This window comes from Leguminivora glycinivorella, chromosome 4, assembly GCF_023078275.1.
Source record: "Leguminivora glycinivorella isolate SPB_JAAS2020 chromosome 4, LegGlyc_1.1, whole genome shotgun sequence".
In the NCBI taxonomy this organism is placed as follows: Eukaryota; Metazoa; Arthropoda; class Insecta; order Lepidoptera; family Tortricidae; genus Leguminivora; species Leguminivora glycinivorella.
The window spans coordinates 8,252,251-8,374,146 of NC_062974.1; the positions used below are offsets into that span (position 1 = coordinate 8,252,251).

A 121,896-nucleotide genomic window follows, 5' to 3' on the forward strand; every position below is an offset into this window, starting at 1 on the left:
ATGAATCGATCTAGACTACATCATAACTGGAGCAGGTCTTATAAATTACTACTAGCTCCATTAGGGCCACTTGCACCAACGAAAATGGAGGGTTAACCCACCATTTTATATAAAATTTGACAGATGACAGCCCATTAACCCTGAGTTATTGTTCCTAAGTAAGTGGTTGGTGCAAGTGGGCCTTACTGACACAAATATAAATATCGATGTGCTACCCACTGCTCAGTCGGCCTAGCCAAAATGACAATCGTTAACGCGAAATGGCGATCGAAAGTCAGTGTGCGTAGCCGAATGTACAAACGCTCACGAAACTCTCACGATAATATCTCTTTCGTAGCTAGAGATCTATTGCGTATTAGCGCGATAGAGCCAGACTATATTTCTGCAGCGTTTCGGTGGCGTTTTGCGTCGCAGAAATTCCATTCGACTACAGGCCTGGCTCTGCCGCGCTACTACAGAGAAACGATACGGAAAGCTAGCATAAACTAAACATAAACTAACTCTTCATAAACGATTGTGTCGTTAGATTTCTGATAAGCATATCATACTCAAAAAAATTTGAAGTGTTCCATGAAGTAGCTGAGTGGTAGCACAATTTTTTTACCATTTATTGGTGCCGAAATTCTTTAAGGCATACCTACCGCACCCTAAACGTTTTACTCTACTTTAAAAAAATTACCGACGTCTACGTCTTTTATATTTTTTACAAAAGCCTGTTCTCAGAATCGCCTATAAATGATTACGTCTAGAATCTACAATGAACGGCGTCGCAATTAAGTGTCTTCATAGAAATTCATTTCGCTTTAATTTGTGTCTTTTCATTCATCTGTCTCAGACAGACCGCGGGCAATCTTGTGTCGCCGGCAGCTAGCCGCGGTTACACTCGCAGCACGTTTTGTATCTCTAGTGTGCATTTCGTGCTAAAACGTGTGTAAATGTTTTGAGAACATCATTTTGAATGGTATTTTAAAACAACGCACCAAGCGGAATGTCGTAGAAACACGTATTATTAAATTTTGTAGGAAGTGATTTAAAAACTGAAACCCAAATAAGTTAACACTTTGTGACAAAGACCATGCAATGCCAGACAAACATAAAATTCTGATTTCACAATGATGTTACTTACAACATATATCTGGAAAGGCTGATTTTTATTGTATTTTAACTAAATAAAATACTTGGATAAATACTGGTAGTATGGGAGGATAATAATACTTATCTAACGGTTCTTGTTCTGGTAAACTCAAAACACTGAGAAACTATGATTTTACTACTCAGATAGTCCAAAAACAATTCTTTACCGTAATATGCCGAAGTTGAATACAAGTACGTACATTTGGGAGGGAAAGCAGATTTTATCCCAAACCTTATACGAAACATATCCTTATTAGCCCGTGACAAACCTGCAAAAACAAGTTCTATTCAAAAATAGAAGCGCCTACGTGAATCTAATTAAGTGCGAGAATAAGGGCACCACGGAAGCAAGTTCATTAGAGAAGTGATGGCTCGACAAAACGCTTCGATGCAAGCGCATCCTGAGACAGTACCATGAATTTTCGACGTGTTACTTAGCATAAACGTCACAAAAAAAGTTTTGGTTCTAGATGTAAAGACAGTTTGGAAAGAAGAGATGTACAATGTATGGGGATCTTTCCGCGCAAACTATTTTTATTTATTATGAACTGATCGGCGATTGACCCTATAAAGTGATGAATGATGACAGAGTCTAAGATGCCGCTAACCGGTTCTGTAATAGGCTATTATTCACTTTTGTTTTAATGAGGCTGAGGTTGTATTTTTCAGGAATACTGCGCCTCTAGCACAACTTGCCTGGTCGCGCGCGAGTCCATACTTGAAGTCGCGCTTGATGTATGGAGTCGCGCGCGACAAGGCAAGTTGTGCTAAAGGGTCTGATGGGTAAAGACAGTGAATAATCGTTTGGGGACGCTGTTCGGTTACTCCGCTTACATTATCGAGTAACGTTTTGAAAGCTCATCGTAGCCATACTGCAGCAGCGATTAATTAGGACGGAAGATCGCCGACGGCGCACAAACAACGTGAAAGATATTGAGTCCTGTGCAATTCACAATGTTTACGCCATACTGTATAGTGTATAGGTGAAATCTAGAAGATAAAATTATTGGATTAGGTGGATACGAAACAGCGTTAAATACTTGTGTCCTTATTGTCAAAAATGTCAGACGGCCGGCGGGCCTCGAGGAGGCAAGACCTATGTCAAATCGCGCAGCGTTTTTGACAATTTATAATTACGAAAATTTGGACGTAGTTTAGCGAAAAGGATTTATCTCCATAAAATTGCCATTGAAATGAATGACTATTGTTATTGTCAGAAAGTTTAAATTCTATTGGCAATGTTTGTGGGTTAGATCCTTTTCCATAAACTACGTTCATTTTGTATATTTATTATATATACGCATGTGTGCGTATTGCCAAAGCTATGTCAAACTCTATACTATTTGAGTTACAAGATGCTATGAAATTTCGACACGAACGATAATGTGTCCGTGGCCCTGTGGTACCAGCCATCAGCTAAATATGCTAACTTATAGGTGATTTTTTTCCATTTTATTTCGAAATTTCTACTTTTTGTTTTTTTTTCTTTCTTATTATACCAAATAAATTATAAAATAAAGAAATTAATATTAATTCATCTTCAAAAGAAGAAAACCTTTTCTGAGGGAGCTAACCTAATGTATACAATGTTTTGTGTGTTGTACATAATTTACACAATTATAAGTGAAATAAAATAAAACAAAAATAAAAAAATACATTCATTGAAAAATAAGAATAGATATTGCAATAAAAAAAAATTACAATGTTTAAGTTGGTTGGCCACGCAACGGGATTTGAACCCACAACTCTGGAGTGAAATCCTTGTACATATTGGATTGGACTGGCCCTGCCGGCCTGCTAAAGCTGATGTCCCTTGTTCGAATCCCGCCAAGGGTATTTATTAGTGTGAGGAGTACTTACAGATATTTATTTGGCTCATTTTCTCATTTCATCATCTCCAAGGCCATTTACATAAACGACTCATGGTTTTATAGGTACTGATAAGTTGTATGTGTTTCAGTACAATTTTAAAATGTTAAATCTGCCGTTTCGGCTTGGCTATTAAAACATAAGTAATTATGTCGTTCTCTGCTATAATGGGGGATGTCTGAAAATTTTAAAATCGCCTGATATTTTTTCTGGTGATAGGAATAAGCATTTCTATTTACAGAAAAAAGTTACAGATTTTTTGGTAGCACCATACATTTTATAAAAATAAAAACGTGTTGCTCGACTGCGCGTACGACTCACTTCGGCAGTTATGAGATTTGTCTTAGTCTTTAAAAAAAATCCATTTTGAATCTGTGCTGGCCACAGACACTGACAGTTGATTGTCAGCTTGACATTTTTCTCGGAGAATTCGTAACCATATCTGGTGAACTATTTATTACTGTTTTCGACTCATTTTCTCTCCCTGGCCTCTGATTTTGCCTCCTTCTACGACTACCTTCGCTCTCGAACCCCGGACCGTGATTTTACTGGCTTAAAACGACGACCTTTGATTTTAAACCCTGGACCTGATTCTACTTGCATTAACGAAGACGTGTGCTTGCCCTGCTTGCTGCCGACGGCCTTTGCGTTGAACCCCGGACCTGATTACAATTTTTAAGCCCATTGAATTGGGAAAACGTGGATAGGTACTAGCGATTTTGTAAGAGCTAGTTCATCTAATTTGCCAAAATGTGGAACAGCGACAAACACAATGCCTGTGAAGAAGAAATTGATGAAAGATGCAGAGATATTTTGGACAGAGAATGTGTATCCCATTAATTTTGAAAAGTGCAACTACATGTAATAACATGAACTCTAATAAGAGTGTAATAAACATAAATTTGTCTTGATCTATATTAACATTATTACTCATTTTAGCACCCATAAGTACGTTTTCACATTATTCGATCTAATACCAGATGTTGGACCGATATCCCATACATTACAGGCGTCGTCTTGGATTTTTTCCATTGAAATCCTTCCGACATCCGATATTGGATCGGGTAATGTGAAAACAGGCTAACTCCTAGTAGTGATTCATAAGCGCACCTGCCTACAGATGAGAACTAGAGAAGGACCTGTGCCCTAAACAAATAACTTTAGATTGTTGGTTTATTGTCTGCTTTAAGTAGTTAGTGCTCAAAAAGGAAATGAGTTTGCGATGTGACGCCTAATACTGCTTTTCACATCACCCATTCAGAAAGGGTACTTTTCGGCCCTGTTAGGAGGGAATTAAGTGACACTTTTTTGTTCAATAACTTTGTCTGGCCTGTATAAAATATTAACGCCACGGAAAGTGTTTGCACATAAGTAATAATCAGTAATCAGTAATTCTTTATTGCTATCATTGGTACATTTCAGTAGGTATAGCACAGCTATGAACCCTGTAAGGGCACTGCAAATATAGTTCTCAATAACTAAAAATCTTAATACTTATAATCTTATAAATCTTAATACCTATATTGCTATGAGAACATTTTTATGTTGTAACATATTTTAATATTATGTATAAAAAAATAGTGTCGATTAAGTGCATAATATCGTCCTATTACTGCAAATACCTCCTATCTGCAAAAAAGTCGTTTTGAGATATTCGCATTTTAAAGTTTGGATGTATTTTTTTATGTTTAAACAAGGAAAAATTATGGTTTATATTGTTATATTCGATAGTTTGCCTTATTTTGATTATTACTTAATCAAGAAAAGTTCCTAAGTTTTGATGTATAGGGGTAAAAATACAATATAAATAAAAATGTGGTGCACTTAATAGGTTTTGGCTGTAGAAACATTTTTTCGCCATTTTTACTCAGGAACAGCATATAAGACAGAATTTCTATTAGATTAAGCTCAATTTTACGTAAACTATTGTAATAAGATACAAAATATGAAAAAAGGCATTCATTTTGAATTTATTGTCAAATTCAGTGGAAATTGCCAATGACATACAAGGTTTTACCTGTAGGAAATATTGCAGTATGAAATTTAAGGCTCCTTATCTTCACTAGAGGTAACTTAAGATGCATTTTTTTGGTAAATAAGGTGCTTTTGTAAGTTTATTATTTATTTAATATGTCAGGTAAATGTACTATTGTTTGAAGTGTGTCAAATTATATACAAAGCCCAAGAGAATGAAAAATGAATTTATTAAGAAAAAACCGGCCAAGAGCGTGTCGGGCCACGCTCAGTGTAGGGTTCCGTAGTTTTCCGTATTTTTCTCAAAAACTACTGAACTTATCAAGTTCAAAACAATTTTCCTAGAAAGTCTTTATAAAGTTCTACTTTTGTAATTTTTTTCATATTTTTTAAACATACGGTTCAAAAGTTAGAGGGGGGGGCCGCACTTTTTTTTTCCTTTAGGAGCGATTATTTCCGAAAATACTAATATTATCAAAAAACCATCTTAGTAAACCCTTATTCATTTTTAAATACCTATCTAACAATATATCACACGTTGGGGCTGGAATGAAAAAAAATATCAGCCCCCACTTTACATGTAGGGGGGGTACCCTAATAAAACATTTTTTTCCAGTTTTTATTTTTGCACTTTGTCGGCGTGATTGAAATACATATTGGTACCAAATTTCAGCTTTCTAGTGCTAACGGTTACTGAGATTATCCGCGGACGGACGGACGGACGGACGGACAGACAGACATGGCGAAACTATAAGGGTTCCTAGTTGACTACGGAACCCTAAAAAGCATAATGAACATTAATCATCCTCTTCTTCACTACTGGATTCGCTCGCTGCAACATCCGGTACACGGTCTATTATGGTAGTATCACATTTAAGTGACCAAAACCATCCATGGTACTCCTCAGGAATGACCCCTTAGTCGCAAAGTCCAACTAAATCATTCTTCTTGGCTGATGAGATTGCCAATGGCTTGTTGTACAATTGGCGCAATTGCAGGCATGGTAATGTATTTTCAGGGGTCGGTGGCGGCTCTACTGAATTGGGGTTGTTAAATATACTTCCTTCTGGCCCAACTCATCATTTTCCAAATTGCACCCCTTCTCTCTTGGATCTCACTCTCACGTCTTCACTTTCTCATGTCGCCAAATTGTGCCAGTGTTCGGCTGATGCTTTCTCATACACTGAGAGAAAATACAACCAGTTTTCATGTTCGTTCAACAAGTTTTTTGGTTAAAATAGCGCCTACGTGCTCTTTGGTTCAAACAACAAGCTACTTGTCATTTGAATCGGCAACGTATTTGAATCAACAAGTCGATTTTATAAAAACAACCTGACACATATTGTTTTAAACATACGTTTGGCTGATTCAAACGGATAAACCGCAACAAGTCGAACTTGTTAAATTCACAATGCAAATTTCTCTCAGTGTACCATGACTTTCTTTACTTGTCTTATAAAGTCAGGCCTCCTAAATTTAAAAGTAAGATACTTCGTCAGCGTAATTTTGGTAGGATGGATATCAGTAAACTTCGAGACGATGCATCGAAAATTGACTGGTGTGCTGTCTCTAGAGCTGCAACTGTAGATGACCAGGTCTCACTTTTTAATTCATTTTTGACTCAACTCTACGACGTACACGCTCCAGTCCTTTCGATCAAAGTCAAGCACCGTCCTGCTCACTGGCTTACTCCGGGCATCAAGGCATTATTAGACAAAAAGAACTTTACCAAAGCCAGATACAAATCCAACCCCACGGAAGCGAATAAATTTCGCTACCACGCCTTACGCAACCGCTGCAGCACCATCCATCGCGATGCTCAACGACGCCATATTCACCAATCCGTCGAAAATGGTGACCCGGCGAAAGCGTGGAAGTTTCTTCGGTCACTAGGAATCGGAAAGTCTGAGCAGAACTGTCCCAAAAACCCAAGCCATTCTTATTGGGAGCCCAAAACTACTTTCCCGATTAGACTTTGCCAATGTTCCCCCTATTTATTTTGATGCCGTTCTGATTCCATATTCGCAACAAGTAAAGATCCTTGGCATCATCATTGACAGTACGTTATCCTGGGGACCTCAGGTGAGCGAAGTCAGCAGGAAGATATTTGCGGCAATTGGTTCTCTTAGGAGACTACGTAACTTCCTCCCAATTCCTACCAAAATTGCCCTCGCACAAACACTTCTCCTTCCCATTTTGGATTACGCTGATTTTGCCTATCTCGATCTCACTGAGGATCAACTTAGTAAGCTTGAGAATATCCAAAACGTCTGCATTCAGTTTATATTTTGGTTACGCAAATATGACCTTGACCATGTATCTCACTTCCGTTTGCAGCTCAAGTGGCTCCCTATCCGTCTTCGTCGTACCTTTCACATTTTGTCTCTTCTGTATTCTATCCTTTTTTACCCTGCTACTCTCCGCTATCTTAAAAATCGCTTTAGTTATCTCTGTTCCACTAGGTGCGCCCAGAATTTAATTCTTTCTGTCCCCTTCTCTACTTCAAAATTCTATAATCATTCTTTTAATTTTCAAGCTGTGTGACTTTGGAATTGCCTACCTCATGACATAAGACGTGCTCAGTCTCCTGTATCTTTCAAGAGACTTTCTACTATATACTGTTATATGTGTATTTATTTATATATTTATGCATATAGTTATTTATCTTTATGTATGTAAGTTTATGTATTTTATATTTTTTAGTCTATATTGTGCGATAAGTTTATTTCTTCAAATTTGTTGACACCTACTGACATAATGTAAATTTATCAATTTCCGCTACCTTAAGGTTGTTTGGAAGAAATCGCTCTTTAGCGATAAGACCGCCTGTTGTTTACCTTTGTTCGTGTTGCTTCCTTGTTTTGTATTGTTGTATTTTATCAAAGTGTGCAATAAAGAGTATTTGTATTGTATTGTTACTTTAACGAAATCTTACCCGCCTAGCAACCGGCCGGTGTGCGGGACACCTTGAGTAATACTGACTACAGATATTATTCCATCCAAAATATTACACTAACACTCTCTAAATGCACTTCAAATAATGTTAGTATTATCTTTATGTTCAATGGTTATTAGTATGTATCCAAATGTGGCATAATAATGCCCTGAACATTTCAATAATATTAACCTCAAACTTAAGTTACCTATAAACAAAACTATATTTATTACTTACGGTCTGAATCCTTATTTCCTGTTGCCAGTCTAACGAGCCTCCTGCTTCTTGAATTCATTTTTATCATAAACAGACAATAAAATAGGCTTTTAAACTGTTTATCGAACAACAAAACATAATAACAACAAATTGTCTTATCGGCGCGTGAGCAGCAACTGAGTGAAGTTAGCTACGGCGCGAAGCTCGCGAGCACGCTTAGTTGGTTCTTCCTGTAGAGTTTTGAGTTGTCGGATCAAACCTATACAGGTAAAACCTATTAGGGCGCGGTATAATGTTGTGGCAGTAAGATATTGTTGTTAATGAATTCAAAGAAGTTCTGGAAAAATATGCTAAAAACGTTTGGCATATTTTACCGGGCGTAAAAAAACATAACTTAATAGAAATTCTACAGCAAGAAAACAATATGTGTATGTAGAATGTTTTCTCTGAAAATAAATTAGTTAATATTTCATAAAATTGTGATGCAAAAAAACGCTATGTGCCAGTTGAACTTTTTACCTGGAGGCGAAAACATTAATTAACGTATTAACATACACATATCGGATTTTGCCTGTTTAGAATGCCAAGAAACTACCAATATGTTACGTTATGGTTTAGCTATCTTTTGAATGCGAGGTCATATCAAAACATGTGTCAGATCAGTTTGTAGATATTGAAAAAACATTTCTAATGGTATAAAAAAAGGCATTTTGACAAAAAGTCACATAGGAGGTATTTGCAGTAATAGGACGATATTTTTACAACAGACCTGATTCATATTTTAGTATTTTGCTTATATGTTGTTGTTGTATGTCCTAAGGCACTCCATAGGTGCATAGGGCCTCCACAAGATCCTTCCACGCCTTTCTATCTTGAGCCACCGCCTTGGCCTCGTTCCAGCTCAGTCCATATTCCCTCAGCTCGTTCTCAACGCTCCGCCTCCAGGTGTGTACGGGGCGTTTGCGGGCCCTCTTTCCTCCTTGAGGCCGCCACTCAAACGCGATACTGGCGCTGTTGGTAGCTCCTCTTCGAAGGGTATGACCGATCCATCTCCATTTCCGCTGAGCCACTTCCTGGGCGATCGGAGGTTGTCGGCACATACTCCACAGATTCTCATTCCTTATAGTTTTCGGCCAGAAGATACGGAGGATCGACCGGAGGGACTTATTGACAAACACTTGAAGTTTGTGCGTTGTGGTGTGTGTTTGTTTTGCTTATATGATATGAAAAAAAGTGTCAAATGGTAGCAATAGTAGATTGTGCAACAAGGGAGAAAAATGAGATATATATCTTGAGTGTAGCAAGGTATTCTTAAATTTAATCCTGAGCGTAGTGAGGGATTCAAGTGTTAAGACACAAGGTGGAATTAAATTTGCCACACATATTAACATCAACTTTTAGGAAATTTATATATAATGATATGTTATATGAACATAAAAAATGGTATGTTATGTAACCATGTAAAAAAAATGTGTCCTTGAAGGGAAAAGTATCACTTTGGTCCCTAATAGCAAAGAGGAAAAGTGCCTCTTTGCACCCTCCTCACAGTGCAGGGAAGAAAATAACCCTTTCTTTTCGAATCCCAGTCACTACACTCAGTATTCAATTACATATAGAATACTTCACTTTGTTCACAATTCAATTTATATCCTCGCTATAAATATGCAATTTTGCTCCCTCGTAACACAATCTACTATAGTGCTGTTAATCATGCTTTAACAGTATGGAGGGCCATAGAAGAATATGGAAAGCCATAGCCGACTGAATTTGATAGTAACTTGACAGTAACTCGACACACATGACACACACCTATGTAACTCAGAAGTAAAATAAAACAACACAATAAATCAATTATATTTTATTATAGGACATTGCAAATTATAAAAAAAAATGTATTTTACCATATTTTTCCTATTGGTCTATCCAAAAAATACACATTTTATAAAATGCCACCGTGTCAGATATTTCTGGCTTTCTTTTCTATGATATTATTGCCAGCGTGTAACTGCATTTTAAGGTTGGTAAACAAGACACGGTATCTTACACTCAGGTGGTCTTCACAGCAAAATCGCACTCTGGTTGGGCAGTTCCTGCCAACCTATTGACACCAACTTTCCTTCAGCTCCTTTCTTAATATGAACAATTTTAAATCTGGATTTTTCTGGTTGGTTTTAGAACAAGTTGGTATAAAGCATGTTTTGGGATCCTTATATCGTGTTTATGTACTTGTATTAATTATAACAAATAGTGTCCGGAACTTAAAAGCGATGATCGTCAGGGAAAATCAGAAGTCAGGGAGGCACAACGGATCGTAAACAGTTCAGCAGGATCAGGTCCAGTGTTTAAAAGCAAACGTCTTCGTTAATGCAAGCAGAATCAGGTCCAGAGGTTAATATCAAAGGTCGTCGTTTTAACCCAGTAAAATCAACGTCCGGGGTTCGAGAGCGAAGGTAGTCGTAGAAGGAGGCAAAATCAGAGGCCAGGGAGAGAAAATGAGTCAAAAACAGTAATAAATAGTTCACCAGATATGGTTATGAATTCTCCGAGAAAAATGTCAAGCTGACAATCAACTGTCAGTGTCTGTGGCCAGCACAGATTCAAAATGGAATTTTTTTAAAGACTAAGACAAATCTCATAACTGCCGAAGTGGGTCGTACGCGCAGTCGAGCAACACGTTTTTATTTTTATAAAATGTATGGTGCTACCAAAAAATCTGTAACTTTTTTCTGTAAATAGAAATGCTTATTCCTATCACCAGAAAAAATATCAGGCGATTTTAAAATTTTCAGACATCCCCCATTCTTTGATATTTTCTACTTAGTACGTACACCGCTGTCAAACAACCTGTATGGTCTGTGCAGTGATCTTTCTGTTCTGCGGTTGTCTGTGATTAAAACTCGTTGACGTTAGTATGTCAAAATATTTTCTGTAGCTTATGCTAAAAATACAAAAGATACAAAAACAATGGTATAAGAAAGGGAAAAGACAGACTCCAGGTACATGGTTATTTTTTAAATACATCCAGCAGCGGGGCAGGCAGGGTCTAGCGGCCTAGCGAGAGTCGCTCACTTTTACCTATGAGATCGTTCGCCGAAACGACAATCGGGACAATGATCGTCGAATCAACCAAGTATCTCGACCATTTTCGAGAACTGGCGCAGGTAAGTACCTACTTATAGTACGGTACTTCGCGGTCCACAAGATTGTATGGAAAATACAAACTGCTGGTGAATTATCCTAGTTATGAGGTCATGTCTGTGCAATGTGCCCGAGTGACTCACCGGGATAGTGACCGACAAATGTTATTATTATTGTTTATAATATATATAGCTAAACTCAAGCTTAATCCAGAACTGTAAAATAAACCTAAGAATTGGCTTTCTCTTTTTTAGGGTTTCATACCAAACATAGGCACAAAAGGAACCTTTCTGGTGCGGCTCGGCCCGTCTATTTTCTGCGTGTTCGGCAAAATACTCTATGACTCTATGTCTCTTACATAGTTGTTCTTAGTGCGTTTTCACATCATCCGTTCCGATATCGGATGTCGGACCCATGTCCCGTATATTTACGCCACCATCTTTGATTTTTTTATTTTGAAATCTTTCCTACATCCGATATCGGATCGGATAATGTGAAAACACACTTACACACTACTTTACTTTTTAAGTAAGTAAATAAGTTAATCTTCTTTATTGCCCCACAAAGATAACAGGTTTACAAATTTAATAACAGAATTACATTGAAAATAAAGGCAGCAACAGGCGGTCTTATCGATGTATGCGATCACTACCATTCCTTATTAGGGTAGCACGAAATAAAGCATAGTTTTGGTATTTCCGATGAACTACAGTATGGATTCTTCAAAAAATGAGTGTACTGAGTTTCTAATGGGTCGGCAACGCGCATGTGACACCCCTTGAGTTGCAGATGTCCATAGTTTCCGGTGACCTCTTTTCCTCTTACCTGCCGCCGACGTGGTATAAAAAAAATTGTAAAAGGTAATTTAAATAATATAAGGTACCTAGTTTTAATTATCAATTTTAAAAACTTGCGTTTTTAACCAACTTCCAAATTTCGAGGAGGTTATGATTTATCAATTCGTCTGTAATGTTTGATGTTTGTTACTAACTAGACAGGTTTCGATTTTTTTTTAGTGTATGTACATATTATTGAAAGCCAGTTCTGATAATTGGATTCTGGAGAAATCGAGAAAACTCCTAAAGGCTGAAAGGCGCATAATATATAGTGATTTTTGTGTTTTATTAGAACATCATGCATTTCCATTCAAAACAGTCACATATGGTGAAGTGGAACAGTTTATGATGATCAGAGCGGAACTCTTCAACGACGAATTTAACGAGTTAAGTTTTTTAAGCACTTTGAGGTTTCTAGTCAGATTTCGATCATGCTGGAGTTTTGGTGATCTCTTTTGGAAACCAATCCATGAAAGATCAAGGGAACTTCTCAAATTTGAACGGCGCACTTGTAGTGGCTTTTGTATTATCACCAAAGTCTCTCTAATGTTTTGGATTATGAATAAGGACAAGGACTTACATTTGACGAAGTGGAACTGATGATGATCAGAACGGAACTCCTCAAAAACGCATAGCTCGTGTTAAGAGATTGATGAAAGAACTGCTGATGATGATCCGATTAGGAGCCCTTCAGTGACACATAGCTCATGTTAGGGGATTTGCTCATTTATGCGTTTGTGTGTATGTAAATAAATAAATAAATAATAAATATTGGGGATACCTTACACAGATCAACCTGGCCCCAAACTAAGCAAAGCTTGTACTATGGGTGCTAGGCGACGACGATATACTTAATTATATAAATATATACTTATATACATAGAAAACATCTATGACTCAGGAACAAATATCTGTGTTCATCACACAAATAAATGCCCTTACCGGGATTCGAACCCGGGACCGCGGCGTAGCAGGCAGGGTCAATACGCGCTAGGCCAGACCGGTCGTCATCATTTCATCATTTCATGTGTCTCTAAACATTAAAGTTTATTATTTCTTCAGTATCGATCGCAGTCGCATGTGCGTTTCGTGTATGAGGTGCCTGGCTCGCTTTTATGTAGTGTTATATAAATCTAGATTTCTGGCTCGGTCCGTGTTATCAAGGTCCGGGTACCCAAGTTCAATATGTCCGGATTCACGGATTCTAAGTACAGTCCAGTTTGCTTTCTACGTACAGTAGAATGGATGCGTTTTTAATTTTATAACAGTGAGGAATGTAAATCATTCTGTAAAGGACGGGTTCGGTACCTCGGCAACTTAGCACTGCCGGGACTACACGAATACACAAGCAGACATTTAGAACGGGTACCTTTGTCTTTTGACAGAGAACAGGTCTTGGTAATCATAACTATCTAGGAGAAAAACGTTAATTAGTTTTCTTACTTTCATTTGATAATCCGGTAAATTTTTTTTGCAAAGTTCAGGTGTTCCGAAATAGAATATTCATTTATTTTCGAACAATACTATAAGGCCCAGAAACTTCAAGGTACTACGTCGTTTAATATACACATAGTTTTAAGTAGAGGAGTTGAGTAGTTTTATGTGCTCTGCCTACCCCTTCATGGGATACAGGCGTGATTGTATGTATGTTGTATGTATGTATGTATAGTTTTAAGTTTATAGTTTTAAGCACAATGTTAAAAGCATGGAGTAGAAGAAGCTCATCTGTTAAAGAATGGTACTTATGTGGTAGCTTTTACATGTGATTAGAAGACTGTAATCAGGTCCGACTAAACAGGTTCGTCCTTGCCACTAAAAAGCGCCTTGATGTAATCGGATAGTGACGGATGAGAGAGTGTTTAGAGAAATGCAATAAAAAGTGTAGAGACTTGAATATCGACCTGTGGGTATACTGACGTATGTGATATCTGCTGGTTCCCGAACCGTTACCACTTTTTATTTATTTGTTAGGTAGATAAGCGACCAATTATATATACCTACTCCATTTTTTTCTATATAGAGGTATATAGAAATAGGAATCGAAGATGGTATGGAAAATATCCTTGTACTGCATTAACCATCATCTTCATACCTAAAACATAAATCATGTCTGTAAAAGTAAGTACAAGGAATATCTGGGCAACTTGCCCGGTGAAAAACCAAAAAGCTATTTATTCTATAGTGCGTTTTTAAATAGTTAAGAGACAAATATTTACATGTTAATAAATATTTTTAAGAAAATTCACAAACAACGAATGGGTCTGTTGCTACATGACGACGTGTAACCATCATCATTTCTTAGCATAAGGAGTATACGATAAGGCATAACATCGCTTCTGGTATTTGATAGGTACTAGTACTACTTAGAAGGATTGATCATTACTAATATGTAGTAGACTGGACTGGTATGGCGAAGTTAGAGAGTTACTTCAGATAATATAATAAAGAAGGTCCTCTTCGATAGTACTAGGAAACCCTAGGCTTGGTCCATTCCTTGGCCAAAGAATTTAGCGAGTAATATTGATGTAATAGGCATAGTTGACTAATTACTCGTACTTCCCGTGGGAATTCATTTTGGTGGATTATTTGGTTATTTTTAAGTTAGTCTATATTTATTGTGTACCTAAGTTTTTATTTCAGATACCAGTTAAAGGATTTCATACAAATAATGCATAATATTTATTAGTTCATTATATTATTATCCAGTACACGACATGCTAAACGAGCATAAGGTACAAAGTAAGCGTAGGTATATACCTAAGTCTGTATTATGATAAACTCTTATTTCATATATTAATTTCCACTAATTTTAAGCCACTACTTATAAAACTGAACAGTGTAGTTCCTCTAGGTTATGATACACATCTCACAATATAAAAAAAACTAATCAAAATTTGTACCTTGGTTATCAATTTAACTAAATAATTTAGGTTTTTTTTTATTTATTTTTTTATACTATGTCGGTGGCAAACAAGCATACGGTCCGCCTGGTGGAAAGCGGTTACCGTAACCTATGGACGCCTGCAACTCAAAGAGTGTCACATGCGCGTTGTCACCCCATTACAAACTTGTACACTCCCCTAAATTATACTATACTAAAGATTAAAAAATAACTTTGCTAAAAAAACCTTAGTTAACGTTCTATATTTCAAAAACTTTAATTTTGTTTTATATTACATCAGTTTTATTCTAAATATGATGGTTTTGTTAGGTTGTTTTTAAAGCTTCAGGTTTTTTACTGATCTATCACATAAAACTTGTCAGTAAGTAAGTTCGAATTTGGTACTTTTTTAATGAATTGTGCAATAAAGTTTACATAAAATAATATTTACAAATATACATACAATCAGCCTGTATCCCATAAAGAGGTAGGCAGAGCGCATGAAACTACTCATGTTTCTATGCCAGACTTGGCAAATAAGGGGTTGAAAGGAAACGAAACTCTGACAAAATGTAAAATAAAATAATCATCAGTTGATTTACCTTGTACGTTAGTTTGAGCTAGCCAGTGCGTTTATGTTTAATTTACAGTTTTAAATTAGTCTTGACTAAACTGAGCTTGGCATAAAATAAAAATAAAATTAATACCTTTCTGATGGATTGGACTTTGACTAAGGGGATTCTAATGTCAGCAGAGATAGGTACTCTATACGTACTAGATAGGTACTACCTAGCTGTGAAAATTTATGGAGATAATATGTTAATGACTAAGGATCTGTCTACAGCTTCAACTACGGACAGTTTTTGAGTAAAAGGGTTCCTAATACCTAGATTTTTTACTATGTTTATGGGACAACATACGTATTGTCTGAAACCAGTTCTGGTAACAATTAGCATTCATAAGTCATAACTACTTATTAATTTGGGCCTCAATCCTCTGTTCTTGAAATTATCGTCCAGTCGTATCGAATTCCTCAATAATTTCACACCCTATTTTTGTTGTTACAAAGCCTCTCTCTCTTTCAGTCCGATTAAAGAGATTTTTTATGTTCAGCTGTTTACCTGATTTGACATCTTTGTTTTAAAAACGTGATTTTACTACCTACTAAATTTCTTTAAACTTTCAGTTAAATGTTAACAATCAGGACAAGGTTTCGCTTTCATCTTGGCTGCAGAAAGAGGAACCGCCGGACTACCCGAGACGTGTTGAAGATCCACCTTCTGAGTGAGAACAACTGAGAGAGATACAGATTATCTCAAGACATATGAATATTCTACACGGTGTTTTCTTAATTACGTTAATTTTAAGGATGCATTCCTATTATTCCTAATCTTATAATATCATTTACTTGGCACCCGAGCTTGCCTACGATTTTAATTGGATTCCAGACCATTGAGGTCAAATGGATTATTGCAATTAAAAATCATCAAAAAAGAAATTTGCACATAGCATACCTGTATTCTTCATCTCCTTGAATACATATAAAATAAAACAACATAACTACCAAATTGTTTATTTCAATCACTTATTTTCAGAATTACATCCTTATTTGGTTATGCTTGGCATAGTTTGTATTATACACAGTAGTATATTTTATCTTCTACTGTACCTCCAACGACTGAGACCATACCACCATTTAATAGTTATTCATTATTTAAAATGTATATTGATTCACGGTGTCCTCATAAGTGTACACAATCAAGATACTTAGCCCCATTGAGTGAGTGTTTTTTGTTGAGTCCAATGTTTGTAGTTCTTTAAATATATCTATGGTTTATTTGACTAAAGGTAACAATATTTGAGTAAAAAAAATGTGTGACCTTCGGTTTTTGGAATGATTGCTGGTACCATATGAGACCGCTAGCCTCACACAGAGGTAAAAGTAAGAAAATACTATAAAAATCTGTTATAATTAAGACCTTTTCAACATAATAATATGTAATAGGTAGACATGTTAGACTACATTTAATAAAAAAGTAGGTTAGGGGAGACCGGGGATAGTTGACTAACTTTTGGCTTCAGCTCATATATCTTTGATGTTTGAATCAATTTAATGAAAATAATTGTTGTTACAGATAGAAGAACTATTCGGGTCTCTAAACCCTTTATTTTTGACGCAAGTATTTATTTGCAATTATAACACGTATCTATTTGATTTTCTAAACTCCAGATTCTTAGTTAACCTAACCCATCTTCGGGGTAAGTTGGCTAGGCGATAATTAATGTAAATAAAGAAATTATAAATTTAAATAAAATTTAAATATAGCCGGGGGCGCCACCCGGGGGCGGGCGGGTGGTCTAGTGGTAAGGACGTTAGCCGCGTAAGCTGAAGACCCGGCTTCGATTCCCGGCTCAGCCACCACTGCCACCAGTGGCCCCTGGTGGGCCCTGTCGTTTTTTCGTTCGTGTATGATATCTATTTAAATTTATAATTTATATATAGTAGTGCGCAGAGATGTACAAAATGGTTTTAAAAAAGCATTCAAATACAAAATGTAAAATACTTTTCAGATTTACTATTTCAAATGCAAAATACCAAATAGTTTTGAGTTTTGTACTTCAAGTGCTAAATGCAAAATAGGTATTTTCAAAATACTTTTTGAAAATAAAATACCTTTTGACCAAATCTCAGATATTTTTATTTATTTTCTGTATTAATAATCATGAGAAATAGAGTCACAATGCCGAACAAAAACGTCTAATAACATGGCACCTAATGAAAGTAATGAATGACATTTTGGTCATATTTATCAGTAGGCAATCAATAAATTATGTTATGTTATTTTATTTATTAATAACATAACAGAATTTATTGATCGCCTACTATTTTTAGGTATTATTATACCTATTATACCTACTCACTTAATTAATGTAAAAAACTAGACTAACGAAAAGAGAGCCATGTCTCCATTTTGTTGATTGTGCATCTAGTTCTTATATTTCATACCTACATCACCTAAATGCTCTTTATTTATTTTCATTCTATAGCTTAGGATTTTTACAATAGGAATAATAACACAACACTTAAAAGTAGGTAGGTAATTAAATCAAAATCAGTCATTAGCACTCAGCACCAGCAGTCCAGCAAACAATAAATCCGTTAAATCGTCGGCGTCAGTAGCGTCGGGCGTCGCTTTCCATAGATAATATTCGTTTTCGTTTAACATTGACAGTGTCAAATTGACACTAGTCAGTCAGGCGCGCATGGCTAGCAGGCGCCTCTATCGGTCAAATTCGGCAATACAAGCGTCACTTGTTCACATTTTGTTTGACTGGTAATGTTGGCTAAACTTAATTTAATCATAAAGTATTTTGCATTTTGATATGCATATTAAAAATGCAAAATACATCTCAAAAAGTATTTCAAGTAAAATACAAAATGTTTTTTACTAAAAGGTATTTAAATGCAAAATACAAAATAGGTATTTTGCATTTTGTATTTGCATTTTAAATAGAATGGGGGATGTCTGAAAATTTTAAAATCGCCTGATATTTTTTCTGGTGATAGGAATAAGCATTTCTATTTACAGAAAAAAGTTACAGATTTTTTGGAAGCACCATACATTTTATAAAAATAAAAACGTGTTGCTCGACTGCGCGTACGACCCACTTCGGCAGTTATGAGATTTGTCTTAGTCTTTAAAAAAATTCCATTTTGAATCTGTGCTGGCCATAGACACTGACAGTTTGTCAGCTTGACATTTTTCTCGGAGAATTTATAACCATATCTGGTGAACTATTTATTACTGTTTTCGAATCATTTTCTCTCCCTGGCCTCTGATTTTGCCTCCTTCTACGACTACCTTCGCTCTCGAACCCCGGACGTTGATTTTACTGGCTTAAAACGACGACCTTTGATATTAACCTCTGGACCTGATTCTGCTTGCATTAACGAAGACGTTTGCTTTTAAACACTGGACCTGATCCTGCTGAACTGTTTACGATCCGTTTTGCCTCCCTGACTTCTGATTTTGCTTGATATAAGGACGATCATCGCTTTTAAGTTCCGGACACTATTTGTTATAATGAATACAAGTACATAAACACGATATAAGGATCCCAAAACATGCTTTATACCAACTTGTTCTAAAACCGACCAGAAAAACCCAGATTTAAAATTGTTCATATTAAGAAAGGAGCTGAAGGAAAGTTGGTGTCAATAGGTTGGCAGGAACTGCCCAACCAGAGTGCGATTTTGCTGTGAAGACCACCTGAGTGTAAGATACCGTGTCTTGTTTACCAACCTTAAAATGCAGTTACACGCTGGCAATAATATCATAAAAAAGAAAGCCTTAAATATCTGACACGGTGGCATTTTATAAAATGTGTATTTTTTGGATAGACCAATAGGAAAAATATGGTAAAATACATTTTTTTTTTATAATTTGCAATGTCCTATAATAAAATATAATTGATTTATTTTATTGTGTTGTTTTATTTTACTTGTGTGTGTCATGTGTGTCGAGTTACTGTCAAGTTACTATCAAATTCAGTCGGCTATGGCTTTCCATATTCTTCTATGGCCCTCCATACTGTTAAAGCATGATTAACAGCACTATAGTAGATTGTGTTACGAGGGAGCAAAATTGCATATTTATAGCGAGGATATAAATTGAATTGTGAACAAAGTGAAGTATTCTATATGTAATTGAATACTGAGTGTAGTGACTGGGATTCGAAAAGAAAGGGTTATTTTCTTCCCTGCACTGCGAGGAGGGTGCAAAGAGGCACTTTTCCTCTTTGCTATTAGGGACCAAAGTGATACTTTTCCCTTCAAGGACACATTTTTTACATGGTTACATAACATACCATTTTTTATGTTCATATAACATATCATTATATATAAATTTCCTAAAAGTTGATGTTAATATGTGTAGCAAATTTAATTCCACCTTGTGTCTTAACACTTGAATCCCTCACTACGCTCAGGATTAAATTTAAGAATACCTTGCTACACTCAAGATATATATCTCATTTTTCTCCCTTGTTGCACAATCTACTATTGCTACCATTTGACACTTTTTTTTTCATATCATATAAGCAAAATACTAAAATATGAATCAGGTCTGTTGTAAAAATATTATGCACTTAATCAACACAATTTTTTTATACATAATATTAAAATATGTTACAACATAAAAATGTTCTCATAGCAATATTATATAGGTATTAAGATTTATAAGATTGTAAGTATTAAGATTTTTAGTTATTAAGAACTATATTTGCAGTGCCCTTACAGGGTTCTTAGCTGTGCTATACCTACTGACATGTACCAACTTATGTACCTATGATAGCAATAAAGAATTACTGATTACTGATTATTACTTATGTGCAAACACTTTCCGTGGCGTTAATATTTTATACAGGCCAGACAAAGTTATTGAACAGAAAAGTGTCACTTAATTCCCTCCTAACAGGGCCGAAAAGTACCCTTTCTGAATGGGTGATGTGAAAAGCAGTAGGCGTCACACCGCAAACTCATTTCCTTTTTGAGCACTAACTACTTAAAGCAGACAATAAACCAACAATCTAAAGTTATTTGTTTAGGGCACAGGTCCTTCTCTAGTTCTCATCTGTAGGCAGGTGCGCTTATGAATCACTACTAGGAGTTAGCCTGTTTTCACATTACCCGATCCAATATTGGATGTCGGAAGGATTTCAATGGAAAAAATCCAAGACGACGCCTGTAATGTATGGGATATCGGTCCAACATCTGGTATTAGATCGAATAATGTGAAAACGTACTTATGGGTGCTAAAATGAGTAATAATGTTAATATAGATCAAGACAAATTTATGTTTATTACACTCTAATAACATGTAGTTGCACTTTTCAAAATTAATGGGATACACATTCTCTGTCCAAAATATCTCTGCATCTTTCATCAATTTCTTCTTCACAGGCATTGTGTTTGTCGCTGTTCCACATTTTGGCAAATTAGATGAACTAGCTCTTACAAAATCGCTAGTACCTATCCACGTTTTCCCAATTCAATGGGCTTAAAAATTGTAATCAGGTCCGGGGTTCAACGCAAAGGCCGTCGGCAGCAAGCAGGGCAAGCACACGTCTTCGTTAATGCAAGTAGAATCAGGTCCAGGGTTTAAAATCAAAGGTCGTCGTTTTAAGCCAGTAAAATCACGGTCCGGGGTTCGAGAGCGAAGGTAGTCGTAGAAGGAGGCAAAATCAGAGGCCAGGGAGAGAAAATGAGTCGAAAACAGTAATAAATAGTTCACCAGATATGGTTATGAATTCTCCGAGAAAAATGTCAAGCTGACAATCAACTGTCAGTGTCTGTGGCCAGCACAGATTCAAAATGGAATTTTTTTAAAGACTAAGACAAATCTCATAACTGCCGAAGTGGGTCGTACGCGCAGTCGAGCAACACGTTTTTATTTTTATAAAATGTATGGTGCCACCAAAAAATCTGTAACTTTTTTCTGTAAATAGAAATGCTTATTCCTATCACCAGAAAAAATATCAGGCGATTTTAAAATTTTCAGACATCCCCCATTATTTCAAATAAATCGCATCTCTGGTAGTGTGACTACTTGAAAAAAAAATCGAAAAATATTCAATAAAATAATTTGATTTGTTCCCTAATTGTAATGTAAATACAGAAAATTAATAATTTACAATATAAGGTCAGTGTGGGGAAGACCGTCTACCCGGAAAGACCGTCTATTGACTATAACTTTTGTGTTTATATATCTACGCCTCTCACACCTCCGAAGGTATATCAGTTTTTCATCCTTAAGCCATTGGTCTTCAATACATATCCCTAGGACGAACACTAGTTAACAATAAACTTGATTCGTGTTTCGAACTCGAGCATCGAGTTCAACATGGTTCCGCAAAAAATTAAAATAAAATAGAAGCAGTCGGAATATTTGTATATCATATATGTAACGTAGTCATTTAATAACCGTTCTTTCTGACTAGTACTATTAATCTACTCAAAACGCGTTCAATTTCTTGTTTTATGTTCTGAAATATGTAACTTAGAAATTGGGCCTACTCAGAAAGTCCGGCATAAAAGAGAAAGGCAAGACCGGCATACGATAAACAAGGAGTTGCCAACCTTTTTTAGGCTTTATTGGAAATAAGTCGAGTGTAAACAATATCAATATATAAGTACGTTTTTGGCTTATGATAATTGTACCGTTTTTGATTTTAACTTCGAAATACAGTTTTGGTAATGATTCGTATGGTGTTACTAATATCATTCGAAAGTATTAAATAAAAATAACATAGTTGTGAAGAATTATAAGTGGTGAACAGAACTAAGCCTACTTGCGATTAAATAACGACTTTAAAACGCCCTTGTAAAAAAAATAACTTGGTATTAACAATGCCAATTTGACGTATTTTAACAAAGGCTGTAATGGATAAATAGTGGGTAGTATTTTTTTATTTAGCATTTAATAGTACATTGTGCATCAAGAGAAGGAACTTGAATATTACTAACGAGAGTAAGTTAAATCGCGACGGCATGCCAGAGCGATTTAAAGACTCGAGTTTGTAATATTCATACTCCCCGAGTTACACACAATGTTTTTCATCACACTTGCAATATAAAATTATGTAAAAAGATAAAAAAAATTGAATACGGTACTAGAAATTTCATAACTCCCTTGGGAGAGCGATTTTTCTATAACTCACGCTCCGCCTGCGTGCAAAATCACATTTAGTGTGCGAGTATGATAAAAAAAAATAACGCGAACATTCATACTGTAGTGACTATAGCAAAACCAAGCATTGCTAAGAAATGTTACCCAACTAATTCACGTATCTTAATATCCTATTACGTTTTCTTAATAACATAGTTTCAAAAACAGATAAGTAGTTGGATTTATATGAGCCTGTAATATCGTGACTAAATTGTATTCGCAGGTGTTCGTTGGAAAAACAGTATAATGCAATATCTGGACCTGAAAAGAAAAGGTTATGAACCCCATCTACGGGACATATGCCGGTCTTGCCTTATAAATAGAAAAATGCTTATATGTTCAAAATTTCAACGTTATTTTAATAATTATCTAGCACATTCTGCCCCGTTATTACGTAAAATAACAATGATCATGATTTTGGAACCTAGTCTCATATGAAATTACGCGACAACAAGCACTAGACGGTCTTTCCGTGCTCATCGCGGGAGAACGGTCAACCCGCCGAGCCTTAAAAAATGTGATTTTTATCACTTAAAAGTACCTTATTTCACCAAAATACTGTAAAAGCTTTGTAAAATATAATATTTGCTATCCCATAGGACCATGCGCATTACGCCAGACTGCATTAATTATAGAGTTTTATCCACTCAAACTTTATTTCAAATAAACTATGCCGGTCTTGCCCGCACTGACCTTAAGGCAAAAACAACATCAGCCATATCAAAGACTATATTCTCTTTGGCCATATTAATCTATAGAATATCTATGACATGACGTCAGTCTATTTAGAAAAAATATTTCACATTGTCACACCCGTCAACGACTATGAATTTTAATACAATAGAGGTTGCTTCTAAGGAGATCAGATTACTACCTCTAATTTCCATAGTTGATCTGAATTATGTGACGTCACTCCATCGGCCAACACCGTTTTCGGAGTCCATAATTAAAAAAAAATATACACACATGTTTAATTAAAAATACGCAGTCATCACGCACTTTTAATGCCCGCAAGCTATAAATATTGATTTCTTAAGTCAAATACTACAGAAAACAATAACTTGATGTGCTAAATTCGATACGAGTCTAGTAGCCTATTATAATCTAATGTAAGTCTATGTTGATTGGTCTTCGCGTAGTATCTGAGGTGCCAGTGAGTTGAGGTGGTGTCCAGCCAGAAGTTGAATTTCTGAAATGTTGCATTTGCAAAAAAAAAAGTATTTGCAGCATGTTGTGTTAAAATGACGAATTTGCATACCTAAACATGAATTTTCTTAAATTTCAATTGGCATGAATTGGAATTTGCAGCTTGTTGAATTTGCAAAAAAAAAAACTGATTTGCGGGATTTTGAGTCCGAAATTTAATTTTTCCCACTTCGTTACCATTTTTCAAACACTTTGTGCTGCGGTTACAAAGTGAAAAGTATGCGAAATAATAGAAAATTTCGGGACCATTTTTTTATCTCTTGTTTTTTGCCCCAGATCGAAAGGGCTCGTGATTCTGAGTAGGAAAACCATAAATTTTACCTACCTTAGAAAAAATATTTTTGGTGATTATTCTCGCGAAAATGCCAAATGTTAATAATGTACCTACTATTTCAGTTCTTACATGTATGGTGTTTTTCAGAACAAGTTCGCATACCAGGCTATTTCTGTCAGGTCGCAATTTCAAAGGGTCATATGTAGGTAGGCACTGAAAAACATCGTACGATACACGTGCGAAGAGGAAATCCTAAACAAGCTGTCAAAAAATCGACACGAGTTTCTGCACTTGTATCGTAATGTAGGTACTATATACTATTCAGAAATAAAACATAAGGGACAACTGTTCGAGAAACATGAACAGTAACTGTAACTACTGTTTTTGAATTAAAATTTTATTAAGTCTGATAGAAATATGTAAAGTAAATAAATGAGTTGGCCGTGGCGTCAGTAGCTACTCAGTTGCTTTTGGCAACTCTAGTTACTAGCTGTCACCTTTAATTTGACAATAGAGTCCATTGATCATTTTAGAACAATTGAGTGAGACTCAATTTCATATTAATTCCGTATCAGCAAAAAGTTCAGAAAATTCATTTTTTTTTTTTTAATACTACGTCGGTGGCAAACAAGTATACGGCCCGCCTGATGTAAAGCGGTCACCGTAACCTATGGACGCCTGCAACTCAAACAGTGTCACATGCGCGTTGCCACCCCATTAGAAACTTGTACATTCCCTTTTGCTGTGTTAAGTACACAGCAAAAAGGAGTGTACAAGTTCCAAGGAGGGTTCGGGTTGCCGACGACTCAAAGGACAATAAACGGAACAAGTTAGTTCCGTAAGTCCTCCCGTCATCAGCACACCGCACCCTCGTTGAGCTCTGGCAACCTTACTCACCGACAGGAACACAACACTATGAGTAGGGTCTAGTGCTATTTGGCTGCGGTCTTCTGTAAGGCGGAGGTACTACCCCAGTTGGGCTCTGCTCTAGATTCGAACGAGACGACATCATTTTGACAGTTATTAAAATGAAGTGTTTTTTTCTTGCAAAATCTGTGAATTACGCCAATTTTCATTAATTTCAAATCTAGAGGTTTCCTTAGACCGTTTCCGTATAGCACCACCTGTATTCGCATAGTGGCATAGCAAGATCTGGTAGCTGCTGCGCCACGGGTGTGAAAAATAGAACTAAAAAATGGTGAAGAGGCCGGCTGTGCAATTCCCATTAAGTTTGTACACTTGGATCACGTCTCCGATTTGGATAAAAATTGGTAGGCTGATAGAGTCCATGATGCTGTTGCTGAGCAAGAACCTTCCTTTGTTGTTACCAGATTTCTATGCATTTTCGGTAACAAAAAAGGAAAGTTTCATACAATCAATCTAGGACATTTTGGGAAACCTAGTGAATCTCGCTCAGCATCATGGACTATCAGCCTACCAATTTTTATCCAAATCAGACGCGTGATCCAAATGTACAAACTAAACGGGAATTGCGGGCCTAGTGACTCGCTGTAGGTACGTAGTGCGTTTTCACATTATCCAATCTGACATCGGATATAGGAAAGAAGTACAAAATTTTAAGATGACGGCGTAAATATATGGGATATCGGTCCTACATGTGATATCGGATAAGATAATGTGAAAACGCACTTACCTACATCACGGGGCTAGCAGTGTTGCAGAACGTATGGTATAATCCAAAGGGTAAGTAAAGTAAGTATTGCAAAACAATAAAAAAATACAACGCGATTTATAGATACCTAGGTAGCAAGGAAATGTTATTGTAAGAGGGGTTAAATAAACTACTTAAACCTATACCCAAGAATAATTCGTTAATATAGATATTATAGCTGTCTCTATAAATCTCCTAAGGCGCATAATATGGAGTGTAGAAGAAACTCCATAAGCTATAGTAACGTATAGTAGCTTTGATAGAAACATTAAGAACTATTCGTTTTATTTCATATTTGACATTGGGCGTATGAATTTAATACAATATTAGTTACAACGCCATCTGTGAAGCGTGAAATTGTCAATGTCATTTTGCCGAAATATTTTTCTTTGGCTGACTGCCGATAGTTGTAGTTTACATTTATGAAGCTAGATGGAGCTTTAGCTGGGCTATTGCTCCGCGGAACGCATTTCGGCGCTTCTATGTGTGCGTGCTTGCGGGGGCTGAGGTAATTGACAAGCGTGGCCTATAAGCTGTCAGTCGCTCCTTTAGTAGCCCCTTAAAGATAAATGAATTGTGGATAATGAAAGGAGATAGCTATGTGAAACATGTGATTTAAAGCAGTAGCCAATAATTTATCTTTTTTGGTATATTTACGCGAGGCAAACATTTTATGTATTTATTGACGTGTGGAAAGCGTGATTGCAAATACATGAATGATTACTTCTTGGTATTTTGACTATATTGGATACAGTTATTTTTAAAGAGAACCTCATTTCCAATCGAATTGGATATCATAATAATTCAGTTTATATACTCAGATTTACACGCAAATAAACAAGAAATTTATTTTGAATCAACGCCTCAAGTAAAAATACATTTTTTAAAATTATGATATACTTAAGTAGCGGATCATGGTTTTGTCATTATTTTCAATCCCAAACATAATGGTTAACCAATAAATATGAGTCTTATAAAGAATAGATTATAAACACTGACTAGTGTTTGAGCAACATCTGGAACTCATGAGACAACATTTTTCGTGAACCTCTCTGTGTAACTCATGACCTGGACTTTATATCACAGCAGATCCACTCTTAGACTGGCCGATTTTTTCCCTAATCTGCGATTAAGGGTGTATAATAGACGAACTGCGCATCCCAACTATTTATAGCTAACACTGTTTTATTCAGCTACGAGATCCCATTGTATTTATTAATATACGTACATGTATTGAAATGTTTTCATTCTTTTTTTATTGCGTTCTTAAAATTATCACCACATCCGTTGTGCAGGTTTTTTTTAATTATCTACATCATTCCCAAAATGCTTAAAGAATATTTTTCAATGACCCATTTTAACGCAATGAAGTATCTAACCGATTATTGCGACGTTATTCATAAATTATAAACAGAAACTAAATGAAATGAAATTGAATGAAAGCATTCATTATAAACGCAGAACTCTTTTTTCAGCGCACTGGACGGCGGCGTCATATCATCTCGGTGCAGTTTCATTTTCTTTTCATCTACGTCTTCGCCCCCTTCACCCCTGGGATTCACGACGCTCTCGTCTCAATAAGCAAGCGTTTCAAGTACCAGGGTTGCATTATGTAGTGTTTAAAGTATCCTTGCGAGTTCTATTTGTGTAGGTACCTTTCCATCTCTGCAAGAAAAACAACTAATATGAAATTGAAATACTCGAGTTGAGACTGTTATTATTTCTTGACCTGTTCTAAATAAATATTACTAATTGACATGAAGCAATTTATATATACCTACAATTATACATGGAATTTTGACCTTTTGGTGACGGGTTGTGATTTGTGAATTTCACCACCCCCTTTCTTCCCGTGGGTGTCGTAGAAGTCGATTGTGGGTTATGAGTTAAATTGTGGCGTAGGCGAGAGGCTGGCAACCTGTCACTCCAATGTCACAATTTCGTTTTCTTTCAACTCCTTTTTGCCAAGAGTGGCACTGAAACTTGAGTAGTTCATGTGCTCTGCCTACCCCTTTATGGGATATAGGCATGATTGTACGTATGCATGTATGTATGGAATTATAAGAAACTGTTAAAAGATAAGTTCGATACAGTCGTGTTGTGAAATTGTAAGCACAATTTGATGGACTGTTGATGAAAATAGAGGTATGAAGTGAACCGATCTTCTTGGAACTTATTCGACAGACCAGCCAAATTAAAATTTTGCCCAATATTAATTTTACTGACTTCTCAGATATGTTTGTGTACGTTATTATAAATCCATGTTCAAACATTCATCCAGTTTTTAGGAAAATGGTTTATTATATATCTGCACTTCATTGAAACTATCCAAATAAAATGGGATTGTCCAAAATAAAATACCGTATTAAAGCTTTCCCGTTCTTTGTCTGTCTTCTGAAAATTGATATATCAAAAACACTCTCAGCTAAAAGAATACCAGCTTCAAGGTAAGGTATATCCGTAAATTAAATTTTAAGCGAGTTTCTTCAAAGTGGAAATCCCGTCTCGCACCGTGTTATGCTGTCAGGGAAAAAGCGGACGAGTAAGTGAATTGAAATTGAATGTGTTTACTGCCGCGGTGAACGAAACAGTGGATAGAGTTACGACGTCGGTTATTGCGGAATTACGGCGTCGTCTAAGCTTTAGTAGGAGTGAGCCACGTGGCTTTCATTTGTTAAACGAATTCAAAAATTATGTGTGTATTTTGTTGTCAGACGCGGCCGTCCCAAAACTATTCTCAAAGGGGCCTATTACAACTCAACTCTCTTTCTTATAAAATGAATTTCGCTTGTAATATGAGTTGTAAATTGTTATGCAATAGGCCCCTGGTTGTGTTCGATCGAGTAAGGCCAGAAACAAACAGTCTTAAAATTTATAATCTGAAAAAATCGTAATATTATATCGAGTGAACGAAGTACCATACAATTTCGCAACTGTCCACACACACTCTTATTTTTAAGGTTATGACTTTTAAGAATGTTTGTTGCCGCGCGGCCTAAGTGTTCTAATGTATTTGTACTTAGCTTATTTACACAGCTTTTTAATTCGATATGTTATATTATACCTATTTCCCTCCCCGTACTATATCATTTATAGCTATTTCATGACACATATTTGTTTAGGAGTCAAGACATCATACTGAATGCAGTGATATCAAATTTAACTATGTATATCAGGGAGATATTGCAATATCAATTTCTAGACGACCGAACGCCCGTCGATGATACAATAGTACCTAAATATAGAAACGGGAAGGATTCCTACTCGCACATGTGTCGTATAACGTTTTACTGTGTATGTATAACGGCAAAATATAGCTACGTAACGTGCTAATTATTGTACTTGTGCGGTAAAGTAGCAACATACGTATAATGAAGAGATACATTATTACGATTTACGACCATAAATAGGTGGTTTCAACTATACACAACTATAAAGGTTACATACAATTCTGCACACTATTGAAATAACAACAATATAGGTAACGAAACTTCATACGAGATCTTCACTAAGAGAAATTTGCATTGTGAATTTAACAAGTTCGACTTGTTGCGGGCCGTTTGAAACAAAAGTATTTTATTAAACGGAATAAATCACAATATTGATGATACTACAAGTCGAATTTGTCCGAACAACGAGGTCAAACTTGTTAAAAGATATTTGATTGCATCAGCCAAACATATGTTTAAAACAATATGTGTCATGTTGATTTTATAAAATCGACTTGTTGATTCAAATATATTGTTGATTCAAATGACGAGTAACTTGTAGAATGAACTAGTTATATGTACATAACTAAATCTAAGTTGTTGTTTGAACCAAAGAAACCAAAAAACTTGTTGAACGAACGTGAAAACTGGTTGTTTTTGCTCTCAGTGTTGTATCGTGTAAACAAGGTCTAATTTTTCACTGTTCATGGTAGTATGTAGCAAGCCGCGAACATGTCGACTGTCGACGACAGTCGCATGTCATCTGTCGCCACGACGCGACTGGTCTGTCTCGCAGAGCGCTTTAATTACCGCCTCGAGGTGAAATCGAGATTCACCTCTTGTTGATTCATTACGTTTGTTTTTCGTAACTATATGAAGTTATTGTTTATCTTATATACCTAAAATACTCCTTTTTATCATATAACTAGATATATTTATCGCTGTTGGTGGTAGCGAGCCGCCGAACAGACAACCGCTGTCACCACAACACGACTGTCTCGAACTAGAGCGCTTTCATTACCACCTCGAGGTAATATCGAGATTCACGTCTTGTTGATTCATACCCTTTGTTTCTCGCTTATGATTTTCTACGAGATAATACCTACTTTTATGAATCATTTACTATACAACGAGAATAGCATGCATTTATTGAAACTTACATCACATGACAATTATATTATAATAAAATAAAAATAAAAATTAAATTAAACTAAATAAATCTAAAATTAAACTAAAGTAAATCTAAAAACGGCCCCTGTGGCATAGTACCGAAGACGCTGGCAGCATTTCCTCGCTGGATTGTCAAGCTAATACGCTGAGCGAGGAAGCTGCCAGCTCTTCGGTGTGGCGTCTCTTAGTCTCTTCGATAAGTCCTTGAAGAGACTCAGAGCGCCAGGGCCCCACGGACCAAGGGTCTCGACGCCGAATGGAATAAAAATATATTCGGCGCCGAGACCGCTGTATTTTCCTACCTTTATTTTCTCGGCCGCCTCTGCTGCTGCCGCTGCCCTCACAGAGGTTCGGTGGAGATGAGACGGGGCCAGTGTGTCAACGCAAATTGCGTCCCAAACCAGCACCCGTCCCATATTCCACGGAACCAACGACATCCCATCCGGTCTCTTACCGTCCGTCCTAGATATGCCGGTCGGCTCTAAAAGGGCCGGCACATTGACTGACGCAAGAGACCGGCGGATCACGTCGTTGAGGGCAGCATGCCTCGAGAAGCGGCCAGCGCTTCGTTGGCAGGAAAGGCCGTGGTGCCCAAGTCGGTCAACCTCATGGCCACAGGGGCAGCGATGGGGGGCGCAGACCGGGACCCCAAGACGAAGAGAAACTAAAATACGGAGAGTATCGGGGGTTAAAAATGTGCCCAAATTTGGGGAAGGGTGTGCATGGAGCCAGAACCCTGCTTCGCTGGTTCCAGCTGCTAGGAGTCTGGCTCGTCCCTCAGTGTCGGATTGGGCTAGGAGGGAACTAACGGTCAATTTGCATATAATGTCGTCCCAGCAGCTCCTTTGAGAATTTGGATATTCGGGAAAGTTTTGACCGGGGCAAGCAATTGACCAAGCATTTTTGGCGTCAGCCAAGCCCGCAGCCTCACAGTTTGTTCGTAGGATTTTTCCTATGAGACTGGACGAGCTATGAGCTGACGACAAAAAAGCTGGTAATGCCACACTGGAAATTTTGCGGATCCCTAACCCACCGTGCCGGATGGGAAGGGATCCCTGGGTCCAAGACTGCTCGCTGAGTTTTATATTTAGGACGGATTCTAGGTTAATTTTAATTATAATATCTATTTGTGAAAGAAGATTTTGATTTTTCCAAAGAGTGCAGCAGCGAAGCACATAAGTTAATTTCGGGACGAATAGGCAAAACTTTATAACAGTCAAAGCGTAGTGAGGGCTAATTTGGAGCAAACGATGAGAGTGTTCTTCGAATTTGGAAACGCAATTTTGAACATAACTAGGAAAATTTTCTTCGAAGATGGGGGATCCTAGGAGGCAAAGGTTACTCTTGTCGAGTAACTTTATATTAGGCGCGAGAGAGTTGAATTTTTGAACAACGTCATCTTTGTTAATACAGGAATTTTGAATGAATAATTCACACTTATCAAAATTTAGTTGTAGGCCAATGGAGTTAAATCTTTGGATGATCACTGTAAGATCGGCTAGTACAGTGTCGGCGTCGCCTCCTAGGGTCCCGTCATCCAAGTACCAAACATTAAATTTAGATTTCAAATTTTGGATGATAGGATTTATTGCCAAACTAAAAATTGCTGGCCCCAGGGGATCTCCTTGTTGGCAGCCTACTTCTGACGATAATTCGTTTTTTCGGTACATTAATTTCGTTGGATCTGCGTAACAGTGGAGAAGATAGTTATAAATTTCGGGAATGTTAGATTTTGCTTCTGCCAACAAGGTATCTCTGTCCAAAGAATGGAATGCGTTTTTGACATCAAATTTGAGCAAAACTTCGCATTGGTCGTCGCTAAGGAATGTGCGGAGGGCGTGCACGGCGGCTTCGCAACCTCCTTTGATTCCAAAGCCTAATTGAGTCGGTTCGAAAGACTTTTGCAATTTTGGAAAGATATGTCTAACGGCAATTTTGGATGCTAAACGGCGAAGTGTTGCACCAACAGCAATTGGCCTCACCCTCCATCCTTTTTAGTTAAAGCTATTAAATTTGCTCCATATAAAATGGGTACAATTTCCGAGTTAATATTTCCTGTGAACATTTTGTTTATTAATTTCGTGATGTTATTGGTTAATTGTTCGCCGACGTCCCCTAAGGACGGGCATGTCAAATCCTTTAGATGTTGTGGGCTGAGGCCATCGAGTCCTGCCGCAGACCCGGTTTTAAAAGAGCAAATGGCATTGAATACTTCAATGTTTTTCGTCTGCAAGCAGGACTCCGTTGCTGTTGGAGGGTCGAAAAAGTAGGGGGTCGCGGGAGCTGGGGGATGTTTAGTTTGTAGGGCCAAAAAGGTATCTGGGTTATCTGGAGACAGCACGTCGCTAGAAAAAAGAAGGCGAGCGGCGCCTTTCAGGTCTCCCTCTGTGATTTTATTTTCAATGGATTTGATTTCGTTGTAGTTTTTAGGAAGATGTCCAGGTGTGGTTGAGGTTGAAGGAAGTAAAAAGTTATTGCAATTATTTTTAATCTTTTGAGTTAGAGATATGTTTTCGTTGTTTATTTTTGCATGTAATATTACGTAAGGAAACAGAAGGAGATTGTGCCAATCCTCAGTAGTGTTAGCATCACAACACTTTTTTATGAGGTGGCTAAGATGGGTTGCTACCGAGATTCGGGCACCGCGCGGGATACGTTTTACTACTGGGACGTTTTGTTTAAGATTACTGAGGCGGATATGGAACGGATGATGATGAACAGGTGGTGTATTGGCTAGGATAAGCGGAGAATCATTCTGGCTGAGAGCATTACGATGGATTTTGGTTTTATGGATATTTAAGCCACGGCTAGTTTCGAAGGTTTTTGAACACAACGGACAAGGATGGATAGTGGAAGACGTGCTATCACCAGATTGGGTCGCGGCCTGCATGAGAATTTAAAAACTAAGTACATTAGAAATACAACTATGTAAAAATATAACTATGACTAAAAATAAATACCTATTAACACTGAAAAAACCACAAAACACAATATTATATATAAAAAACAAACGTCTGTCACTATTTTGGTAGGCACAGCTGTAGGACTGCGGTGCGCCGTCGCAGGCCGCGGCGGATGCTAGGCCTTTGGCCGCCCGCGGTTCAGTGCTGGTCGGGGCCAGTCGGGGCAGTCTACATTTTTAAGGAGATCATAATTATTTTACTTGAAATGCAGAAACATCAGTGATTTGACAGCGGAATATGTCAATCTCAAGAAAACTGAGGAATTGGTAGGTATATCTTGTTTGCGACGGCAGAAAATTCTGCGATCATATATTATCGTGAAAAACGTGCTGATTTGTTAAAAATTGGTTACTTTTTCGCCATGTTGGTCAAAAATATGTATTTTTATAAATTAAATAAAATCAGCGACATTCGTTGTTGTTTCCGGTAACACTCAAAACCTCAGACACCCCAACTGATTTTTATTTTTTTAAACTCATCTAGAGTATTCATCTTTTAATCTGATGGTTACTTTTTTTAATTGAATTTTTAATTTTCTGTACAGCTCTACTTGACTTTTAGCTCTACACTCAATAAAATAATTGCTAACTTCCACCATAAACCATAAAACTATTTATTTGTGTACGTTACTGCAACGACATAAGGTTTACCAATAGACAGCTAAGATGTCACTGTAAAACACTTTAAAGCTTTGTCACAGTAAACTTCAAATTGGACAGGTAATCGCAGTAAGCCAATTTAAACCCAATATTCAAAATGACAAGGTTGTTATTAGGTACAAGTTCAATTTGTTATGACTTATGATAAACATTAAGATTAAACTGACAAACAACGTCAAACTCGTAGCTGAAAAAATAATCGTCCAAGTAACCAGCCAGTATTAATAACCCTAAATACTGAAAAAGGTAAACAACCTCTAGCAATGCAATATACACAATGTTGTATTATGAGTACAATAGAATAGGCAAGTAAAAAATAACTAATAATACTAATTTAAATAAAAATATTACCCCCATCAAAATATAGCTCAATCGACTCTACTCTCGATTCTGAACAAACTGTTTTCAGGTTTTTAGTGTTAAGTGAAACACGGTGTATAATTGAAACCTTTTTTCTCCGAGCTCATTATTTTCCCAGTTGAATAATTTATAAGTGTACGCATACATATAACATTAGTGAAGAGGTTTTTTTTAATAAATGATTATTATTTTTCCGTATTGCTTTATTGGGCCCATTTACATTCCATTTATTACCTTTGAACGTTTTTGACGTTGTGGAATTGGGACCGTGCGCGACGACACGCCACGTGACAGGTGACCATTATGGACAATATTGTCGCCGCTGTTAAGCGAGAAGTAAGTAAAAATTGTGAAAAAATTAATGAAATCTTGTGTTATTTTACTATATTAGACAATTTTGGACGACGGTGGTTACAACATTATCGCCAATAACATTAAAATTGTTGTTTTCAGTGAGAAATTAACAAACTGGTGACTAAAACGGGGTTTCGTGCCATCGCTCACGAAATCATTTTCCAACCCAAGACGATGAATAAAGACAAGAAATTGGTGCTAGCTGGGCATTTTCTAGAGATTGAAGACTTTTTTACACCATTTGTACCTATGTGCAATAAAGTATAAATAAATCATTGGCTTTTGAAATAGTTGATCAGTTCACTGCTATCCTGTCATTTTCATAGGCTAACTATAGGTATTATATAAGTATCATTGCAGGGTACAGGGTTTATTGTAAAATAAAAACAAACTAGCTATAATAACGTTTAATTATAATATACATTACATAAACTTGTTTCATTTACTTGAAAATATTGGAGGTTTACCAGATATCACATCAAATACAATCATGAATGCGATGAAAGAAGTTCTCAGGAATTTTATTTAAAATGTGATAAGCCTTCAGTGGATGGACTGCTTCTGCTTCTATTGTTCTCGTGCTCCTTCTTCCCATTGAAACCTCGATATTTACGCATTTTCGTCAATCCGTTTCGATTTGTAAACAGGAGCACAGATGAGGAAACAAATAAAATTATTTCCGAACATAACTGGGATTGGCTTCCACGTCGGCTTTTCTACCTCCAATAAAATTTGCACTATAAATTCACCGTAAATTCAATTCAATACTTGTATCAAATGATTACGCACTTTAAGTAAAACTTTAGAGATTGGACGACACTTTTCTTCTTACGGCAACTATTCACTTAAACGGTGGTTTCGTTTCCACCACGGTCTTGGAAATAGCTAGAATTTAGTCGCTACTTTTCTTGGAGTTATTACAATTCGCCATAACAAATTTTACTGGGCCCGTATTAAATTTATCTCAAAAACGACATGAAAATGTTTACTGCAATATGGATTTGACAGCGCAAGTCAGCGACTAAGATGTCAATTTTGGCCGTAGTGAGCGCTGTGATCGTTTTAGCTACCCCCTCCACCCGCTTTGCACCCTGCCAATACAACACTGGAGCGTAAATGTCACGAGATATTACAATAACAAATAACCTAACCACAAAATTAAAATTTTGAAAAGACCCCCAACCGCGATATGTGGTCCGATTTTCATGAAACGTGGCTAAGAACACTCCCGACTAACTCAGCTTTCAAACAAATAAAAAACTAAATCCTAATCGGTTCATCCATTCGGGAGCAACGATGCCACAGACAGACACACACACTGACAGATAGCCAAACAGACATACAGACAGACACACACACATAGACAGACACGTCAAACTTATAACCGTCGTTAAAAACGGGGGTTTAAAATTGAATCCTGAGTGGTTGCTTACTTTTATTAAGTAAATGTATTCTGAGCTGTCACTCTTGCTGAACGCTTTTAATGATCCATACCGTTTGTTTGTCGCTTATTACATTTTTGGAGATATCAGCCTTTATGAGTCATTAGCGAAATTAAAACGTATTTTACTTCAAAATCATCCCTTTTGATGAGATTTTATCCTTTTTCGCTGATTACGTAACAATCTACGAAGTTATCCTTTGATCATCAAATATTTCAGTTCAAACTTAATTATTAATTAATTTAATTATAAAGTATAATGTATGTATATTAGAGACGCATTCTTTGGTAAATATCAGATTAATTACTGTGTAAAGGAGGAGCGTTGATGGAAACAACTTGTTGGTTGAATGTATGATATATTACTGAAATATGAACCTTAAGCTACGGAATATATAGAGAGATTACGTGAAGGTGTGTGTAACGTACAGTGCACACTACACCTCCCCCCTTTAAAAAAGAAAAAAAATAGTTTACATATTTTTTTTTACTGTAATACATTTTTTGAAAACATATTTGACATACAGAATATTTTTTTTTACATTAAATTTCCCAATTTATAGTTTTCATTTCTAAACAACAATATATTTATCAAAATAGTAAGCCGGAATAAGGTACACCATTTTTTTTAAATATTAATTCAGCATTATTTTTGCGATAGTCACATAATTATATTTGTTATCAATTAATTACTTTCACTCATCTTTCACAAAATAAAACATTGTTACATGTAAAACTTGTCATAGAAAGGTATATCCAATAGTCACAATGTGTGTACAAGTCAATTTTACATAATATCAATTATTATTTTTATTTAGGCATATTTCATAGTGAATAACAAATTTATGCACGCAATGATGACATAAAATTAAGACAAAAATACAATTGTAAATAAAAAGAACAAGCATTTCTTTTTCATTACAAAAAAAATAAGCATTAAAACACAAATAAAACATTAAAACTACTCAAGATACATTGAATTAAATTTAAAAAAACAATAATAAGTACTTATTACTTTTTTTTCATATTCGTAGTGTACTCGTCAATACACTACGGTTTATTCGTCCTTTTAATCCGTCCGTCACTGTATTTTCATTAGTCATTATCATTAGGTACCTGTCATTTATCATTTGCATTATACATTATTAATTAGGCACTTGCAAGCTTTTTTTTTCAATTATTTAAGTACATAGTACATTTATTTCATTATGACGTCATTCCTTATTATTTATTTATTTATATCTTTCACAAACATATAGACTGTATATTTATATACGATCAAGGTAAGACCAAGGGTACGCAACGCTTTTACACACGTGGTCGGCCGACCTTACAATATTTCTTTTTTATTTGCTCAGGGTACAAGGATTTTTTTTTAAGCGCGCACACATACAATATTATATATTTCTCATACAGGCAGTTCTTTTAACACTTCCTTACACAATAACCTTCCATGTGTCCAAGGAGTCTTCACGATTGGTACTCGACCGAATCATGATCAGATCTCCAAGGATTCCCTACCTGTCTTGTACCCTGGCGTACCCTTGCTAATCGCTGCCTCTTGGGCCAACGATTTGCGATAGTCACATAATTATATTTGTTATCAATTAATTACTTTCACTCATCTTTCACAAAATAAAACAACACTCAAAAATGCCATCACTAATCTCACACTCCATGAAAACTTTAACATGTAGGAAATCCGGCAACCCTCAGTTGATCAGGCCAAGAGTCCTTCGAAAAACTTACGTGTTTAAATTTTCCCATAAATCAATTTTGTCTACAATCATTTCACTTCTTTCACATTCATTGCCTCACTGAACTTTTCCACAAGCATTCGATGACCAATCATTTTACGAAACCTACATTCCTTTAAATCAAACTATAAAACTTTACAAAAACAAACCTTGCCTTCAAAACTATTATCATTTACAATAAATTTAAAAAGTCATATCCGTTATTACAATACTTGTCAATCCTTTGTTTATTAAATAAGTCAGATCCATGAATTAATTAGAAAGTCTCGTCCGACACAATTGTACTTCGTCATCATTAAAAATAAAACATAATATCTAATAAAAAGTAACGGTACAAATCTAGAAATCTAATTAAGTTACATTAAACACACATATATGGCTAAAATTCGGTAATTTTTTGATGTAATTTTAATGTTTTAAAGTAAAAACCGTAATAAGTATTTAAAGTGTTAACAGTTATTGAAATTTAATTTCATCATTATAATATTCAACTGATCTAATGAATGCACGAACTGTGAAATTGGAGATGAAATAACAGACGACACATGCCAATCCGTATAAGGAGTACACGCGCCGTCGTCATGTGCCATATTTAATAGGTATAAAAGTATGATGAGTAACTATTATATGAAATGTAGTACTTAATATGAAATTATCAAATGTATGTTAGAAAACAATAAGAAATGAATAAAAGAAATCCGCGTTTTTATGCAATAAAATTAACAGGCCCCGTAGCCGAATGGCATTTCTCCGACGCCAAACGAAAGCGATACGCCGCTGGCTCTGTCGCGCCAATACGCAAGCGCGATAGAGATAGATATCTACTAGCGCTTCGTTTCGTGAGCGTTTCGTGAGCGATTGTGCCATTCGGCTAGCCACCCAGGTGTAGTCAATAATATTTCTTTTTCTCGTAACAGATTAAAGATCAACTTTTTAACCATATAAGTTTTTTTTTTCATGCAGCGGCAGTTATAACATTGTAGAAGTAAAATAACTTTAATACTAAACTTTATAAACTAAAAGAAAAATAAAGGAAACTGCTTCACTAAGAATGAAAAAAAAAAAGTTTGTCCTACAGTAATTCGTGTACACTTTTGCAAACCTCACATTTCACTTTTGTTTTATCACAACCACAACCTTCACTTTCTTCTGCTGCTATCCTTGGACCTCCAGACGCCATGCTCGACCAAGGACACCAACAACTCCCTGCTGCTCCATATTCTTAAAAACTTTGCTCTCGGCAGTTGGTATTTAAATTTTAATTCAAGATGAAAATGATGAAATTTAGTCCATTTTAAAATCACTTTTTATATACGTGTCCGTTGTTGTAAAATTTATGACCTAAACTGTTATTTCACGTTCCAAGTCCTGACAAAACTGTTTATTTGTTATTTTTCCGCTCCACACAGTGTCACTTACGCGCAAATTTATTAATGTCCGAAATGTTTTATTTAATTTTACTTATATTTATTTCACTTCACAACCTTGACTGGCAAGCGCAGCGCGCTGCCAGTGCAGCACAAGGCCGCACTGGCAGGGTCGCCATGTAAAGGAGGAGCGTTGATGGAAACAACTTGTTGGTTGAATGTATGATATATTACTGAAATATGAACCTTAAGCTACGGAATATATAGAGAGATTACGTGAAGGTGTGTGTAACGTACAGTGCACACTACAACTGATCCTGAGGCATGGCTTATTAATTCCAGAATATTTATTTATACTTACTTTGTATAATATTCATCAATGTCCATACGAGGCTTGCATGAGTTGCACCGCTTCCGTAGAAATCACCCATCGCTACCCTACACGCAACTAGATGGTGCTAAAAGTGCAACAACCTTTTTTTTTTCGTTAAAAAAAAAAGTGCTACAACCTGGCAACCGTATTGTACCTGATTTCCGACCTCAAGATTTTAAGTACATGCCATAGGACAAATAAACTAGTTGCTCTGTGAACTGCAAACCTCGCGATATGCTTAAAAAACGCAGAAGTGGAAAATACTTAGTTCTTGATGTCATTATCACAGTGGAAAATGTCTGCCTTGGGTGGGCATCGATTGCAGACGTTTCTGCTAATCAGAAGTTAAAGTCATTATCACAGTCAGTCATGGTCTTACGTGCCAGATACGATATTTGCTCTTAAGTGTTTTCTGGTAACTTCCGCACTTATAATATTTTCCAAAAGTGGACAACTAATTTTCACTTAATCATAGAATCAGAGATCTGGGTGGCTAGCCGAATGGCACAATCGCTCACGAAACGCTCACGAAACGAAGCGCTAGTAGATATCTATCTCTATCGCGCTTGCATATTGGCGCGACAGAGCCAGCGGCGTATCGCTTTCGTTTGGCGTCGGAGAAATGCCATTCGGCTACGGGGCCTGGCCTGGCGATAGAGATAGATATCTACTAGCGCTTCGTTTCGTGAGCATTTCGTGAGCGATTGTGCCATTCGGCTAGCCACCCTGGTCACAAAATTTCATAGAATCGGCATACATTATGACAGACTACAAAAATAAAATCGATATAAACAGTAGATATTCGCTGTCGCTCCTTTCAATGACTCTTCCCATAGCCATAGAATAGATAGACGCAATGAAAACGTTACGGAAAAAAGTTTAGAAATGAAATTTAACTAATGTTTTTGCTCACAAAGCTTCCCTTTCGTAAAGCCAGTGGTGCCGCTGTCATGACCATTCCAACTTTTCCCAAACCGTTTGCAATTAGTTTCAACTTTCCAAGTTTTAGCGCAAATACCCCAATCTGAATTGAAATGTATATTTTACCTACCTCTGAAATTTTGAAAATAGATTTTTCATTTATCGTTAGATTATTTTTAATCAATGCAAATAAGAATACAATAATTTTAACGTGTTTTTTTTAACGAAGGCAAATGCACTATATTTCTATCTGTAACAATGTGGCGTCGGGTAAGAATTTTAACACCACACCTGTGGGTGTAGTAAAAATCGACGGTGGGATATGGGTTCAACTGTGGTGTGCGTGACGGGCTGACAACCTGTCACCGTAATATGACAATTTTGTTTTATTTTAACCCCTTAATTGCTAAAAGTGGCACTGACACTTAAGAAGTTTCATGTGATATGCTTACCCCTTTTGGGTATTAAGGTGCGAGTTTATGTATGTACATGTAGCTAACATTTTTTTTAAATAATTTAATATACTATTGGTACATTTCCTTCCACTCTGATAGTACTATTTGCCAACTCCTCTACTTCACTTATCGTACGATAATTTCCCATCGGAATTGCAACGTCAGAACAAACGATGGCAAACTACACTTCTAACCGTAGATGCTGATAATCTGCAATATTCTGTCGATTCGCTGCGGAAAGATCAACAAAGGGATGCTATTCCAAACAGACCAGCCGGGTAATCCAGTATCCATACTTAATATTTTAAATGGGAAAGTGTGTGTGTCTGTTTGTTTATCCGTCTTTCACGGAAAAACGGAGCAACTAGTTTACGTGATTTTTTAAGTGGAGATAGTTGGAAGGATGGAAACTGACAAAGGCTACATTTCTCTATTTTTGATCTCTCACTTCGCTAAAATAGGCGGTGGAGCATTGTTTGGAGCATTTCGCAATTTAACGAGCGTAGCCGCGGGAAAAAGCTAGTAAGTAATATAAGTATTTGGTCCTTTCTGCTGCTGTTCGCGATTTGGTCTGCGTGCAATTAGTATTTTGGTTAGCGTCTGATAAACAATTACGATAAATATAGCAAATATATATCACGAGATGCCCTATCACGAGATGATTTCCGGGAGATAAACAACCTGTCCTTCCTGGGACCTAATCTATTTCTATTGTATAAAAGCAAGTTGCGTAAGCACTTATTTGCAAACATTCGAGATTAAAAGTCTACTTGATGTCTCGCACTAGGTACATTTATTTATTTATGTATATGTGTATTTTATTCATATATATGTATTATACTAATATATATGTAGGTTTACTTATTGTATTTGTGTATGTTTATTTTATAATAGTAGGTATCGACTTGTATTTAATCGTTAAAATCTCATACTGGCTTTATAATCGTGTGCACCAAACTAACTATCTCTGTTTTGCCCAATGGTTGACTGGTAGAGAATGCCTTAAGGCGTTAAGTCCGCCATTTGTACTTTTTATTGATAATTTGTGCAATAAAGTTTAAATAAATAAATAAAATGGAATACGGAATTTAGTAATTAGTCTATACTTACTAAATTCCATATTATATCGGTTCAAGCAGTTTAATCGTGATGGGATGATTAATGATACACAGACAGACACATTTCATCGCATTTATCATATTATAGTAAAAAGTAAGAACTGTACTGATCCTGAGGTCCCAGTTAGATCGGCCATGATTGTTCAACACCAGTAACCAATAGGAATACACGACTGGCGCACCAATCAGCACTGAATCGGACTTGGACAAAGGTTTTAATCAAAGACGAGTTAAGCGCAAGATTCTTCGCAAGTGTACCCATGCCCAGCACTAATATAGATTGGATGAGAAGGCGTTGAATTTCTGAGATGTGTGAGTTACTAACTACGAATTCACATTGGTTTAAGCAAATGAGTGGCGTAGAATTCACTAAAGTGATTAACTGAAAACTAATGAAATAAAACTATGGAAACGGATTAAATCGCGTATAATGAATTTACAATTCATCCCGACGTTTCGAACACTTTACAGCATTCGTGGTCAACGGGTGACTGAGGAAAAATTACAATGTGCAAAAGCTACCCACATACAAGAAATATTAACGAATCATAACCACAAATAATATAGATTTTTAAGGCAGGTTCACACACTATTAATAAAGCTAGTTATACAATATTCAAAAAATTACCATTACTATGTTAAAAAACAATTACTCAATTAATCTACACAAAATTGACAACTAATTGAAAACTTATCAAGTTTTTATACGTAATACTTTTCAATAGGCAACTAATACTCATCGAGATATTTCTATCGGTCCCAAATACCTACATGAAATTTGCGTTGCAACATTTTCAGCACAATCGGAAATCTCAGGACGTGGGTCCAAATTGAGCGTCCAAGATTTGGTCCAGAGTAACCCACCTAAATATTAGTATACATTGTGTGAAGGCAAGTTACTTAAATAAAAACTTACAGTTAAAATTAAATGGATGTCCATTTTAAAACCGTTTATATGCAATTTTAAAAGTTGGCATTCTACCGCAGGAAAACCCTGTCAATTTATGAAACTGCAATAATCCAGACTGACAAAAAGCTCTATTTTTATATCCAGCCAAACGTGACCGCCAACTTTATGTTAAAAACTATGCTGTAACTCTAATGTCAAATAGAAACTAATGATAAAGATTATTTATTTATTTATTAGTGCACAACAGTGTCCCACTGCTGGGCAAAGACCTCCCTCTCTTTCTTCCACGTGTCTCGGTTTAAGGCAATGTTTGGCAAATCTTTTAGAAAAACGTCAGGATCGTGTCGCCATCTCCGTCGCGGTCTGCCGTCACGACGCACTGTGTTTGATGTCCATTCGGTTCTTTTCTTGACCCACAGGTCGTTTGGCATGCGGCAGATGTGGCTAGCTCAGTCCCATTTAAGTCCCGTCAGGGCTACGTCGGCTACTGATACAATACGGCTTATGATAAAAAAAAAAAAAAATTGGGGACACCTTACACAGATCAACTTAGCCCCAAACTAAGCAAAGCTTGTACTATGGGGTGCTAAGCGATGATATACATACTTAAATAGATAAATACATACTTATATACATAGAAAACATCCATGACTCAGGAACAAATATCTGTGCTCATCACACAAATAAATGCCCTTACCGGGATTCGAACCCAGGACCGCGGCTCAGCAGGCAGGGTCACTACCGACTGAGCCAGACCAGTCGTGAATAATGTATAAAATGCTACCACATTCTGCTGACTAGTGTACCTATCTACAAAATTTTCTGAAAATATCGCATTAAGTTTTCGTATTCACTACTTACTATCACGCTGGCAGTCGATTTTGAGACCGCGCAGTGTTCAAGCAAAAGATTTAAGTTCTTACTAAGACTCTAGGAGTTTGTTATTTTCTTAAGCTTTAGTTTTCCAATTCTTGTTAATTTTACGCCACTGGTAGGTAGGTATATAGTTTTATATCACCGCAACTCAAGCAAAAGAGTAACATCCTAAGACTGCATGAGATTCATAACAAGAGTCCTAGTTTGAACAGAGTGGTGCCCCGGTCCGTGTATATTTTTCTAAAAAAGTTTTCCAATTTCTTTTTTAAACAAGCATGTGGTGTTTACTCTTCATCACCTCAGCAGAAGCAGAAGATTAACGTCCTAAGACAATAAGATATTCATAATGCACAAGGGTCCTCGTTAGCACAGGCTGGCCGATGCATACCGTAGGTGAAAACTACTATTACCTAGCTACTACTGTGTTCTCAAATGACCTTACAGAGTTTTCATTCTCGGTTCTATAAAGCCAGTGGTGTATAGTTTTCGTCACCGCAACACAAGCAGAAGAGTCCTAAGACAATAAGAGATTCATAACGCAAAAGGGTCCTGCACAAGCTTCCCGATTCGTCCCGCAGGTGTCATTCGGCGCCAGGCGGCGCGCGCGGCCGGTCTCGCCACAACCCGTCGCGATGAGGCCCTCGGTGCGGCCGTTCTTACTTATTACGTAGTTGTGTGATGGTTGTGCTTTCGGACTTTCTATATGGGATTTGTATCGGTTAATGTAAGTAACTTTAAATATTTAAAACTTAATTTATTAAGTTGAACAACACTTTCAATTTGAACTTACTGAAAGTTTCATAATTTACTTTTGAACGATGTTTGATGAAATTAATTAAATTTGGTTTTGTCCGCGTGGCAGTTAGAAATTACATTTGTTTGACGGAAATGTCAAAAATCAATGGCTTTATAATATCATGTCACTTGGTCATGAAACTTTTTCGCGTTTTACAGTAGGTAAATATTCACATTTTTTTAAGATAATGCTTAACAATAAGCCCCATTTTACTAAAAAAAAATTCTAACCGATTATCTTATTATTAATTATTGTTAATGGTTGTTTTAAAATAATGGTGCACGTGCTATTACTTCCGAGCGTAGCCTTCATCATCCTCCTTGCGTTATCCCGGGATTTGCCACGGCTCATGGAAGCCTGGGGTCCTTTTGACTAATCCCAAGATTTGGCGTAGGCACTAGTTTTTACGAAAGCGACTGCCATCTAACCTTCCAACCCGAAGGGTAACTAGGCCTTATTGGGATTAATCCGGTTTCCTCACGATGTTTTCCTTCACCGAAAAGCAACTGGCAGATATCAAATGACATTTCACACATAAGTTCCGAAAAATTTATTGGTACGAGCCGGGGATCAAACCCGCGAGCTTCGGATTGAAAGTCGCACGCCCTTACCGCTAGGCCACCAGCGCTTCAAGTTCCGAGCGTAGCCGATTACATGAAAAAATGCATAGTTGTGTAATGTGTAACGAAGAGCGCCTACGAACAGAGAATAGGTCACTCGCACAGAATGTTTTAACTTTTAATATTTAGACACATAGGTAGACATTTGTGTCTGAAGCGCTGGTGGCCTAGCGGTAAGAGCGTGCGACTTTCGATCCGGAGGTCGCGGGTTCGAACCCCGGCTCGAACCAATGAGTTTCTCGGAACTTATGTGCGAAATGTCATTTGATATTTGCCAGTCGCTTTCCGGTGAAGGAAAACATCGTGAGGAAACCGGACTAATTCCAATAAGGCCTAGTTACCCTTCGGGTTGGAAGGTCAGATGGCAGTCGCTTTCGTAAAACTACAGCCTACGCCAAATCTTGGGATTAGTTGTCAAAGCGGACCCCAGGCTCCCATGAGCCGTGGCAAATGCCGGGATAATGCAAGGAGGAAAAAAAAAACTTACCAATGATGGGAAATCATTTCCTGTTGGCAATTAACATACTTTACCGTTTCAAATACACTCCTTCCATCACTAAATACCTACGTTGAAAAATAAATGGACTTTTTATATGTACTTTTCCTCCCATTGTATGATATAATGCCACGTGAGACGATTCTGTATTAGTTACGCGCAACAACGAGATTTAGTCAACAATACATAATTCAAAATAATTTTAGAACTCAAAGGCAATTTAATGATTACCCTTAGGATAAATTTGTACACCGTGTACGATATTTTTATTTCATACGGTAACTTTTGAAATCATTCACTATGCTAGATTACTTTCCCGCATAGACGCTGCGCGCTGTGCTACAAAAAAGTTACCATGCAAATTTTATTTTCACTGCGATATTCGACAAAATTTCTTACACTATTGGCAACGTTCGTGATGCATGAAAGTTTGTTGTTCAAACACATGAAAAATTGTTTTCACCACACCACCTTGGCTTACTTTGCTATTCGAAAACAGATAGCAAAATTACATTTTATCCACAAGAGTGCAAAGTAATTTCATACAAATTTTAACTTGATGTCTTAAGCTAGCTGGTAGAATTTACCTATAAATGATGATTTTGAATCATCGGTAAATATTGAATAAATTGATGTATTTCATTTAGATTAATGTTTTACAGTCAATGTTGGAATCTTTCGCTTGCTCGGGTATCAATATTGGCACATGCGGTTAAACAACAATTTTGCCCCCTTGTAAAACAAATGACTAGCAATGCGCTGTTGGTCACGACGACAGATCTGCCCTGGTGGGCAGTGACCCTGCCTGGCTCAGCTTAGCCGATAGTCCTGATTTTTGTTCCTAAGTCATGTATGTCTTCTATGTGTTTATCTATACTAGTAACAACTAGTATGTCTCCCCCTAATAGTACCCATAGTAAAAGATATGCTTATTTTTGGACTAGGTTGAAAAATAAAACAATAGATATGTCAACCATTAAAAAAGTAAAGGCAGCGCCACTCGTGCACAAAGCATAAAAGGATAAATATACACCGTGTAAGTCTAGACCAACATTACCGGAGCGATATCAAGACTTCAATAAAACAGGCTGATAGATTTTTTTTTATATGCTATACATATTTATTGCGCATAGGCACGACAAAATAATATCCCTTACGAGAGTAGAAATTTCCAGTGTCGATATGTATTATAAAACGTCGTCGTACGATACACGTTCAAAGAAGTAATACAGTACAGTCAACCAATTGGAACCCTAGACCTCTCTACAACCATGTCAAAATGACAAGCAGTAAGATATTTCTTACAATCTGATTTATAACGTCACTATGCTATAGTTCTACAGTGGCCTAGGGTTCCAATTGGTTCACTGTACAATTGTACATACCTATGGCCATTAAGATTTTTGACATTCGTTGCGTAATGAGACTAATTAGCTACCTTAAATACTAGTACAATAATATTGCGCCATAACAAATGTACTGTAAACTGTAAATTATATCACCTGGGGCCCATTTCTCAAAACTGAAAGTTACAAGTTACAAGCGGAAGTCTCTTTCCAACATGTCATATTACACATTGACAACCACTTGTAAATTTATAAAAGATAATATTTATTTACAAAAAGATAGTTACAAATATTACAAATACGTATCAAAGCATCAACAAAACAGGGAAATTTATGAAGTGGAGGAAGGATTGGGTAGGGCTGCGCCATCATTTTAAGCCAAAGAAGTTTTTGAACGTGTTAAATTTGTATCGCGTATGGTTCGGATACATATGCTTGTAGCACGGATTTTGAAATTGTAATTTTTGATCTTAGCCAACCCATAACCACGCTGAGGGATCTGTCCCATCGTTCGGCGATTGCTTCACCCAGATGTTTCACAAAGGCAGACATTTGAGGTGCGAAGATACCATCAACGGATGTTACGAGGGGGGTAAATGTTGCATGTTGTTTTTGTAAATTGTAAATTGTAACTTTTAGCTTCGAGAAATGGGCCCCTGTTAGTACAATATCTAATACGGTCCCAGCTATTCTATACAAAGTTAATTACTTTCCTAACGACGGTATATAAGATCGTTTCTCAGCTCTGAGCTGCAAAGTTGGCTCCTTATTAACAACATTTCCAACTTTTCCTGTCAGCGCTCCGTTGCGAACAATAAACCTTTGATTATCTTCATGGGAAGTTAATGTACTTTCAAATTGGATATTTTAAAACTATTATAAAGAATCTTGTTTTATATGGTTCGATAGATTATGTTTTTTTGAATGATTATTGATTAACAAGTAAATAAGTACAAACGCAGGCGACCATGTAAATTACCTTAAATATTAAGACTAACATTTAATTTATATTATATTTAACGTATACACCCTGTTTTTATTGAATTCCGTTAACTTTCAGGGAAGGTTCTTGAGATCAAATACAATTAATTTCTCTAAGAAACTAGTGTCTTAACTCTTACGGTTATCGAGTTATTAAAATAATAAAGATACTTACTGAACACGTGTGTGACAGCCTTTACCAATTCCTAATGTTATTTGTTTTGACATGTGCCGTCAATCACTTGACACTAACTTGAATGTTATTCTTAAGGGTCTCTCACACTAATAAATTCATTTGTTATGTATGAAAATGATGAATTTATTTTTTTGAGAATTTAACTAAAAGTGTTATAGAGGGTGGTTCCTGATAATGAACCTAGCTAAGTGTCAAATTTACGGAATACAAAAAAACACGGTGTATATAGCAGAATATACACGGTGTAACACCAGGAAACCGAATGATTTTAACATCGTATTCCTCGTCATATTAGAAGAGAAAAATGTCATATAAAGTTTTCTGGATTTTGCCTACTTTCATCATTAAAAAAAATAACAATTACCAGGCATCGGACAAAAAGTGCCTATGACGTCAAACCACTTATAGGATGATTTTAAATACTATCTATGATTTTCATAAACAATTATCACTTATCTGTTTATCAACCTCGTTATTAAACGATATCGCCACTTGAAATGAGTAAGTACGTACGTTACGTTTTTTACTAATCTTACCTACTGTTCCCACCTTTGAGTTTTAAACCTATTTATCTGAGGTTCCCACAGATTTATTCAGTCCTAATTGAAAGGATGTTTATAAAAACAACATAACTGACTACACTGGTTGACACCTGTCACGATCAAAAATGTTGTTCTAAAAGTGTCAACCGCTCTAAGCAGTTATGTTGTTTTTGTAAATATCCCTTCAATTAATTTCAAATAATCGTACTTTATGTTAACAAATCTCGTGAATACATATTTTATTCACTAACATCATCCTACCTGTATTATGAATTCCATAGATTTATTTACGATTATTTTGTTACTTCATTAATACTACTTTGTTACTACATGTCACACGGAAGTTTAAATACCAACATCCTGTGTAGAAGATTACCTACGTCATTTTTACGTCATCTGCACTTTTTGTCCGATGCCTGACAATTACAATACAATACAAATATTCTTTCTTGGTCACTAATATAACAAGATGACATTGAAAAATTAAGCACGGTCTTATCGCTGAAGAGCGATCTCTTCCAGACACCTTTGGGTAGTGGAGACAAGACACAAAAAGCAGGTGTTTGAGTAGGTGATGCAGTGAGTGATAGAAAACGTCAAATAATCTTAATACTATCTCTTTTGACGGCGATGATGCTGTTATCGGATATAATCTAACTATCCTCGTTGATAGATATCAAACAGTAACTTGTGAGTGACTCATTGCAAATAAGTTTTTTTTTACAAAAAAATGGATTTTTATTTTATTTTAAGTGCCAGTTATAGGAATAACATTTGATTTTTATGTAAAAATACATCCAAAAAAAACCACATTTTTTTTTATGCGTCACAATTTTTTTTTCAGTCTACCAATACAAAAACTACTCGACAAGGGCATTAGTATGAGGGATATGAAGGCGATATTTGCTTATGTATTATTGAAATATATAGTAGTGGATCTAATTTACCGCGAGCGAGGTACCCTCGTCGCGTGAGCGTGACAGGCGGAAATTGCGCGGAACGCGGGAGACACCACTACAAGCTCATAATTGTTCTCACACTAGTTTGTTCTCAATATGTCCGAGTGTTGGCGGGATTGCCAAATTAATAACTTAACCACAAAATTAAAATTCCACGACATAGTGGACCGATTTCTTTCAAACACGGCTAAGTACAAAAATAAATTACTTACTTACTTACTTACTTACACTCCCGACTAATTCTGCTTTCAATCCAAAAAAAAAAAAATCTAAATCGGTGCATCCGTTCGGGAGCTACGATGCCACAGACAGACAGATACGTCAAAATTATAACCCGTCGTTTTTTTCATCGCGGGATTTATACATTACAGCAAAATGTTACCAAAATTTAATCAAATTGAACATTTTTAAAAAGAAATAGTAATTTGCAGTAATCGTGTGAAGGCAGGGGCGGCTCACTCCGCGATTCTATCGCCGCGCTACAAGTACATGTCAGCGGCCGCGAGTTCGCGGCCCATTCATTGGCGACGACCTTCGCGCGGCGCAATAAAATTCAATGTTGGCTGCTCGCGTGCGGTCCGTTTGTTAATAAATAAATAAATAAATATTATAGGACATTCTTCCACAGATTGACTGAGGCCCACGGTAAGCTCAAGAAGGCTTGTGTTGTGGGTACTCAGACAACGATATATATAATATAATATATAAGTACTTATATACATAGAAAACATCCATGACTCAGGAACAAATATTTGTGCTCATCACACAAATAATTGCCCTTACCGGGATTCGAACCCGGGACCGCGGCGGAGCAGGCAGGGTCACTACTGACTGCGCCAGACCGGTCGTCGTTAATGTAGGTAAGAATTTAGAATAGCGGCATTTTGTAAACATCAAAGGAGTGAGCCTTCTGTACTTGTACTATTATATATTCTGTGGTGAAGGACACATTTTATGTAATATGACTTTTCTCAATCTATGACATTTTAACCAACTCACTAGAGTTGTAAACCAGCAATAATTATAGTGAGTGCTTACGGCACAGCAAAGCTTGAACTTAGATTAATATTAGAAAATGGATTACTCTTAATTAAAAAAAAATCAAATGCAAGATTATGTGATGAATGGCAAAATGTGTTTTTTTTTTTAATTTTGTTTTTAAATATAACTTTTACATTAAATGATCAGTATCATAATATATCAGTGACATAATATTCATATCTAATGAAGCATTGTTAGAATACGGCATTTAAATTTTATTTAGATTTTATTCTGATTATGATAATCATTATCATCACATTCGCAAGTCTCGTAACTTTAGCTGTAATTTTAATATTGCTGTTTTCATAAATCCAGATTGAAAACGATTTCAGATATTGGAAATATCTTTATTTGCTACGAACAGAACAAAGGAACTCGAACCGCACTAGTGCTACGAATTGCTACGAAACTCGTAGCTTTGTAGCGCTAGTTCTAATGTTGCTATACGCTGTAGAAACTGTAATCCTGTAGGTAAGGTAGGAAAAGTACGATGTGATTTTTAAAATAATTATATTTAAAACTCGTAATATAAATCTCGTCTTTACCTACCTATATTAAATAATAAAGGCAAGGTTTTCAATTGAATGTAGGCCTTATTCTATACCAAATTACAAAAATACAACGCATTTTCTTGAAATCACAAAATGTATTCAGCTAATAATCATTTGAATACAATTTTGACACTGGATAGTACCCCAAGTACTAACAAGATGTTGTATTTAGTTATTTAAAAAAAAACCGACCGACCGGCCTGGCTCAGTCGGTAGTGACCCTGCAGGCAGCGGTCCTGGGTTCGAATCCCGGTAAGGGCATTTATTTGTGTGATGAGCACAGATATTTGTTCCTGAGTCATGGATGTTTTCTATGTATATAAGTATGTATTTATCTATTTAAGTATGTATATCGCCGCTTAGCACCCATAGTACAAGCTATGCTTAGTTTGGGGCTAAGTTGATCTGTGTAAGGTGTCCCTAATAAATAAAAATAAATAAAATAGCTTATTGATAATGCCTTCTATGACATTAGTGAATTCTTTGAAATGTAATATTTAGCGCGATAATTTATTTAAATTAGTTATTGAAATTATATAGAACACATTTATAAATATTATGAGTTAATTCTTAGAGTAATATGAATTACTTACTTTAATGACTGTTTATGTTTTTGACGTGTATTATAATGTGCAATATAAATAAATATGAATATGAATATAAAACCACATAGTACACCATTTTCCTGAGACTGCACGAATTTTTGATATGTGTAGGTATTTTTACAAATCAAAAACTTTGATCTCAAATATACGGGTTATATTACATTCAAACAATATCATTTTAACATGTCAAATACACAGTACGCACAGTCTTGTACAGATTTTGTTGATTTTCTCCTTTGATGTTTATTGTTCAATATACAGAGTGGGGCCTGTAACAAAGGCGAAGAATTGAACTCTAGGCTATTCTCCTTATACTGATCAACATTTGTTCGGCGACTTTTAAAAATAACTTGTATTTTGATTTTTATCACCCTTGAAAGTTTTTTCTAAGAGGTAATGTATTGCGAATTCTGTTAAGTCTAAAGTGTGACAGACAACGTCAATGACAACAATAATGGCGTACATTGAAGCTAATATTTATTTTGTATGAAAAATTAAAAATTTAAAGACTGAACAAATGTTAATCAGTATAAGGAGAATAGCATACAGTTCAATTCTTCGCCTTTGTTACAGGCCACACTCTGTAGATGTGTAAGTTTATAGAGATTTTCACGTACACACAAACACACACGCGCACAACTGTACATTATAAGAGAACCGGTAGTGCAACCTCTGTAGTCCGTGAAAATAAGATAGATACGTCCTAGCCGTTGAACTATGTGTATGCTACTTTGCGCACTACATCCGATCTCCGTTATCCGATTTTTTCCGTCATTCTTCGGAATCTTCGGATCTAGTGCGTACCTAAACTACCATAAAAATCATAGAAGAATAAATAAGGAAAGAGTTGTTACTCCATACATCATCACGCGTCGAATAGCGTAAATTATCAGTACTGCTACTTGTCAATAGATGTCGCTTCGAACGAAAAGTCTAATGCTCAGGCGGCTATGACGGATTTTATTTTAACGGATTTGAATTGGATTCGGATCTGACGAAGTGCATAACCGCTCTAAAGGTAGCTTTGTTTTCGGATACATTTTAGTCTAAATGTTTAGTCGTTACTACATTTTCTCGTCTTTATAGCTTTCGAATGCGGTATATGCCACAAATGCACCGCACCCAACGGAAAACATTTACTAACAGAGAAATCTCATTTGAAACTCGCGGTGGTTACCAATGTGTATCCTGTCTGTTTTGAGTTACGGAAATGCAAAATAGAAGTTCTATACTGTTACTTTGTTGACGGTTTGTTTGTTCTGTACTTTGTAAACAGTGTTGTCAATCACGCTACGTAGAATCAAACCAAGTTCCTTTCTATGAAACAGCCAATTTTTTTTTCGTGATTTTCAGCATCGGTAAAAGTTGGTTATTATGACCTCAAAAATCACTATGCAAAATTTGAAAGGTCCTTTTAATTTCAGACTGTGCTATTATGTAATCACAGAACAATGGTCTTCCGGACCTTTGGGTGGCGTGCGTGGAGCCAAAGCCAGTGACACTTTAGGACGATACAGGAGCGAAAATGCTAAAATGGAAAGGAGTCCCTCTCAAATTGGGAATTTTAGTTAAGTATACTAATGTTATTAACTAGATTTATCGAAAAAAAATTGTCCATTAAGAACAACTCAGTTAAAAGAAATTGCGAAAAAATCTTTAAAATCGAGGCTCCGCTCTCGACTGTTTCCTCCTTCAAAACTTATTTAAAGTGAACGAAATTTGAGAATCTGAATAACAATGAAATAATCTGTGTCGGACCGTTTAGTTTTTTAGGCTAATTGATCTTGAGTATCACACCTTTTTTGCGCCATAATGAAAAAGGCCGTTTTCGGAAATTTTTGACTGGCTCTAGCATATTTAAAAATAAAATCAAAAGGGTCCGACACAGATACAAATAATAATCTGTGTTGAAAAAACATTTCTCTATCTTTTAAAACCAGACAGGAAAAACTCGAGAGCGTTTGTATGGAGAATTGACCCCTCCTGTATCGTCTTAATGGAATGTAAGGGTTACATCGAGCTAATACTGCCCTTGCCCGCTAGGTACTCGTGTCATGTCATGGGACGCACGTAGTAAATAGCATCCGTCAGGATGTGAACTATTTTAAATGTGATATAAAATGTGATGTTTTTTTCATATTATAGATTAAAATTAGTTCCAATAACTGCCTTCGATGTTTGGTAGGTATTCTATAAGAATAAAAGTAGGCACGGTGCATTAGGGTAATTTCGAATGACAGAAAAGCTCTGGTTATTACGAAAGAGGAATCTTGATGTGATGGAAATAATGGTGATTTTTATGCGACTTTCGTAATTAGACGACTTTCGGAATTACCCTAATGTACCTTACTTATGTTATTTATTTTGTGACAATAATCAGCTTCACTCTCCCACGGACTAAGTTAATACATACATACATACGAGTATTATTTGAGATTTCTCACTCAATAACATTCTATTAAAATTAAAGCGGATATTATAAAAGTCGTAAACAAATAATAAAAAAAGTAAACAGAAACAGTAAATTGTTTGTAGCGATGTAATTTAGGAAACTAGTAAACTAGTGCAAGCCGCAACGTTTGCGGCGGAGGATTCCTAGACAGCGGCACGGTCGTAAATTGCCCGGGACTGGAACTCAGACACGTGAATACCCGGACCCGGGACGCGAGCGAAATGTAGCAACGATGGCGAATAAGTTCGTCTAGACCGCCTAGATCTATTTAATAGTACACATTTAAGTAATAAAAACAACTACAAATTGAGCTTCACTCTTACATACACTGAGAGAAATTTGCCTTGTGAATTTAACAAGTTCGACTTGTTGCGTGTTTATCCGTTTGAAACAAAAGTATTTTAGTAGACGGAATAAATCACAATATTGATGATACAAGTCAAATTTGTACGAACAACAAGATCAAACTTGTTAAAAGATATTTAATTGAATCAGACAAACATAATACTTATGTTTAAAACAATATGTGATATGTTACTTTTATAAAATCGACTTGCTGATTAAAATAAAACATTGATTCAAATAAAATAAAAGTTGTAGAATGTACATACTATAGTTACACTAAACAAAATAAACTTGTAGTTTGAAGCAAAGAGCACGTAGCCGCTATTTTAAACAAAAAAAACCGGCCAAGAGCGTGTCGGGCCACGCTCAGTGTAGGGTTCCGTAGTTTTCCGTATTTTTCTCAAAAACTACTGAACCTATCAAGTTCAAAACAATTTTCGTAGAAAGTTTTTATAAAGATCTACTATTGTGATTTTTTTCATATTTTTTGAACATAGGGTTCAAAAGTTAGAGTGGGGGGGACGCACTTTTTTTTCCTTTAGAAGCGATTATTTCCGAAAATATTAACATTATCAAAAAACGATCTTAGTAAACCCTTCTTCATTTTTAAATACCTATCCAACAATATATCACACGTTGGGGTTGGAATGAAAAAAATATCCGCCCCCACTTTACATGTAGGGGGGGTACCCTAATAAAACATTTTTTTCCATTTTTTATTTTTGCACTTTGTTGGCGTGATTGATATACATATTGGTACCAAATTTCAGCTTTCTAGTGCTTACGGTTACTGAGATTATCCGCGGACGGACGGACGGACAGACAGACATGGCGAAACTATAAGGGTTCCTAGTTGACTACGGAACCCTAAAAAATTGTTGAACAAACATGAAATCTAGTTGTTTTTTCTCTCAGTATACTCATTTTAAGGTTAATGTTATTCATAGAACGCGAACCAAATTATCTCCTCTTAATATAGTTATAGTTCTTAGGTACATGTACAGGATCAAGTAATTCTAATTAGTATTCTGCCCCGATAAAGCAATTAGCGGTATCTCAAAATCAAATGCATTTGAAAATGGAACTGTCAAGTATATGTTTGCATTAAAAATTTGGGATAGAATAATTCTGTGATAAAGATCTTGAATATCCTGATACTTACTGTCACAAGTTAATTACAATGGAAGTGTCAACCGAACAGTGCTGAATACGAGATCAAAGAGATATTTGAATTATTACGAGACGAGCGTGTAACCGCTTACAATCCATCTCTTCGGATTACATTTGATTACAGAATCGCACCCAGTAACTAGCTTCCAGGCATAAACTCTCAACTAAGCGACGACGGAGCCAATCAACTGGCGTACATCGTTTCTTACATAGGTAACTATATGATAATGGTATCGAAGTTAGACAGTAACATATGTAACACACCCTTTGGGGCCGGCTGATGACGATAGGATCGCTAAGAGGTTCTCTCAAGTGTAATAACGCCCCGGCTCGGGCTCTATGGCACAATTAAGACCCGACCTTTGTCCATTCTGCAATTAAAAACGCATCTAGAACTACAGAATTTCTCAATGGTCTTAATTAATGAAATCACAAAGAAAATTTAAATGCGTAAAGAAACTACAGCAGTTTTTATGGGGCGCATCGTTACGGCGCGTTTTAATTAAACGCTTTGTGCCTGGCGAGTAACCGGGTTTAATATGAGCCAGCGAGCCGTATTAGCGGTGTAATAACGAGAAGTCTATCCCGGTGGGTTGGCTCATGTGCTATTTGCCGTTGAACAATGGAAAGTTGCAGAGTAACGCGTCGGCGACACAAAACGTGCGCTCGACATCGAACTCTGCGCTTTGACCTATCAACTTTTAGTTTTCTCGTATACGAGCTGTCCGAACTGAAATTATTTGACCCGTGAAGAGTAATAGCCGCAGCTATTAATATTTCGAGTAAAACGTCAACGGGAAGCTAAGTTGACGTGACGTTCGCGCCCATTACCCTCGTGACAAATTTAATTTACGCTCGACATTCGCAGCAGGGATTACTCTCAGCAATTTCGTTAAATAAAGTGTACAAAACAAATACAGTGTACCGTTATCTTTGAAAGTGTTTAGAGGTTCTTGAGTAGAGTGAGGTGTCGTATGGCGTGGAGTGCCGGTGTGAAACTTGTGTAAGACGAAGCCTAGAGCCACTCGACGCGCTCACTTACTGTTGTTTGTGATTTATGAGATGGGAAGACTAGCTAGAATAAAATAATAAAAGCCATTATGTAAACATCTTACTGCTTGTTTATTTATCAACGTTATAAAAATGAATCCTTAGGTACCGTCAACACTTGTCTTTACCTACTTACAAACATTCAATTGAACCTTAAAAATAACAATACTGTGAAATAAATTCCACATTTCGAAAACATATAAGTACAGACTACAAAAAATAGTTCTGCCTAGAAATTAGTTTATTTAAGATTCAATAACACACACAGTATAAAAAGTAAGACACAATACACATCAATTATTAAAAATGAATTAAAAACTAAAAATCTAAATCTAATGAGGGCCCCTGAGACATAGTGCCTAAGATGCTGGCAGCATTTCCTCGCTGAATCGCAATGCTTATCCGTTCTGCCTACGTTGCGCTGGAGCACATATAACGGAGACAATAAATCTAAAATACCTATTTATTAAAATGATTTTTAAATGCAAGGTAATGTAAAAACGGGCACCGACATTACGTATTTCCCGCTGTTCGCACACATTAAAGTAACAATTAACTCTAATTGTGAATGTCTCAAGTTGTACCTACTTTAAAGTGATTAGGGAACTCAGGGGCGTGTAAACAAGCCGAGGGTGCGCGGCCGATAAAGGTGTTTGTGCGCACCTGGACCATATTTCCTTCGTTGGCGGATTGATTCATGCCACTTGTTTCTCGATTGGTTTATTGCATTTGGTGATTGTACCTGAAAGGGATTAGTTACAATAAATTGTTGGTGTAATTTGGATGTTAGGTATCTATTTGAACGCGCCAGATACCTATACTGCATACATTGGGAATTACTTGATACGTTTAAAAGTATGTAAATATTAAGGGCCGGTTGCAGCAAACCGTATGTCACCGTTAAAGCGTTCGTTAAATTTTATTGTATGTGAAGTTCCATAGACGACTGCTGCGTGACGATGATGTCTGTGGTTGATGCAACTGGCCCTAAGTCTGAGAAGCTATGAAATATTTTGCACGCATAGTGACGACAAGTGACGATCGATTTAGATACGTATCAATCGAAACGCAAATAAAAATCGCCGTCTCGCTAATATGGAAGAATTACCTGAACAAGAGGTTTCGTTGTCGAAGCCATAGAGATTGTGATTTCGGCTAGGCAGAAAGTAGGCTTCGCTGGCTCAGTAAGCAGGATAAATTGGACCGGCATCGGCATTCAGATCGTTGGTATGTTCGTATTGCGGAGGCTGTAGTATTTTTTTTCTTTTTTTTTAGTTTAAAAATGAAGGTCTAAATTTAGAAGTCATTTTATTTCATAATGTTCAAGTAGGTATGTTTTTGTTGCATCGCTGAAAACGTATGTATGGCGTATTTAAATTAAATTTCTAGCTATTAATGCAAGCGGTTTTGTTTGTCCACAGATGACTCTGATGCGGCGCGATGCGGGTGCAGCGTTGCAGCTGCTATTTGTAGTCCTTTTGTTCACTTCATACCGTAAGTATCAAAACAATTGTAGTCGCTTCAAAGTCACTTACCATCTGATTTCATTCAGCCAGTTGTGTGACAGGGGACGTCGTTTTATAGACGGTAATAATGGTTATGCAGCAACCTAAAGCCTATGCTGTTAGTTCACCACCACCACCATAGTTACTGTGCAATTATGTTTTTCCTAAAAAAATATTTGTATTGGAACAAGACGACACATACGATGTGTTAATTTCTATTGAAAGTGTCACGAGATTCCCGGTTTATCACGTCTAAAGACACTTCTAAATAATGCACCTTGCTTGATTGATTGAGTTATTTTTGAATCCGGTACTTTTGATTAAATAATGATATTATTTAGATAAAATAAAATGTTTCAAAAGCATTACTTATTCTTACATACATAGTATTCAATATTGGCCCGTTTCTCAAAAGGTATACAAGCCTTGTATTACAAGTGTATTTCCATGACAACCCATACGATTTGACAGTATGCGCACTTGTAATACAAGGCTTGTACCTTTCGAGAAACGGGCCCCTGCCTTTGTATCAATATTACAATATTTGTATCCAAGTCTGACAAAGCTTGGCGCATGTACGCTTCCACTCCGATGATTTCATTTAGCACGGATGTAATATCACTCTGTTAACATGTGATGTTGATGTGACACGAGAACAATACGTCCGCGGCTGCCCACAGCCTCCCAACCTTCATTAAGATAACGCGAGATAAAGCTTCCTCCCCACACTTTTCTTTATTTCAATGTCGACGTTTCCCCTCATTTTGTTACAAGTACGAAGATTGTTACCTTTATTTTTCATGTTCCTGTTTTTATTTGGAACCTCGTCCTGACTTTGATTAAAGTACGTTGGAGTGGAAAGAAAAAAACATATAAAATTGATTCGTTGCGTCTCGAGAGCGGAGATAAATAACAATGTCGTGGGTGGGGGAAGTACCTGATTATTTGTGCAGAACGTATTTACTTTCTAAGCGCCATGCTGAGGGATTAATTTAACCAAGACGTAGGAAAGAATTATTTATATGAGCTTGAAGACGACTCCCTGTTTTCTGTAAACACATGTAGATACTCATATTATTTATATTCGCACTCATGCAGATTTATTGTCCTTTTTCATAACGCTGGTTTAATAAACCATTGAACCTAAGTATAGCTCAAGGAAGATAGGTATAGTTGTCTGCAAAAGTGCCCTATATATTTATCATAACACACACTAGTGTGCTTAAAAATAAAGATGTGTTCCGGTATAGTTGTAGATCTGGCTGTTACGTTATTGAATAATTGATTCTCACTGAGAGTTTCAAATTATTCACGGTTATTTTCATTAGACTTATATTGACTGGGACATAGACCGTGATTACCTGTTTGATTATTGTCGAGCTCCCGATATTTCAACTCAGTTACATGCATCACGGAAAACACAACAACATCACGCTACTTTGACATCCACCCGCCTTCTTCAGTTTTCCGTGATCATGATGCATAGTAACCGCGTCGAAATATCGGGAGCTCGACAAAAATCAAAAAGGTAATCACGGCCTATATCCCGGTCAACATAAGTCTAATGATTCTCATGTGATGTAGTATGTATTTTAATTCTAAAAGAAACGTACAAAGACCTTTAGAATTAAAATACATACTACATCACATGAGAATCATTAGACTTTGCTTTTACTTTTTTTTAATTAAGTAAAACGTAAGATTGTTTCTTTTAAATCTCCAGGTTCGTCTTCTTTTTTTTATCAATTGCTCCGAGAAAATTAGATAGTACACATTCGGGAATAAAGCAGGAAACGTAATAAAATTGTCTGTATTTTTAGACAGGGTTGATATATGGACTCGCCAATATATTCGCCTTTTGGTTATATTTTTTGGTCGTATTCACAAAGTTGGTAACTAACTTCTCGTTGAATTACGATCGTGAATTTAAACAGTATATTTATCATAATAAGGTATATACATGCTTCATCCTAGACTGCATCGGCACTTTCCATCAGGTGAGATTGTGGTTAAAATATGTTTTACCTGTTCCTCATAACAAAAAATATATACAAATGCGAAATTTTACTGGCACATAATTATAATACGCCGGGACTTGAAGCAATAGTTATGACGCAACCGTACATCAATGCCAACTACCTAACTAACTGCACAAAGAAAAGTTTAATCTTTTTGTGATTTTTTCTGTAAAAGTTTATAAGTCCATCTTATCTTACAAATTATGTCTTTCTTTTTGCGTGCAACCGCTAGACGGCAGCGTAGAACCTCCATGCCCCAATGGACTCATTGTAAAGTGAAACTGAAACTAATTCCCCAACAACCGCCAACAAACTTAACCGGATTACACGACGGAGGACAATCCCCCCCCCCCTTGCCCCCTTTTCCTCCCCCTTGCCTCACCGTATTAAACTTTTATCAACTTTTACTCGTGCGCGTCTAGCCGCGGGCGAGTACTGGAACATATCTCGCGTGTATCCTGAAGCTTTAGCCTTGTTTGCATATTAAATGGTTTAGCTCTAAACGTAGATTTACTAAATTTACAGTTAGGCATAAACTTCCAAACTGAAGATTTGTATTCGTACCCTGGTTAAGACTCAAAGGAATGTACCGACGAAGGTACATGTACCTAAGTATTTATTCATTAAACTAGTTTTTCTAGATTCAGCAAGCAAAAACATGAGATTCTTTACCTACGATTGAAAATAAAAGAAATATAAGCTCGTGGACGACATAGTCCCTATGGCAGAATTAGCTACATTGACATTACCTACATAATAAAATCGTAGTAACTTATAGTATATTTTATAATCTGCTGGTGTTTTTATCATGACTGTATTAAGATAGCAGATATCCACTCAGACTTAATATCGCCACTTATTTCAATATTTATGTACCTACGAGTATAAGGCCCACTTTCACCAACCACTTAACTCAGGGTTAGTGGGCTGTCATCTGTCAAATTCCATATAAAATGGTGGGTTAACCTTCAAGTTAACCCACCATTTTCGTAGGTGCAAGTGGCCCTAAGCGGCATCGAATTCAGTTCGTACGCTACGTGTTGCTTTATATCTAGGTGAAATAGGCTTCCGAGAAACAAATTAACTTAGCACACAGCAGAATGCAGAACAGCCGCCTAAACGAAGCTTAAAGTAGGCCATGTTTTTTTTGCGCAACGGTCCCAAACTCCACTTGTGTTGTTTGAGACTTTAAGTGGCTTAAAGTTAGCGTTCTTTTGCAAAGAATCCCTCGGCCTTCCGCACCAGTACTACACACGATGGCCATTGTCTGCAAACACTTAAGTTTTATTTATTTTAAAAGCACCCAGCAACAAAGCAAATAAAAATAACAATGAAACAGATGGGAAAAGACTCAACTCCGCTACGGCAGGAGATACTTTAGTTCATTGTGCTCCCCCCACCAGCCTCAAGCAAGATACAATCTCTCTACTCGATTGTTTGTCTACATTACTGTATTAAACTTCTCCCTCTGGGATTTAGCGCATATTATGCTCAGGTTAAACAGTTCCAGTTTTTTTTATCTGTTTTTAAAGCATATTTCTTTGCTGCGCAAACAGGGAGCGCTGTTCAGATTCAAAGTTTATTATGATATTAATCTTGTTATGACCTCGACATGACTTTCATTCTTTCTTGGAATACGTGCAATGGAAGTGGAAAATTGTCGCAGATCATTTTTAAATGTGTAAATGTACGTCATTAGAACTTTTTTTATAATAATTCCACGTCGCATAGTTTCGTTGTTACAACCTAAATATTTAGCATCATTTTGTGCTTACATTCCTTTAACCCCTGGAATGCCCATATGCAAACATTTTTACGGCATTAATACTAATAGTAACGTTAGAATTTTCAAATAAAGTCCAAATTGTCTGTGACGGATACGGGACGAGGCCTTTGAGGGTTAAGCCAAATGCCTGTAGAACATTCAATTTGGTTATACCTCTATTATCTGCTCAAGTTCTAACGGGCCATTCTATACAAAAATATTTCAAAGCGGACTCCACCTCCACCATGTAAACATATTGATTTTTAATTATAGCACTATTTTCTACCAGGTGGAGCAGCAGAAGAGAGAGAACAAGCCGAAAGCTCAGAGCCGCGCCTAGCGCCGTGGTTCACGACTGAGCCGCCATCGCGCGCTGTCTTCGCTTCAAGCGCGGGCGCACGGCTGCTATGCGCGGCGCGCGGGGACCCCCCACCTACCATCACGTGGACGACTGAGGATGGACAGGAGCTGCTCTCTGATCAGCACAGGTACTGGTTTAACAAACAAATGAGAACTTATACCGCTGGGACCGAGCCGCCGTCGCGCGCTGTCTTTGCTTCAAGCACGGGCACACGGCTGCTGTACGTGACGACCCCCCCACCATCACATGGACGACTGAGGATGGTCAGGAGCTGCTTTCTGATCAGCACAGGTACTGGTTTAATACCGCTGGGACTGAGCCGCCATTACGCGCTGTCTTCGCTTCAAGCGCGGGCATACGGCAGCTGTGCGCGGTGCGGGGGGACCCCCCGTCTGCCATTACGTGGCCGACTGAGGATGGACAGGAACTGCTCTCTGATCCGCACAGGTACTAGTTTTGACAAACAAATGATGATTCATACTGCTGGGGTCCCCTAGGAAGGAGCTTTTAGGCCTTTCGACACGTCGTCTCTACCGTCTCTTCCTTGCCTTGTCTCTGCTTTGTCTTTTATTAATGATGATACAACTTAGCTCTGCAGACCGTAATTGCCCAGTCGCGTGATAAAAGCCAACACATCAGGCCGTCCTTTTCGCACTATTTGTAAGTGCGATAGCGACGCACCGACGCGATAAGGTTTATCACACTAGTGTGCTACGCCAGTAGGTGCTAGAAGTGGTTATAATCTGGCAAACGATCCTTTTGACTTCACGATCACGATAATTAAAATAATAATTAAATTACGTACAGGTATAATATTCTCGGCTTCAGGTTCCATGTTTGACCATAAAGCTAGGTGCCTACACTGTTATTAATTATCACCGTAATGTGAGAACTATTATTTAGTGTTTTGTGCACACATCATTTATGTGCAATATGATATGTGCACAGCAGTATTGGCGAATTTATACCAAATTCATGAACCTCAGAAGTATAATGAAGATAGATTACTATTGTTTTTAACCCATTTTTTCTCCTATTAGGATTGAAAGAGCTCTCGATTCTGAGTGGAAACCACATAAAAATTACCAAATCCAAAAAAAGTGAGGTGGAGGTGGAAGGTGTGAAGAACTTTGAAAAAAATGGCCCATCTATGTTGGAATTGATTATTCATTATGAAAAATAAGAATCGACGACGTTTTTAGTTGGTACAATGCACATAATATATATGACTATACTTACTTTGAAGTTTCGACATTGAAACATAAAGTACCATTTCTCGCTGAGTGCGATAAAGTAGCGCTATATACATTGGAAATTTCTTAGTAAACTTTACAAAAGGAACTGTACTGTAGTTACAATATTAGTAGGTACTTAAGTACTTATTTGCTTTATGTTGTTGTTGTTAAATGTCCTAAGCATCCCATAGGTGCATAGGGCCCCACAAGATCCTTCCACGCCTTTCTATCTTGAGCCACCGTCTTGGCCTCGTTCCAGCTCAGTCCATATTCCCTCAGCTCGTTCTCAACGCTTCGCCTCCAGGTGTGTACGGGGCGTTTGCAGGCTCGCTTTCCTCCTTGAGGCCGCCACTTAAACGTGATACTGGCACTGCTGGTAGCTCCTCTTCGAAGGGTATGACCGATCCATCTCCATTTCCGAAGAGCCACTTCCTGGGCGATCGGAGGTTGTCGGCACATACTCCACAGATCCTCATTTTTAGGGTTCCGTACCTCAAAGAGGAAAAACGGAACCCTTATAGGATCACTCGCGTGTCTGTCTGTCCCTCTGTCACAGCCGATTTCTCCGAAACTACTAGACCGATTTACTTGAAATTTGGCACACGTATGTAAACAAGTGGCCCAAAGACGGACATGTAATATAATTAAATGAAATTAAACGAAATTTAATCATAGGGGCCACTTTTGGGGGGTAAAATTGAAAATTAAAAATCAAAGTTATTAGAACTATATTGTGCTACATATCAAATGAAAGAGCATTTTATAAGCATCTCAAATATATTTTTTTTATAGTTTTCGTTTTGGTAATTTAGAAGTAATTTAAGAAAATAAGCAAAAAATGACCATTCCCCCCCCCCTCTCTCCGAAACTACTTAGCGTAAAATTTTCAAAAAAATTCACGAGATAGCCCTCTACCTGTAGATTACAGGAAAACCTATTAGAAATCTACAGTCAAGCGTAAGTCGGACTTAAGAGAAAAAAACTCAAATTGAGATTTTTCACTCACTGCCGCTGCAAGTACTTACGAAATGTTTTGAAATTTTGTGAGCGCCATGGACAGGTAGAAAGAAAGAGTTTTGAATGATTCACGGTTATTTTCATTAGACTTATATTGACCGGGATATAGACCGTGATTACCTTTTTGATTTTTGTCGAGCTCCCGATATTTCGACGCAGTTGCATGCATCATGATCACGGAAAACTGACGAAGGCGGGTGGATGTTAAAGTTGTATAGACAGCGCGCGATCTACCCTCCTTCGCGCGCGTCGGCTGCGTTCACTTTCAGCGTTACCACTGGTCGCGTTCACACTCGATGGTCTGTCCAAACACACTACACTCACAGTGTCACTACGTTTGTTCAATTCTGACTTCACCGGTTTTTTACACAAACAAATCACTGGATTCCATACAGTAGATAGTTTGAAGCCATCCTCACGATTGAAATTTTTATATTTGTGAATCTCAATGGCTTCTCTTACCAATCTCGGTATGTAGTGGCGTTCCGTCGAAATTACCTTAGGACTATGCAACTCGATCCAATGATTTGCACCCGACTCAATGAGATGTTGAGCAATAGCAGACTTGCGAGTATCGTTCTTTTTGACTGCAGCAATGTGTTCTTTAATTCTGCAGGCAATAGTGCGCTTGGTCTGCCCTATGTAAGAACTGCCACAACTGCACTCAACTTTGTACACACCAGGTTTTTCCAGAGGAAAATTGTCCTTAGGTGACCGCAAGAACTGTGCAATTTTCCTGTGTGGGGTGAAGATAGTTTTTACAGAGTAATTGTTTAGTATTTTAGAGATCTTATCTGTCACTCCCTTTACGTACGGCATAAACGCTGGTTGTCTCTCTACGCGATGAGTGAGGTGCTTGGGTTTAGCATCCCGTTTATTAACGTTAACTCGGTAACCATTTCTCCTCAGGACTCTCTGAACATGGTTCAACTCCTGTACAAGATGAGAGGAGTCACACAAAGCGTGTGCTCGATTGGTTAGTGATGTTACGACCGAGTTTAACTGTCTGGGATGATGGTGTGAGCTCGCATGCAAGTAACGATCTGTATGCGTCGGTTTCCTATAGACAGAGTGTCCCAGCATGCCCTCGGCTCCAACCTTCAAGCTCACATCAAGAAATGCAATACCCCTATCTTTTTCCATTTCCAATGTGAACGACATGGATCGATGCACGCTGTTCAGGTGTCGTAACAACAGATCAGCTTCCTCCTTGCTACCCTTTATTACGCAGAACACGTCATCCACGTACCTCTTCCAAATTTTAACGGGAACTGGGGGCGCAGCGAGGGCTTTGTGCTCAAAATGTTCCATCCAGATGTTAGCCACAACTGGTGCCACTGGACTGCCCATCGCTACTCCCTCTGCCTGTATGTAATATTGCCCGCGAAACAGAAAATAATTTGTAGTGAGGCAGTGTTCGAGAAGCTTCACGTATTCTGATGATGCATGCAACTGCGTCGCAATATCGGGAGCTCGACAAAAATCAAAAAGGTAATCACGGTCTATATCCCGGTCAATATAAGTCTAATAAGGTAGAAAGAAATTCATTTCTGTTTAGAAATTGTTAAAAATTTTAAGCATTTGCCAAAATGACTTAAGTTCCTACTAAAAAAGAGGCGCTTACGACTGTTTAGAACTGCACTGACCATAATATTGCCCTAATAGGTCCAAAAAATGGTGTATATATACGAAAACAAAAAAATTGTGCCACCGACAACCAAAATCTGAAGTCTATTTGCTCTATCTCTTATAGTTTCCAAAATATACGCAAAATCTTTAAAGTACAAATCTAGTGTACGTTGCTATCACATGTCGTCAGGCGCTCATGACCTTTTTGTATGGAAATGTCGAAATCCGACTCGCACTTTACCGATTTTCATAGAAAGTTGTGTTTTATTATAGTTTTGAAGGAGGTTTCTTATTTTTAACCACCAACGCAAAAATATTATAATAATAATAGGTTTGACGCTTGACATGTCTGTCTGGCATCATAGCTCCCGAACGAATCAATCGATTTTGATTTAGTTTTTAATGTTTAAGGTGAATTCGTCGAGAGTTTTTTTGTACCACGTAGGTGGCAAACATGCATACGGTCCGCCTGATGGAAAGCGGTGACTGTTACATATGGACGCCTGCCACTCAAGGAGTGGCACATGTGCGTTGCCGACTCGACTCATTAGAAACTTGTACAAACCTGTACTTAGAAGGGGCCTGGGTGCCAACGACTCAAAGGACCGAAGGAAGGAGGGGGAAGGAAGGAAGGAGTACCGCACCCTCGTTGAGCTCTGGCTGCCTTACTCACCGGCAGGAACACAACAATGAGTAAAGTCTATTGCTACTTGATTGCGGTCTTTTGTAAAGCGGAGGTATTAGACTCTGCTCTACCTTAGAGTATATTCAATTTAGTATTAGAGTTATCAGTCAAGAAATTTAAATGCAGCGCCATCTATTATTAGTTTCGACAACTTTTCATGTGACTTTCCATGCCTAAAGGTTCGCACAAGTCTCAAGTCGCGTAAATTACTTAGTAAATTTTGCCGAGAGACGGCGCTAAATACAATAATACTCATTAGAGTACCTATACTTCTAGTCAAAGACATATATAACTCCATATAGACAGATAAAGTCTAAGAATAAAACGTACTTACCTCAGTACCACACAGAAGAAGGGCTCAGCTAGATGGTGCTAATATTAATATTAACACGCTTTTATTAGGTCGTCGTGTATGTAACTATGTAATGGAATCTACGGAGGCTAATTTAACCATCTTCCAAGGATCGTAGCGTAATGATAATTGGCAGCTGTATGTAGTTCTGATGACAGTAAAATAATATGGTACTGTTGAACTGATCTGATGATGGAGCCGGAAGATATGAACTGGAACTACATGATGGAACATCGTATCATAGCTGTTTTTGGGTTTCTTAGAAAAGTCTTGTAATGAACTTTGACTACGATTAGGTTTCAAGGTCTGATGATGGAGCCGGAAGATATGAACTGGAACTACATGACGGAACATCGTATCATAGCAGTTTTTGGGTTTCTTAGAAAAGTCTTGAAATGAACTTTGACTACGATAAGGTTTCAAGGTCTGATGATGGAGCCGGAAGATATGAACTGGAACTACATGATGTAACATCGTATCATAGCTGTTTTTGCGTTTCTTAGAAAAGTCTTGTAATGAACTTTGACTACGATTAGGTTTCAAGGTCTGATGATGGAGCCGGAAGATATGAACTGGAACTACATGATAGAACATCGTATCATAGTAGTTTTTGGGTTTCTTAGAAAAGTCTTGTAATGAACTTTGACTACGATTAGGTTTCAAGGTCTGATGATGGAGCCGGAAGATATGAACTGGAACTACTAAAAAGATCAACGTAGTATTTAAAATAAGTTGGGATAGGGTTTTCTTGAGACCCGTAAGAGCAAATAAAGGCGGGCTCAGGGGCGATCGAAGCCCCCCACAAAAAAGACAGATCAACGTAGTATTTAAAATAAGTTGGGTTAAGGTTTTCTTGTGACCCTCCAGAGGAAATAAAGGGGGGGCTCGGGAGGCGAAGCCCCCCGCATAAAAGAAAGATCAACGTAGTATTTAAAATAAGTTGGGAAAGGGTTTTCTTGAGACCCTTAAGAGCATATAAAGGAGGGCTCGGGGGGCAAAGCCCCCCGCATAAAATAAAGATCAACATAGTATAGAATGCCTTAAAGCATAAGTCCGCCTTTTGTACTGCAAGATTTTCTTTTATCACTGCTTCCAGTAGTTCCACAGGTGGTAAATGATCTTTATTACTAGATTCACCTACTTTTATCAATTTTAAAGCACTAGTGGATAAAATGCGTTTTTACCCGCTGGTATTAAAGGACAAAACACGTGTTTCCGAGCTAGTGAGGGGAAAAATTCAATGTTGGCTGCTCGCGTGCGGTCCGTTTGTTAATGTAGGTAAGAATTTAGAATGGCGTCATTTTGTAAACATCAAAGGAGTGAGCCTTCTGTACTTGTACTATTATACAGGGTGGCCCATTCAAATCGGTCAGTATGGGAAAGTCTGAAACTGTAAGACATACGAAGATTTGTTCTTAGGAACCATGTCACCGATTTTGATAAAAAGAAAAACTGCATTCATACAATTAAAAAAAAAGTGTACCCAGCTGGGGAATCGAACCCGGTTGTTTTGAAAAAATAAACTTACACTATTTCTATTCAGATATCGTTTGTGTAGGTCTTAAGCAGTAAATATCTCTAAGAAACATAATGTCTAAAATGAATAAAATGCATTTTTTTCACATACTTTAATTTATCATAGTAGGTGTTCAAAGTGACCACCGTCATGTACTTAATAAACTTTTCACTTTGAACCAGTATTGATAGCAGTTAATGAAGACTAAACCATTTCTAGTTTATTTATTTAACCAAGTTTGTCTATAATGATTTAGTACCACCAACCGCAGTAAACGTTGTTGATTAGTTAGTCTGGAAAAATAAATTAATGTTTTGTCAAAATGTCAAATATTCCTTTACCTACTAATCCCATTATCCATCGCTAGTCCACCCGCGTGATACCTACTACCCAGGATTGTCATTAGTGAATTTTAATATGATTATAATAGTGCCAAACATTAAACAGATCTACAAAAAACAACGACATCATTAAAATTATAATTTGCTTGATTAATTATTATCGACTTCAGTTATCGATGCCTGCTTCATCCCTATAGTTTGAGACACACACGTGCGCATTTAGTGTCCGTATACACTGTGTTTCTACGAAGTATTTCCATGTGTGATATGTCTGTGTGCATCATAATGAGCATGTATTATTTTTTTATCATAATGTGCGTGTGTATTGACAATAATATTTTTTGCATTTGTGAGTACTCCTTTACATGTGGTATTTCCTCACCTCCCGCGAATCTTGGCAGAATTATTTGTACGTAGACGCAACATGAGGGCTACTCCAGTTTATATTTCCTCCGAGTATCGACCGTAAATTGGCGAAATCCAATTTACGGTCAAATTAACACATGTGATGGACCCTGCCGTCTATAATAAATTGCCGCAATATGTGGTTGATTTTTTATAATTTTATTTGCTTTATATAAGAACATCAGTGCAACGCGCTCAAAGCCTCGGGGGTGACTTGAAAGTCTAGCGCTCAAAGCCTCGGGGGTGACTTGAAAGTCTACTTGTATTAATCATATTTGAAACTTCTCTTGGTAATGAAATAAAAGCATGGAAACGAACTATATGGCGTATAACGAATTTACAACAAACGTAAAATAATATATCCCAACGTTTCGAACCCTTTGCAGCGTTCGCAATCAACGGGTGACTGAGGAAAAATTAGTATGTGTAAAAGTAAGCTCTTAGTATTAATATTTTTTAAAATCGTACCCATTCGAATTAAGTGAACCTTTGTTCTTGACATAAAGTATTATATTTATCTAACAACTTCTCAGAAGATAGTTGCTGTAATGTTGGGATTTACTTATATTTTATTTTACTAACTAAATGCAATATCAGTAAGCCCTTTAACTTTATCGGTGGCAAGTAATATACCCCGTATCCGCTCCCTATTGTTTATTTAAGAATTAAATTTAATAATAAAACTATAATCACGTCAAACCCATACAAAAGATTTGAAGATTACTCACGACTCACGCTCGTTCCCATTCACACTGCGACCAGCCTCAGGCTATTGGTCCAAGTTTAATAATCCCGATTCGAAGGAGGCTGGGCAGCCTGCTGTGAAATCGTGCAAATGCCGATCCGCGGTACCCGTGCGGACGCGCGCCGAATTGCCGATCATCGCCTTTCAATCACCAGCAAATTAAATGCCGACCGTCGTTGCCTATGTACCTTTAATAATACGGTGTAGTCGATCTTTGTGCAGATTTCGGGTGAAAACAAATGACGACGAGGCAGATTTAAGCAGGCTCAAGGTGCTGACTATAAATCTGCCGGAAAATAGCGGTCTGTCAATTTTCAAATTTAAATAAAAAAGCGTTGACGCTTTTTACTTTTAACCAAAAACAATGAGTATCTCAGAGGATTTTCGTAAAAGTAAAATTTGTAGTTAAGTTGCATTAATCGCCTTCTCTCGACACAGTGTTAAAATATTTCGAACCGCAGTTTCGTCAATTTGATCCCTTTATCTGACATTGTTAAATTTTAATATTTAGCGCCATCTAACCGACCATCAACAAAAGGTGTGACACCATCTAAACGAGCATACTTTATACCTGCGTTGTTTTCTTACCTCATTATTCATAAACGTTCACTAAAGTTATCAAGCCGATGGAGTTCGTTTGTCCCTTTCCGACGTATTGGTCTGATAGAAAGGGACAAAAAAACTTTGTCGGCTTGATAACTTTAGTGAATGTTTATGATTATGAATAAGGGGTCTTTATTTGTCTATTACGGAGTTATATTGTATTTTCTTTTAACTGACAGGCCAATATTATAAATGTTTTCTAAGGAGCGTAGCCTCCCATCCAAATCCTTCGGCGTTCGTTCGAAATGTTATAAAACTTTTAAAAGTCTTAGAGACACCTTTTTATACTGTAGTCATAGTGTAAAATAACTAAAGCTACAAAGCCATGTTAAACGGATGGAAATTTAGATTAAAAGAAAACTCACTTGCGACGCTCACCGCTGAATTAATCTTGTTTTAAATTGATTCATTATCTCCCTGGAGTGCCGTCGCTTGAATTATAACAGTATTAAATTTACCCTCGTCTCCGACACTTATCAATTAGGTTGAGGCTATCCGGGACAACGTTATGGACAATGCCCCTAACAACCGCTAACGTGGTTTGTCGAAACTCTGTAGGAGGTTCCCCCTTTCGTTGACTTCTGCCACAGATTCTGGTTCGAGGTTTGTGCGATGTCGAACATGCGTATTAGAAACAATAATTCAAGTTTCCCCGTGTGTGACGGGTTAAGAATTTCACCACCGTGAAATACTCCTCGAACCTTCTCGTGGGTGTCGTAGAAGTCGACTGTGGCATATGGTTTAACTTGTGGCGTAGGCGAGAGGCTGGCAACCTGTCACTACAATGTCACAATTTGGATTACTTTCAACCCTTTTTTGCCAAGAGTGGCACTGAAACTTAGTAATTTATGTGTTCTGCCTACCCCTTTGTGAGATACAAGCGTGATTATATGTATGTTTGTATGTACGTAATTCAAGTTTTTCACGATTTTAAAACATGAACTCCAATGTTTCAAGAACGGCGTTGTCCCCGTGGTCTCAGAAAAATGTCGCCTTGAATGAATAATTAAAGAAATACCTACATAGTAAAAATTCAGTAACAAATATAGTTCTTAATATTAGTTCATTGTTCTAGTTAGCAGCATAAAACCTGAATTTATTTTATGAACTATGGAAATTAAGCTGATGTACTTACATTTTAAGTTCTAACTTTTGAACTTGTTCGTTAACCAAAGTATAAACTTGCCCGGAGCTTAATACATAGTAATTAAGGATTATTCTTGTATAAAGTAACTTTTTTCCAAAACGTTTTTATTGCTTAAGTTCTAAGAAAAGAGTACCTACTTTATGGGTCATTATAAACGAAACTAGATAAGTATTGTTCTGAACTGAAGTACTAGGGTCTCTATTCTACGTAGCCTTATAAATTCAATTCTATTTTTTCTTTTGTGATATTCAATTCATTAGAAGATTGGGTAAGAGGGATCCTCCTTTTTATTTATCTTAATGTTTGGTATAAAAATAAAATGAAAAGATCTATCAACTGATTAACCTGCCACAATTTATTTTATCACTGGGCATATTAACGCCCACGCACACTCAAGCCAATAAACCAGTGTACCTAGCCAAGGTCACAATTATTTACGCTTCGTAAGTATATCGTAGCTATCCCTGTTACTCTTCGATAGTGGTGCGACAAAGCCAGGCTGCGTTGCGATCGCCACCTACCGTCAACGATTGTCACTTCGGCTAGGTTTGCGGTAGCTTCGAGCTCGTTACAACCCTCTGTTTTTATAGATCCTTGAAGAAAATTGGATTCTTATGATAATTATTCACGGTGTATCGACAATTCGACATCGAACACAATAACAGATTTTTCATCAAAGGAATCCAGTTTTATGTCGAGCGTAATATTGAAATTACCTGCTGTACCTCTATAATATATTTGTATTATTTCCAAGAAACGCTTTGAGGCGAGATCCACGTTCATCCGACTTCAAATATTAAACGGAATCTTCTTTTTCATGATGTTGACCTATATTTAATATAATACTCGTATGGTACAATGCCTCAAGGACTTATTTTAGACATTAGCTAGCTTTTACGTTTAGTCTTAGTTTCTTATATAATTATGTACCTAAATATGTTCATGTAAATAAAGAATATATTTGAAACAGAAAAAAAAATATTATCGGTTCATCTTTGATATTTATTATTTCCAACAAAATAAATGATTACCTATCATTATAAACTGAAATAGATACCATACACGAAAGAAAAAACGACAAGGCCCACTGGTGGCCGAGCCGATAGGCTACTTGCCTCCTAGTCAAATCAGCTTATTTTTAAGAACTGTCAAAACGAATTTGAAAGACTTGCTAATATGGAATTAATGTGAAATCAAATTGAGTGACGTCACGGTCAATTAAATTACTTTATATCCTGACTTATTAAATAGAAATTGGATTTCAAAATAACTTCTGTCCATGTTTTTCTTATAATTATCTGATGTTTTATTTCATGCAAGATATAATGGTACATTTCGTTATAAGTGCGAAATGCGAGTATGTCATTATTTCACGAGTCCCGAGACATTTTGCCACGAGCGGCACGCGAGTGGAAAAACTCGAGACGAGTGAAGAATGACATTCTCGCACGTGTGACGAACGACGTTTTTTAATACAGTTGCGAAAAAAGAAAAACACTACTACAACGAAATAAAACGATAAACAATCCGAACTCCCAATTTTCGCATTGACATTGACGTTCCTATCTTTGAAGCTTTTAAACTTGCGTTCATATTTTCGATTTTGCTATCCATCCAACACAATTTATTTATTTAATTGTGTGCCATAAAAACATAAACATTTACGATTTGGGACAATTGTTTAATATATACCTAATCGACTCATTTATGCCTCGAAGTATTGCAAATAACATAAAATAATGATGACAAGTCGCGTAACATATTAAGGTTTTTGAACGTGCTTGCGTTAAGTTGGTAAGACGCCGTACTTTAAATGACAGACGACGCGTTTCATTCCATTTCACGTTCTGTTTACACGACTCAGTATGAGCCACTTTTTCAAAGTATAAACCATTTTATAAATTATGTTTAGTATGACTAAAAATAAACAATTACATATGAAATATGGCACTGAAGCTTTAGTAGTTTCATGTGTTCTGCCTACCCCTTTATGGGATACAGGCGTGATTGTATGTATGTATGTATATGAAATATCAATGTTTTAAACATTAATGCCTTAATAGTATGTTTATAGTTTTATTCCGTCTTAGTAAACTAGACTAATATTAAAACAAGTCGGTAAGTAGTCGTAAAATGGAACGCATACTTTTTACGCACTAGTGCGTAAAAACCAACTTCTCGCACGCTAAACAGCCAAAAAACGGGCACTTTTTGAGCAACTGTATTACAAAATATTTTATTTTAAGAACAGTCAAGTTTCCTATTGAACCCCGGGTCTCTCGCTTGCGCGGCTAACGTCCTGATCACTAAACCACCATTTACACTAGTTTTATAAGCCATTGACTCAATATTTGATTATCAATGTAATGAACAAATCAAATTATTTTATTAAATATTTTTTGATTTGTTTTTTTTTTTAAGTAGTAACACTACTATATAAACCAACGAAAACCATTTACTGTAACCCGTAAATGTCCAGGTGATACTGAGAAACTTTTACTATGGGATCAACCCCGAAATCACGAAAATATCTTCTGACAGTTTCATAGGTAGTTTTATTTTATAGTAAGTATTTCCTATGGGAGAGTAAATTTTTATTTCGCGTTTTGGGTGTTGGTCCCATAGTAAAAGTTGCTCTGTGTAACTTAAATATTAACAGGCTTCAGTAAATGGTTTTCGTTGGTTTACATACTGTATAAATTATAAACTGAAATAGAGACCAGACGTATGGTATCTATTTCAGTTTATAATTTGATTATCAATTGAAAAAGCCCATGAACACAGCCCCGTGCCGTCCGCAGTGTCGGGCGACAAACGACGCTAATGAAGGCAATTTTTCGCAACCGGAGGAGTTATAATTAAACGTAATGAGGGCAATCATAATTTGTCCGTGTAATTACTCGCACTGACGAGCGTCTGTGCCCCCGGGGTAGCTATTTAATTGGGCGGTGGGCGGTCCTTCTAAGGTCAATTTCGACAATTTTTGAATGGGATGGCGTATTGAGAAGTATTATCGCGAAAATTATATTGACAATCCTATTCGATTAGAATTAGAGATGGGCCGAATATGAACTTTGCCGAATACGAATATTCTGTTACGCCATATTTTTAAAGCGGATGTTGAGATTAAAGCTATTAAATGATTGATGATGGTTACGTATGTTACTAGAACTATGTTCTTTTATAATTTAGTGGGAAACTTAGTTAAAAGAACTGAACTAAGACTCAACTCTTAAACTAAGGTTTTTTAACTTAAAAAAAACGATATAAGATCTTCGTTAGTTATTTACTTTGTTTATTCGGTAAATATTCGGCAATGCAACCGAATTATTCGGCCGAATACGAAACATTGAAAAACTTGCCGAATATGCCGAATATTTCCCATCTCTAATTTGAATCAATAAGCTCTCGCTGACTAAATATAAAATGTTGGTGTGAGCGAAGAACAAAATTATAATTAACGTGACAGACAGACAAACAGACGGACATAGTCGCACCATAAGGGTTCCTTTTTTACCTTTTTGGTACGGAATCCTAAAAAATGTAATGAATGAGCTGTTAAAGGTACGGAATTCTAAAAAATGTAATGAATGAGCTGTTAGTGCAAGTAAAGGTGCACTTTGCTGTTTTAAAAATAGACTGGACAATAGACGTAAAAGTTCAAAATGTGAAAAATAAACACATGCTCTGATACGTACGCAGTACGCACGCATCAGCTTCAAAAGCTGCTTTTGTATCAAATGACATATTTCGCATAATCAGAATAAATTGAAGTTTTATGCTGTAGCATAGGCATTTATGTTTTTTTAGAGTTTGAGAAGTCTGCGTTGGAAAAGCTGAATAACGTTTGTCAATGAGAATAAAACATATACATAAACTAATTATGACCGGATTTTTGCGTTTGTGACTTCATTTTTGGACGATGCTTTGATTGCTAATTGGACTGTATGTAGAATACGAACAAATAGGCATCTAGCCAAACGTACAATCGCTGATGTTCTGTTACGAACGATACGCGTTACTGTCGCGCGGATACAGAAGATTGTATTACAGAGATATAACTATGATTCGATAAGAAGCGTCATTGACTTAACTTCTTGGCTAGAGTCCCTCATATAATTCAGCTTTGGATCGTTATGTTTGCTTATGTTATTTAATGGCCCAATTACGTAAATATTAAGATACGGGATTTTTTATATTAGCAATAAGTTTAATGTTATTGTATAAATTATAGAATTATTTTGCTTCTGTGGCCTAGGAATGAATAGTAACTAAACGATATGAGCCTAAAGTTATAGTCCGATCCGAAATTGGATTGTGGGGATGAAAGTTTTTCTTAGATAAATCTACTGTTTGAAACAAAAAGAAGGGTAATAAAATTATATTTTATTACTTACCCTAAAACAATATGCTGTTTTTTTTTTGGTGGGTATAGTCTGACTTTTTTTTATCATAACCAATAAATGGGTACCGTCATAGTAACAAAAGAAACTTTTAATTCTGAAGCCCTACTAAATGTATTGTCGTGGTTATAGATTAAGTGTGAATCAAAGAACATAAAACTAGAAGAATAACCACTGAGGAAATATGACATTTTAAAATACGTTACGATAGCGTAATCAATGAAAATGAAATATTTATTTTTCAAGTAGGCATGTACAATGCGCATATGAACGTCAAGTAAAGCTACGCCGGCTCTAACCCTACGCCTCAGCCTCGAGAAGATTTCAGCCCCCTCAGTTAGGAGGGGGGTATCCACTATGGGACCGGCAAGAAACTCGGCGGGCCACTTCTTTTCAAAACATTACATCTTATAATTAACATGCATTAAATAACAAAGCGGACCCCAGGCTCCCATGAGCCGTGACAAATGCCGGGATAACGCAAGGAAGATGATGAAATAACAAGATACAATTTAACATGCAAAAGTATTCATCAATAATCATTCATTAGTTGTAGGCACTTTAGAATACGTCACTCACGGAAAGAGTGACGTTTGCTAAAATGCCTAAAACTCATCAACATGGACGGGCTCTGTTATTATTGCTAGGTCAGTTAGGTGACAGGTGTCTAAAGGTACAAGTACAAGTTGAAACCGACGTGAGACGACTGCAAACGGCACGACGCCAGGTCACGACTGGTTTATACGGATTTCCATGAAATGTCAGCCGTACTCAGAGACACGAAGCTGAAAGGCAGAGCTGGCTGTAGATCAAGTACGCAGAAAATAGTTCTCAGCAGGGTTAGCACATGATTGCCGCGAGAGTATGTCGCCGCAAGATAGACTTCTCGTCCTTATGTCATTAATACAGAAGAAGACGTGTCATACTCTCGCGGCAATCATGTGCTAAGCCTACTGCTTCTAACTCAACAAAACTAACTCATGTTTCTCATGTGTGTGTGAAATGTAACATGACGCTCTCACCAAGTCTGCAGTTAGTTGTCTTTGGTCGCGACACGTCACCCGGTTTCAATTTGTACCTGAAGAGCATCCTGTGGTGCTTAGACAAGCTGCAAATCTATTGCGCTCCATCCTAGTTCTTTCTGTTACTCTTCTGTGTGCGTGACAGAGCCAGATGCGTTTCCATCGCTACGGAGCCGGTACGATTGTGACTATAGTACAAAAACACACACATAGAATATACAGCGTGTGGATTCCATACGGGCGAATAATGTATCCAGTTATAGTATCTGATCATACGAATCGTATAGGATAATCATTTAAGTTAAAAAGTGTTATTAATAAAATTAACATTATTTTTTTAAATCTGACCAAGCAGCAATGTACGCCGTCCAACTTAATTTGACACGACATAAACGTCATATCGATATCGTAATGACGTTTTAGTAGGTACCTACGCTAATTGATGTGGACTTATTACATTGCGTGCTTAATTATTATGTCATGTGTTCACTGATGTTTGTGCTGTCACTCGTTTTAGTTTAGTTCTTAGCTTAGTTTATTAAGTCAGGGTCCTACTGAAAATCAGCGCCTGGGCTTGCCGTGGCAACATGGTGAGTGGGATCCCATTTAGCATCGAGTTTGTGTTGTATGTACCTATCTATCTTGTATTTGTCCAATTTGATATTAAATAAAGTATATTCTATTCTATTCTATTCTACTCTTAAAAAATATGTCCCATCTATAAAAAAAAAAAAATATTTAGGCTCCTTAGGTCCGATACTAATCGTTAATATTCGCCCGTATGGAATACACACGCTGTATTAGAATACAACCTATTATTCTTTTTTGCCAATAGACGAGTGTACAGCAACGGCAGCCTTGAGATAGCCCCCACGACGGGTACCAGCGTCGGGAGCAATGGCGTCAGCGTGCTTCGCTGTCGCGCCGCTAACGCACACGGAGTGGCGCTTTCTGTGCCAGTTACACTTCTACCTGGTAACACAATTTTCTAGTTATTAGCACAGAATATATAATAGTACAAGTACAGAAGGCTCACTCCTTTGATGTTTACAAAATGCCGCTATTCTAAATTCTCACCTGCATTAACAAACGGACCGCACGCGGGCAGCCGACATTGAATTCTAATGCGCCGCGTGAAGGTCGTCACCACTGAATGGGCCGCGAACTCGCGACCGCCGGCATGTACTTGTAGCGCGGCGATAGAATCGCGGAGTGAGCCGCCCTGGGTGCGTAGCCGAATGGCACAAACGCTCACGAAACGATACGCTAGTAGATATGTATCTCTATCGCTCTTGCGTATTGGCGCGACAGAGCGAGACTACCTTTCGCGGCGTTTCGTTTTCGTTTCGCGTCGGAGAAATGCCATTCGGCTACGGGGCCTGGGTGTGTAGCCGAATGGCACAAACGCTCACGAAACGAAACGCTAGTATATATCTATCTCTATCGCTCGTGCGTGTTGGCGCGACAGAGCCAGACTAACTGGCGCGGCGTTTCGTTTTCGTTTGGCGTCGGAGAAATGCCATTCGGCTAACGTATGAGGAATGAAATCTGGACAAAGTTTTGATATCGTACAGAGTAAGTAAATAAATAAACTAAAATAATGTATAAATGCCAGATTAAAGTTTACGTATCTGTCATTTAAACTGGTAAGTTTCATGAGTATTGGATTCCTTTTCTCGAAATGATGGTCAATCGAGAAGGACGACCTAGCGAAACAGTTTGTAATTTCTACATACCAATTTTCTGTGACCGAATGCAAAGCCCGAGGAAAGTTTTGTAGGAAGGCTTAGAAGCTAACAGTCAATTTATAATATTTTTGCGTCCTTTTTCTTTACAAAAACTACCGCAACAAAGCGTAGTTCAAGAAAACATTACAGCATTGGCAAGTTTTCTGGAAGAGATTTGATTAAAAGAAATGTCGGCCCCCTAAGGCACAAAATCTTACAGAGAGCTCGAGACAGCATTCGAATGGGGCAGCGAAAGTGATAAGAATTATCTTGAAGACATGAGTATCGATACACATTCAAAAAAGTTAGGCCTATAGTCTTCAAAAATAAAATAAAAATCTTTGAAAATGCTGCTACGCCGTTAAGTCAAAAAATGTAAAAAACAGCTGTTTTTTGCATTTCTGGGTTTCTGAATGACTAATAATATGTCGAGTAAACGGAATTTCACGACAAGAAAACTATTATTTTGAGAACACTAATAATCCTACGGACAAGAATGTGAAAAATGTCGAGCACACGAAGCTTCTTTAAAAAGTTATCACATGGAAGATGAATTTGGACCTTAAAAAATGCTAACATTGGTTTTGTCGACACCGATGGACATAAAGTATCACAAGTTCTGTTAGAAGGCCTCACATTGGCGAAAACTAACTCTTTTATTTATCGATATTTAATACATAATTAAAATCACGAAAGATATCAAAATTAAACTATGTTATATTAATTTTATAAGACATTGAATTTTGTCCAGATTTCATTCCGCATACGTTACACACGCTGTTCTTAGTCGTATATACTCTTATGACAGTATTGGTCTTTGAGCTAGTTGTATGGTCTTTCATATTACCCACTATTAGATAAAAGCACTATTACTTATTTATGTTAACTTAATTTTATCGTTAGTAATAAATAAGGGTCCTCCACGACAATTATACTCTAGACGATACAGCCAGTCAAAAAACAAATATCATATTTTACGTTTCTGAGCAATGAAAAATAACATCTAATTTAATCAGAAAATGAAATAGTGATAAATATCGGAGCGAAGTGACATTAATATCAATGATACTTTCCAAATTGGCAATGTCACCTAGGTGTATTACGAAGTTTATTTAATCTTGTAACATTTAAAGTAATTTAATCTTGAAGCGTGATCTTTTAGGTCTTATTTAATAATCCGATCCTGAACATTAATGTAATTTATTTAATAACATTAATTAGGTATTGCTCGTGTTTTTTGACAACTGTAGATACTATTTAATTTTTAATCCGATGTCTGCTAGGTTGAGAACATGTCACATTAACCGTGCTCGTTAAAACACTAAACTAATAGTGATAGGTATAGTTAGTCGTAATGGTCATTCGTCACTTGCGGCTTATAGGTATTCTGTCTGAGTTGAGTGAGAACTATAGAACATGACGTCACTGATCAGTTGCGTCGAGCAGCAGCAATAGACTTGGTAAATGTTGATGCACATTGCACTAGTGCAAAATACAAGGAGTCAAAATATTATAGAAGGGTGTATTACGACTGGAGACCGGACCATTGGGCGTCATTTGTTTCTTGTTTTGTTATTAATAACGCCAAGCGCCAAGTCGAACTGCTTCATCATAATTTGGTAAACAGTGGCAGATGACAGCTGGGAGGCGGTGGTGACGGCATGGCCGGCGGCCGTGGGTGGCGTGGCTATGTTGACTTGCGGCGTGGCCGGCCTGAGCAGTTCGGGGGACGAAGATGAAGGTGACGAGCTGGAGGTGGCTCTTTGGTACCATGGAGAACGAGTCATTGACGTGCCGCCACCCACACCAGGTTTGAACGTGATTTAAATTGTATTTTTTCCTATAAACCGTTGATCGCAAAGAAAATGGTAGTGATTTGCTGTCAAAATAGTGCTCAGTGTGACAGTGTACGTAACTAGTATGTCCTAACTCTGACATAATTCTAGAAGTATAATTATATAACTAGGGAATGAAAAAACCAACAGCAAAAGGCTTTGTATTGTATGTAGTGTATTCTCACGGAAAACACGTGAGTATAATGTGAATAACTGAAAATATCTCAATTAAAAGTATAAATGTTATGAAGTAAACCGGCGGTAGTAGAAGTATGTACATATAATCCTTTTTGCTGCAGTGGCTTGATTTCAATAATATTGTGTAACTAACAAATTCAAACAACCATTTTGAAAGCGAAGCGGACTAGCTAGATTTTATTGGACAGTTCAGTTCAATTCAATACATAGATTAATGGATGCGTAAATTGCCCGTTGGATACCGAAATTGGATGCTGTCATGCTACACCTATATATCCCACATTATACACCGTGTTTCACTTAACACTAAAAACCTGAAAACCGTTTGTTCAGAATCGAGAGTAGAATCGATTGAGCTATATCTTGATGGGGGTAATATTTTTATTTAAATTAGTATGATTAGTTATTTTTTACGTGCCTATTCTATTGTATTCGTAATACAACATTGTGTATATCGCATTGCTAGAGGTTGTTTACCTTTTTCAGTATTTAGGGGTATTAATACTGGCTGGTTACTTGGGCGATTATTTTTTCCGCTACGAGTTTGACGTTGTTTATCAGTTTAACCTTAATGTTTATCATAAGTCATAACAAATTGAACTCGTACCTAATTACAACTTTGTTATTCTGAATATTGGATTTAAATTTGCTTACTGCGATTACCTGTCCAATTTGAAGTTTACTGTGTCAAAGCTTTAAAGTGTTTTACAATGACATCTTAGCTGTCTATTGGTAAACCTTATGTCGTTGCAGTAACGTACGCAAATAAATAGTTTTAAGGTTTATGATGATAGTTAGCAATTATTTTATTGAGTGTGGAGCTAAAAGTCAAGTAGAGCTGTACAAAAATCTAAAAATTCAATTAAAAAAAAGTAACCATCTGATTAAAAGATGAATACTCTAGATGAGTTTAAAAAAATAAAAATCTGTTGGGGTGTCTGAGGTTTTGAGTGATACCGGAAACACGTTGTATAGGCTGTACAGTTTTGCATGAAAGAAGCAACGAAAATTCACATAAATAAATAGTTGAAAAGGACGAAAACATGAGCGAAAAAAATGTATTTTCTCCATTCATTATAAAGTACAAGCGTTGGGATTACGGAGACTGGAGCCTTGGCAACTGTGTTACATTTAATTAGGCTGGCTCGTTAGAAGTATAACAACGGATCCGCAGAACTAGCAGGGCCAAAAAACGTCTTAATTAAAAGCTCATGTTCGTGCTAACTAGTTAGGTAGTTCTTGTGGTTATCTACGGACAAGTAGTATTAATTAAGGCGATATCTCACAGAGGCGTATATCTGGTAGGCGAGCTCGTTGCCTATTCCAGACTCTTAAATAGTGTGAGAGCCAGTTTAACTAGGCCTCTAACCAAACATATACATTATAATCGACGCGCCGCGGTGAATGATACGCGACTGTCGTAGATAGGTGCGCCAATGGGCATTTTCAGAAATTGGGACCCAAATTTATAGACCGTTGTTAACAAAAAATAACTCGATGTCACAGTTTTGTGTCGACAATTAAGAATATTTGTCTAAAAGCCAAATTGTTTCATGTTTTAAATGTATATTATTGCTTATACAGTTTATTTTTTTTTTTTTACTACGTCGGTGGCAAACAAGCATACGGTCCGCCTGATGGAAAGCGGTCACCGTAACCTATGAACGCATGCAATGCAAACAGTGTCACATGCGCGTTGCCACCCCATTTGAAACTTGTACATTCCCTTTTGCTGTGTTAAGTACACAGCAAAAAGGAGTGTACAAGTTCCAAGGAGGGTTCGGGTTGCCGATGACTCTAAAGGACAATATACGGAACAAGTTAGTTCCGTAAGTCCTCCCGCCATCAGCACCGCACCCTCGTTGAGCTCTGGCAGCCTTACTCACCGGCAGGAACACAACACTATGAGTAGGGTCTAGTGCTATTTGGCTGCGGTCTTCTGTAAGGCGGAGGTACTACCCCAGTTGGGCTCTGCTCTAGATTCGAGCGAGACGATATCCGCTGTGCTGTGCCCTACCACACAAAGCGGAATATCATTCGCTATGCCCTACCTCCTATAAAATATGTACTTAACACAAAAAATATTTTTATTGGAATTTCATGCTTGATTGTCGTCACAAAACTGACATCGAGTTAATTTTTGTTAACAACTTTTATTAACGTTGGGTCCCAAATTATGAAACTGCTCCAATACGTAACAGCGCAGCGATAGATACCTATAGATAACTACAATACGATACGGAGCGTCAACGATTGCATTTTGCAGGCCATGGTTAGTCTTAGCTCGTGTATTAATGTGATTATAGATCTTGTTTATATCGAGGGGGTTGATTGGAGTAATTCTCGCCTTCGGTCAGTTGGAATGGCAATAGTAGGCCGGGCAAGCGCGTATATCACGCCACGTGAATGATAGCACTGTTCGCTCTTGATTGATTAAAGCGCTTATTGGTACTGTCTTCTACCATTTGATAAGTTGCTCGCAGTTATCATCTTATGAGCTTTTATGTGAACAATGATTTGTTTTTGCAGATTTCTTGATTTACTTGGCATAATTAGATTGTACTGAGTTATTTGCGATACATTATCTGAATATTCTGAATTGAAGAAATATTTATTTGAAAAAAGCTGTTTCATCAGTTTTTCATGTTTATAATAAAATGTTTGTATTGTAATGTTAGTGTTACCAAAGCAGGAAAACTGAAGTTAAAATATTTACTAATAAAATAACCAGGATAAGTCAATTTAATATCACTTCGAAACTCTAACTGCTTCAATTTGCTTTTTCGTGTTTCGTTTAAGGCGATACCATAAAATGTGTTACAGTCTAATGCTATGACGTGTAAATATTTATGGTGTGCAGAAACACGATACCTATCAGCGGGCAACACGCTCCTAATACGCAGCGTGACGGAACGAGACGCTGGCACCTACGGATGTCTAGCGCGCCACCGCGCGACGCGCCGCTCGCGCCGCGCGCGTCCTGCTGAACTACGAGTTACAAGTTAGTACCCAGTACCCACGACTCCATAGGTACATATTCCACTTGAGCACGATATCTGTCAGCAGTTATTACGCTAACACTAACACTTGACTATTAGCGGAACTGAACGGGGCGCAGCGTGCGTAGCCGAATGCACAAACGCTCACGAAACGAAACGCTCGTAGACATCTCTCTCTATCGCTCTTGCGTATTGGCGCGACAGCCAGACTACCTTTCGCGGCGTTTCGTTTACGTTTCGCGTCGTAGAAATGCCATTCGGCTATGGAACCTGGTATCTATCTTAGCTCGCCACCACGCCACGACATCTCAATTCTAATAAGTCTAATTAATAACTTACCAACATGACATGCGAATGCAATGGCGAGCAACTCAACTTCATACTTAGTTCGAGTGATACGGAAGAGTGATAGAGAGAGAGGGAGATGACTACCGACTGGACAAATATCTACGGGACCAGTAAAGTTCTTGAACCCTAGTTGAGGACTCTAAGAACTATGTCAAGCTGTGATATGTTATCTTGAAGTACTATCTACGTTAATTGTACGTCTACAACACAGTATGCAATTGACAGGAGGTGCGACGGGTGCTGTGCCCGCGCCAGCAGCGGCGGCTCGGGCCGTACGCGCGGCCTCTGGAGCTGCTGCCTGCCTCCCTTGTGCCACTTCGCTTCATCCTGCACCACACTACACGTACTATTTCAATTCGACTACCGCAATTTGTTTCTATACCTAGTCCCGTTTTTTTTTTAATTTTGATACAGTATTTTAAATATCCTCATATTTGTATTCAATGAAAACGAAATCTAACTAAAAACTGATAAACGCATTACAACAAATTCGGAACCCCAAGTCCAAATAAATCTCATAAAATATTACTTACGCTCAAGAATACATTAGTCAGTTTCAAGGCTCGCTGAAAATTCGCTTGCAACGTTGCAACTCACAATTTGGATAGGAAACAAAAAACTTTTAAGACCACTTGGCATGGCAGATTTCTAACACAGTTTAATAATCTAGGTGGTACCGGGAGCGAGAAGGTCGCCTTCAACCAGTAGCAGGAGAAGGCGACACGTGGACCTGGGCAGGTGGTGCTGCGCTTTGCGTACGCGCCGCCCGCACGGCTGCTGGCGCGTGGCTGTGCAAGGCTTATAGCGCGCTTGGAGACGCCACGGCGAGGTTACGGCTCCTCGTCGATGTTCCTTTGACGATTGCGTTACATCCGCAGCTTGTGGTAAGTTAATGCTATTTTGGAGATTTGGTGTTAGTGACAGTGGTATGTTTTGTACAGTTTTAGTGGCAACAAGCAGGCAGTTTGGTGATAAGCAGTCTCGACAAGGACGCATGCATCTACAGAGGTGTTACATGCGTGTTGCCGACTCTTACACTCCGCACCTCGTTGAGCTGTGACAATCTAACATTCCTACAGGAATACAACACTATGGGTAGTAGGATTTATTATATTATTTGGCTGCGGTTTTCTGGTGGAAAGTTTTCCCGATTGAGTTCTCTAAAATTAAGATCACATTTGTTGCGCTGTGTCTCATAACACAAAGCGACAAGATGACATTTACAATGTTCATGCCTCTAAGTATTTTGTTCGGGTTTAGACGTGATTTAAAAACAAATCCAGGTACAAAAAAAATTGTAAACAGTAGAATTGTACAGTTTACATTTATTAACCTAAAATTACATGGACAGGTGGCACCCAGCGGCAGCACAGTCAGATTCAACTGCTCTGCGTCAGACGAAGAAGCAGCACTAAGTTGGCGGCACGACGGTTCGCCGGTGGCAGGGGCGGGGGGCGCGGGGACAGCGTCGCTCGTGTTGCGCGGTGTAACACGCGCCGCGCGCGGTGTGTACCAGTGCGAGGCGCGCCGAGGAACTCGCGCGGCGCAGGCGAGTGCTGAACTACGACTTGGAGGTCAGTGCCCTCATTGATAAAGATAAATATTTTTGACCTGACATAAGCGACCACGTGTAATTAATAGAATTGTATCGCTATATTCAAGTGCATACAAAAGAAGACACGCAAGACCTAAAAAAACATTAGACGCTAAAATAGAACCTCCACTCTGCAATGATGCCGCAAACCGTGTCGCTGGTTTTCTGTGGGGACCCTGACCTTATCTAGATTTGATGTTATAATCGCAATGCGTAGATACACACTTATACGTACTTACTTCTACTTTCACTTGGTTTAATTAGTTTATAACTACATATTAAACTGACCTCCAACGTTTCAAGGACGGCGTTGTCCCCGTGGTCTCGGAGAAGTTTAATATGTAGTTATACGCGATTAAATCCCGGTTTTTAAAAATAATTATGTGTAATAATCGTGAAAGTTTAAATCAGTATATTCGTAATTATTATTCGCTTTCAGTTTATCACGTATTATTGAGCAGTTTTCTTATAATAATATGACCCGTGTCATATGTATCTTTTCATATATGTATACCTACGTAATTATTATAATGAACTCGATTGTATTGTGTTCAACAATCAAATGCAGTTACCAAAGCTCAAAAAGTAAGGTTTATTATTTTTAAGTATAATTCAATTAGAAACTTAGCTTACCAAACAACTAAAAGGATTAACTCTCGAGCTTTCACAAACGCGGAACCGCATAGCTAGTAACTCCATAAAGTGGTTATCCAACTAGAAACTAGCAATGGTCAGCGTTTGCTAATTCGCAATTTGGTAATGTACGAGTAAAGCTTCTAAGAGCTCTTCAGAAGCACGGTATGATAAAAAATGGAGCCACTTATCAACTTGTTGCAGTGTAAAAAGCACTCGACAATCAAGCGCCCGAGCGGCTCATGAACGCAATCTCCGTAATGATATCAGCTAGATGAGAGCCCACGGGAGAGAGGCAATCGGTTTCGCAATAAAACTGTTTTTTATTTGGAAAAAGAAACCTCATAACTTTTATAAAAGGAAATAGCGTATCGGGGATTTGTAACAAAATTTATATCACTTTATTAGATGGGAGCCGACCGAAAAAAGTGATTTTGGTGACGTGGGACGGGGCGGTTGGGTGTTGTCACTCGATCAATCTCAATGTAGGAGTTGAGGAATCAATCAGGGATCGGCAGGCGGCGAGCGGCGGTCGGGCCGCGGCGGGCGCCGCAAATATTGGACCCGACGTGTCTTTTGTCAAGCTGACAATGCCTTCCTTTGTGGTATTTAAATTAAAGTGGATTCTGCAGATGCTTGCGGCTGCTTTGGTCATTGCTGGCTTACCAATTTCGGAAGTCATTTTCACTTCGTCTCTGTACTGCATCGATTGAAAACCAATGTTGATTTATTAAAACACAACGTTATCTGTTATACTTATTGTTAGCCGTTATAATACTTAGATGTATTTCGATACGCGTATACCTATGTTCTCGAAGTTGTTCAAAGATATGTTTGTCTCGGGCAAACATTGCAGATGGGTAGAAACAACTTCGAGGATGAGGTGAATAGAAGAATTCAGCTAGGTTGGGCAGCATTTGGGAAGCTACATCGAGTTTTTACATCGTCGATCCCACAGTGCCTGAAGACAAAAGTCTTCAATCACTGCGTCCTACCCGTCATGACGTACGGGGCCGAAACGTGGACACTGACGGTACGGCTGGTCCACAAGTTCAAAGTCGCTCAGCGGGCTATGAAAAGGGCTATGCTCGGCGTCTCTCTGCGGGATCGAATCAGAAATGAGGTTATCCGGCAGAGAACCAAAGTGATCGATATAGCCCACCGTATTAGCAAGCTGAAGTGGCAATGGGCTGGCCATATTAGCCGTAGAACCGACAACCGTTGGGGTAAACGAGTTCTTGAGTGGGGACCGCGTCTCGGAAAGCGTAGTGTAGGACGGCCTCAGGTAAGGTGGAGCGACGATTTGCGCAGGATGGCTGGCAGCAGCTGGATGCAAGCAGCCGAAGATCGGAAACGGTGGCGTGAAATTGGGGAGGCCTATGTCCAGCAGATGGACTGCGATAGGCTGATGATGATGATGATACCTATGTCAAGGATTTGGAAGTTCACATTTTTGACACATTTTGTTTTGAAGTATGTTGCGATGTGGCTAAGACGTATCGTTTGCCAAATCTAACGATTAATTTCGAATTGGTTGAATCGATTAGGCCCTATGTACAACAAATATACGATTTCTATCAACTTACTGAAATGTCATTTGAATCGAAATGACAGACTGCCACAGCACTAGTTTGAAAATAAAAATGAATGATAAATGACATAATAAGTAAATCCTGCGTGATAAATTAATATCGTAAAAAAATACTCACTCGAAGATCCGCAAAAATGTAACATGTGCTAGATTATGTTTAAAGTAAGTGTGTTCCTATTTGTGGAAACCTGTAATTGGCTTTTCAGACACACATTTTTGCTAACTTAGTCTTAGATATTAAGTTGTTGGTTTTCCGTATAAAATAAAATAAAATAAATAAATAATAAAATAAGCGAAATATTGTTTTTAAGTACTTGATTTTTTAAATATTATTAGAATAGAATAGAAGAATAGAAAAACGTTTATTGCAGAAACCATCATACAGCATCACATACATTTTAAAAAAAAGAGAGAAAAAGAGAGATCTTATGAACTAAATACTTAAAACTATATTGCTTATTACAATACAACAAAAGATGCTGATGCTGCAGATAGAGGCCACAAAAGGACTCCACTCAGCATATGCTCCAGCATATAATGCTACAGCGCTGGTCTTCCGTGAAGCCCAGGAACTAAGAAGATAGCTCAGAAAACTAAAGGCAGTGTCAATATAAGGAACAAAAAAAGTAATTTGATTAAAATAAGGAAGTGGATAGCAATTATTTGAATAATATATAAACAGGTCTGTGAATGTATTAAATATAATATAAAGTGAAATATATAAATATTACGTAGTTGATAAATAGACATCATATTTTAAACAACTAAATACTCATAATTATCGTTGTAACGCCGTTCTGACATATAGAAAATCATTTATGTAGGTATTAGGTAGGTACGCACAGTGTTACGGCTAAAGGCTACTTGCATTAAATTATCTAAATGTGATGTACGGAACGCGAAGAACACGGCAGTTGCAAGTTAAAAAGATATTGCTTGAATTTAAGTTTGAAGGAGAATAATGTTTTGCAGTTGCGTATGGGAGGGGTATGTTGTTCCAGCACTTCGTGGCAGAGTAGCGAAAACTGCCACGAAATGCTGCGGAACTGCCGTGTCTTGAACAGAGGAGCCGAATCGCTTCTCTCATTGGGCGGGAGGAAAACGATAACTTTTCAAATAGGTAATGAGGTTGCTTGGAATTTATTATCCCAAAAAGTAAGGACGCAAAGTGTAAAGACCGTCGTGAATTCATCTTTAGCATCTTGCCACTATTAAGATAAGGAGTAACATGAGTACGTGGAGGGATGGGAAAACAAAAGCGGGCGCAAGCATTCTGGATGCGTTGAAGGAGTGCCCTCGAACGAGCGAGCAAGCAACCGTTAATCACAGTATCGACATAGTTCAGTTTGGATAGTATTAAGGTATCGCACAATTTTATTCGAAGGTCGACACTGAGGTATTGACGAACCTGGTATAATACTCTCAGTCGATAAAAGCAGTTCTTAGTTACATCAAGTACATGTTGTTCAAAGCGTAAACGTTCGTCTAAGAGTAGTCCAAGGTTTCGTGCCTGGGCGACACGTTCGAGGCGACTTCCTCCGAGCATTACGTTAAGGTCAAAACTGGTGACTTTGTCTACTTGGCCTTTAGTCCCAAGCACCAGAAACTTTGTCTTGTTGGGGTTAAGAACTAAGTCACACTGCCCTGACCAAACATCAATACGATCGAGATCCTGATTCAACAACTCCAAGGCAGTCTTGGTCTCCCGGGGATGGAACGTTTTGTAAATTTGTACATCATCTGCATACATGTGATAGTGACAGTTCTTTATGCAGCTCGTAATGTCTGCCACGTACAGGATAAACAGAACTGGACCCAGAATTGAACCCTGCGGGACTCCACAATTTAAAGATGAGTTCAAAGAGTAATCCGTTAGTCCAGAGCGATTACGCAGTCCAACTTTTGGGAACGCCCAGAGAGATAGCTATCGAACCATTTTATGGTTCTGCCGTCGAAACCATAATAAGTAAGCTTAGACAACAGTAGCGGTATATTTATAGTATCGAAGGCACGTGAAAAATCTAGGAGGACTAAGATAGATGCCTCACCTTTGTCTTGTCCTGTTAGTATGTCATCGATTACGTCAAGGAGTGCTGTGGCTGTGCTGCGTGCTTTCCGAAACCCAGATTGCTTACTTGGTAAAATATTATTCGTTTCTACAAAATCCGTTAATTGCCTACATACTACTTTCTCCAGGATTTTCGACATAAAACAAAGGATGCTAATAGGCCTGAGGTCCTTTAAGTCCGTAGGTTCAGTTGTCTTGGGTATAGGCCGTACTATAGCCGATTTCCAGTCATCTGGAAAAACACCGGTGCTGATGGATTGATTGATGATATTTGTAATGATATGTAAAGTCTTAGGCAACGTGAGTTCAACCATGTCCAACGTGATGTTGTCAGTACCAACCGCATTGCTTGAAAACGACTTAATTATTCTCAGCACAGTGCCCTCATCTACTGGTTTCAACGTGAATTTCGCTGAACCAAATCTATGAAACTCAAAATACATTAAACTGGCTATGGTGACACCTTTTCTTTATTATTACAGGATTTTATTTAAAATTTCATTAGGTTGCGCGAGTTTACGTATTGTGGACACTGTCATGTGTCAAAAAGAGGTTCTTACAAATCTGGGACGTATTTGAAGCCTTATCTCACGATTATGACGTTAGCGGTCTTAGTTCCGAGTAGACATGAATAATGGATTACTCCTAATGCAATTGATGCTAAGAGAGTGATGATGGCCCAGGAGAGCTGAGATGTCACTAAGCGACGATCCGTTTCCACACACTGCTGTAACGCGTAACGCGTAACTTTATCCCAGGTGCTAAATTGCTAATGCTAGCTAATGGCACAAAGTTTGGTCTTGAAGTATTAGTGCGTGTGTAAATAAACACAAATGGTAGGACTGGCACACCTAACTTTTAGATTGTTTTAGCATAACAGTGATCGGTAATTCAATGATTGATGCACCTTAAGACGATACAGGAGGGGTCAATTCTCCATACAAACGCTCTCGACTATTTCCTTCCTGTTTTTGAAGATAGAGCAAATTTTTTTTTGATCTGTCCGACACAGATTATTTCATTGTTGTTGAGATTCTCAAATTTCGTTACGATTGATTAAGTTTTGAAGGAGGAAACAGTCGAGAGCGTAACCTCGATTTTAAAGTTTTTTTTCGCAATATCTTTTAACTGAGTTGTTCTTAATGGACAAATTTTTTTTCGATAAATCTAGTCAATAACACTAGTATATTTAACTAAAATTCCCAAATTGAAAGGGGCTCCTTTCCATTTTAGCATTTTCGCTCCTGTAGCGTCTTAATTTGTAATTCTATTCAGTGTTGCGATACCAAGTAGTACTTATATATCTGTTACAGTGTAGGTACCAGCCGGCCTAGCCGAATGACTATTGTTGACGCCAGTTGCCTGTCGTGCCAATACGGCGCGCAACCGATAGCCAATCAGGTTGGCGCATGCCGCTGGCGCGACGCCGCGCTGTGACACGAGGCGTAGGTACCTACTTCTCGTGCGCAGTCATACATAATTTAAGATTGCCAGAGGGTCGGGCTTTGGCGGGATTCTCCCGATTTTTTTGTAAGTCTTCCCAATTAAAACTTATACATAGTAGGTAACCTTAAGAACTTTATTACATTAGTAACGAAAACAGACCAATTATAAATGTCGAAAACACGTAAAGGTCTACTATCTAAAATAAACGAAGTAAACTAGCTAAACTATCGTAAATTTTTATTATGGTGCCTAATGCACCATAATAAAAATTTACGATAGTTTAGCATAATTCCGAATGACAAAAATGCTCTGGTAATTCCGAAGAGGGAATCTTGATATGATGGAAATAATGGTGATTTTTATGTGACTTTCGTAATTAGACGACTTTCGGAATTACCCTAATGCACTATTATTTTACATTTCCCTACGAAATCCTCGAAACTCCAGAACCTTTTGTCCCGATATTGAAGTACCTAATTCGATCCGGCGCTCCTATTCATACACCGTGATTATATTATTGTAACTATTGATTTCAGTTTTTAGTTCCACAATACAGGGTGTAATTTTTATGACGGGAAATATTTATGGATGCAAATGGATACAAAACCCAAAAACAATAAATTGTAACTTGAATATTATTTCCTATATTTTCCTTAATTTTCATTTATAATGGACACGAAGCGCACGGCGGCATAATATATCTGTACACCTTATAAAACAAAGTCCCCCGCCGCGTGTGTCTCTGTGCGCGCGCGTGTGTGCAAACACAGGTGGTGAGACTGCGGTAGCCATTATTGTAATTATTCTCATTATATGGCATTAGTATCCTTTTTACAGATTTTCGACATTACCTCAATTGGTTTCGAATTTAACCCTACCTTAGAAAAATGGTAATCAAAATACGTATGTATTTTTTACTTACATTTATCTATCCATATACTAATATTATAAATGCGAAAGTATGTCTGTTTGTTTCTCCGTCTTTCACGGAAAAACGGAGCGACGAATTGACGTGATTTTTTAAAGTGGAGATAGTTGAAAGGATGGAGAGTGACATAGGCTACTTTTTGTCTCTTTCTAACGCGAGCGACGCCGCGTGCAAAAGCTAGTGTAATATAAAGCTGCAACACGACTGACATTTTTCAAAAAACAGCCAGAAGGAGGTTCCGCCGGTGGCAGTGTTTGGTGTGGCCGTATAGAGGTTTGTCCTGCAACCCTGTAAAAATCCGACCGTCGGTCTACCTGTTCCAGGTAAAAAAATGTTGGACGGCCTGACCAAACGGCGGGAAATAGCCAAGGGGTGTTCGACCAAATGTCATAGAGGACCCTGGGTTGTTTTTGACGCTGCCATTTTTTTTTTCAAAATGACCGTCTTTTTTAGACGATTTTTCAAGTTTGTCGTAGAGCACTCTAATTTTGGTCGTAGAATCTCCAAGCAGCCTTGATTAGAATGAAATAAAAAAAAATTGAAAAATGCGACAAATGTGAGAAAACTGGCTACTTTTGTTTTGTATGGCAACTTTTAAATCGTAAGAGATAGCCGGGGGTGCTCGACCAAATGTCATACAGATCTCGGAGTAGAAAAAAGTTGTATTAAAAAAAAATTCAAAATGGCCGACTTTTTTTTAAATTTCAAAATGGTCCTAGCGCGCTGAGATTTGACACACGAGTGGACGGCCGACGGATTAGTATTCAAAAAGAATATTATTGAAAAATTTCAAATGGCGGCCTTTGTGGGCAAATTGAAATTTGTATGGAAGATTTTTTTAATAACCATATCTCCGTAACGGTAGGAAAAAGGTCAAAAAAGCTTGAACTACACAATTTCAAAATGACCGACTTTGATTTTGGGAAATTTGACTGTGTCCCCTCTCGCCGCCGTTTTTGACTTTTCCAAAAAAAAAATTCTCATTCCTATTTTTGGCCCCCGTTTTTACCACGTGCCAAATTTTACCGCGCTCGGACCGAAGATAAAAAAAAAATAATTCAAAGTCGGCCATTTTGAAATTTTGTAAATGCCATTCGATGGACCTAAGATAACTGTACAACATTAGTTCAAGCACTTTAACCTTTTTCCTACCGTTACGGAGCTATGGCGATTAAAAAAAACCTCCATACAAATTTCAATTGGCATTCAAAGGCAGCCATTTTGAATTTTTAGAAATTTTCTTTTTGTATACTAATCTTGGGGCGGCTATCCACCCGTGTTGCGACGTACAGACTTGCAATTTTGAGTTTTAAGTATGTTATTATAGCTTACTAGACGACGAAAATTTCTGCGTTCCGGTCTTATCCAGAGGTTCTCAAATAGGGGCCTGAAAATGCGGCGAAATGGTTCCAGTAAAGGATGGTACGGCAGTGTTGGCTTCGTGCTCGACTTGGCGGGGGTACTGCCGTGCCCCCAGATTAAATTATAAGATAGTTAAGTTTAATGAAAAGGTTTATCTATTTGTATTCTTTTGCAGCAGCGTCTCAGCGAATCACAATGAGTTGTCTTGCCTTCGGCCGACCAATCGTATTAGTCTCTCGTATCTAAGTAATATTTAACGAGAGCTGTGATAGGCCTGTTTAAAATTATGGATATATATTAAAATCATAGTTCAAAACGATGGTTTTTGCCATACCTTTAACAGGCTTTAACACTGGCGTGTTTATTTTTGATAGGGGATGATTTTATTATTTCATAGTATAATTCCTCAATAAGGAAATGATGTATCTATTATTTTCGAGATACCTACAGTATCAACCATTTCAAAAGCTTTAACTGTTGTTTTGTGAAAACTTTTTATATAGTACTTTGGAGACTAGTTTCGAAGTCGTGACAGTTTTCAGACGTCCGTGACTGGCATCGCCTCGGCCATTTTGTACAACCGCGTTAAGAGCAAACGTCACCCAGCGTAAAAATCAACAAAACAAATCATGCAGTGATATCATAAAGAGATACCCAAAAACGCTGGCTACGCTAACAGGACTCAGGGTTCAGCATGAGCTAAAGCTTAGGTACTACTTTCCCAAGCGCTTATCATGATGAGTCGTACCAAAACACACTATATTGTACCAAACCTGAGTTCTACTAGGTACAGCCGAGCCAGTGTCAGCTCTATCTTGGATACTGCTCACCCACGAACTCACCGTGACGATGTCTTTAATTACGATGATAATTTGTTTGTTATTTTTCGAAATACATTAACTTTAATGACAATTGGCGTTCATTAATTTTTAATGGTTAATGACAATTAACCTTTTGACTGTGTAATTTTTGTTAATTACCGTTCGGCCAATACTCCTAGGCATTTCTTGCAGCCAATCAATAAATAATATCCTAAAACATCTGAACGACCGAGCTTCGCTCGGTTATATTTTATTGTATCACGTCTTTAGAAAAAAAAACTTATAAATACAAGAACAAAAAAAAAAACAAAACAAAAAATTAAAACTTAATTTCTGGCCGGGATTCGAAACCCTGACACCTGCAATCTGTCTGCGAACATTAGACTGACCTCGTACGACTGAGCTAAGCGCAGCCTATGTGCGCGGGGCGAAATTAACGACCATATTTAACGTTTACTAACGCGAAAGAAAAACTCATTAAAACTCCATAATTCGCCGTTTTCCGGGACCTAAGGCTACGCTAGATCGATTTTCCAACCCCGAGAACCCCTACATAACAAATTTCAGCGAAGCTAATCTTCGGGTGGCCGTCCACCCGTGTGACAAATCTCAGCGCGCTAGGACCATTTTGAAATTTTTCAAAAAAAAAAGTCAGCCATATTGATTTTTTTAATGAAACTTTTTTCTACTTAAAACCCTGTATGACATTTGGTCGAGCAGCCCCGGCTATCTCTTACCGTTTAAAAGTTGCCATACAAAACAAAAGTGGCCAGTTTTCTCACATTTGTAGTATTTTTCAATTTTTTTTATTTCATTCCAATCAAGGCCTCTTGGAGATTCTACAACAAAGATTTGAGCACTCTACGACAAACTTAAAAAATCTTCAAAAAAAGTCGGCCATTTTGAAAAAAAAAATGGCGGCGTCAAAAACTGCCCAGGGTCCTCTATGACATTTTGGTCGAGCACCCCCCGGCTATCTCCTGCCGTTTGGCCAGACCGTTCAACATTTTTTTACCCGGAACCGGTAGACCGACGGTCGGATTTTTCCGGGGTCGCAAGATCAACCTCTATACTACCACAGCCACACCAAATACTGCCACCTGCAAAATCTCCTGGCTATTTTTGGAAAAATGTCAGTCGGGTTGCAGCTTTATATTATATAGAAAAATAGAATAGAATATAGAATTGATAAATAAATGAATATACAAGAATTGCTCATTTAAAAGTATATGATATTCTTAAAGAAAATATATAAGTTATATTTAACCAAATTAACATGCAAAGAATTAAGTTATTTTATTTCATCTTTGTTTAAACGACAGGTAGGATAGGATAAAATTGGCTTAATAGTAATTTGAGGAAAGATTTCGTTTAATTTTTATCTAAAAAACCGGCCAAGAGCGTGTATGCTCAGTGTAGGGTTCCGTAGTTTTTCGTATTTTTCTCAAAAACTACTGAACCTATCTAGTTCAAAACAATTTTCCTAGAAAGTCTTTATAAAAATTTTTTTTCATATTTTTTAAACATATGGTTCAAAAGTTAGAGGGGGGGGGACGCACTTTTTTTTCCTTTAGGAGCGATTATTTCCGAAAATATTAATATTATCAAAAAACGATCTTAGTAAACCCTTATTCATTTTTAAATACCTATCCAACAATATATCACACGTTGGGGTTGGAATGAAAAAAAATATCAGCCCCCACTTTCCATGTAGGGGGGGGGGTACCCTAACAAAACATTTTTTTCCATTTTTTATTTTTGCACTTTGTTGGCGTGATTGATATACATATTGGTACCAAATTTCAGCTTTCTAGTGCTTACGGTTACTGAGATTATCCGCGGACGGACGGACGGACGGACAGACAGACATGGCGAAACTATAAGGGTTCCTAGTTGACTACGGAACCCTAAAAAACACTACGTGACGTCACGCGAGGCAAGTCCATTGGGCGTTTAGTGTTTTTTATTCGATATCAGTTATATGACTTCACCACGTTTAATACAGGGTTACTTTTTAGTCAGTTTACAAACTTCGTATAAATGATCGCTAAGGTAAATGAAATATACGTTTTGTTTTATTTTTATCCCATCTCAAATAAAAAAAAGAAAATTGCACCCAAATTATTCCACAAAAACAGTAGAAAACTTGGTCACCCTAGTTACTGACGGCAGCGGCGGAGGCGAGGAGTGAGCGGGGCACTCGCGCGCGGCCAGTGGCAGCGCTTGCGCAGGGGTGGGGAGAGGCGGGTGGGCGGGGAGCTGAGCGGCGTCGGCAGGGTTCAAAGATGGCAGCTTTTGTTCTTAGCCGCGCCGGTTTTACAGCGATTACAAATTTTCCTTCATACTTTCACGGGCTTAGGACCGTCAAAGCCCATGTCGATAGTCAATAAAAAACATTTAACATTTTAAGACAAATTAATTCACAGAAGAAGTCGATAAAGTGAAAAACGACATGTGCTTAGGCAAATTGGAATCAGCTATTTACAATAATCGTTTGATTTAGGTACTTACAAATGGAGTCCATTTCTCCTCACTTAACTCACTTACACTAATTAAATTGTTTGCAGACATGACATGGGAGACGAGCATTAGGCAAACCGGTATTTCTTAACACAGGCAGTATCTCTACCTCGTACAACCTACGAGCCGCTCGCAGATTGTTATTAGCCCTGGCGTACACTCTCATTATTTCATAAAACTCGCGGTTTGAGTACATCGTTTCGCGTTAGCTCACTGGCGTGCGAGGAAAACATAAAACGACTGTCCGTAAGAGAGCGCGGCGTGCGACTGAGGGGCGGTGTTTCTTTTGTAAAGCGGCGAGCGGCGCGCGCGCTCCCCCGCCCCCGCCGCGCGCACACCCCCGTCATACCCAATCATGCGCCGGCCGCCGCTGAACTCAAATGAACCCAAAATCAGCTGTGTGTAGGGTGTCCGTAATTTGTAAAAATTATGAGGAATCAAAATAAAAAAATAATAAATCTTAAAAATAATGTTTTTTTATTGAAATGGGTTCTATTAACGATACTGAATTCAGGGTTTTTTTTTGTAAGGTGACTAAAAAATAACCCTGTATTGCCGGTTATAAAAAGTACATCCTGTATTTTGCTTTATAATCCTGTATTTTCTACATATAAATTCCTCACCATTTTACGATATAATATGATCTCGTACCAACGTCGATCCCCACATGTACTTCAAAATAAAATATGAATAATCGGCGGCGCGTGTGTTAGCTCATTGAATTATATATATTTTATGTATGTGGATTCATATTGAAAGATAAGCGCTCAGCTACCTGCATAGTGAGTGACACGCTTAAATATAAGTCTAAAGTACTTAGATGATAAATCGCATTATTTTATTTGGCAGTAGTAGTAGTAGATTCCACGATGTATACTAAATTTATTATTTATAAATTAAATTATTTACTGACGCATGTGGAAAATAGGTATATTAAGTTAAAATTGTTACTCTAGTAGTCTTATCAAATACAACCCTTTCAGGCTTAGCATTAAATAGCGTGATGCGCACAGTTGAAATAAATTTTGGCGTTTTGTACACAACGTGCGGTTTGTCGAATGTCGAGAGAGGTCATTGCCCTTCCCCGCTGCCGCGCCACGGCCGCGCGGTCGGTATCATAATACCTACACTACCCGCGTCACTGCGCTCGCTTGACTTGATCGAACGCAAATATTAATACCGTATTATTTTTCGAAGCATTCTATTAAACTTACCCAAATTCACGTATCTTATTTATCTTGTCTTTTTAGTTAATAAGATAAGAACTCTAGTAACTTTAATATTTTTTGGAATGGTAAAAACCTATTTTTGCTAAATTATCGCAAATTTTATCAAGCACTGGAGTAGGAAAACACAATTTCAGTTTATTGATATATTTAAAGGAGGCAATGCGACGTTTCTTATTTTTTTTAACATGAATATTTTTTTGTGTCTGTTTCGCTAGGTATAATAAATTGTCATATAGCACTCGAGTAAATTGACCCAAACTACGTATACACGCTAAAAATATCATTCTAAATGCAATACAGTTACATTTTTCTCTCGAATATTTTTTTTACCACATTAGGTCAAATTAAAAATTATAACCACAAATTACCAAATTACTAAAAAAGCACCCTAGGAATGTGACCCAAAACGAAATGTTAAATTTATATGTTATCAATGTATTTATAAACGAAAACAAAATCGACTTTAATATTTTTTTAACTTAGGGCCCAAAATATAGCCAGCGCCGCAGGACTATACGTAAGAGCGACAGAGATACGATTTGACGACCAGTCTGGCGCAGTCGGTAGTGACCCTGCCTGCTGCGCCGCGGTCCCGGGTTCGAATCCCGGTAAGGGCATTTATTTGTGTGATGAGCACAGATATTTGTTCCTGAGTCATGGATGTTTTCTATGTATATAAGTATTTATATATTATATATATCGTTGTCTGAGTACCCACAACACAAGCCTTCTTGAGCTTACTGTGGGCCTCAGTCAATCTGTGTAAGGATGTCCTATAATATTTATTTATTTATTTATATTTAGATACGATTGTGCATTTTGCTACGTAAATACGCCAGCCGTGTAGTCTATGAGCCAATTTTCATGCTTTGTAGCATATTGCTGCAGTTATATCAATATTTCTCTTGACTCCCGATAAAGTTTTGTTCGGACAGTAAGCTATTGTGAGTTTGGCTAAACCAGCTGTACAGTTAAAATTGAGGTGATTTCGGTACATTTTCTGCGTCTATATTCACCTATCCATAATGTCCAAATGCATTACCTTCGCTTTACTTATGTAACATTCAAACGTCCATGTAGTTACAGAACTAGCAAGTGACATAGTTAGGAAACTGCGATTTGAATTTAGTTGTAAAGTGTTCACTTGAGAATCCTTGTGTTAAAGTTAAAACTATCTCTGCCAAGTTAGCTCGGAGTCAGAAGTTAGAACAATGATAATAAAATGAGCATACACAAAGGGAAAAGCTTTTCTGTTTCTACGAGTACGCCCACATATAAATAAACGTATAAATTTGTGACGAAGATTTATCACTGAGTGGCTTGAGCTGGCTGTAGCGTTAACGAGATAGGATATGAATAAAAGAGACAAGAAGTGCACATACAATATGGTAATTTCAGACAATGTGTTTCCTTTCTTGGTTTTTAGGGTTCCGTAGTCAACTAGGAACCCTTATAGTTTCGCCATGTCTGTCTGTCCGTCCGTCCGTCCGTCCGCGGATAATCTCAGTAACCGTTAGCACTAGAAACCTGAAATTTGGTACCAATATGTATATCAATCACGCCAACAAAGTGCAAAAATAAAAAATGGAAAAAAATGTTTTATTAGGGTACCCCCTTTACATGTAAAGTGGGGGCTGATATTTTTTTTCATTCCAACCCCAACGTGTGATATATTGTTGGATAGGTATTTAAAAATAAATTAGGGTTTACTAAGATCGTTTTTTGATAATATTAATATTTTCGGAAATAATCGCTCCTAAAGGAAAAAAAAGTGCGTCCCCCCCCTCTAACTTTTGAACCATATGTTTAAAAAATATGAAAAAAATCACAAAAGTAGAACTTTATAAAGACTTTCTAGGAAAATTATTTTGAACTTGATAGGTTCAGTAGTTTTTGAGAAAAATACGAAAAACTACGGAACCTTACACTGAGCGTGGCCCGACACGCTCTTGGCCGGTTTTTTCTTCTTAGTAATACTCGTATTTTTGGCTGTACCTACTGAAATACGTTTCATGGATCGTTACAATCTTACAGAAGTTTTTTGTATTATGAATGTAAAGTTAATATTAACCATCTCATCTCATATAATTCCGGTGCCGGAGGGAAGGCTTTAATGGAAACCTATGCTACGTTTCGAAGTTCGAATTTAAATTTTTGTGTATACCCGTTTCATTATATTAAGTTGCCTTAACGTTCCATTCTCGACTGATCAGTTTGCACCAAACTGTTTGCCCACTTTAAGCATGACTCTTGTTTATCCCACACTTTGGTTTCTATAATATATGATGCATGATCGCATGATGGTTTCCATAGAAAACTGAAGTGTTGGCTGCTTTAGCACGAACCCTGACCATTCTAGTCTAAGAACAAGTGAAATTATTTTCATAGAAAATATTTAACTTGAATTTTTAACACTACTATTATGTAATATTAAATAAATGTCATAATACAAATGAAAGAAAACGTGGCCAAGGCTTTCAGAGGGCGCCGCGAGCCTTCGGAAATGTCGTATACTTGGAAATTTCGACCCTTGCCTTCGTGTACCGATGGCCGAGTGGTTCAGGCATCCGTCCGGTTTAATGCTGTTTAATGTTATTTAATGCTGAACATTCTAACTTGAACTGTCTGAGTAATTCTTAAATCATTTTTATTGCATATTGGGGAATTTTACCGATATACTAAGCATCTGATGTATGTACCAAGATAATTATTTTAACAGAATCAGCACCAGAGCTCCAGTATACATTCATCGAGCAAGCGCTCCGCGCTGGAGGTGACGTGGCGTTGCGTTGTGCGGCCGCCGCATCGCCGCCCCCACGGATAGCGTGGCTGCTGGATGCTCAACCACTAGCTCACTACCGAGCTGTTCATAGGTATGAAACTTTTTACTAGAGTAGACTTTGAACAAATTATCATACGATATTGGTCATGGGATGGCTAGCAGAATTTAGCTTTGGTAGATGAGAGATAACGTAAAGTATATTCGTAAGCTAGTATTACATTTTTTTTGTTACATATTTGTGCAGCCACATATAAGCCACAATAGGCACATAGGGAGTGTGCTTACAGCTTCCAAAATAAAATTATAGACATTTTCTATACATATTTTCTTTGCAGGTATATATAATTATATTATAATAAAAGCTACTGGAAGGCATGACATAAAAATCAATTGAAACAAAATGTATCTAAACTTAACGCAGCGGCAGGTTCGAGTCCTGCCGGAGGTGTGAATTTTTAATTTAAAAAATATGTAAACTTAACGTTTTTATTTTGATAAAGTCTAACTACTTACGTTCCTTAATTCTGACAATTAGGAACTCACATTTATTTCCCGACTTGAAGTGCCCATTTTCCACAGATACACAGTCACAGAGGAGACAGGTGCTGGCGGTGAAATAGTATCAGTTCTGAGGCTACGCGCGTTATCCGCCGCGGATGGAGGACGGTACACATGCCGCGCTCACAACTCCCGAGGCGCTGCGGAGCATTCGGCACGCCTCAATGTTTATGGTGAGATATGAGGATCTCTCGTGAGTCATGTTCGGTGTGTTGCCTAACTGTCACACTTGTGCAATGTGCATTCTTGCGTAAGTGCAATAGGGAAGCAACACTTCGAATGAGAATTGTCGTAGGCTCTGTTGGCTAAGAGTTATTCCTACACACTCACAACACATTTATGTACCTATGTATAGGTATATTCCTTCGAACAAATCACGTAACGTTCACATCAGCTGCTGCTGCAGCACTATCATGATTGACTAAGAGCTAAGAGAAGTGTACTTAGCCAAAGTTGTTGAAATTAAAACTAACTATTTACATAATTATGCGCTACTCTTTCTAATGTTATTGGTGAACCCATTATACAGGAGTATGCAGTAGAAATATATACTTAACAAGTACACTGCAGAGTAGGGGCCTTATTCATAAACGTTCACTAAAGTTATCACGCCAATAAAGTTCGTTTGTCCCGACAAATTAGAAATTAGCAGTTACAAAGCAAGTTAGACGTCTCTGTATTAGAACGCGTAACATGTTTCAGTGTTCCGCAGTGACTCGAGACTTTATACAACAACTACGAATTCAACTAATGTGCTGTTTGGTGTTCCCATATAGGTGTGTGGTATCCTGTAGTTGCATACTCAAAGTAGAAGTACGTGTATTTAATTGAATGTATCGTTGTTAAAGTAATTGCTGCACATTACTGAGATAAATACTTACCCCCTGATTCATAAACGTTCGTTAAAGTTTTCAAGTCGAGAAAGTTCGTTTGTCCCTTTCCAACGTATTAGCGTGATAGAAAAGAACAAACGAATTTTATCGGCTTGATAAATTTAGAGTACGTTTGTCAATAAGGGGGTTAGACAGTATGAACTAACGATCGATATTTGGTTGGCTAGAGTCGATTCCGCGTCGATAGGTTTAAGGAAACCTTTAAAATTAAAAATTATATTAAAAATTAAAATTCATTTATTTCGAGTAACACAACTCATAATTTACAATAAAATATAAAGATACACAAAAACAACACAAACACACATACCAAAAAGTCAAGCAGCTGTGATTGACACACTGATAAGAGAACCATTATCTATAGTTAATCCTCACTGTGTCAGCCACAGGTGCATGAAGCCCACAACAAAATGCGACATAAGGGCAAAACCTGTTCGCAATCATTGAGATGACGCTGTTGGAGCTGGCGCGCACACGCCGCACCAGAGATGCAGCCCGCAGGCGCATGGTAGCTTTAAAACATGCCACACGCACCTCCGCGAACATCCCCGATGCGCTGCTGCAGTATCGCGGCAGCCCCATTATCGCCCTAAATGCATTAGAATATTGTACTTGTAGGGCCTTTTTAAATTAAAGGAAAAATGGAAAAATTCACACCTCCGGCAGGTCTCGAACCTGCGACCTTTGGCCTTGCCGGGGCCATCGCGCTTACCAACTGCGCCACGGAGGCCTGCTGGATGTGTGCGAATTTATCCATGCCTTTCCTCAATTCTTAACCGCCGCTTAGGGTGTCGTTATAGCAAACATCTACCCATATATATGTAATATCGCTCGCAGACGTTTCTGCATGATAAAAAACAAATTTTGTAGGGCCTTATACGATTTAAGATGTAAATGTATTATTCACAATGCAGGTCCGCCGTCCATCCGAGCCGCGGGTCCCGTGCGAGTGGTAGCGGGCGCCAACGCCACCATCTACTGCCCCTACGCTGGATATCCGATCAGGTCCATAGAGGTGCATTCTATAGGATGATTCCTTTTACACATCACTACACGAAAACATAATCACTAGTTTATTGTGAAGTTTCAAATGGAACAAGTTTAGTTTATTGATGAATAATTCTACTCAAGGAATATCAAACTTGGCCGACAGTACATTACATACTAACTTATACGACAATAGGTACTCTGTTTTGATCACTGCTACATAATAATAATATTGTAGAATGTATAGGGCCCCGAACATTCTGTGACGCTTTCGTACTATTAATTCTTCTACTTACCTATAATGTTATTAAATGATGATAAACGATAGTATTAAAGATAGTAATTTTAAATGCAATAAGTTATCGAAGATGTTTAGGTTTTATCGTCCTATCGTTTATTATTTTTGATTCTCGCAAAATAACAATTACACAGATAAATAATATGGCAACTTCATTCATAAAATACATGTCACAAGTCACAACTACACTCTCAATATTATTGCCAAAAATCTATATGTCGCCTTTCTCTTGCCTAACCCGCAAAATCACCATTTTTATTTAGAATTTGAACTGACGTGTCCGTTAACAGTGAGGTATGGTGGTGGCGCGACGGCGAACGCATTGGTGGCAATGGGCGCGTGTCAGCGCGCAGCGCGGCGTTACGCCTGCGGCCCGCGCTACCGGCCGACCAGGCGGCGTACGCTTGCAGTGTGACCGCACCCGACGGGCAGGTCGCGAGGCGGGAGATAGAGATACAAGTGCGAAGTAAGTATACGCTGCCTACGAGTATGGTTTAGTGTATGGTAAACATATGTTTTTTTTTTTTTTTCAAATATAAGTACTGCTTATTTATTCACTTTTTCTACTTGCATATCCTATATTTACAATCCTTTGAATTTAAATAATAATAGTAGTTGTTCTTGACAGATCCGCCGAAGATCTCACCGTTTATATTTTCGGCGGAGCTGACAGAGGGCAGCAGTGCGCAAGCACTCTGCGGCGTATCGTCGGGCGACAAACCACTATACTTTTCGTGGTTGAAGGATGGCGCCCCATTGCCGGCAGCCCTACAAGTTCAGGAGAAGAGTCTCGGCGAGTTCTCTCTCCTCGTGTTCCCCGCGTTGGCTGCGAGGCACTCTGGCGTTTACACCTGCCGTGTTGCCAATCATGCCGCGAGTGCCAACTACAGCGCTACTCTCAGCGTTAAAGGTATTTCATATTTATCCAAAATATTTAACCTATCCCAAAGCTTACTTTTATAGTTGTCAATTTACTCAAAATCCTTTTTTTACAGTGGCTCCTTCATGGACAACAGAACCGTCTGATGCAGCAGTTTTGCTGGGAGCCCCTTTGCTATTGGAATGTGCTGCGAGAGGCCACCCGACTCCAGTGGTAACATGGTTTAGAAAAGTCGGTAAGAGGAATAGTAAACAAATGTCAATACACTTGACTTTGGAAACGTTGGATATGTAAGGATATCAGCTTTTTGTTTTAGGTGAGTCTCCGAATGGTTTAGAAAATGAGGAGCAATGGGAAGAGGTCAGCGGTCAACAGTGGGGTGACACTGGAGGAGCGGTGACGCGAGGTGGTGCTCTTTCAGCTGCAGCTGCGGCTAGACGTCACCAGGGCCGGTATCGGTGTAAGGCCGATAACGGAGTTGGTACTCCTCTGGTTAAGCACGTCAATGTTACTGTTCATGGTCCGTATTCTTACAATTTGTCCACTAATAACTCTTCTATGTTTAACAATTGACTAATGAATTATTTTGTTTGTAGAACCTGCACACTTCGAAGCTACTGAGCCGCGAAACGTATCAGCAGTGCGCGGCCGCGAGGCTGTTCTGTGGTGCCGAGCACGAGGCGATGCGCCGCTTAGTCTTACATGGACGAGACTTGGCCGCCGTTTAGACCTTGACTCTTTTCGGTATGTTGTATTTTTCAATTAAATCATCTAAACCATTGCGACTGTGGAATTACAACTGTATTTAATTTCCTTGTTTACGTATTTTGCTGCGCAGATGGTCAATATCAGAGAGCGGTGCTGGTGGTGCTGGGGAAGCACTGCGATCGAACTTCGGTTAAGAGCAGCCGAGGGTGCTGATGCTGGAGAATATCGTTGTCTTGCAGCAAACCATTACGGTCGTGCGGAAATGCTTGTATTTCTGCATGTCGAAGGTAACCTAACTATTGACTATCATATTATTTGCTGAATATATTTTTGGTCGCCTAAATATTAATAGTTATTTTGTCGTACAGAACCACCCGAGGCTCCAGCTGGACTGCGACTAGGTGGTGTAGGAGCACGCTGGATCAGATTAGTGTGGGATGCAAGCGCCGCTGACGCTCACTATTCAGCTATATACACACCTCTGCACGCGCCGCCTGGTTCAACAGCTTTGACAGTCAACCTCACTATAGAAACAACAGCGTTTGATGCAGAAATCCCTTCGGGTGCATTGTCGGCAATACTGTCTGGGCTGCGTCCAGCATCGGCTTATTCTCTACGTGCTGCCGCAGCGAATCATGTAGGCGCGTCACCACCATCTGCACCCCTGCTTTTTACTACCCTCGAGGAAGGTGAGTTTCTGACAAAATACCATTTCTATCAATTACGAAAGCAATAACCCAATTTCAATGACATTGTTTTTGCAGCTCCTTCAAGTGCTCCTCAAGATGTAAGAGTGCGAGCAGTTGCACCAGGAGAACTGCTAGTGTCCTGGACGGTGAGTTTCATTTACCAACATGATGTATTAAGTGATGTGTGTAGTTTTTGTTCTAAACATGTGTATAATCTCAACAGGCTCCATCGCGTGACTCTTGGAATGGCGAATTATTAGGATACGTGGTTACGTGGAGAGCGTTATCGGAGCAGATGATGATGAAGAAGGCGAGGGTGAAGAAGGAGCGACGCGGTCAGGTACAATATTTTTAACATAACTCATTAAGATCGCCAAGCACCCATACTACATGCTTTGCTTTTTTTGGGGCTAGGTTGATCTATGTAAGGTGTGCCGGGTGTCCCCAATATTGATTTATTCTTATTTTATTTATATCCACCAACCAGATTCGTGGAAAGCGTTCTCTTCAGTACTTTACATGATTGATAGACTATCATCTACGTGGGATATTACAAATAATGATGAACTTTTAATTGTACAACAATTGAACGTAAACAGGTAGCGCAGCGATAGCGGGATGGGCGCGCGCCGAGTTGACAGTGCGTGGGTTGCATAGATACGCGCGTTACGCGGTATCTCTGCGAGCTTACAATCGAGCCGGAGCGGGCCCCCCTGCTCCGCCGGTGTACGCCTCAACTGCAGATGGAGGTTAGTTCAAAATTTTCCTTTCAGTAGCATGGATTATTAAAGACTACTGTATTTTAGCTACTACTTCAATAAAAAATTGCAAAATGGTGCGCGACTGGGGTGACTTGACAATGTTATCGACGGTTCCTAAGTTATCTTTGTGAATAGATTTTCTAAGAAATCTGGGTGGAACGATAGATAGGTAGTACATCACCACTTTGGGGGACTTCTTTGACTAATTGTAAATTCAAGATAAAATTCAAATCATCAGTTGTCATTTCACCTTGTTCCGTATTTTTCGACTATCCCACTTAACCATGACATGACTATGCCATTTTTGTTTGACAGTACCCCTCGAGGCTGTAGGCGGGGTGAGGTGCTCAGCAGAAGCGGGTTCGTTGCGAGTATGGTGGTCACCGCCGGCACCGCCTGCTCCACCGCCAGCACCGGCGCTTGCTGGCTACGACGTCCACTATGCTCCCCAATATGATTCGCCAGGTAATCCTACATCTCACACAGTACGTCATTCATCATCACCGCACCGTCATCTTTCTCACTTGATGGTCTCATCGGAAGATCAGCGCTGGAAGTCACCAGCAACATGCTGAGATGAGGCCATTTCGTGGCACTTCATTCCTTTCTGTCTTGTTGTTATTATGTGTATTTTGTCTTACCTGTGTTCACGAATAAACGTTTATTCTATTCTATTCTATTCGTGGAGTGAAAGACGACATTTTTATCTTAATTTAACTGATAGTGCAGTCACCAGCGTACTCTTCAACATTGTTAATAAACTATTTGGTCAGAGTTAGATTAAACTTTGAATTTGAAGAACGCTTGTGCGTACTTTTCACAAAGTTCTTGTTTTATAAAGCGTGGAATGGTCCTGCGGGCGGTGGAGTGGCAGCAGCAGCGTCAGGCGCCTCAGGCGCTACCTTACGTCAGCTACGGCCAGCAACGAACTACTCCGTTTGGGTTCGAGCCCGCACTGCTTCTGGGCCCGGACCACCTTCTTCGACTGTCACTTGTACTACACTTGACGACGGTAAGTGAACGTCCTATGCCTTGTCACATAATTCTTCAGTCTTTCCTGACCTATAGTGTTGCACCCTTGCGCCCTTAACTCCAAGATGCGAGCAAGTTTCACCTAGAAATATTAGATCACACGTTTTTGGTCTGGTTTCTTCTTAAGTTTTGATTTTATGAAATACTTTGACAGTTCCTGGAGCAGTACGCTCAGTTCGCGCGTTGGCATCAAGCGCGAGCACTGTCCGCGTGTCGTGGCGTGCACCGCCACGAACACGCATCAGCCACTTTACATTATACACTAAGGAGCGGGACAAGTAAGTTATAGCTGTAGTAACTGTGCAGTAGTCGTTCCTTTCTCGACCCTGTATAAAGCCATTATCGTACCTATTCGTACCAATAGTCGTATAGCTTCGTAAAAGGCTTAAATCCTGCTGTACGTGTCGTTTTGAATTTCATATTCTAGCGTTCATGTTTTGATAACAATGTATTGTTTCTGTTGCAAGAGTGGGTGGGGAATGGTCGCAACGAGTCGAACCAGACGAGGAACTAGAAGAAGAGGGTGAGGCGTGGCACGAAGTGAGAGGGCTGCGCGAGCGCGTGCTGTACGAGTTCTGGGTGCGCGCGCATAACGCCGCTGGCTCGGGAGAGCCGGGACGGGTCGCCACTGCGGCACCAGCTAGTAATGGTAATTATACATCTACATACTCTTATGATGGAAATATCTGTATTTACATGAACTAATTCCAATAAGGCCTATAGTTACCCTTCGGGTTGGAAGGTCAGATGGCAGTCGCTTTCGTAAAAACTAGTGCCTACGCCAAATCTTGGGATTAGCTGTCAAAGCGGACCCCAGGCTCCCATGAGCCGTGGCAAATGCCGGGATAACGCAAGGAGGATGATAATGAACATATTTACATAATTATATAAGAAACTAAGACTAAACTTAAAAGCTAGCTAATGTCTAAAATAGACCTTTGAGGGCCTTGAGGCATTGTACCAAGGATACTGTCGACATTTCCTCGCTGTATCGCTTATTCTTGCTTGTTCTAGGGCTTTCTGACTTATTTATTTCCTGGTGGGATGTTATATGCACGTATAAACACAAAAAGCCCCTACTGACACAGGAACCACCTACTTACTCCTGTCGTATAACCAATTGTATGTAACAATACGATCCCACTAAATTTACTAATAACTGATTTTTGTACCGTAGCGCCAGTGCGCGTGCTGTCATGGCCGAGAACAATACGCGCGATACGCGGCACCCGCGTGCGGTTACGCTGCGTGGTCGCGGGTGGAGGTTCCGGGCCCATTCGACGGCGCTGGGCACCTTTGCCGCGACGGCACACTGTCACGGCAGCAGGGGATCTGCTTATACATGGTAAGCGGTCACACACACAGACATAAATAGGAATCAGACTTTAACGACAGGTCACTAAGCCACATGAAAAAACCCTTTTTCAAACTTTTTTAAATTCCATGTCATTATTTCCAACTCATGGATTTTAGAAAGAAGTATACAGGGTGTATTGTGAAATATTTTTAATACCACCAATTTTATTGATATTAGTCCTAGCCAGTTTTTCACTTCCGATTAACCTCATTTTCATTTCTTACGTGTGACCAAATTCGTCATCACTATAACATCTGCCCATGATTCTACTTCAAGTTCCCTATCTAACTTTTGTTATTCTTGTAGAGTTAGAACCAGACTCATCGGGCAACTACACTTGCCTCGTGTCTGGCGCGGATGGGTCCAGCGACATAGCGACATGGAGAGTGGACCTTCGAACGCCGCCGGCCGCTCCGCTCACGCCGCGGCTCTTGCGCGCTGATCACCATGATTTGCTCGTCGCTTGGGACGCGGCGCCGGCACATATAGAAACGGAGCCTATATTAGGTATCAAATCTATCAAAAATTGCGGTAATTATGAGACTTTATAGGTATAACTAGCTTATTCCCGCGGCTTTGCTCGCGTTAGAAAGAGACAAAAAGTAGCCTATGTCACTCTTCATCCCTTCAAATATCTCCATTTAAAAAAATCACGTCAATTCGTATCTCCATTTTGCCGTGAAAGACGGACAAACAAACAGACACACACACTTTCCCATTTATAATATTAAAGTATGGATTGAGATCTTAACAAATCCTGAAACTCAGCGTGTTTTATTGTCCACGTAGAGACACAAACTTATATAATTCGACGAACAGGTTACACAATATGGTGGACGCGTGAAGGTGCCACTGGTGGCACGGCGCGTTCAGCCCGAGTCCCAGCGGGCGCGAACGCGGGTGGATATTCTCGCGCGCTGAGAGGTCTTGCATGCGGGGCGCGGCACAAAGTGTGGTTGCGCGCTCACTCGCTAGCCGGCATGAGCATGCCTTCAACACCACTGCTAGCCGCTACTACTGGACGCCGTAAGTATACATTAATGAAGTCATCAACTACAGTCATGCATTGTATCTTCAAAGGTTTCACAAATATTCCGTTAGTTAAACACTGGTGAAATAATATAAGTACTTCGCCAAAAAATCAGCAGTAAAGCTGTAGGAAGTGAGATTATTAAGCAATTACATGAAAAAGATTCAGAAATTTCAGAACTACTGACTGAGACACGCCTAATTATTTTGGTGTTCACTAAAATCTCATTCATTGCCATGTGTTATTTAAAATCTCATTTCTATGTGTAGAAGCCGGAGCGCCACCAGGCGCGGCGTTCATCTGGGCCAACAGCACATCGCTGCGGCTCAACTTGCTCGTCTGGCGAGCGGGAGGCGCGGGCGGGGAGCCGCCGTGTCCTATCGCTCGCTGGACCGTGGCGCTACGTCCTGCTGCTGGAGGCGGCTGGTCCGCATTACCAGAAGATGGCGAGACTGCTGAGGTAATTATTATAGTTGTTCTATTTGTCAGTTACTGAGTTGCTCTCTTATAGGTATTTATCGGACAAGCCAAGCTGTGTTTTATGGCATGTAGCCGAGTCACATACTCAGTCGGAAAACCTAATTTGGGTTAATAAACTAATCGAAACCAACTTGTCCAGGCGGGTGGTCTGGCGCCGGGCGCTTGGTACGAGGTGCGCGTGGCAGCTCATGGCGCGGCGGCAGTAACCCGCGCACGGTACCGTGCGGCTACCCGAGCGCGGTCTGGTGGTAAGAAACTTGAACCAATTACACCTGGAAACTTGTTCTTCTCAATTAACTTTGGCTAACGTACCTAAAACTGGTTACTGATTCATAAATAAGAAACAAAAATATTAATGGTTCACGCATTTATCCAATAGAAAGAATCGGTGACCCTGTCGAGCTGGCAGTAGAAGAAGGCGCCTCGCCAGCAGGCGTCGAAGGCGTTCCAGGTGGTGACACAGAATCCCGCACATGGCGTGGCGGGTTAGCACCAGCGTTAGCGGCTGGGGCGCTAGCAGCGTTGCTGGGTGCTGGCGCGGCGGCGTTGTTGCGAGCTCGTCGGGCTTCGACCCCGCCGCCCGTGCGACCCGCACATCCTCATCCTCAGCTCTATACTACAGAGCCGGGGAAGAGGAACGGGAAGACTCTTACGCCACCAAATGGTAAATATAGTATTCAATGAATATTACTTAGTCATTCGTATAAATCATAAATTACGAAGTACACTCTCTGTACAACCTATACAACATTTTATATTTAATTGCAGTTTGTAAAATAAAGTACGTCGCTCTCAAATTGATCTGATACTATTGGCGACACGTCAAATTGTGAACCGTTAGCATTACATTGGTCGTCAATTATTTATTTTTCTTTAGGCGTTGACAGTATTTTTATACTAGCATATTTTTCAAAGGTGAGTTAGAAGAGATCAGCCCGTACGCGACGTTCAGCATGGGCGGCGGTGCGACCAACACGGTCACGACCGGCACGACAGGCGGACGTGGTGGATGTGCGCTGCACTTACACACATTTGGTCGCGCGTCGCCACTGGCGATGGCGGCTCCACCATCACGTCCTAACTTACTACATCATGCGCCAGGTGAGGTCTATTACTGTTTAAAAACACACTATAGGAATATGAGGAATGGGCAGTGGTGCGACCAATACGGGCACAACAGGCACGACACGCGGACGTGCTGGATGTGCGCTGCACTTACACACGTTTGGTCGCGCGTCGCCACTAGCGATGGCGGCTCCACCATCACGTCCTAACTTATTACATCATGCGCCGGGTTAGTTCTATTATCGTTATACAGTCTATGGCTAAGATTGACGCTTTTGAGATGTGGTACTGGCGAAGACTGCTACGTATACCTAACTTGGACAGCTAGAAGAACTAACATCTCTACTTTGGAAGAACTGAATATCACCACACGGCTCTCCAAACTATGCCAGGCTCCGTAGCCGAATGGCATTTCTGTGACGCGAAACGCCACCGAAACGCTGCAGAAATGTAGTCTGGCCCTGTCGCGCCGATATACGCAAGAACGTTAGAGATAGATAGCTACGAAATAGATATTATCGTGAGCGTTTGTGCATATGCGGCTACGCACACAGTAGCGAACCCTTAGATTTTTCGGACACATTATGAGATCACCAGTACAAATATGGAGAAGTATTTATTTTAGGGCGAATGAATGGCTCCGTATTTCTAAGAATTGCTGCTTGCCACACCGCAATAAATTAAACGACATGCCTCAAGTTTCTTATAATACTCAACACTCCGTACGAAAACTGAGACGATGACTTCAAACTTCAAACACGTCAATCATTTTTGGCGCGATTGCCTTCCGTGGCAAATTACAACGTAACTCGACACGAAGTGTGAAATATTGCGGAAAACACTTGAATTTTCTGTAATAAATTGAGAGCACTAACAAGTGACCTGATTTTAAAAAAATCTACACCAATCTATAGAGATAAAATTGCCAATTTATATTTAAAATATCTAGCTGTTTTTATTTAAGTCACGTTTTAGATCCAACGGTTGTTCAAGAAAAATAATATAAAATTGCACGTGCCATAAGACATTTCTTAGTAATAACGTATTAACGGAAAGATGAGCTTCTGAGACTCCGATAATCAGAGTTTTTATTTAAGCAAGCGAGTGTGTTCTGAAAGAAAACAATTACACAGATAACAGGGGATCGATTATTGAATTTCGAACGCACGAATATGCCGTTCGAAAGTCTGTGGGAAACGACGTAATGCTATGTTTGAAAAAGGACGGCTAGTAATTTTAAAACTAGTGGTAATAACCACTCGTTTTCTATTTTGTTAGTAAAGAAAAGAAAGAAAGAAAGAAAAAATATTTATTTGGTAAACAACATATAACAAGATACATAGATGCAGGTGAATCATTAGTAGAATTTAAATCGCTAATAGTGGAGATATTATTGAACGAATTTCACGAAATCGAATGGCCGAGATTCAAAAATCGGCATCCTGAAAGATTTTTGTTACTCGTATCTCAAATTAAAATCATTATATTATAGAGGTATCTAACCTAACCTACTAATAAATATGTGTGCTCAACGTACTTGATTTTAGAATTAAGATCGTCGTATGTAGTCTAACATATGTATTTAATTTACTTCTTTAATAATAGTAATAGGGGAAACGTAAATACTTTCGGGCAAACAAAACTTAGGCCAATTAATAAAATGGGAAGCGTTTTCGGGCTACTAATATTCGACATTGCAATTTTCGACTTTTTGATAGGTAATAACCTATCTTCCAATAAAGTTAAGAGCTAAATTAAAACATGGAAACCACACCATGCAAGCGTGATTGTGTATTCAGCGTGTGCCGGCTTCTGCCGTAAACAAAGACTCGCACGCGGTCGCCGATTTCAATCTTGAGTGCTCAAATAAAATTTCGATCCCCGACCATTACTCTGAGGAAATAAAAACCGCGAGCCATAAAATTTCTTCAGGGGCCTTTAAAGCATTATCTTCCGCGCCTTTTATGCAAAACCCAGCGTTGATTGCCTCCAATAAAATACGTCCTGCAGATTTTCGCAATAAAGCGCCATGAGGCATCGTCGTGGAAGGGGGAGGCAATATCCGCTCGATCCTTGACTTTATAATTGTGCGCTGGTCTTACAATAGGCAGAGCTGTCCGGCGCAGTGCTTGGGCTATCTTACCTTGTCGCTCGCTTGACGGGTTTAAAAATTTCGACCTGAAATTCTTCCGTTATCTTTCGAACAGCTTCTGTTTTTCAATATAAATCTTGCTTTAGCTTTCATCTTTTCTTTCAAACACAACAAAAGGAGTCAGCTGACTTGACTTGAAAGACGCTTTCATCTGATAAGAATTATAATAAATAGGAAAATTGTCGTTATTAAAATAAATATTGGTAAATTTTTAGGTTTCATCATCATCCTCCTTGCGTGATCCCGGCATTTGCCACGGCTCATGGGAGCCTGGGGTTCGCTTTCCAACCATCCATCTGACCTTCCAACCCGAATGGTAAACTAGACCTTTGGAATTAGTCCGGTTTCCTCACGATGTTTTCCTTCACCGAAAAGTGACTGGCAATTATCAAATGACATTCAAAATTTTCAGGTTTATAGTAAAAAAATGCAAAATTAGCACCTTTGTTGCTATAAACAGCTATTTCCACAATTATTTTAACTTGTTCGAATTCTTCGTTATTAGTACCTACAATAGTAAACACAGGTACCCTGAAACCAGTGTTATAATTAGTCGTAATAATATTTGATTCCAAACAAATAATCTATTTCGAGTTTTTCAACTTAAGCTACTTACCTTCGTCCTCGTATAAAACCTTCCGTACCTTAACCCTTAATGGATTTCACTAAAGTTGCCACATTTGTTTCAATTAATCATACCTGCTACTGTTTAGGTCAGTCTTACAAAGTGTAGGTAATAAATTTTTTGTCCACAACATAACTAATTGACTCACTAATAATATGGCTCTGCGATAAAAAGAGAATCTTCGCCTCCAAAACGAGAGCACGTCACTTATCCCGATCCTGCAGAGCTTCCTGCCAATTATCTGCTTGTAGCTGACACAGATCTGCCATCATGGGAATGTTTAATCTAAATATATAAAAGAAGAAGCTGACTGACTGACTGACATATCAACGCACAGCCGAAACCGCTGGTCCTAGAGATTTCAAATTTGGCACGTAGGTTCCTTATGTAGTGTAGAGGAGCACTAAGAAAGGATTTTCCAAAATTCACCTCCTAAGGGGGTCAAATGGGGGTTCAAAGTTTGTATGGGGAAACAAGATTAGTTTGACTATTTTATTCGAAACTTCACAGGAAGATTCCTTAAGACATATGACTGAATACGTGTTTCAGGTTTTTTGAAAATTTAACCCCTAAAAGGGTGAAAAGGGGGTGATAAAGTCAAAAAATCAATATGGGTATAGTTTTTATGGTTTATCGGGTCGCTGATCACGATAAATACAACGTTTTTAAAATCTAACGAGGCGGAAGTGAAATACCTTCTCCCCTGTTGTGGTGCAATGGGGTTTAAATATCAAAAATATATATAAAAGATGATATTGACTGACTGACTGACATATCAACGCACAGCCGAAGCCGCTGGTCCTAGAAATGTCAAATTTGGCACGTAGGTTCCTTATATATTGTAGAGGAGCACTAAGAAAGGATTTTTCAAAATTCGCCTCCTAAGGGACTCAAATGGGGGTTCAAAGTTTGTATGGGGAAACAAGATTAGTTTGACTATTTTATACGAAACTTCACAGGAGGATTCCTAAAGACATATGACTAAATACATGTTTCAGGTTTTTTGAAAATTTGACCCCTAAATAAGTGCAAAGGGGGTAAAGTCAAAAACACAATATGGGTATCGTTTTTATGGTTTATCGGGTCGCTGATTACGATAAATACAACGATTTTAAAATCTAATGAGGTGGAAAATAAATTTTCTCCCCTGTTGTAGTGCAATAGGGTTAAAATATCCAAAATAGCCATAAGAAGAGCACTAAGAAAGGATTTTTCAAAGTTCACCCCCTAGCCTGATAATTTGACAGGGGTAAGGACAGGGACAGGGACAGGGACAGGGACAGGGACAGGGACAGGGACAGGGACAGGGACAGGGACAGGGACAGGGACGGGGACGGGGACGGGGACGGGGACGGGGACGGGGACGGGGACGGGGACGGGGACGGGGACGGGGACGGGGACGGGGACGGGGACGGGGACGGGGACGGGGACGGGGACGGGGACAGGGACAGGGACAGGGACAGGGACAGGGACAGGGACAGGGACAGGGACAGGGACAGGGACAGGGACAGGGAAAGGGACAGGGACAGGGACAGGGACAGGGACAGGGACAGGGACAGGGACAGGGAAAGGGGCAGGGAAAGGGGCAGGGGCAGGGGCAGGGCAGGGGTAGGGGCAGGGGCAGGGGCAGGGGCAGGGGCAGGGGCAGGGGCAGGGGCAGGGATAGGGATAGGGATAGGGGACGGGGACGGGGATAGGGATAGGGGAGGGACAGGGACGGGACGGGGACGGGGACGAGGGCAAGGATAGAGATAGGGACGGGGATAAGAATAGGGATTGGGGTCGGAATAATCGGTCGGCAATCGATATCTAGGCAGTGTAAAATGTAGGTGGCTCAGTGGGAAGGGATTAGTAAGTAGGCATCGGCGAGTATCCTGCATCCGTGATAACTATTATATTCAATGTGCTGTAAGAAGATCGTTGTTTGCTTGCCTTTTATATGTTTACGTTTGCAATAAGTATAAGCAAAATGGAAAAAATTGTAAGCGATAATGCAAGGAAGTACTTTTTACCCTACCGACCATAGCGTCGAGATACTGGCTATGTGGGTTGTATGAAGTTTCCCCAGTATAAATATTTATATAGGTAAAATACTACCTTATAATATTTTAGCTCTCACATGCAATACCTACTAAATTACTGATTTCGTAAAAAAGACGTTGAAAAACTTTAACGCCCTTATTCATAAACGTCCACTAAAGTTAACTAAAGTTATCAAGCAGATAAAGTTCGTTTGTCCTTTTCCGACGTATTGGTGTGAATAGAAAGGGACAAACGAACTTTATCGGCCTGATAACTTTAGTGAACGTTTATGAATAAGGGGGTAAGCCTTTAACAGCCGACGGTTCCCGCGTAACTTAAATATTTCAGCGCCACATAAACCAAGAAAATAACAAACGCTTAACTATTAAAACTCATTACCGGAGTCGCGGCGAACGCGACAGGATATTAAAAAACGCCGTAAAATAATAATAGTTCATTCCCGAGGCATTATCTCTGGTTCCATTGAGCGAGTTTGCAATTTCCGCGAGGTGCCTCCCCGGCCTTCCACTTTGCCGAGAACAGGCTCACAGGCTCAGATGCACAGATGTATATCTAAATAGATGTCCTGTTACTTGCAACTTGTAGCATCGCTAAAGTAATGTTGCTTCTACAGTCAGGCAATTATTTTAGTACTCATAATACAAGACTAGACTTTTTACTACCACTTAATCTAAAGAGATAATCCTAATAGCGTTTTGGATACTCGTATATTTGTTAGAATCGATCAAACGATCAACTATAGACTACATAGTTACATAAATAAATTCATAATTATATATTTAAAGGAAGTTACTGAAACATTATGAACCAATAATAAAATACAGATAATAAATCAGAAGTGGGCTGTAAAGTTATTACTATTATAATAACATTGATAACATATTATGAATAGGTACTCAATGATTATAGATATGGCTGGTTAGTCTTATTTACAAAATTGGATCAAATTGGTATCGTTTTAATACTACTGCAATAATAAGCTTACCAACTGTTTAGGTCTATACATTTAATTTGGAAGTTTCATAACTGTCCTCAACAGTTTACAAACAAATAATATATGGATGGCAAGCATATTTTCGTTTAACATACTTGGCAGCGTTTACTATGAGAGTGACCCGTAGACGTCCAAAAAATATTGCCGGTTATAAAAATGACAACCTGTATTTTATACTGAAAATGCTGCACAATTATTCATTAACATTATAAATTGTTGAAAACCACCAAGATATACCGTTTTACAGCGTGTAAAATAGAAGCCCGAGAGGCGTTTTTATTAGCCACTTCCACGGCTCGCGCGCCCTTCAACGCCGTAATTAAACTACTTCATTTCAGTGAGAAAATTTCATTAAGTCTGTTCGAAATGTTACACAGATATAAGGAAAAGTCTACATTTGATACTATAGTGCACTGCCAATAAATGCAAGAGGAAACTGCAATAAGACATACATTATTCTGGATATTTATTGGTTTCTGCGAAAGCGGGAATATTTGCCAAGAATCGGTTTTGCGCTAGATCACTGCCCGCAGTCGATGCAGTTCACGACTCAATTCCAGATCTCGCTACATTACATGTACCCACTGTGAAATTGTGAATATTGAACTAACGGTCCGATTCGACTCTCTTGTACGTAAATTTTAGATATTTAAATAATGCTGAAAAGGGCAGATCAGGAGTGCCAGAAATCGACAAACAACATTCAGTTTTTCCCTAAAATTTTCCTAAATTAGTTATTGACTGTTATTATGTACGAAATATTAAATTTTTAGTATCAAAAATTATACTTACAATTGGTATCTTTGCGCAGTGATATCTTACTCACATCTTTAGAAGAGTTGTTCGAATACGGCAGCTGCATGACATGTCATGAGTGGATCACAGATATTTTGTGACGATAACGCGAATTATTTGGCGCATCACATAGAAGACACTTCATGTACATTGTCATTTTTGTATTAATTTTTAATTAATTGAATCGTAATAATTATAATAAACTAGGATATACTTAACCTAAATTTATTATAAAAAAAATATATTTTAATCATCACCATTGAAAAAAAATATTTCGACTTTATAAGCATCTGTTTCAACACAAATAATGATTAATCTTTGTGTGCAGAATTTGGCGTATGTTCGAGCGACTCCGAGTCGAGTGGGTCGCCGTGCGCGGCGTGCGCTGAGACATATCGGTTGCCCGCCGGCGCACGGCACACGCCACACGCTCATACGCGATCACATTCAGGTAGTTATTTACTTGTGAATTTAATTTTTTTTTATGCAGAGGTAACGATTTCTGACTATATTTTTGCCCTCAACCTACTCAAGTTTCCAGATATTTCAAAATAATCGAGAACAACTCATTTTATATCAGAAATATCTACTTCATACATACGTACAATCACGCCTGTATCCCATAAAGGGGTAGGCAGAACACATGAAACTACTAAAGCTTCAGTGTCACTCTTGTATCTACTTCAGCCTTTCAAAAATTAGACTGGAGTAAGTTAGGTTTGCAAGGTTATTGCGATCATTTTACTGATAAAATTATACACGGTGCTAGTGAGCATTGCGAAAGATTTTAATAGAAAATGGCATATATTATTATACTTATCTGGATTTCGCCTAGTTTCAGAGTTATTACCGATTAAAATTAAAAAAAAATCATATTGTTACTCAGTACAAAACGCCATTATGGACAATAGTCTCACCATCCTCATTGATAGATGTCAAAAAGTGAGAAGCAAACCTTACAAAAATTAGGTTTTCAAAAACGCTAAAATTCATTTTCATTGCCAGTTTTATGAATGACATCATTTTTTTGTGAAAATACCAAAAAAAAAGATATTTCCTATTCTGTATTTAGAAAAAATATTTCTTGTGGCCTCACAAGTGAGTGGTTAAAATGTCTCGCAATGCTCACGAGCACCGTGTATATTGGCAGAATCGGTATGCGGCGTGGAGTCAAGCGCAGATGACACGTCATACAGCGCGAGCGGGCGAGGCGAGCGCGCGGTGCGGGGCGCGCGCGGGGAGCGGGGCGAGCGGGGAGCGCGCGGCCGCCGCCGGCGTGATCACGCGCCTGCCGTCAGGTAATGTGAAGGGGGTTTTATATGGTTTTATATTGAGTTGGTTGCTGGTTGGTTTGTTGGAGTAATTGTAGTTTATTGATGTCTCACATACGTTAATGTACAGCGAGCAATTACACTTCACGAACACATTCTAAGGGCCGGGCCGGTTGCATCAAACCATCTGTCACCGTTAAAGCGTTCGTTAAATTTTATTGTATGGGAAGTTCCATAGACGATGATGAGTCTGTCAAATGTGGTTGATGCAACTGGCCCTAAAGGATTTATACGAAACCTTGATGACTATCAACAAAATTTCTAGGTTACTCATAAAGTGAAGTATCACATTAACATAATATTAAAAAACAGTTTATTCTAAGACCACTCGTATATGAATTGGCTAGGATAAAGCGAGACAAGCAAAGTCGAATACAAATATGACCGCCTGAAAAGTTGTAAAATATACTTTTTATTTTTCTATGTTCCTAAAGTCTCAAAATCAAAGTTTGGTCTATACGAATATTTGAGCAATACCTACCTATTTTAACTCATTGCTCCCGTTACAGAAACCTACCAGTATTAACTTTCAAAAAATCTTCGGCGGCTTCTAATAAGTAGCACTTTTCTTCAAAATAACGACTTTTTAATAAAAAAGGCATTTAAATTAAAGCTCATCGTCATATTTCTACTTTGATGTTTAGTCTAGTGCTACAAATAAATGTGTTTTCTTTCCAACAAAGCCACCGTTTCTAAAGGAGCGGTAGCGGATAGGACACGGATCCCGGATCGGTAATAAGTAGCTCGACCCGGAACTAGACCCCTCCTCCAGCATGGCTTCACGCTTTTCGTCTGGCGCGAGGCGCGCGCTACAGATTGGACCCGATTGATATTGACTCTAAATTCGACGAATTCCTATTGTTCCACATTGGATATGCATTAGCTCAGATCGACATTGTAGGAATGCCTGCTCGCTCCGCATGCTGCCGATGATAGTTGCCTGGTGTAATGTGTGTTCAAATTAGTGGATTCATGGACTCGTCTGTGTGTGCAGGTATGGCGAGGGCATGCGCGGCAGGGGAAGCGACGGTAGCGCGTACGCGCGACGTGACGCGCTTTAAGCGCGCTGGAAGAAAGCTGTGAGCGTTACGAGTGAGCTGTAAGCGCGTTGCGAGCGCGTGGTGATTTCTAGTCTTATATGTAAATAAAATTGTGTTAAAACTTTGTAAACAGTCCCAATGTTGTGTGGCAAGGTGGCCACCATTTTATTAAATAACTCAGTTTTCTACACTTGTTTTATTTATTACCTACCTTGCCTTATTTAATAATTATGTAGTTCATTCAACCAATAATTATATGTTCATAAATACTTAATACTCCTGAAATCTAGACAGCTATTATAAACGTAGTAGATGATTTCAGGGAAGGGAAAAGTAGTAGCAGCATGTGCGCCACATATATGTATAATTGTTTACAACAAATTTAACAGTTAGGTAATACTCG

General features: G+C 38.3%; 2 protein-coding genes across 2 annotated transcripts; both read left to right on the forward strand.

The window, feature by feature from the left end:
• The first annotated feature begins 44,408 nt into the window (after positions 1–44,408).
• Positions 44,409–106,577, forward strand: LOC125225185 (Down syndrome cell adhesion molecule-like protein Dscam2). The gene is made up of 19 exons (XM_048128771.1): positions 44,409–44,519; positions 58,367–58,439; positions 62,523–62,721; positions 78,530–78,669; positions 81,055–81,231; positions 84,315–84,455; positions 85,027–85,144; positions 85,472–85,685; positions 86,153–86,375; positions 101,713–101,866; positions 102,355–102,506; positions 104,141–104,231; positions 104,802–104,977; positions 105,140–105,421; positions 105,507–105,626; positions 105,708–105,911; positions 105,988–106,135; positions 106,230–106,386; positions 106,468–106,577. The coding sequence occupies exons 1-18, from the start codon at positions 44,499–44,501 to the stop codon at positions 106,291–106,293; spliced, it is 2,697 nt and encodes an 898-aa protein (XP_047984728.1). The 5' UTR covers positions 44,409–44,498; the 3' UTR covers positions 106,294–106,386; positions 106,468–106,577.
• LOC125225186 (Down syndrome cell adhesion molecule-like protein Dscam2) lies at positions 106,362–121,673 on the forward strand. Its single transcript, XM_048128772.1, has 19 exons — positions 106,362–106,386; positions 106,468–106,788; positions 106,864–106,934; positions 107,012–107,123; positions 107,388–107,537; positions 107,865–108,014; positions 108,391–108,561; positions 108,736–108,859; positions 109,049–109,230; positions 109,759–109,926; positions 110,245–110,445; positions 110,758–110,964; positions 111,238–111,428; positions 111,588–111,696; positions 111,828–112,112; positions 112,364–112,549; positions 119,451–119,573; positions 120,273–120,420; positions 121,448–121,673. Exons 1-19 carry the CDS (start codon positions 106,362–106,364, stop codon positions 121,512–121,514), a joined length of 2,991 nt encoding a protein of 996 aa, XP_047984729.1. The 3' UTR covers positions 121,515–121,673.
• Positions 121,674–121,896: the final 223 nt, after the last annotated feature.

Bases quoted from the DNA above. Each gene is read 5' to 3' on its own strand.
- LOC125225185 (XM_048128771.1), top strand. From the start codon at position 44,499: ATGGGATTTGTATCGGTTAAT. The intron at 84,456-85,026 runs GTTAGTACCCAG...TGCAATTGACAG, and splicing joins TGCTGAACTACGAGTTACAA to GAGGTGCGACGGGTGCTGTG. The intron at 106,136-106,229 runs GTATGTTGTATT...TTTGCTGCGCAG, and splicing joins TTAGACCTTGACTCTTTTCG to ATGGTCAATATCAGAGAGCG.
- LOC125225186 (XM_048128772.1), top strand. From the start codon at position 106,362: ATGCTTGTATTTCTGCATGTCGAAG. The intron at 111,429-111,587 runs GTAATTATTATA...CAACTTGTCCAG, and splicing joins AAGATGGCGAGACTGCTGAG to GCGGGTGGTCTGGCGCCGGG. The intron at 111,697-111,827 runs GTAAGAAACTTG...TTTATCCAATAG, and splicing joins TACCCGAGCGCGGTCTGGTG to AAAGAATCGGTGACCCTGTC.